The 144,179-nt window shown below is 44.0% G+C and overlaps 1 protein-coding gene across 1 annotated transcript; it reads left to right on the plus strand.

The window, feature by feature from the left end:
* Positions 1-22,520: 22,520 nt before the first annotated feature.
* Positions 22,521-90,287, plus strand: LOC311225912 (zinc finger protein 24-like; the record flags this gene model as incomplete). The annotated part of the gene is made up of 5 exons (XM_084311303.1): positions 22,521-22,526; positions 50,334-50,475; positions 62,308-62,780; positions 80,086-80,331; positions 90,253-90,287. The coding sequence occupies exons 3-5, from the start codon at positions 62,402-62,404 to the stop codon at positions 90,285-90,287; spliced, it is 660 nt and encodes a 219-aa protein (XP_084167429.1). The 5' UTR covers positions 22,521-22,526; positions 50,334-50,475; positions 62,308-62,401.
* Positions 90,288-144,179: the final 53,892 nt, after the last annotated feature.

The raw sequence follows: 144,179 nt of genomic DNA on the forward strand, positions 1-144,179 counted from the left end.
TATACATGTTATACCCAGTTTAATCACATGTACATTGTATGTTGCTGTTGCACTTTACTGTTACATTTGCAAACCTCTTTTCGCTGTACTGTACTTATGTTATATAATGACAATACATTTGAATCTAATCTAATCCAATCCAATTCAATCAAATCTAATCTAACCCAATCTAATCAAATCTAATCGAATCTAACCCAATCTAATCTATCTAATCTAATCTAAAACCATAAAGCTTCATACGTTGGGAACATGTCCTCTCTCTCTCTCCTCTTCATACATTAAGAACATGTCCTCTCTCTCTCCTCTTTATACATTAAGAACATGTGCTCTCTCTCTCCTCTTTATACATTAAGAACATGTCCTCTCTCTCTCCTCTTCATACATTAAGAACATGTGCTCTCTCTCCTCTTTATACATTAAGAACATGTCCTCTCTCTCTCCTCTTTATACATTAAGAACATGTCCTCTCTCTCTCCTCTTTATACATTAAGAACATGTGCTCTCTCTCTCCTCTTTATACATTAAGAACATGTCCTCTCTCTCTCCTCTTCATACATTAAGAACATGTGCTCTCTCTCCTCTTTATACATTAAGAACATGTCCTCTCTCTCTCCTCTTTATACATTAAGAACATGTCCTCTCTCTCCTCTTTATACATTAAGAACATGTCCTCTCTCTCCTCTTTATACATTAAGAACATGTCCTCTCTCTCTCTCCTCTTCATACATTAAGAACATGTCCTCTCTCTCTCCTCTTTATACATTAAGAACATGTCCTCTCTCTCTCCTCTTTATACATTAATAAGAACATGTGCTCTCTCTCTCCTCTCCCGCCTCCAGGGTTCTTCTTCCTGCTCAGCTGGTTTCTCTTCACCTATCAGCACCGGGAGGAGATCGGCCGCGACTTCACCCTCTTGGGCTCCTCCTATTGGTTCGGCGCCCTGGGCTGGGCCCTCCTGTTGGTCGTGCAGCCCGTGGTCTTCCTGGTGGAGCAGTGCGTCGTGCCCGACCTCCTGCTGGACCTGGAGAGGAAGGTGGAGTCGTGGCGGGCGTCTTCTCAGCTGAAGAGCGCCATGCGCTCCTTTAGCGAGGGGTACCACCCCGCCGGCGGCGTCCAGGAGGGCGGCGACAGCGGCACGTTACCCAGGAGGCTGACGTGGGCCCCCTGAGAGGGGCGGGGAACGCAAGACAAGAACGTGGAGCGGGGAACCCAAGACAAGAACGGAGAGACAATGTGAGAATAACCTCATTCGCAGTTTTATCTCCTCCGTGAGATAAAGCCTGGTAAAGAACTACGGCCGAAAGTGTCTGTGGGGTAGAATTTCCGGTGTATGTACTTCCCCTGGAAGCTGCCTCCGAACGGACCAAACGTCTCCCGAATCCTGTCGGCAAACAAGCTAGAACGTCCCGGTCATGTAGTAAATTCTTCAGGCAAAGCCGTTGCAGTGGCTTAAACGAGGAAATATTGTGCACTTCACACGTTTCTATAATTGTTTTGTCGAAACCGGAAAGCCTGTAGCCGGTACTTCCTGTACTTCTGTTTACACACTTTAGGAAGCATATCTTTACCAGCCTAATGTGAGAAAGTAAATGAGAAACTGTGCATTTATATAACAGCTCTTATCCAAAGCGCTTTACAATTCTTTTGTTATGGTTTGTAACCGACCTCAAACGCAACGGCACAGACAGGAAGTTCAGAGTTAGCCAAAAGCTAGGGCGTATTTATTCTCAGAGTCACAAGATGGATGAGGTACAGTAATCAAACAAACGGGGATCTGGCATGTGACGATGTAGCGGCTCTGCAGATACTCCCAGTAGATAGTGGTGAGGAATTGGCATGTGACGTTGTAGCGGCTCTGCAGATACTCCCAGCTTTCACTCACGGTGGAAAACGGAGAGAGAGAGAAATCAGAAACAGCCCAACGAACACACAGAGGCAGAGAGGTGACTGAGTCCAGTATTAATCCCAAGTGACTTGATCTTCGGTGTACCACACACAAGTTAGCTGAGTCCAGTGAAAAACAACACGGTATTCTTCAGTGTTATTCTAACACACAAATTAGCTGAGTCCAGTGCGAAACAAAACGGAATTCTTCAGTGTTATCCTAACACACAAATTAGCTGAGTCCAGTACAAACAAAAACGGTATTTCTTCAGTGTTCACCAAACACACAAAAAACTGATAATCCAAAAGGACTGTTTACAAAAACTCACCAGAGCACAACCCGTAAAGCGGGCAGATAACGAGGCGCAGCTCCAAACGGGGAACCAGGTTCTCCACAGCGGTTCTCCACAAAAAGGTCCTGGAGAGAAAGAAGACAGGAACAGCGACGGGGAAAGGCAGGTATATGCAGTTGTATTCCAGAACGACCCAACATCGATAGCAAGGAGGTCTGTGTATATAAAGCCTTCAGGGGCGCTAATTACAAACTGTGACAACTGCAGGATGAGATTGATACTTGCTCCAAAAGCGTGTGGCGGGGAATGCACCAATCAACACGGCACCTTAAAGGAACGGAGCGCGTGGCGGGGAATGCATCAATCAACATAGTACCTTAAAGGAACGGAGCGTGTGGCGGGGAGCGGACCAAACCTCACAGTACCCCCCCCTCCACGGGAGCCACCCGGCGACCAGCCCGGCCCGGCTCGCCCGGATGGGCACGATGGAAGTCGGTGATCAGGCCGGGATCCACGATGAGCTGGCGGGAGACCCAGCTCCGTTCTTCCGGACCGTACCCCTCCCAGTCCACCAGGTACTGGAACCCCCGACCCCGCCGTCGAACGCCCATCAACCGGCGGACCTGCCACTGGGGGTGACCGTCCACCATCTCGGGAGGAGGTGGTTCCGGAGCAGGAGGCATCAGGGGACTGAGAGAGACAGGCTTAACCCGGGACACATGGAAAACGGGGTGAATGTGCATGGACGCAGGAAGCTTAAGACTCACCGCCGCCGGACTGAGTACCTTCAGAACCTCAAAAGGACCGACGAACTGGGGGTTAAGCTTCTTGGCCGAGGACCGAAGTGGAAGGTCCCTTGCGGAAAGCCACACCCTCTGCCCAGGGTGGTACGTCGGCGCAGGAACCCGGCGCCGGTCAGCCCCACGACTGGCGCGCTCCGATGACCGGAGCAGCGCAGTCCTGGTGATCTCCCAGACCCGACGGCACCGGTCGAGGTGGTCCTGTACGGAGGGAACTGCCACCTCCGACTCCTGTGCAGGGAAAAGAGCGGGTTGGTAGCCCAGGGATACCTCAAAGGGTGAGAGGCCGGTGGCGGAACTGACCATGGAGTTGATGGAGTACTCGACCCAGGGAAGGAAACGGCTCCAAGAAGCGGGTTTCTCGGCAGCCACACACCGAAGAGCAGACTCCACACTCTGGTTCATCCTCTCCGTTTGTCCGTTAGTCTGGGGATGATAACCAGAGGAAAGACTGACCGTTGCCCCCAATCCCTTGCAAAAAGCCCGCCATACCTGGGAAGTGAACTGGGGCCCCCGGTCCGAGACGACGTCCTGGGGAAAACCATGGAGGCGAAACACGTGGCGTGTCAGGAGGTCCGCCGTCTCGGCCGCCGAGGGAAACTTGGGAAGGGCCACGAGGTGAACCCCCTTGCTGAACCGATCCACCACGGTCAGTAGGCACGTGTTCCCCTGGGAAGAAGGAAGACCCGTGACGAAGTCCAGCGCCACATGTGACCAAGGACGGCTCGGAATGGGAAGCGGCTGCAATAGCCCGGAGGGTGCCTGGTGGGAGGCCTTGCTGCGGGCGCAGACTGCGCAGGCCAGTACGAACTCCTTGACGTTGTTCCTCATGGTGGGCCACCAGAATCGACGAGCCAGGAAGGAGAACGTGCGATGAACGCCCGGGTGGCAGGCGAACCGGCTGGTATGGCCCCACTGGAGGACCCGGGACCGGACCGAGTCGGGGACGAAGAGACGATGAACCGGTACATTGCCTGGAGCGCGATGGAAGCGTAGGGCACGCCTTACCACCCCCTCGATGCCCAAGGTGACTACTCCTACCACCCTGGCCTCTGGGAGGATGGGAGTCGGGTCCTCAGTGGTTGGAGCCCCCTTGGAGTGTAACCGGGACAGGGAGTCAGCCTTCGTGTTGCGGGAACCAGGGCGAAACGTCAGCGAGAAGTCGAACCGACTGAGGAAGCTGGCCCATCTTGCCTGCCGGCCATTGAGGCACTTGGAAGCACGGATGTACGTCAGGTTCTTGTGGTCCGTCCAAATGGTAAATGGCTCCTCGGCCCCCTCTAGCCAATGACGCCACTCCTCCAAGGCAGCCACAACCGCCAGCAGCTCCCGATTGCCGATGTCATAGTTCCTCTCGGCAGGGAGGAAACGACGCGAGTAGAAGGCGCACGGATGTACCTTCTGGTCTGTTGCCGACCGCTGGGATAAGATAGCTCCTAGTCCAGTATCCGAGGCGTCCACCTCTACGATGAACTGTCTCTTGGGGTCTGGATGGAGCAAGATCGGGGCGGAAGTGAACCTCTTCTTGAGGGAGCGGAACGTAGCACACGCCGCTGGGGACCAGTCGAACGGCAGGGCGGGAGAGGTCAGCCTGGTAAGCGGTTCCGCCACTTGACTGTAGTTCCGGATGAATCTTCGGTAGAAGTTGGCGAACCCGAGGAAGCTCTGTAACTCCTTCCGAGAGGTGGGTTCCGGCCACTCCTCCACGGCCCGGATCTTGCGAGGGTCAGCTCGGGTCAAGCCTCTCTCCACGATGAAGCCCAGGTAATCGACGGAGTCGGAGTGGAATCGGCACTTCTCTGCCTTGACGAAGAGCCGATTGTGGAGGAGGCGCTCCAGCACACGGCGGACATGCTGGATGTGTTCCTCGAGGGTCTTGGAGAAGATGAGGATGTCATCTAGGTATACTACCACAAACTCCTCCAGCATGTCACGAAGGACGTCGTTCATGAGCGCCTGGAATACCGCCGGAGCGTTGGTGAGGCCGAACGGCATTACCAGGTACTCGTAGTGGCCCCTGGGAGTCTTGAAGGCGGTCTTCCACTCATCGCCCTCTCGGATACGGACTAGATGGTAGGCACTCCGGAGGTCCAGCTTGGTAAAGACGGTAGCCTGGGTGAGAGGCTCGAAGGTGGAGTTCATGAGAGGAAGAGGGTACTTGTTCTTAATGGTGATCTCGTTGAGCTGGCGATAGTCGATGCAGGGTCGAAGGTCTCCGTCCTTCTTCCCAACAAAGAAGAAACCGGCCGCCACAGGAGAGGAGGAAGGCCGAATGAGTCCTGCTTCCAAGGACTCAGAGATATATTGATCCATCGCTGCCTTCTCAGGGACGGTCAGACTGTAGAGGCGGCTGCCGGGAAGGGGAGCCCCTGAGCGGAGGTCGATGGCACAGTCGTAAGGCCGGTGAGGCAGAAGGGCCTGAGCCCTGGACTTACTGAAAACCTCCTTGAGGTCGTGGTACTCGGGGGGTATGGTCGAGAGGTCCGGAGGCGGCTCACAAACGGATCTCCGGGGCGAGGGACAGGACGCCGCCTGAAGACACTGGGCATGACAGGAGGAGCTCCACCCCCTGATGGTACCGGAGGACCAGGCGATGTGGGGCTCGTGCAGCGCGAGCCAGGGCCGGCCCAGGACTACTGGGACAAGAGGGGATCTGGTGATAAAAAACTGGAGTCTCTCAATGTGGTTACCAGCAATGGTGAGCAGGACAAGACAGGTGCATTGAGTGATGTCAGCCAGGCGGTGTTGGTCCAATGCGAATACCTCCAATGGCCTCACAAGGTCCTCAAGTGGAATGTTGGCCCGGGTAGCAAACTCGAAGTCTAGGAAACTCTCGTCACGGAATCTCCACACAGCCTAGGCCTCCAGACTGAAGCACTTCTGAACATGAGAGAGAGACAGAGAGAGAGAGAGAGAGAGAGAGAGAGAGAGAGAGAGAGAGAGAGAGAGAATAGAAATGTCACACAGGGGGCTACTCTCATAAAGCACTGGTCATGTTTCTGCAGGTGACCGCTGCAGTGGGACTATATCGCCCCCTTGTGGTGAAGATGGGTGTCTGACAGTGCTGCATTTACAACAGTAAAGTGTCAATATTTTATTGAAGGTGGGGTGAAAAGTGAGATACTTTTTATACGTTTTTATTGATAGACACAACAAAGCTATTACTTGTATTGGTTTATACGGGCCCTCTCAACTGCAGTATTTCTAATTTCTAATGAAAAAATTCATGTTATTTTCTTTTTTGTAAGCTTGGGAATTACTTGTTGTAGACTGTTACAAATGCATATGACTGAGTTCCCTTCTATCACTAACATTATTGTTTAAGCATTTTTGGTTGAAATAAAATTTGGCGTTTTTTTTTTTATGATTAATTGCGAATATTTTCATGTTGAGCTATAGATTGTGGATGAATAAGCACAGAAAGGTACACCATGCCAATGTTAATGCTTTATTTGTTTTAAACGAGACAATTTAGAAATGGGCAATGGGGAAATACATTGCGTTGGACAGAGGGTGGAACACGAAAAACGGCAATGACGTAATTAGATTAGATCCAAATGTATTGTCATCATACAGCACAAGTACAGTGCAACCAAAATAAGCTGCATGCAATTATTATTATTATTATTTTAAAATGTTTCCCCTCGTATTTTCTTTTATATTCAGATAAAATGTTATTGGCTATATTCATGTCTTCCTACTATCACCCTGCCCATACCTGTACCCCCCCCCCCCTCCCCCTCCCCCATGTGCTATGACACCCACATTTCCCCAAGGGGATCAATAAAGGAATATCTTATTTTATCAATACATAGCACCACACACTTCTTCTCTATCATCACACATGTTTTGTACGGGGTGATCAGGCTGAGCTAACTTCTGCCACAGACTGTCAACAGACATCATGAGCTCTAATGTCTGCTGTGAGTGACGTCTGGATTACAGACTCCCTCCTGTTTACCTGGTGAGTGAGTGAGTGGATGGATGGATGGGTGAATAAATGGATGGATGGATGTGTGAATAAATGGATGGATGGATGGATGTGTGAATAAATGGATGGATGGATGGATGTGTGAATAATAGGATGGATGGATGGATGGATGTATAGATGGATAGATAGATGGATGGATGGATGGATGGATGGATGGATGGGTGAACAAATTGGATGAATAAATGGATGGATAGATGTATGGATTGGTGAATGGAGGGATGGATAAATAAATATTGTATTCCCTTTGGGAACTTTTCTCACAATACAATATTAAAAACGAAGAAATGTGAATCTCTAATATCAATACATAACAATGAGGCATGACATATTTAATATAAAAAAGATCACAATCAATCCATATATATATATATTAGCACTGTCAACTGTCGCGAAGATGCCATTTGAATATGAATAGGCTTCAATGAGCCACAATCTAATGATATTCCAATATTAATGACAACATTGACATATTATTACCACATCAAATCAGGCGTAAAATGCTTTAAATTAACAAGTTACAGTAATTGTGTGTTGTATTTGCTACTATGGGTGGTGCCAACAGGAAAACATCATTAGGCGTTGGGCTGTGTTTTTTTTTACCCATTTATTGGTTTGTATTCCGGGCACATTCTTCCAAAAAGGGACACGAACCAGTAATGCGCTTTCACTTCTCATATCAATAATAATACATTTTAGTTAATTTACATTCGACTGGCAGTTTGGTATTAAAATGCATGTCTATTTTTCAAATTCCTAATCAATTGTGACCCTAATCTACTGTATATCATAAAACACATGGTCCTGGTGACAACTCAAGTCAGTGTTGTTCAACAGCCACCTGCTCAGAGAGAGAGAGAGAGAGAGAGAGAGAGAGAGAGAGAGAGAGAGAGAGAGAGAGAGAGAGAGAGAGAGAGAGAGAGAGAGAGAGAGAGAGAGAGAGAGAGAGAGAGAGAGAGAGAGAGAGAGAGAGAGAGAGAGAGAGATAGAGATAGAGAGAGTGTGTGTGAAAGAGAGTGAGTGAGATAAAGAGTTAGTGAGAGAGGGAGAGAGAGAGAGGGGTGAGTCTACTCACAAACCCTCCGGCGCATGACAAATATGGCACGCTGAAGGCACACTTGTTGAAGTGTTTTGAACAATCTGAGGTGGAACAAGCTAACCGGCTGTTTTCATTGCAAGGTCTGGGCGACAGTAAACCGTCCGAGCTTATGTTATGGATAGGATGCTGGCGTTGATGGGAGAGCATGAGCCCAACCACTTTCTCTTCAGACAGCTGTTCGGCTCAGGTAAGGGCTGCCTTGGCCAACACAACAATAAATGACTGCCGTATGTTAGCCGCGGAGGCGGATAAGTTCTTTTTGGCCAGCCAACATCAACACTGTGCGGCCGTGTTCTACCAGGACCAACCCTCTTCCTCTCACCATGGGGATTATACCGTTGCTGCTGCGGTGGCAGCCCCTCGCCAGCGAGGGAGAGACACTGGCTGGTGTTTCTTTCACACAAAGTATGGAACCAGGGCTAACCAATGCCGTCCCCCATGTACTTACAAGGGGCCGGGAAACGCCCGAGCCGGCGCTCAACAGTGGCCATGAGCGTTGGTGGGGCCGGCAGGCTACTGTTTATTCGGGACACCATCTCAGGCAGGCATTTCATGTGCGACACAGGGGCACAGGGTGACTGTACATGACCACTTCGGCCCTAGAGTGAAGGGAACACTCTCCTGTACTCTCACTAAGGTTCGAGTTAATACAGAAAAAGGTAACATCTGACTGTAATGATAAGTGTTATCATAGCTGCTACCACTAAGTGGCAGTATAACATCATGCAAGCTGTTACTATGGTTACTGGTAGGGCTATATAATTAGGGCACCTGTGTACAACCTGCAGACAATAAACAGCTGGCTGAAGCAAGCATAAAGATCTAACCGAGTGTCTTATTGATAGTAGACTACAATCTTTACATGGTACCAGGAGTAAAAGTAAGAAGCAATGCAAGAAGATGAAAGCATTCAAACCGTCCGGCACATTGAAACTGACGGGAAATGTGGATGCAAATTGGAGAGCTTTCAAACAGCAATTCCTGCTGTATCTCGGCGCTGTTGGAGTGGACAAGAGTGTAGATGCGAGGAAAATAGCCATGCTACTCACCGTCGCCGGCACAGAGGCAATAGAAGTCTTCAACACCTTTGTGTTGCTGCTCAACCCGACGACAAAGACAAGTTTGACGAGGTCATACAAAAGTTTGATGAGCACTGCCTGTCAAGAAAAAATATAAAGCTGACTGTAGCTGAGGGGTACAATTCCCTGACTGTATTGTTAGATATGATATTTAATACCACTACCTCATGTACTTTAACTTCTGGCCACCCAGTACAAGATATAAGTATGATGAACACTTTCCCACCTGATGAAACGAACCAACACAAATGGACCAAATCGAATATTTAATACAGCAAAGGGTGTACACAATATTCACTTAATTACATTTATGATTTGAAATGTTAAGTATGCACTTTTATGGCAAATGAGTATTCGTAGGTAAATCAACATTGAATGTCCAATCTCTGGTTGCGCAGGGAGTAAGTATACAACCTGGAATATTTAGGAAACGATAGCGATAGTACTTAAATAATTATAGCTGGATACACTAAGGGGGGGGGGGGTCCCGCTGGTTGTAAGACAGTAGGAGGGGGGGGTTAGAGAAGTCGCTGGCGGTATCCCATCTGGCCGACGGTGTCTTGGGAGAATCCAAAGTCTTAGACCCAGTGCCCACAGAACCTGGGGCCGTAGACGAACACAGCTGGACCCTCTGTGGAACGGTATCTGCCGGTCCACAACGGAGAGACGTGGTGCGACCTCACGTGTAGAGCGCCGCCTCACCTGTAGTCCTCTCCGGGGGGTAATTCCAACACTCGACAGTGTTGGCCTTTATCCATGGAATAATCAAAGCACATAAAGCATAATCCAAGAGCCGTGGAAGGCTCGCCGTCGTCGGGTAGAGTAATCCAATATACAGGTCCAGTCGCTCTTGACCCGGAGCTCCTCGGATGCAATCACCACTAGGGGTCTGACCAGCCTGGATAAGCGTCCAGATAACGTCAGGAACGATGGGGGTACTGATAACTGTAGAACTCGAACCGAACGATGCACCATACATAAATAGACTATTATTAGCTTAATAGAATACGTCCAACTCGACGGTATGGTGCCAAACTATGACCATTCAACTATTAATCTACACGATATCTCAATGCCTATTCTGGGCCAAGTAGGCCCTACTACACCGCACGTGCTTCGTGGGGAGGCTTTTGCGTCTGTCACTCTGTTGGAGGGTAAAGAACTGGACTAAAAAGAAAGTTCTACTTTACGAGCGTCATATATATATGCGCTATGAACAAATAGTACCACACGTATTTCGCCCGGCATATTACTGCGCGGGACCGGGGGCTGCCTCGACATGTTAGGCGGCACGATTGAACTTGAACCTAGGGGTATGGCAACCTGGCGCCAGGTTCTAGTCCAATGGTAGAATGAAACTATTATGGGCTGTTTAGTAGAAACGGGGATATTCAATGCATATTGTACAAGGAATATACAGGGGATATCAAACGATATACAAATACAATTAAATATATATATATAAATAAATATACATATTCGGTTTAATCTGATCCTTCACAACAGCCGCCCCCTAATTAGTCCCACCTAATTAGCTAAGCAGAGACAGATTAACCGCACTGTCTTCCACTCAAGGTCCGCTGTAAGGTCAGTCAACTCACAAAGTCATAGGGTCATGGTCATCATCGATAGTATCTGGGAGTCGGGGCAGTTCTATGAGCCTCGCCACGGGCCGTGTGTAGGTGCGCCCTTGGACGAGTACTTCAGCTGCTCGGACCTTGCCATCGGCACCGGTGATCACTTTGCTTACGCGGCCAGCCGGCCACATAGCTCTGGGGAGTGACTGGTCAACTATCATGACGACTGTTCCTTCTGTCAAATTGTCTCTCTCTTTTACCCACTTCTGGCGGGTCTGTAGAGACGGTAGGTAGTGAAGTAGGAAGCTGCTCCAAAACTTGTCAGCTAGTACTTGGCTGTACCTCCACATTCTTCGGCCGTTCGCTTCTTCGGGCCTGTACATTGTCTGGGGTAGCGCGGGGTCCAGCCGCCCCATTAGGAGTGTGTTGGGGGTGACTGGGTCGACATCTGCTACATCACTGGAGACGTAACCGAGGGGCTTGGAGTTCAATACTCCCTCGATCTCCGTGAGGACTGTCATTAGGACTTCCTCTGCCACAGTCTGGGCTCCGAGTACGGCATACAGGGCTGTCTTTATAGAGCGTACTTCTCGTTCCCAGGTTCCACCGAAGTGGGGTGCGTTCGGGGGATTAAACTGGAAGTCAACCTGGGCTGGAGCGAGGTGGGTCTTAAGTTCTGGGCCCATAGCTTGGAAGCTCTCTCTCAGCTCTCTTTCTCCGCCTTTGAAGTTGGTCCCGTGATCAGACAACAATATAGACGGTTGTCCTTTCCGTGATATGAATCTCCGGAAGGCCATAAGGAATGAGTCTGTGCTCATGGTCGGAAGGAGCTCGATATGTATCGCTCTGGTGGTCATGCATTTGAATACAATACCCCACCGCTTCTCGGTGCCTCTTCCTCTTTTTATATACAACGGGCCAAAACAGTCCATGCCTGTGGAGTGGAATGGCTTGTCGCCGATTCGGAGGCGACAGGGGGGTAGGTCAGCCATCCGTGGTATGCTGGGCTGCGCGCGCCACTTACGGCAGTCTAGACAGGTTTGCTGGAAGCGCCGTACTGCTTCTCTCCCTTGTAATATCCAATAACGACGTCTGATCTCCGCGAAGACTCTCTCTGTTCCGGCGTGGTGCACATCCTCGTCGTATTTCTTTATGATCAGCTCTGTGACCTTGTGTCGGCTGTTCAAGACGATCGGGTGCTTAATGTCATCTGGTAGATCGGGGGCTCTCCGCAGGCGACCACCCACTCTGATGAGATTATGTGCGTCACTCTCTGGTGCCAGGTGAATCAGTCTGCTGTCTGATGGGACGGGGTTTCCTCCCTGTAGACAGTCTAGCTCATCGGGGAACGAGTCTCTCTGGGCTCGTTGTAGTAGAAGAAGTTCTGCTTCTTCGTAGTCAGCTGCTGACATGTCAGTGGTGGACTGAATCTCTGGGTGGTGCCGCAGGAATGTCCTTTGTTGCGCATTCTCTAGGGTAATGCAGTCATCTATGTTCGGGTCTGTGGAGGCGACAGTGCTCAGTCCACAGAACATAGGCTTCTTGTTCTCAGCCTCCTCTCTACTTGCTTCCCTCGGGGTGGGCGTAGGCCAATCTCCTTCCGGGAGCTGGAGGAATGCTGGTCCGTCACTGTAGATGTTGTGACGGGTTAGGTCATCCAGGGACATTCCCCGGGTGATGACGTCAGCTGGGTTGTGTTTGGTATCCACATATCTCCAGCTTGCTTCTTCTGTTAGTTCCTGAATCTCGGTGACTCTGACTCCCACGAAGACTTTGTATCTGCATGAATCAGACTTAATCCATGTGAGTACTGTCGTGGAATCTGACCACAAGATTGTTCTATGCACCGGAATGGTGAGTTCACGTTGGATTAACGTGGCTAGATGCGCTCCTGCGAGGGCTGCGCAGAGCTCTAGACGTGGGATAGATTGTTGCTTACGTGGGGCTATCCTTGAGCGGGCCAGTATGAAAGCAGTGTGTATCTCTCCTCCCATCTCTTGGGCACGCAAATAAGCAACCGATCCGTAGACTACTTCGGAGGCATCGCTGAAGACGTGTAGCTCAATCTCGCATGTCTCTGGCCTCACCGTGGATGGGAAGTAGCTGCGGCGTATATTAACACCTGGGAGTGAGCGGAGTTCCGTCTCCCACTCTCTCCATGTTGAGGCAAGGTGTGCGGGTATTGGGTCGTCCCAGCCCTGGTCCTTGTCCCATAGTGCTCGTACAATCATCTTTGCCCTGGTGGTGTAAGGTAGAATACATCCCAGCGGGTCATATTGTCTGGCGAGTGTTCTGTACACACTCCGTCTGGTGGTCGGTATCGCCGCCGACCTTCCTTGCTCTGGAGCCAAGGGTTTGTGTCTATAGTGGAGCGAGTCTGTTTTGAAGCGCCAGACTAATCCTAGTGTCATTTCTTGGGCTTCTCCTGGGATTGTCGCCATCCAGGTCTCGCTGCTGGCAGCCTTGTCTGCGGAGGAGAGGCTGCGCAATACGTGCGGGTCACTGCTGGCCCACTGCCTGAGATCAAAGCCTCCTTTGATTAGGGAGGCGCGTAACTTGATTAGGAGAGCCTCGGCTTCTTCTTGAGTCGAGACGCTTTGTAGACAGTTGTCTACGTAGAAACTGTTCTTCACACTGTGTTGGACCTCTTCATTTGCTGCTGGGTCCTCTGTGACGTGTTTCTGTAGTGCAAATGATACTGGGGGGTCGCTGCTGGCCTGCTGCCGGAGATCAAAGCCGTCTTTGATCAGGGAGGCGCGGAGCAGCGCACGGCGTCGCCAGTCTATTTTCTTCTCGACAGGCTGCAGGAGTGTGGTGTCTCCTTCTTCCACTCTGGAGTGGAGGCAGCTGGTGGCTGGGGTTCGGTTGAGAGATTTAGCGAGGGGGCCTTGTAATGTCCATCCTAGGCGGGTCTCGACGGCTGCAGGACAGCCTCGGGGACCTGTATGGACCCGGTCAATCGGGACTATGAGTTCTGCATGGTCGGAGCCTATCAACAGGGTCGGGGTAGTGCCGTTTATGAGCGGGATAGGTAATTGGCGCAGGTGCACATATTTATCCATCAACTTGGTGACAGGGTAGGTGTACTGCGAGAGTCCTATTTCTTGGCTGGTGAAAGCATTTGTGATCTTGTACCGTCGCTCTGGCTGCCCGTTGGCTGCGATAGTGAAGGAGACATTCTCGCCCTTTATCGCCTTTAAATCTCTTCTTATTGTCCGAATCGTCATTTCGTTCTTGCTCCCCCGCAGTCCCAGTTGAGTCGCAGCGGAGGCGAGCAGAAGGGTCTTCTCTGACCCGTCATCAAGGACGCCGTAAGTGTCCATGACTTTATCCTGGTAGCTCAATGTCACACGGACTACCTTTAAGAGCACTTGAGCTCCGTTGCTGCTGGCGGGGTCAATGTACATGACACTTGCCTTGGTGCCGCTCCGTGGTGCAGGTGTAGGCCGTCTTCCGTTACTATCGTGTAGTATATCTAGATGGGCTCCATCGCACCGGCTGCACCTTTTCTTTAGGCGGCATTCGGCTGCCATGTGGGGCCGCGCACATCGATAACAGCGCCGGTTGGACTTTATCCATTGGCTCACTTCTTCTGCATTCATCTTTGTGAATGTGTCACATTGTGACAGCCAGTGTTCTTTCTCACAGTAGGGACACGCTATCTTCCATTTCTCCTTCCTCGAGGGGGTGCTGTGACTCTTACTGCTCGGTACTGACTCTGATTGGTGCATGACAGTCACCGATCTTCTTCCATCATTTATTCTCCTGGGTCCCTCTCTGGAGCTTGGCGTGCTCCGCCTGAAGGTGTCCAGTCGTAAGCTGCTGACCTCTCTCGCCAGGAAGTCGGCCAGATCAAGGAGGGATGGCTCGGGGCCGTCGGGATCTCGGTAGTCCCTCTGCCGCCGAAAGCGCTCCTGTCTTGCGGGTGGCAGCTTCTCCAAAATCCTCTCAACGTTAGAGTTGGCGTACAGCTCATGCCTGCCCTTCTCCCGTTGAGCTCCCAGCATCCCCACCAGGGACTGCACTTTGATTGACAGGTCATCTAGTGAGCGATTGTCTGTGGCTGGGGGTAGGCGGTCAATATGCCTTATCTCCTGGATTACGTAATCCCATATACGTCCATATCTTTGATCCAGCGCTGCAAGGGCCGCTGTGTATGGGGTCGAGGAGGTAGCATAGGCTAGCGCTATATTGTGTGCTCGCTGTACTTTCAGGTGCTTCAATAATATTGCATACTTGTGGCGTTCATCAATGACATCCGCCAGCATTGTCTCTAAGCACATCCGGAGCTCCGTGTACTGTGCTCGACTCTCATAGGCGAAGTCTGGGATTGATGGCGTGGCGTTGTATGACGCCGTGGATGGCGAATACATCGGCGAGCGTTGGGGGAGAGACCTCCTGGGCGAGTCCCCTCTTGTGCCTCGCTGTGGGCCGGTACTGGCAGGGTACCATGGCCCGCTGGTCCAGGTACTGTTCCTCGGGGCTGGTCGTGCGTCGTGCTCACCCGTAAATAGAGTCGGGGGTCTGTAGCGCAGCGCCACGGGGGTATAGCCTGGACTGTATGGGACCTCCTGGTCCGGTGGAGTACTGTGCTGTCGTCGGGCTTGGTTCTCCTCTTCTCCCTCTTCTTCTTCTATCAAATCTTCCAGATCTTGTAATCGTTTATTTAGCTTCTCCGCAGTGTAGGCCGCTCCTTCCTTGTAGCTGGGTCTCGCTTGGACCGGTATGGGAAGGGGGTCTGCGGGGGGTCTAGACTCGGTCTGTTGGTCAAGTTCAGGGTCGCTTGCTCGTTGCGGTGACGCTGCTCTTGACTGCTGTCTCGACGAGTTCCTTGAGCCCCTGGCAGAGGGAGAGGGAGTTGTCCTTTTGATCAGCTGCTCTATTAGTTGCGCTTGTAGTCTGTCGCGCTCTGCGTCTCTTTGGGCACCGGCAGCGGTGCGCTGGGCGTCGGCGCGGTCTCTTGCCATATTCTCTTCCATCTGGAAGCGTCTCATCTCCAGACTTGTGCGCTGTTCTTCGCTCCGTTGCTGTGCTTGGAGGTGTTCGCGCTCGCTGGTCGCCTGGGCTTGGAGACGTTCGCGCTCGCTAAGCGTCTGTGCTTGGAGCCGATCGCGTTCGGTAGAGGCTGTCAGGCTGACGAGGAACGCCTGTTGTAGTATCCTCTCCGCTTCGCTGGGGGAAGGCGGTAGTGGAGGTGAGCCGCTCCTGCGTGAACCGCTCCTGGGGGTACTCGTTGGGGAGTCCTGGAGCTCTAGTTCCTCGGCGCTCTCCTCTTCTTCTTCCGTGCAGAGTTCTCTCTCTGTAGGGTTGTCTTCCTCCCGGGGCGTGTCGGGGACTACTTCTTTAGTAGTGGCGGGGGGTAAAGGCATGTCAATTCCCTCCTGGTCTCCACCGTGGGCTTGGTCAGTTACATTAGGACCTACTAGGGCCTCTGTGGTCGGGGAAACCTGGTCGTTAAGGTCAGACATAATTTTACTTTCTACTTTTACTACGTTTACCGTTTGTCGAAGGCTAGGTAGTTGACTGACAGTGTAAGCCTCTAAGTACTGAGGTGTCTGTCGTCTGCGCCGCGGGCGTTCTAGGTTAGGAGGATCGTTTCGTGGAGTGTTCATCATAGGCCATTTCGATATTAATAACACTATATTAATATTACACTAGTTACCCTCCGGCTCGAAGGACCAATTGTAGCTGAGGGGTACAATTCCCTGACTGTATTGTTAGATATGATATTTAATACCACTACCTCATGTACTTTAACTTCTGGCCACCCAGTACAAGATATAAGTATGATGAACACTTTCCCACCTGATGAAACGAACCAACACAAATGGACCAAATCGAATATTTAATACAGCAAAGGGTGTACACAATATTCACTTAATTACATTTATGATTTGAAATGTTAAGTATGCACTTTTATGGCAAATGAGTATTCGTAGGTAAATCAACATTGAATGTCCAATCTCTGGTTGCGCAGGGAGTAAGTATACAACCTGGAATATTTAGGAAACGATAGCGATAGTACTTAAATAATTATAGCTGGATACACTAAGGGGGGGGGGGGGTCCCGCTGGTTGTAAGACAGTAGGAGGGGGGGGTTAGAGAAGTCGCTGGCGGTATCCCATCTGGCCGACGGTGTCTTGGGAGAATCCAAAGTCTTAGACCCAGTGCCCACAGAACCTGGGGCCGTAGACGAACACAGCTGGACCCTCTGTGGAACGGTATCTGCCGGTCCACAAAGGAGAGACGTGGTGCGACCTCACGTGTAGAGCGCCGCCTCACCTGTAGTCCTCTCCGGGGGGTAATTCCAACACTCGACAGTGTTGGCCTTTATCCATGGAATAATCAAAGCACATAAAGCATAATCCAAGAGCCGTGGAAGGCTCGCCGTCGTCGGGTAGAGTAATCCAATATACAGGTCCAGTCGCTCTTGACCCGGAGCTCCTCGGATGCAATCACCACTAGGGGTCTGACCAGCCTGGATAAGCGTCCAGATAACGTCAGGAACGATGGGGGTACTGATAACTGTAGAACTCGAACCGAACGATGCACCATACATAAATAGACTATTATTAGCTTAATAGAATACGTCCAACTCGACGGTATGGTGCCAAACTATGACCATTCAACTATTAATCTACACGATATCTCAATGCCTATTCTGGGCCAAGTAGGCCCTACTACACCGCACATGCTTCGTGGGGAGGCTTTTGCGTCTGTCACTCTGTTGGAGGGTAAAGAACTGGACTAAAAAGAAAGTTCTACTTTACGAGCGTCATATATATATGCGCTATGAACAAATAGTACCACACGTATTTCGCCCGGCATATTACTGCGCGGGACCGGGGGCTGCCTCGACATGTTAGGCGGCACGATTGAACTTGAACCTAGGGGTATGGCAACCTGGCGCCAGGTTCTAGTCCAATGGTAGAATGAAACTATTATGGGCTGTTTAGTAGAAACGGGGATATTCAATGCATATTGTACAAGGAATATACAGGGGATATCAAACGATATACAAATACAATTAAATATATATAAATAAATATACATATTCGGTTTAATCTGATCCTTCACAACACTGACTGTATTTACAGTAGATTTCATTCTCGGTTCTTCATGCACGCCTGGTGATACTAAATCCAAATTCATTGTCATTGGAACGAGTAGATTTGCCCCGATTCATAGATGTGCAACATCGTTATAATAAGGTCATTTATAGGCCTGCTATTCTATATTCTATAATAATATTTCAAATTGCAGTCCGGATGGCAGAATTCAGTACTGTATCTAGTACAAAACATTCTGTTTAATCATCTTCCCTTTATTCATTCCCTTAGATTTTTTTGTACACGTGATCTCAAGAAGTTACTGAACGAGCTCAGTGGCAGTTTTTCCTGTCTGGTCATTTTTAGCATGGTGTTATTCCCTGTCAAAGATGCAAAGAAAAATCATAATTCATATTCTCCTGTGTTTCATCACAATTTTATTTAACCTCTTAAGGCTTAGTGGTCACATGCGTGGACAGCACTTTTTAGCTTGTATGTCCACAATTGTGTACACTGCTGAATTGGGGACTTATGGCTACATATGTGGACATCTGGTGGTGTCAGAAGAGTATAACATACATTGGTAAAAATTCAACATGGCGGCGAATAGGAGGGAAGATTCAAGTGGCAACTCCAGACACAAACATCGACCAGGTAAGAAGTCCTGCCTTATTTTATGGCTTATTCTTATTTAGATATGTATATAAGCGTTGGACATTTGTCACGACAAGCAAATTTGAAAAGAAAAGTGTAAAAATAAGAACTTAGCATGTTGCTAAACATGATGTACACGTTTGTGTACTTATGGACTGAAGCTCGTCGAAACAGCTAATATACTAGTAAACATGCACACATGTAAAATGAGAAAACAAGTATATCTGGTGCAGTTAAAAGGCTGTACATTGTCTAAATGTAATACATACCAATTCAATCACTAAATACATATATACATACATAAATTAGTTGGGTTATGTATGTACTGTATCCTGTATGTACTGTATCCTGTATGTACTGTATCCTGTATGTACTGTACTGTATCCTGTATGTACTGCCTTGTATCCTGTATGTACTGTATCCTGTATGTACTGTATCCTGTATGTACTGTATCCTGTATGTACTGCCTTGTATCCTGTATGTACTGTACTGTATCATGTATGTACTGCACTGTATCCTGTATGTACTGTACTGTAGCATGTATGTACTGTATCCTGTATGTACTGTACTGTATCCTGTATGTACTGTATCCTGTATGTACTGCCCTGTATCCTGTATGTACTGTATCCTGTATGTACTGCACTGTATCCTGTATGTACTGTACTGTATCCTGTATGTACTGCGCTGTATCCTCTATGTACTGTACTGTATCCTGTATGTACTGTATCCTGTATGTACTGTACTGTATCCTGTATGTACTGTATCCTGTATGTACTGCACTGTATCCTGTATGTACTGCCCTGTTTCCATTTTTACTCTGATATTCAAAACATGTTCAAAAATAACATGTTCAAAAATGTGTGTGTATGTGTTATTAATACATGCAAAAGCAGTCAGAAAAAAAACTGCTGTGTTCAAGGTGGAAATAAAGAGTTTTTCATTATATTACACAATGGTGACTTAATTGGGTTTTATGGAAGTTCGGACCAAGAATCCATATTATGTGGACATCATTTTTCTCTAAAAGTACATCATATCAAAAGATGATACTTAGTTTTTATTCTAATTAGGGTCCAATAAGCCCAAATAGCCAAGAGAAATAAAAAATGCAGGTAAAAAAAAACAGCTTGGGCCTCAGGAGGTAATTTAAGCAAGCCTAGTAATAGACACACTATTTCTGACAATGGGAAAACATTCCCTGAGGTCCATAGATGTCCCTATACCAATAACATGCTAATTGACCTTGTAGAAGTGGAGCAATCTTCCATTTACTTATGTATGTATTTTTAGGCGGATTTTCAGAAAATAGGGCTCGGGCTTAAGAGGTTAAAAGCCTCTAGGCTGTTGTTTTATACATACAGTATGTTGATCTCTACTTGACCCTCAAAGTGCACCAAATTGATGCATTTAAAATTCTAAAATAAAATTCTAAAATTTTCGCCGGACCACGCCCCAAATGTTACAAATCTTACTGCCCTCTAGTGGCGAGCTGTGGTAACTGCAGAGTCTCTGCTCTGGCTTCAGTGTTGATTGATTGATTGATTGATTGGAGATTTTATTAACACATTGCAGAATGGATACAATACAGTACAGCTCAATACACACAATTGTTAAGGGGATGCAGACCAGAGAAAGACTTTCGTCCTGTTTACATCAGGGTCCCCCATTTTCAATTCATCGTAACATATATGACATACACAACATACAGATATACAATACTGTTACATCCAGACATTTATGACATACAAGATATACAAATGTACTGTTTATTTACAGATAGTTTCTAAAAGAGAATATATACATTTGAGGGGGAAGAAACTGTACATTGGAAAGGGATATCTATTCGACACTAGTGAATTATAAATGTAATCTTTACATAGACTGACTTGTTTCTGTTTAAAACTATAGGACCAGTGAATTAGAAATGTAATATTTACATAGACTGACTTGTGTTTCTGCTTAAAACCATAGGACCAGTGGAGACAGCGGCTGGGGGCCTGAGCTCCTGCCTATAGAACTCAGCTGGAGTCATGTGTTGCCGGTTAGAAAGGCTGTTTCAAACGAATGCTTTTTCTATTACCTACATCCAAACGAGGTACCTAATTAGGAAGGTTCCTAGTTAGGTAGCAAGGTGATAGGAAGCTTCCTTGCATTTGAGACACGTTCATAGTTCGATCAAAATATAATGTTTATGTCTATAACTCTGCTATTGTGTTACTTTAAAGTGAAACAAGATAGTTCTATTGTGAAACAGTTCTCTCATCTGCCTACTTTATATACATTTCACACTGATTGGGTGCTTGTGCCTGCCTCTCAAAATATCCCCTTTCGTCATACAGTGAATGTAGCTCTTAAGGCCTAAATCCCAACAGTAGTGGATCAAGTATGGAGCTCATCAGGAAGTGATAAGTTACAGGTTGAAAAAACTCTCAGCTCTGAACTAGGCAAAATCTGCACGGGGCTCGCTAATAACAAACTATCATTACACCTGGGTAAAACAGAGTCCATTCTCTTCGGATCAAATAACAAACTCAGCAAGACCGACGGCTTCTCAGTTACAGTGGGTGACAATATTGTCACAAGGAAAGATGAAATTACATACCTGGGTTCCATCCTAGAGGCAAATCCTTCCTGTGACAAAATGGCATCCAATGTAATCAAAAAAGTCAACCAACAAACTAGATTCTTGTACCGGATCTCCTCTCTGGTAAACAAGAATACCCTGAAGACTCTGGCAGGAGCACTCATTCAAGGGTACTATGACTATGCTTGCACCTCATGGTACCAAAGCACCTCAAAGGCGCTAAAAACAAGATTACAAACATCACAAAACAAACTGGTCAGACTACTACTTGACCTTACTCCTAGAACCCACCTCGACCCTGCCCACTTTGACTACCTATAGGATGGCTTCGAGTAGACGACAGAGTACAGCAACTTGCAATGGGCCTGGTCTACAAGATACACTACACCACACAGGTACCCATGTACATGTCGAAATACTTCCCAAAGGTCAGTGAATACCACGCCCACAACACCAGAGGGAGCTCCACAACTCATGTGCAACCCAGATTCGGCACAAACAAGGGACTAAACACATTTCGCAATTATGCCACAACAATGTGGAACGCCCTACCGACAGCCGTAAAAAGATGTGAATCCCTACCCACATTCAAAACCGCTCTTAAAGAGCACCTACGGGAGGCTGCAATTCGAAACTGGTCACCGTAAATGTCCAACCCCCCCCCCCCCCCCCCCTCCTAATAGACAGTCTCCTCCCCACCATATGTATATATTTTCTCCCCACCGTATATTATATATATTTTTTCTTTCACCCACCCACCCCCTCCTAATGTACAGTCTCCTCCCCATCATATGTATATATTCTCTGTTAGGATCTATGGGTAACAGTACTGTATATTTGCATATCGTATATGTCACAAATGTAACAGTACTATATACCTGTATGTCATGTATGTCCCTATGCCATAAATGTCATGTATGTTGTGTATGTCATAAATGTCACTATGAATTGAAAATGGGGGACCCTGATGTAAACAAGACAAACGTCTTTCTCTGGTCTGCATCCCCTTAACAATTGTGTGTATTGAGCCGTACTGCATTGTACCCATTCTACAATCTGTTAAATAAAGTTTTCATTCATTCGTTCATTCATTCATTCATCCATCAATCAATAAAAACATGTTTTCTGAAATTACAAGTTCATGCCTATTTGTTGTCGTGGTTATTATGACTTGACTTGCATACGACCATTTAAGCCTCCGGTACGATACTTTAACATTTCCCATCTGGCAACACTGGACCAACAATCCATATACTGTACTGTTCTACGACTACAGCAGCTACAGTAATATAGGAAGAGGGTGTTAATGTAGCAGGTATATTTAATATACGTTATGCATTCCACAAATAATCCCTCACGTTTTATTTTATTGCTTTGTTATTATTTATTGTAATTTTTTTATTCTCAAAGTTGTAGCAGAGGGTCGTTTTTGGGAGCTGGGTCTTTTATTTTGAAATCGTCACTTCCTCCCGAAGTGACGTGTTTGCTTTTTTCTCGCGCGAGCTGTGGATGATAGAAGGTACGTAGTTGTCCGAGTTACCTTGATATATATTTCTGGTCTTAAGAGTCGATTATGTTGTAAAATAAGTTTCCAAATAATGAACCGGGTTTGCACAGTAATTGGATGTTAATGATGTGCAGTTGTTTATATAAGAGATTTGGCCGTACTGGAGTTTTCTCCAACCGCAGATGTGTGTGCTACCGACGCCATTAAGTGCTTAATGCTGACGCGTTGTATATTTCTTTTACATGACAGGTATGTCGTGATGTTTGTTTTTGGTCAATTGTGTTTTGAATTGTTTATTTTCTAATGTCTAATGTCCAATTCTAACCTCAGTCTATCTGTGAATGATAGAGAAGATGTGTGTGCTCACGACCATAGATATCTATAGTCACGACGCCATTAAGTGCTACCGCCGCCATCTTGGTATGGTGGAAAACAAACTGATTTCTGAGTAGGGTCGAGCTTTGATTGATTGATTGATTGAAAAGTTTATTAACAGATTGCAGAATGGGTACAGTACAGTACAGCTCAATACATACAATTGTTAAGGGGATGCAGACCAGCCACAACACTGGTAAACAAACTACCCTCCCACTCAGGGCTTTATGGGGTAGAACACATAGTAGCTTACTACAAAAACCTAGGGGTCCGCAAGGACGACTTCAAACTGGAAATGGTAACAACAGATGAGGTACTCAATAAACTGAGCGCCCTCCAACCTAACAAGGCCACTGGCCATGACAACATCCCCTCCAAATTCCTCAGAGACTCAGCAGCCGCCATCACCCCAATCATCACACACATAATAAACCTCTCCATAAAACAGGGACACGTCCCCAAGGACTTCAAAATTGCGAGGGTGACCCCTCTGCACAAAAAGGGCAGCAAATTAGACCCAGGCAACTACCGCCCTGTTTCTATTCTCACCTCCATCTCGAAAGTCATGGAAAAAATAGTCTACGAACAGGTCGAAAAGTACCTAGCGGAAAAAAATCTAATCTACGAATTCCAATCTGGCTTCAGAACATCCCACTCCACTGACACATGCCTTCTCTATTTGAATGACCACATCAAACAAGAGGTGGACGCAGGCAAATACTGCGGCATGGTCATGCTGGACCTACAAAAGGCCTTTGACACGGTCAATCACTCCATTCTGATTGACAAGCTAAAAGCAATTGGTTTTGATAGCCTATCAGTGAGCTGGATGCAATCCTACCTTGAGGGGAGGGAACAGATGGTGGAGGTAAACGGTACCCTATCCCCCCCCCTCACAGTGAGCTGTGGTGTTCCACAAGGAAGCATACTAGGACCGCTACTGTTCCTAATTTATGCAAATGACATGTCGTCAGCTTGTGACTGCAACTTGTTCCTGTTTGCGGACGACTCAGCCCTGCTGGTCTCTGACAAGAACAAGTTACAGGTTGAAAAAACCCTCAGCTCGGAACTAGGCAGAATCTGCATATGGCTCGCTGATAACAAACTATCATTACACATGGGCAAAACAGAGTCCATTCTCTTCGGTTCAAATAACAAACTCAGCAAGACCGACGGCTTCTCAGTTACAGTGGGTGACAATATTGTCACAAGGAAAGATGAAATTACCTACCTGGGTTCCATCCTAGAGGCTAATCTCTCCTGTGACAAAATGGCATCCAATGTAATAAAAAAAGTCAACCAACGAACTCGATTCTTGTACCGGATCTCCTCTCTGGTAAACAAGAATACCCTGAAGACTCTGGCAGGAGCACTCATTCAGGGGTACTACGACTATGCTTGCACCTCATGGTACCAAAGCACCTCAAAGGCGCTAAAAACAAAATTACAAACATCTCAAAACAAACTGGTCAGACTACTGCTTGACCTTACTCCTAGAACCCACCTCACCCCTGCCCACTTTGACAACCTAGGATGGCTTAGAGTAGATGACAGAGTACAGCAACTTGCAATGGGCCTGGTCTACAAGATACACTACACGACCAAGGTACCCATGTACATGGCAAAATACTTCCCAAAGGTCAGTGAATACCACGATCACAACACCAGAGGGAGCTCCACAAATCATGTTAAACCCAGATTCGGCTCAAATAAGGGACTAAACACGTTTCGCAATTATGCCACATCAATGTGGAACGCCCTACCCAAAGCTGTAAAGGAATGTGGATCACTACCCACTTTCAAAACCTCTCTCAAGAGACACCTACGGGAGACTGCAATTCAACACTGGCCCCTGTAAATATCCTAACCCAACCCCCTCCAATGTACAGTCATTTACCTAGTATGGTTTTGTCAATAGTCCAATGTACAATTTTGTTTGTTTGTACAGAGTCTCCCCCCCCTCAATGTACAGTTTTGCTTGCTTATACAGTGTGCCCCCCCCCCCCCCCCCAACCACCTCCAATGTAAATTACCCAGTATGGTTGTCAATATCCCAGTGTACCCAACCCCCCCCACCCAACCTCCTCCAATATACAGTTTCTACGTCAAATGTATATACTCCCTTTTCTTGACTCCTTCTGTATCACAAACAGTACTGTATTTGCAAATCTGGTATGTCATAAATGTATAGATGTAGCAGTACTGACTATCTGTATGTCATGTATGTCATATATGTCCTGATGAATTGAAAATGGGGGACCCTGGTGGAAACAAGACGAAAGTCTTTCTCTGGTCTGCATCCCCTTAACAATTGTGTGTATTGAGCTGTACTGTATTGTACCCATTCTGCAATCTGTTAATAAAGTTTTCAATCAATCAATCAATCAATCAGAGAAAGACTTTCGTCTTGTTTACATCAGGGTCCCCCATTTTCAATTCATCATAACATATATGACATACATGACATACAGATAGACAGTACTGCTACATCTATACATTTATGACATATCAGATTTGCAAATACAGTACTGTTTGTGATACAAAAGTGTCCAGAAAAGGAGTGTATATACATTTGGTGTAGAAACTGTACATTGGAGGAGGTTGGTTGGGTGGGGTTGGGTGGGTTGGGTGAGGGCTGTACATTGGAGGTGGGGGGGGGGGGGTTGGGTAGGGGACACACACACATTTTACCAGGGGTGTAAAAAGTACCCAGAAATTATACTTAAGTGAAAGTATGGGTACTGTCTCAAAATCTGACTCAAGTAAAAGTCTAAGTATCTGGCTAAAAACACACTTGAGTAAAAGTAAAAAAGTCCTACTTTTAAATGTACTTAAGTACTAAAAAGTAAAAGTAAATGTTTTCTTTTAAAGGGTTAGACCAGGGGTCTCAAACTCATTCCATCGTGGGCCAAGTTTTCATTTTAACTATACATTGCACCAGGTGAGTTAGTTGAAGAGGTGAGCCAATAGTGAAATCATCAGCTGGTGTTTAGGCAATGCTTGAATGAAACCAAGCATACACTCTGCCCACAATGGAATGTGTTCTGCGATAGACAATGCTGAAATGAAAGAACAGAGGACACTTTTTTTGCATAAAAAATATTGAATGCACTTCTCCATTGAAGGTAAACTAACATGGACAGCATTCACATCACAGCATGAATAATATCACAATATTAAAAACAGAATGGTGTATTCTGAATAATATCACAATATTAACCACAGCATACTGGATTATCCTGAATAATATCACAATATTAAAGGCAGAATACTGGAGTACCCTGAATAATATCACAATATTAAAGACAGAATACTGGAGTACCCTGAATAATATCACAATATTAAAGACAAAATACTGGAGTACCCTGAATAATATCATAATATTAACCACAGCATAATGCGGATCTGACTGTCTATTCTTCTGATAGCAAGTATTTAATCAAAGATCCCCGCTTTCTAGTGTTGCACAAGGACCAATCAGCATGGGTATGGGCGGGTTCATTTTCCATTGATGGGGATTTGATAGGCTGTTTACCTGCGGTCGCAGGATTAATAACGTTACCGTTAGTACGGCCAGATAAACAATTCAAATATACTAATTAAAATAGTTGGACCTGTGAGATTTGTACTTTGTACTTTGTAGGTCTGCATTTTAAATGTAAGGAGTAAAAAGTATGTTTTTTTCTCTGAAATGTAATGGAGTAAAAGTACAAAGTATACAAACCTAATAATACTCAAGTAAAGTACAAATCCCCCAAAACAGTACTTAAGTATTGTAACGAAGTACAATTACTCAAGTACTTTACACCCCTGCATTTTACACTGTGCATTGGAATATTGACAAAGCCTTACTTGGTCATTTACTGTACAACTAGGTTAGGACATTTGTAGGGGCCAGTTTCGAATTGCAGTCTCACGTAGGTGTTTTTTGAGAGTGTTTTTGAAAGTGGGTAGTGATTCACATTCCTTTACAGCTTTAGGTAGGGCGTTCCACATTGATGTGGCATAATTGCGAAACGTGTTTAGTCCCTTGTTTGAGCCGAATCTGGGTTTTACATGATTTGTGGAGCTCCCTCTGGTGTTGTGATCGTGGTATTCACTGACCTTTGGGAAGTATTTTGACATGTACATGGGTACCTTGGTCGCGTAGTGTATCTTGTAGACCAGGCCCATTGCAAGTTGCTGTACTCTGTCGTCTACTCTAAGCCATCCTAGGTTGTCAAAGTGGGCAGGGGTGAGGTGGGTTCTAGGAGTCAGGTCAAGTAGTAGTCTGACTAGCTTGTTTTGAGATGTTTGTCATTTGTTTTTTAGTGCCTTTGAGGTGCTTTGGTACCATGAGGTGCAAGCATAGTCGTAGTACCCTTGAATGAGTGCTCCTGCTAGAGTCTTCAGGGTATTCTTGTTTACCAGAGAGGAGATCCGGTACAAGAATCGCGTTCGTTGGTTGACTTTTTTTTATTACATTGGATGCCATTTTGTTACAGGAAAGATTAGCCTCTAGGATGGAACCCAGGTAGGTAATTTCATCTTTCCTTGTGATAATATTGTCACCCACTGTAACCGAGAAGCCGTCGGTCTTGCTGAGTTTGTTATTTGAACCGAAGAGAATGGACTCTGTTTTGCCCATGTGTAATGATAGTTTGTTGTCGGCGAGCCATATGCAGATTTTGCCTAGTTCCGAGCTGAGGGCTTTTTCAACCTGTAACTTGTTCTTGTCAGAGACCAGCAGGGCTGAGTCGTCCGCAAACAGGAACAAGTTGCAGTCACAAGCTGACGACATGTCATTTGCATAAATTAGGAATAGTAGCGGTTAATAGCAGCCTCGGAGCCTCGGTCCAGATTAGAGATGTTCCGATACCATTTTTCCCTTTCCGATCCGATTCCGATACCTAAGCTTTGGGTATCGGCCGATACCGATATTTATCCGATACCAGTGCATACAAAAAAAAATAAAAAATTATATAAATACTTTTTTTTTTTTTTTTTTCAGATACTGTTATACTGTTTTTAGTAATAACTGGAAAGTAATGGTATTTATTCAACAACAGGTGATTGTATAGATTTGTATTAGTATCATTAATCAATGAGTATGGGCTGCAGCACTGCAGATATACCCTACTCCAATGATCCACACGGACATTAAACGGTGTTGCACTCGCTACTCCGTGGCTCTGCAGATATACCCTATTCAGTCTGTAAGCTAGTGGCAGATAGAACGTTCATGTTGTGATTTTTTATGCAAAATAAATATTCAACATTCTCTTTTGAAACTCCGCCTCAGACTCTTATCCTTTGGCACTTGCTGTACTTTGCTTGCAGGTCTGCAGCCATTATTGCTGGATTATAAATAGCACCAACTTTAGACACGGTAACGTTATCAAGCTAAGCTAACTGACCTAGCTCGTCTTCCCGCATTGACATTTGATAACGTTAGTAATAGTCAGCTAACGCTAGTCAGTAGCTACTTAACTTAAATACAATTCACTGTGGGTGCATTATTGTTGATAGACGGTCACGGACAGTGTTAGGTCCTGGAGAAAGGACAGGCGATCATCTGATTTGATGTAACGTTAAAGCGGATGTTCCAACTAGCTATCTTTCCAGCTAATGCTATCATAACACCAGCAAAACACATCCCGTCCGAGCTCCCCGTCACACCGCACTGTCGGGGACAATGGAATTTAAGAAAGTGTATCTGCTGTTAAAATGACACAGCATCACACTTTAAAACATGTTCATTTTATAATCCTCACTCTCCGCAGGACTCGGCAGGAGATAAATTACATCATGGGATCGGAGGCTAGAATTTACGTGTACTCGCCGATACCGATACCAGCATTTTAGGCAGTATCGGCGGCATTTCCGATACTGGTATCGGTATCGGAACAACTCTAGTCCAGATTGGAACTTCCGCCCTGCCACAGGATTATTACTCCTGTGACAGGGCAATGCGCTGATTGGCGGAAAGTACGGAAGTATCTCGAATTACGTCTGACGTTTCTCTACGTTAGCGAACGTTAAACGTTGTATTCATAAAATAATATAAATTCAGCAGCATGGGGAGGGGAGGTACAGGTAGTAGAAGACATAGAGGTACAGGTCACATAATTATAGTACAGTGGTGAAGTAAAAATAGAATAAAAAGGCAGTGTAAACAATATACAATATTATTAACTCTAGAGCCGTGGGTCTGCATTGTATAGAGCGGATCCCCCGGCCGTATTCAAGCGCTGGAGCGCTTTGCGATGGATCAAACTGTATTAATATAGTAGTAATAATAGTAGTTGGCTAGTTGCGCGCTTCTGGCCACCTCCCGCAGTGCGCGCATACACACATACTGTCTGTGGCCTATACAGTACGTGCAAAATTAGTTGTCAAGAGCCAATCGCACAGGTTGCCTCATCTCATCTGGCTCTGCAAATAGATCTAGAGTCTGAATATCATATATAGCCTGCTGATGATCTCTCTCTCTCTCTCTCTCTCTCTCTCTCTCTCTCTCTCTCTCTCTCTCTCTCTCTCTCTCTCGAGTCAAATCCATTCTGAGAACAGAATGCAGTGCCCGCGACGAGGGTCTTGATTGATTGATTGATTGATTGAAAATTGTATTAACAGATCATGCTGGACCTACAAAAGGCCTTTGACACTGTCAATCACTCCATTCTTGATTGAACATTTTATTAACAGATTGCAGAATGGGTACAGTACAGTACAGCTCAATACACACAATTGTTAAGGGGATGCAGACCAGAGAAAGACTTTTGTCTTGTTTACATCAGGGTCCCCCATTTTCAATTCATCATAACATATGACATACACGACATACAGATAGACAGTACTGCTACATCTATACATTTATGACATACCAGATTTGCAAATACAGTATTGTTTGTGATACAAAAAGAGTCCAGAAAAGAGAGTATATACATTTGACGTAGAAACTGTACATTGGAGGAGGTTGGGTAGGTGGGGGGGGGGACTGTACATTGGAGGTGGTTGGGGGGGGGGGGGGGGGGTTGGGTAGGAGGGGTGGGTGGGTGGGGGACACTGTACAACTGTACAAGCAAAACTGTACATTGGAATATTGACAACCATACTTGGTCATTTACTGTACATTGGAGGGGGTTGGGTTACAACACAGGAGCAGAGTATAAACAACAGTACAGTACTGTTTCTCATTCCTGTACTGTTGTTTATACTCTGCTCCTGTGTTGTAACCCAACCCCCTCCAATGTACAGTAAATGACCAAGTATGGTTGTCAATATTCCAATGTACAGTTTTGCTTGTACAGTGTCCCCCACCCACCCACCCCTCCTACCCGACCCCCCCCCCCCCCCCAAGGCGAAAGTCTTTCTCTGGTCTGCATCCCCTTAACAATTGTGTGTATTGAGCTGTACTGTAGGCCTACTGTACCCATTCTGCAATCTGTTAATAAAATGTTCAATCAAGAATGGAGTGATTGACAGTGTCAAAGGCCTTTTGTAGGTCCAGCATGATCTGTTAATACAATTTTCAATCAATCAATCAAGACCCTCGTCGCGGGCACTGCATTCCGTTCTCAGAATGGATTTGACTCGAGAGAGATCATCAGCAGGCTATATATGATATTCAGACTCTAGATCTATTTGCAGAGCCAGATGAGATGAGGCAACCTGTGCGATTGGCTCTTGACAACTAATTTTGCACGTACTGTATAGGCTACAGACAGTATGTGTGTATGCGCGCACTGCGGGAGGTGGCCAGAAGCGCGCAACTAGCCAACTACTATTGTTACTACTATATTAATACAGTTTGATCCATCGCAAAGCGCTCCAGCGCTTGAATACGGCCGGGGGATCCGCTCTATACAATGCAGACCCACGGCTCTCGTATTATAATGAGCCCGCGAGGCGTGTTATTATTAGAGTTAATAATATTGTATATTGTTTACACTGCCTTTTTATTCTATTTTTACTTCTCCACTGAACTATAATTATGTGACCTGTACCTCTATGTCTTCTACTACCTGTACCTCCCCTCCCCCCGGCCCTCCCCATGCTGCTGAATTTATATTATTTTATGAATACAACGTTTAACGTTCGCTAACGTAGAGAAACGTCAGACGTAATTCGAGATACGTCAGACGTACTTCGAGATACTTCCGTACTTTCCGCCAATCAGCGCATTGCCCTGTCACAGGAGTAATAATCCTGTGGCAGGGCGGAAGTTCCAATCTGGACCGAGGCTCCGAGTCTGCAGCTGGACCCTATTGTGATTTCTAGATCAAATGTATGCGTTGAGATCCGTTTTTATTACATATTTTATCACATTCTTGTTCATTTCATAACCTTTTCATATAATTTGTTTTCAACATGGCATTTCACTATTTCGAAAGCCTTTCTGGTGATTCTAAGGCAGGAAAAAAAGGCATGTAGGCTACTTTAAGAGAATGGACTAACGTTATGGTGAAGTAGCTAGCAGCTAACATTTCTCTGCTGTTTACAGCCTCACAGCCAATAAAACTTAATTTACGATATATACATATTTGTTCCTTATTCTCACCTGTTATGAAATGGGTAGAGCAGACATACGTATGATTTGACTTGGGGGGGCCAGGGTCTGCTTTGATCGACTCTCCCGTCTGAGTACATGTGCCCTCTTCATAGCCGCCAGCTATCCGTGATGCCTCAACTGGTATTATATAAAACTTTCGATTTGGATTTTTGATTATGTTATTACTAAGGCTGTCAAAGTTAGCGCGATATTATTGCGTTAACTTTGACTTCCTTTAATGGCACTATTTTTTTTGTCGCGAGATTAACGGGCGGGCTGTGATTGGACCTCGGGCCCCCGTGGTTTGGGAAATCCGGAAGCAATGCACTAACGTTGAAGCCGCGGCAAATAATATTATTAACAAACCCCTGTTAGCACAATGCCTAGACAGGACACTATTTTGAATGGCAAGTTTAGCTTCAAAGCCATGCCAGATGGCTCTCTCGACAGGACAAAGGTAATTTGTATCTACTGTCGATGTGAGTTGAGTTACCACCGGAGTACGTCTAGTTTAAGATACCACTTGTATGCCAAACACAGTGCCATTGCAGATAGCCCCACCCCCGTTCCTCCTCGCTTGAGGCAAACAACGATGGGTGATAATATGCTGGGGAAACAGCTGGACAGCGCTACAAGCCGCAAGCTAACAACAGCGGTCGCTAAATGGGTGGCTTCGGCTTGCAGGCCGATTAACATTGTGGATGATGTCGGTCTGCGTGAAGTCATACGCATCGCATCCAACGACTGGACTTATGAATTGCCTTGTAGAGCCACTACTACCAAGAAGATTGGCGGCTTGTATGAAAACGAGAGAGCCAAATTGGCGGAGGCATTGGGGGTGACGAGCACAGTTGCGCTCACTGGAGATTATTGGACTTCACTCGCTAATCACAGTTACCTCGGGGTCACAGCGCATTATTTTGACGAGCAGTGGGGACTTCAGTCACATGCGTTGACTGTTATGAAGACAGAGGAGAGGCACTTTGCCAACACATGCGCGGAGCACTTCATGCAGGTAGCCCGAGAATGGAACATTGAAGATAAAGTCAGCACACTGACCACCGACAGTGCACGCAACATGATCGCAGCATCCAGCCGACTCCCGTTTGAGCACATGCCTTGCGCAGCACACCTCCTCCAACGAGCCATCACAGTGTCTCTACAAAACAGCCCATTTGATAATGCATTGACAAAATGCAGAAAGGTAGTGGGCCATTTCAGACACAGCGCACCAAATGCAGCAGAGCTTGAGCAGCAGCAGGTTGCAAATGGAAAATCTAAAGAGGCACTCACACCAGACGTTTCAACTAGATGGAACAGCACCCTGGAGATGATCAGGCGGATTCTGAGGAATCAAGAACCACTGAGAGAGGTCCTGGCCCTACATGCAACCAAGGTCACAATGCCAACAGCAGCTGAGCTGGACAAATTGCAGAAGTTGGAGACAGTACTGGAACCCTGCAGGTGAATTATTGATACTCTCATTGATACTATGTTTCTGACTCAAAGTGTGTGTGTGTGAGAGAGAGAGCTGGGAGAGTGTGTGTGAGTGTGAGAGAGCTGGGAGAGTGTGTGTGTGAGTGTGAGAGAGCTGGGAGAGTGTGTGTGAGAGAGAGAGCGCTGGGAGAGTGTGTGTGAGAGAGAGCGCTGGGAGAGAGTGTGTGTGTGAGAGAGAGCGCTGGGAGAGAGTGTGTGTGAGAGAGAGCGCTGGGAGAGTGTGTGTGAGAGAGAGCGCTGGGAGAGAGTGTGTGAGAGAGAGAGCGCTGGGAGAGTGTGTGTGAGAGAGAGCGCTGGGAGAGAGTGTGTGTGAGAGAGAGAGAGCGCTGGGAGAGTGTGTGTGTGTGTGAGAGAGCGCTGGGAGAGAGTGTGTGTGAGAGAGCGCTGGGAGAGAGTGTGTGTGAGAGAGAGCGCTGGGAGAGAGTGTGTGTGAGAGAGAGAGAGCGCTGGGAGAGTGTGTGTGTGTGTGTGTGAGAGAGCGCTGGGAGAGAGTGTGTGTGAGAGAGAGCGCTGGGAGAGAGTGTGTGTGTGTGAGAGAGAGCGCTGGGAGAGAGTGTGTGAGAGAGAGAGAGCGCTGGGAGAGTGTGTGTGTGTGTGTGAGAGAGCGCTGGGAGAGAGTGTGTGTGTGTGAGAGGGAGCGCTGGGAGAGTGTGTGTGTGTGTGTGAGAGAGCGCTGGGAGAGAGTGTGTGTGAGAGAGAGCGCTGGGAGAGTGTGTGTGTGTGAGAGAGAGCGCTGGGAGAGAGTGTGTGTGAGAGATAAAGAAGGGGCAAGCTAGAAAGAGTGTGTGAGAGAGAGAGAAAGAGGGGGGTGTGAGAGAGATGAAGAAGGGGCAAGCTAGAAAGAGTGTGTGAGAGAGAGAGAAAGAGGGGGGTGTGAGAGAGATGAAGAAGGGGCAAGCTAGAAAGAGAGTGTGTGAGAGAGAGAGAAAGAGGGGGGTGTGAGAGAGATGAAGAAGGGGCAAGCTAGAAAGAGAGTGTGTGAGAGAGAGAGAAAGAGGGGGGTGTGAGAGAGATGAAGAAGGGGCAAGAGAGAGAGCTGGGAGACTGTGTCAAGTCAGCTTTATTTTTATAGCACATTTACAATTACTAAAAGCCAACCAAAGTGCTTTACAAGTAGGACATGATAAACACATACAATGCAGTAACAAGTAAAATACACTAAACTTACAGAAAAGGGTATTGAACAAAGTGTGTGTGTGAGAGAGAGGGGGGGGGGGGGGGGGTCCTCAGCCCTTGTGTGGGTGATGTAACAAGTTCCTAACTTTTTTCTTTCCACTATTATTGCAGGTACATAACAGAACTTCTCGGAGGAGAGAAGTTTGTATCCTGCTCAGTGGTGCTGCCAGCCTTGTGCCATCTGTCACAAGTCATGGATGTCTCTGAGGATGACCCAGCATATATGGTGAAATTCAAGGAGACCTTCACAGCAGACTTGAAGCAACGCAAGGCCAAAACAAACTTGACATGGCTGAGGGTTGCGACAGCTCTGGACCCTAGGTTTAAGGACCTCAAGTCTTTGAGCAAAGCTGAGAGGGCTGAGGTGTGGCGTTCGATCAGTGCCTTGCTCAGGGGGTGGCCTGCACAGCAGGAACAACCAACGACGTCTGAGCCACCTAAGGGGACAAAAAGATTAGCTCTGCTTGCTCTACCGTCTTCATCGGATGAAGAGGAAGAGGACTGCATTGAGAAATGTGTGGAGCGCTACAGGGCGGAGCCAACTATTGACACAGAGGACTGTCCGCAGCAGTGGTGGTCCAACCATGAAGGGGCACACAGCATGATGGCCTGCCTTGCACGCAAGTACTTGGCAACACCTGCCACCTCCGTGCCATGCGAGAGGTTGTTTTCACTGTCTGGGCATATTGTTTCAAAGAAGAGAGCCTCCCTGTCTTCTGAAAATGTCAACAGGCTTGTCTGTTTGAGCAACTGGCTCAGTGCAAAGAAATAATTACACACACACACACACACACACACACACACACACACACACACACACACACTTGAATACTTTATTTGGTTCCACAAATTATATTACATAAACAGGGAATCAAATGTATCGGGGCCAGCACCTCCTTCTCCACGCGGCTAAGCTGCCAATAATAGCTGAGACAGAGCAATATTTGGCAATTTGTTTGTCTTTTGTCTTTGACATTGCAGCAATTCTCAGTCGGGGCTTGTTTAGTGTGGTAACGAGGCACATGTTTACCAAAAGCGTCCAGTGCATCTTATATCCCCACTTCACACACACATACACTTAAACACACATACACACCCACTAACACACACACACATACACACACACACACACACACACACACACACACACACACACACACACACACATACACTTAAACACACATACAAACACACATACACACCCACTAACACATACACACACACACACACACACACACACACATAAACACATACACATAACACACACACACACACACATACACACACACACACACACACATACATAGTATAACTGATATTAATTGTATCTGTTAAAAGAGCAGAAGAAAGCTGAGCTGGTGTTTATTTGATCTGTTAAAAGAGCAGAAGAAAGCTGAGCTGGTGTTTATTTGATCTGTTAAAAGAGCAGAAGGAAGCTGAGCTGGTGTTTATTTGATTTGTTAAAATAGCAGAAGAAAGCTGAGCTGGTGTTTATTTGATCTGTTAAAAGAGCAGAAGAAAGCTGAGCTGGTGTTTATTTGATCTGTTAAAAGAGCAGAAGGAAGCTGAGCTGGTGTTTATTTGATCTGTTAAAAGAGCAGAAGGAAGCTGAGCTGGTGTTTATTTGATCTGTTAAAAGAACAGAAGAGAATGAGGCTGTGTTGTTCAGCCTGACTCTGCTGAATACAACAGAACAGCTGTTTATAGGCTATAGCCTAACTGCACTATATCATTTGAGTCCTGTATTACACTGTTTAATGCACACTTTATTCATTGTTTTATATTAAGTTATTTTGTGCATCACTCTGTTTTGACGTGTAAAGTTCAACATTACTGTGTTAGTAATCATTACTATGTAATGTTAGTTAGTAAATTGGTATGCCCATCTGTTATTTTTTTGTTGGGCTTTTTATTTATTCTTTTAGTTTATGATCTTGCATTTGTTTTACAATGCAGTTTGCACATAATAAGTTACTTGAAGATTCTGGACAGTATTTCTATTGTGGCAATAAATAAACAATGCATTTTTTGCATAAAGCAAGCATTTGTCGACTCATGTTGATATAAGAGTATTAAAACTTGAAAAATATCAGTTTATGGTAAAAAAAAAAACGCGATTAAATTGCGATTAATCGCGAGTTAACTTTGGACAATCATGCGATTAATCGAGTTAAATATTTTAATCGTTTGACAGCACTAGTTATTACTAGTACAAAGCGTAACACAGCAGCTCTTTGGCATTGAGATGCACTGAAGAAAATGACCCTTGATTGTGTTTAATTTGCCGCGTTTCCGATCCGTTTCTGCACTAAATGAACCTAGCCCCTTTCGTGACTGCGGTTTGCAAGCCTGGGGATTTTGTGACCGCAGTCACTTGTTTATTGGACGCGACCACTTTAGAAAATACCAACCAAGCGTGGATGACGTTGTGTCTATATTAATACAGTATATTCCATTATATAGCTATAGGTAGAGCTGCCGCGGTATTGATGTTTTCCTTACCGCACACATTTGCAAAATATTTCCTACCGCCGCGGTAATAACCGCACACACACACAAAAAAAAAAAAAAAGTTTGAATGCATTTTTTTTGTAGTCTACTCTTTATAGCATATAGCCTGCCTCTAGTCTAAATGTCTATCTTTAGAGGATGACTTTGCAGCATGAATATTGTTTGGGATTCGGCATGCACACATTCGTTATTAAAAGTGAAACACGGATTCGAAGTCTCCCCTACGGTGTCGCGAGCAGGGGTGGTAGCGGCGCGCCCGCCGGTTACCCCCCCGACCCTTTCTTCTTCTTATTATTATAACGTTACTACTTATGATTACAAAGGCATTCGATTTGTGGCATTAACGTTAGTATAGTTACACGTTCGTATTTACCAGACCATAGCAAGGCAAGCGTTACTCAATTAATATCTAAGTTCCTTTCTTTGCTCAGAGCGTGCCGAGTTGTACCCATTCTGCGGTCTGTTAATAAAGTTTTCAATCAGACAAGTGTATAGAACGAAGGGCTTTTATTATAACATTTCGTTGCAGTAAAATCATTATGCCTCGTTCCCTGAGGAGCGACGGCGTCGGTAATCCACTCCGGTCTCCGGTGGGAGCTAACGTACTATTAGCCGTGTTGTGATGGCTGAGATTCAGGAAGTAAAAGCGCTGCAAGATGCTCCAAGCATGTGACGCGTATCTCTTCTGACCAATCAGTGGTCTGCAGTGTTTCATGTGACTTTTCTGGTACCCAATAGGGTCGCTTGGAATCTCGACAGAGAAGTAGGGTATATCTGCAGAGCCGCAAGCCCAACGAGAGCGTAATAATAATAATAATATATTAAAAAACAGCGGTGATGCCGGTATTCAGCCCAACGCTGCGGTGGGCATGATGTAACAGCGATACCGCGGTAATACCGATACCCGATACCGTGGCAGCTCTAGCTATAGGTGCTGTATGATGACAATACATTTGATTCCTATCTAATTTTTATCCATCGCAAAGCGGTTGAATACGGCCGGGGGATCCGCTCTATAAAATGCAGACCCACGGCTCTCGTATTATAATGAGCCCGCGAGGCGTGTCTCTGTATGCAAATGACTTGCGCGAGAACGCGCATCCAGTTTAGAATGAGTGGGATTCACCATTCAAAAAACCTGGGTAAGAACAGATTTGGACTTTAACACTTTGAGTGGACTTTAAGAACAGCTTGATGAATGTGGCGGTGGCTTTTCTTATTGTTCTCTTAACAGACAGGTAAGCAAGAATATAAGACAAATAATAAGAGTGTGTGTGTGAGTGAGATGTATAGAGAGAGAGGGGGTGAGAGAGATGAGGAAGGGGCAAGAGAGCTGGGAGAGTGTGTGAGAGAGAGGGGGGGGGTGATTACAAAGCCCTTGTGTGGGTGAATGTAACAAGTTCCTAACGTTTTCTTTCCCCTATTATTTCATGCACACTTTATTCATAGTTTTAAATTATTATTTTCTTAAGTTATTTTGTGCATCACTCTGAATTTGATGCAAATTTGCAATGCATGAGGGTCATCCTTTTGTGTTAAATGGCTGCATAAAGCAAGCATTTGTTGACTCGCATGTTGATAAGAGTATAAAAACTTGGAACTTGAAAAAGATCTGTTTAAGGTAGAAAAAAAATGCGCTTAATCGCGAGTTAACTATGTACAATCATGCGATTAATCGAGTTAAATATTTTAATCGATTGACAGCACTAATATATATATTAGGGATGCCCCGATCGTTATCGGCCGATAATCAGTATAAATATGCGATCTGTGAATTCCGATAATGAGTCATATTCGCCGATCGCGGAAACCGATCAAGTGGAGATCTCACTCGCTGTCTGTCTCAGACACACACAACCTGCAAACTGCCGCTGCTCCCTTGCCCCGCCCGCACCAGTGTACAGTTTCTAAACACAGAGGACTGAGAGGCGGCTCCTCTGCTCGAGTCTATAGTGCATTCGACGTGAGCAAACGTTAGCTACCTAGCTATCGTTACTGTTTAAACAAAATTACTAGGGATGCCCCGATCACGTTTTTTGCCACCGATACCGATCACCGATTGTCGTGAGCCATATCGGCCGATACCGATCGTTTTTGATTAAAAAGAAATAAAAAATTATTTTATATAACGTTTTTTTTTTTTTTTTTTTTTTTAATAAAATATATATATTATATAATTAGACTTGTACTTGTATTATCTGCGAGCCATCGCCACCACGCAACAAGTCAAAATGCTCGCTATCTGCAAACAGCTCCACTGTCTGTGTGTACTCTAGTAGCCTCCAGCTCCAAAAAGGATTCTCCGGCGCTGCAGCGGGACCCTATTGGTAACGTTATGCTTTGGTCATTTCACATTCAGCAAGCCCTCAGCTCGAATACACATTCAATCAATGTTATAAGACATTGATATCAGGAGCTATCTGTAGCTACTGCTAGCCGGCTAGATGACGTTAAGACAACTATTTAGTTCAATCGGACATTTCGTTTTGAACTGTTAACTAACGTCAGCTAACGCAAGCTAACGGAGATATCAACATGGACTACTAGACTTCCTGGGGCATTTGTTGATATCCGGAGCTATCAGTAGCTAGCCGGCTAAATACCGTTAGACAATGCCTACTAAAAGTGAATAGTTGACTGGGTAATTTTGTTTAAACAGTAACGATAGCTAGGTAGCTAACGTTAGCTCAGGTCGAATGCACTATCTAGACTCAGCAGAGGAGGTCCGCCTCCTCTGTGTTTACAAACTCTACACGGGTACGGGCGGGGCTAGGGAGGAGGAGCAGTTTGCAGGTCCTGTGCGTCTGAGACAAGCGAGTGAGATATCCACTTGATCAGTTTCCGCGATCGGCGAATATGACTAATTATCGGAATTCCCGATCGCATATTTATACTGATTATCGGCCGATAACGATCGGTGGCCGATCGATCGGGGCATCCCTAAAAATTACCCAGTCAACTATTCACTTTTAGTAGGCATTGTCTAACGGTATTTAGCCGGCTAGCTACGGATAGCTCCTGATATCAACAAATGATCCAGCAAGTCTAGTAGTCCATGTTGATACCTCCGTTAGCTTGCGTTAGCTGATGTTAGTTCACTGTTCAAAACGAAATGTCCCATTTGAACTAAAAAGTTCTGTCTTAACGTCATCTAGGCCTAACAAAATTAATAGTTGGTTTCAGGTTGCCGACCGACCCTGCCGATTTAGGTGCGACCCAATATATTTTATGAGTTTTTAGAAAAAATTATATAATTTTTTTTTTTTTTTTTTTTTTTTTTTTTTTTTTAATAAAGTTTCATAGAAATCTTAGTCAAACATTTAGTATTATGGATATTAAACATGCTGGCAGAGTACATGCATCCATGTTGTTGTGAACATTTTAATTAAATAAAGAAATTCTCTATCCATAGTCGCCCTGGGAAAGAATAAAATAAAAAAATAAAATAAAATAAATTCCCTACCTACCCATGGCCAAACTGACAACCAACCTGAAACCAACTATTAATTTTGTTAGGCCCTAGCCGGCTAGCAGTAGCTACAGATAGCTCTTGATATCAATGTCTTATAACATTGATTCAATGCGTATTCGAGCTGAGGGCTTGCTGAATGTGATATGACCAAAGCACAGTAACGTTACCAATAGGGTCCCGCTGCAGCACAGGAGAATCCTTTTTGGAGCTGGAGGCTACTAGAGTACACACAGTGGAGCTGTTTGCAGATAGCGAGCATTTTGACTTGCGTGGTGGCGATGTCTCGCAGATAATACAAGTACAAGTCTAATTATATAATATATATATTTTATAAAAAAAAAAATTATATAAAATTATCTTTAATTTCTTTTTAATCAAAAACGATCGGTATCGGCCGATATGGCTCACGCCGATCGGTATCGGTGGCAAAAAACGTGATCGGGGCATCCCTAATATATATATACGGTACACGTATTCTCACCGAACTGTTTCGGTTGGGACCTTCGGTTCAGTAAGCGATGTGTACAGAAGAATGCAACGTTACTTTAAAATAAACTGTGACGGAACCAGAGACTAGGTCTGTCAGGGAGACAGGCGAAAAACTGCTCAAGGAAGATTGGCTAACTGGACAGAGAGGGAGGAGGAGGGGGGTGATGTTTGCCCTTACATCAGCAACTTTGTTTAAAAAACACAAAAAAAAATTACAGTCATCATTTGAACATATGGGTGCAGAGGGGAGGGGGGGGGGCGACTGCTGACAATTGAGTTTATGGTCTTAAATAACACTCTATGATTTTGCTTACTGGAGGAGATAAGGTTAGAGAGAAGTAGCCCTGGCACTCTTAATTAGATTGTTAAAATGTGCTTGGCGGTTGGAAGATTTCCATTGCCTCTCTGTTTTGCGACACTTCCGTCTGAGCTCACATATGTCGTAATTCAACCAAGGGGAGGAGTCTACGGGGCGACCGGAGCCAGTTACCAGGGGCATGACGTCATCTAAGATGGCTGAGGGGAGGAGTCTACGGGGCGACCGGAGCCAGTTACCAGGGGCGTGACGTCATCTAAGATGGCTGAGGGGAGGAGTCTACAGGGCGACCGGAGCCAGTTACCAGGAGCATGACGTCATCTAAGATGGCTGAGGGGAGGAGTCTACAGGGCAACCGGAGCCAGTTACCAGGGGCATGACATCATCTAAGATGGCTGTGCATCACTGTTACTTAAAACTAGCAGCAAACGTTTCTACAGCCAGGCTGTTTACAATGCGGGAGTTTTTTTTTTTTTTTTTTTTTTTTTTTTTTTAAAACTTTGGCCATTCCGCTGGCTCTTTTTTTGCATTTATCGCATTTACTCTGGTCAAGAATGACCGACAGAAACAGGCTGAAGGGGTACAGATGGGGGGGAAGACACTCTGGGAAAGGCACGGCTGCAGTCCGGGATTCGAACTCGCTAAACCCCAGATCCGTGACGAGCACGGTTGTCCCCGGCGCCGAAATAGCGCTCGAGGTACGCGGTGAGCTACTGGAGCTCCCCAATGCGGTAGCTTTTAACTCTCTTCTCTGTACAAACCCGTTATCAAAGGACAAGTTAATCGGAACTAGGGATGCCCTGATCACGTTTTTTGCCACCGATCTCCGATCGTCATGAGCCATATCGGCCGATACCGATATCGATACCGATTGTTTTTGGTTTTATAAAAAAAAAATTATATATATATTTTTTATAAAATATATATATTATATAATTATACTTGTAGTTGTATTGTCTGCGAGACATTGCCACCACGCAACAAGTCAAAATGCTCGCTATCTGCAAACAGCTCCACTGTCTGTGTGTATACTCTGCTTTGGTCAAATCACATTCAGCGTGGGGCCTGAGAGTGCTGGGGCTGACGTTCTGCAGATGGATACTATTGAGTCAGAGCGATAGTTCAACAGGGTCTGAAACGTGTTATGAAGCATGATAGCTAATTAGCCAATGTTCAGCTGCAAAAACGAATGTCAATTATGTTACAAGACATTGATATCAGGAGCTATCTGTAGCTACTGCTAGCTGGCTAGATGACGTTAGACAATGCATGTATTAAAATAAAGTGAACTATTTAGTTTACTGGGTCATTTCGTTAAAACTAACGTGAGCTACCTAGCTAACGGAGGTCTCATGCTGGCGCATCCCTATCATTCTTAAACTGAAATGCGCATTTGTTGATATCAGTAGCGAGCCAGTTAGACAATGCATCATGTATTAAACTAAAGTGAATAGTTGACTGTAGAGCAGGGGTTCTCAACCTTTCTGCTGCCAAGGCACCCCTGTGTCCAAAAAAATATTCCAGGGCACCCCTACATCAGGGTTTCCGTTAGAAAAAATTGTTGCCGGTCTCCGTGACCTGCAAGATTTCAATCTACCGGACAAATGAGATTAATTCCGGTCATAGTTTATTGAGCTTTAAAACAATTGATAGGCAGGCTATATAAAGAATGTCATCCTCAAGGCATGTAGATTTATAATATTATTACTTAAAACTAGGCTACTTTTGCGTATACAGTCATTAATATATTCCAAATAAAATAAGTCCCTCGATACTCCGTGCTGCTGCTGACTTGAAATAAAATAGACTGCGTATGTGGGCAGTCGGTCCGACACTAAACAGCAGTCTGTTATAATCACATTTTTATGAGCTAACGAATTCCGTTATATTGGACATTTGTATTAATTATATCAAGCGAAGAACTGAGAAAGCAGAGAGACGGCAACATTATCGTGGTTTGCGTGACGACTCTCTCCACCTCGCAACGACTTATTTGCAAAGAGTATGGCGCTGCAGAGCAGCTGATTCAGTGTTATTGGCTCTTTTCTGGGAACCGCACAGCAGCGCCCCCCACCCAACATTGGCTGAAAATGGCTGAATTGGAGTACTGCTGGAATACTGCATTGTGCTGATAGTGCTCTGGCTCTGCAGCTTCACAAAAGTTCGCACACCCAGCACTAAGCTCTCGCTGACGACGTCGTTGTCATTATTAGAAGCAACGAGGAAACAAATGTAATGATCGTTTCGTTCATCGCATAGGCTATTTAATTTTAGCCTATTTTAATACAATTCAAATAATCAAATTGTGCTTAGACTCAGGGAATTATTTTCACCGGACATTAAGACCGGAGAGAGTAAATATGTCGGACTTCAACAGATTTTGCCCGTCAAATACCGGTAATTACCGGCTAACGGAAACGCTGCCCTACATACGATAAAGACTTTTGCGGTCCTGTCTTTTTTGCTACAATGATGACAAAAGTGCTTGCTTTCAAAATAACGTTTATTTAACCCATTGAAACCGGGAAACAAACAGAAAATCATGTATTTTATTTTTAAATACAGAAAAATATCAAAGTGCTCTGTTGCAGCTGCACTGTTTTCCATAAAAATAACATAGTGTGACCATTTATCAAACAGAAAATCATGTATTTATTTTTTTAAATACAGAAAAATATCAATAAAGTGCTATCTGTTGCAGCTGCACTGTTTTCCATAAAAATAACATAGTGTGACCATTTATCAAACAGAAAATCATGTATTTATTTTTTTAAATACAGAAAAATATCAATAAAGTGCTATCTGTTGCAGCTGCACTGTTTTCTATAAAAATAACAGTGTGACCATTTGGAAATATTATTCTAGTGAGGTGACGCTTGTTTATGACATCACATCCTGCCATTCTTTGTTGACGGTCAGGGACACAATGTTGACGTATAAAACAGCTATATATAAATGTAATCTGCAGAGTGCCTTTTACTGTTTCTGTTAAATACAGTTTTCATTCATTCATTCACATTTTGTATCATAATAATAACAGCAGCGGATACACTCACTTTGTCTGCACTTGGCGAGTAGCCCAGGCCATCACCGTAGCCCAAGCGTGTAATTAGCACGCTTGTGATCCGGTCTTGAACTTTCCATAACGTGTCTCGATAAATCCATTTGATTAGATCCAGCACTGAATGCATTTAGTAATTATTATCACAACAGCCGCCCGCTTTGCAATTCATTGATAACGGATCAGAGCCGGTGTTCTGCAAAATCCTACTCCCTGCAGAATTCTACTGAGCCTGCGCTTGCGCACGCATGCGCATGACCCACAATCGTTCACTCTACAATAGGGATGCCCCGATCGATCGGCCACCGATCGTTATCGGCCGATAATCAGTATAAATATGCGATCGGTGATCGGTGATAATGCTTTATTTTCGGCGATCGTCAAAACAGATCTCACTCGCTGAGTTCTGTCTCAGACACCGGGAGCTGCACACAGTGCTGCGCGTCTGCTCCTCCTCCAGCTCCTCCCGCACGCATGTAAACACGGGTCTAGTCTAGTGGGACGGGACCCCCATGAGCTAACGTTAGCTACCGTTACAAAATGACCCAGTCAACTATTCACTTTTAGTTTAATACATGATGAGGCATTGTCTAACTGAACGGTATCTAGCCGGCTAGCTACTGATAGCTCCTGATATCAACAAATGCTCCAGCAATAGTCTAGTTATCTAGTACTAGTGTATGATACCTCTGTTAGCTCACGTTAGCTTAGCTCACTGTTCAAAACGAAATGTCCCATTCAACTAAATAGTTCACTGAGGCGTTGTCTTAACGTTATATTTCCGGCTAGCAGTAGCTACAGACAGCTCCTGATATCAATGTCTTATAACACTCATTCATGCATATTCGAAGCCCGGCTTGCGTCGCAGTCACTAACTGGGATAGCTGAGGGAGTAGGGTATATCTGCAGAGCCTAGGGTAAATCTGCAGAGCCGAATGTGATTTGATCAAAGCAAGAGTATACACACAGACAGTGGAGATAGCGAGCATTTTGACTTGTTGCGTGGTGGCGTTGTCTCGCAGATAATACAACTACAAGTACAAGTCTAATTATATAATATATATATTTTATATAAAAAAAAAATTATATAATTATATATATTTTTTTATTAATCAAAAACGATCGGTATCAGATCGGTATTGGCCGATATGGCTCAAGACGATCGGTGATCGGTATCGGTGGCAAAAAACGTGATCGGGGCATCCCTACTCTACAATATTCTGCCACCTTGCTGACGAACGTCATGTTGAGTCTTGTTGATATATCTTAAACAATATCTTAAACATATGTTTTTCATTGCACCTTTTGAACTGTATAAGCATGTAAATATTTGCATGTAATTGGCTTTGCAGCTGAATGTATTTGTAGATGATAACATGTCGGTACACCTGTTGGAGTTCGGAGTGAACTATAGGGTGACGTCACCCAGCTGTCAAAAGATATAGGCGATTCGCGCTACGGCAGCAGTTTTCGAGGAGGTAGTAGAATTCGGCAGAACACCGGCTCTGTAACGGAGATAGGACCCGCGATGTGACGTCACACGAATGCGACTTCTCTGGAAATGCGTTGGAAAATCTGTTGGTAAAAGCAATGACGCCTGACGCGGACGTTAAGTTGTTTCTATAATAACTTTACGAAACGTGTGAAGACATTTTGATCGATTTCTTTTTTAGTTCATGTTATTAGATTAGGCAATTATTGTATACACATGAAGCACTAGATAGACTATTTGTTTAGTTAATAGTTGTCATTCTATATTCTTAAAGAAACATTCCCATCAGGCATCTCGCGGAACCCCTGACAGCTCTCCGCGGAACCCCTGTGTGCCGCGGAACCCCTGTTGAGAACCGCTGCTGTAGAGTTTCGGAAATGCCGCCGATACTGCCTAAAATGCTGGTATCGGTATCGGCCGATACACGTGAATTGTAGCCTCCGATCCCATGATGTAATTTATCTCCTGCAGAGTCCTGCGGAGAGTGAGGATTATAAAATGAACGTGTTTTAAAGTGTGATGCTGTGTCATTTTAACAGCAGATACACTTTCTTAAATTCCATTGTCCCCGACAGTGCGGTGTGACGGGGAGCTCGGACGGGATGTGTTTTGCTGGTGTTATGATAGCATTAGCTGAAAAGCTAGCTATTTGGAACAACATCCGCCCGTTACATCAAATCAGATGATCGCCTGTCCTTTCTCCAGGACCTGACACTGTCCGTGATCGTCTATCAACAATAATGCACCCACGGTGAATCGTATTTAAGTTAAGTAGCTACTGACTAGCGTTAACTTAGGGCAAGAAATAATACACTGCCAGAAAAACTACAAAATCTTTTTCATTTAGAAAGTGAGTTTAGTAGGAGAAAATACAATTTTAAACATCAGTTTGCACGTACCACACTTAAACAGATGTGTCCTTCAGTTATTGGTGTAAAGTTATGGAATTCTCTCCATAGCGAGCTTAAGGGATGTAACAGTGTTTATCAATTCAAAAAAATGTATAAAAAAAAAAATTTAGTCAGTATGAAAATCAAAATGTGATCTGAATAGTGAGTTTTTTTTTTTTTTTTTTTCTTCTTCTTTATCATTATTATTATTCTTTAAATTTTTCTTGTTTAACTGTGGATTGTGTTTCTTTTATAATGGTATAAATGATTATTTGTGTAAATAAGGTTATACGCCGACCATTAAGAAAATACATGTTAGTTTAGGAATAAGGGGCAGGTAACTATAAGATTTATTCTTCTTCCTGCTCCTTTTGTCCATGGAATGGCTATTTATGATTTTTTTTTAATGAAGAAACTATGATTGTATTATTCCATGTGGCAAATAAAAACTCTGAACTGAACTGAACTGACTAACGTTATCAAATGTCAATGCGGGAAGACGAGCTAGGTCAGCTAGCTTAGCTTGATAATGTTACTGTGTCTAAAGTTGGTGCTATTCATAATCCAGCAATAATGGCTGCAGACCTGCAAGCAAAGTACAGCAAGTTCCAAGTGCCAAAGGATAAGAGTCTGAGGCGGAGTTTCAAAAGAGAATTTTGAATATTTATTTTGCATCGAAAATCACAACATTCGAACGGTCTATCTGCCACTAGCTTACAGACTGAGTAGGGTATATCTGCAGAGCCACTGGGTAGCGAGTGCAACACCGTTTAATGTCCGTGTGGATCATTGGAGTAGGGTATATCTGCAGTGCTGCAGCCCCATACTCATTGATTAATGATACTAATACAAATATACAATCACCTGTTGTTGAATAAATGCCATTATTTTCTAGTTATTACTAAAAAACAGTATAACAGTATCTGTAAAAAAAAAAAAAATGTATATAATATATATATATATATTTTTAATGTATGCACTGGTATCGGATAAATATCGGTATCGGCCGATACCCAAAGCTTAGGTATCGGAATCGGATCGGAAAGGAAAAAATGGTATCGGAACATCTCTAGTTGACTGTGTAGTTTTGTTTAAACAGTAACGTTAGCTTGGTGGCTAACGTTAGCTCACGAACGATAGCTAGTTAACCAAGCACTTGCGAAAACGAATACCAAACTGATATCAGACGTTGATATCAGGAGCTATCAGTAGCTAGATAACATTAGACAACGCCTCATGTATTAAACAAAAGTGAATAGACTGGGCCATTTTATTTAATGCTTGTTGTGTTGAAAGAGGAGCTCTGCGGTGCTCATGCAGTCGAGTCTTGCCGAAGGGTTTGTTGACATGAGATGGGTCTGGGAGGGGGAGGAGGAGGAGGGGCAATACGTGCAGCAGCAGAGTGTGGCTGTGAGAGAAGAGCGAGTGAGAACTCCGCAGAGAATTGGATCATGTTTTCTAGGGCTGTCTTAAATGCTTCGAAGCTTCGAACGTTCGATTCGATAGCACAAGCTTCGAACATAAAAAAAAAAATCGAAGTTTAAAAAAAAATAATAATATAATTTTTTTTTCAAACTTTTTTTTTTCAATTTTTTTTTTTTTACTTCGATTTGTGTGTGTGTGTATGTGTGTGTGAACTACCCATCCCAGTTAGGACAGCCGAATCCCGTCCAATCTTTCGCCGTCGACTAAAGACTCACTTCTTCAACCATTATCTGAAATGATAAAAAAAATAAAAATAAAATCTAATCGTGACTAACCTTACTGTCATGCACTTGTCCTAATAAACTAACCTACACTGTAACACGCAACACTTTGATGAACATTGTTACTCAGCTGATAGAGTTGTACCCTTCTTGCTGTCTTGTCGTACAGAACTTGTAAGTCGCTTTGGATAAAAGCGTCAGCTAAATGACTAAATGTGTGTGTGTGTGCAGGGAGCGAAATTAACTTTTTGACTCACCGGCCAGTGGCGGGTAGATGGGAAGAGTCTACCCGCCAAGCATATTTCTTACCTGCCAAAATTTTTTTTTAAATAAAATATATATTATATAATCATACTTGTAGTTGTATTATCTGTGAGACATCGCCAACACGCAATAAGTCAAAATGCTTGCTATCTGCAAACAGCTCCACTGTCTGTGTGTATACTTGAGTAGCCTCCAGCTCCAGCAAGGATTCTCCGGCCCTGCAGCTAGACCCTATATTCAGCTAGACCCTACATTCAGCATGCAAGGATTCTCCGGCGATGCAGCTGGACCCTATTTTTTAACGTTACGGTTATTTTGTCAAATCACATTCAACGTGCCCTCAGCTAGAATACGCATTCAATCAATGTTATAAGACATTGATATCAGGAGCTATCTGTAGCTACTGCTAGCCCGGTAGATAACGTTAAGACAATTTAGTTTACTGGGACAGATCGATCTAAGTGAGCTAGCTAACGCGAGCTAGCTAACGAGTGAACGGAGGTATTATGCAGCTCATGGAGGTCCGATCTAGACTAGAGCAGACTGCTACCATTCTGAGAGCTTAACGTTAGCACTAGAGCTGCGGGCGAGCTGCTACCATTCTGAAAGCTTAACGTTAGCACTAGATGCTGCAGGCGAGCTGCTACCATTCTGAGAGCTTAACGTTAGCACTAGATGCTGCAGGCGAGCTGCTATCATTCTGAGAGCTTAACGTTAGCAGTGGCACTAGAGCTGCGGGCCGCTCTGTGTTGATACGAGCAGAAGCTGCAGGGCTGGCCGGATATGACTCGTTGCCACGTTTTTTTTCAAAATAAGAATATCATACGAACCGAATGCTGCTAACTGCCGGAGCCATCGATATTATGACTCTAGCTGCGCTTGGGCCGGAAATGAGACCCGCACAGATTTTCAAAATAAGAGTAACGTTATGAACTACACGTCCACACGCCACACGGCGGGCAGGGCTCTCAGTGGCAAGCGCCAAAGGTAAAAACTGAGCGCCCCTGGCGGGCGGCGGGCTTTAATTTCGCCCCCTGTGTGTGTGTGTGTAGGTGTGTGTGTGTGTGTGTGCGCGCACCTTGTAGAATTCCACACATAAGAAAGAAAGATACTGGGATGAATAAACAAAATAGGAAATAAAATGTAGAAATGCATGCAATACATAAATAAATATGAATCTCCATATATGAAATATAACATTTAGATAAGGTGCTACTGAGATGTTTTGGTGAGTTCTTTGTTTTTTTGTGGAAGTTGCCCTTCTTAAAAATGCATGAACATTCACTGATAATTGGTCTGTAGTGGAGTCTACAAGGTCTACATTGCCGGACCATGTAGAATCCGGACCTTGTAGACTGACATAATTCTGTGCATAGTTTAGTCTACACAGGCCATATTTCAAATAATCAAAATCTTACTTCATTCATCTTAAACATTCTTGATTTGGGGGATTGGTAGTTCCCATGAAATCTGAAGTTGTTCAAACGACAACAGCGATCCACCTTGAATTAAATCACACAGCCGAGTGAAACCTTGTTGGATGCGTCAGTCACGAAAGGGGCTACTTAATTAATTAATCCAACCCACTTTATTTATAGAGCACATTTAAAAACAACAACGTTTACGAAAGTGCTGTACAAGTCCCACAACATAAGATAATTTTTTTTTTTTTTTTTTTCTCTTCTTCTTTCTCGAAGCTTCGAATTAAAATCGAAGCTCGGCCCCGAAGCTTCGATTGCCAAAAAAAGCTTCGAAGGTCAGCCCTAATGTTTTCCGTGTCATCGATCGGTTTTCATGATCGGCGAAAATAAAGCATTATCGGAATTCACCGATCTCATATTTATACTGAATATCGGCCGATACCGATCGCTGGCCGATCGATCGGGGCATCCCTATGTCACCGTCAACTCCTCTGTGCAAACATTACTGACTTTTAACCCGATTGTGAACCAGATCAAGTGTGTTACCTTTTGTTGTGAGTCGGACCAGAGACATGTTGGATACAATTAAAAGAGTCTCTTTCTAACGTCTCTGTGGCAGAACTGTACTGGACCAAGACTTCACATCTGGATCAAAACCTTCTTCTAACGTCTCTGTGGCAGAACTGTACTGGACCAAGACTTCACATCTGGATCAAAACGTTCTTGTGGAAACGGATCAGACTGTGGACACCACAACATCTGTAAGTACAATTATGTTCACATTGTTTTCCACTTATTGCTCCTTCCTTGCAGCAGCGGCGCTCGAAAGGAACTGTTGCGGCTACATGTAGGCTGTCAATAAAAAGGCAGTGAGGGGCTAAACAGAGGAGTATAAACACTGACGCGCATCGTATAATAATTCAGTTCCACATCTATTTTAAACTATATATTCTTTCACTTAATGAAACACAGTAGGGGAGACTGGGGTAAATTGAGCATAGGGCAAAATTGAGCCACCCCTTGTTTCTAGGAAACTATAAAACATGGCTAAAGTGGTAAAAAAAAACATTTTTCACTCTTGAAAGTGAATTTAGTCTATCATCTGTTTCATGAGGATTGTGTTTAGACCAACATAGATCATTTAACATTTGTTAAATGAGTTGGGATATCTTTTTCTTTTTTTTATCTACTTTTTCTCCCCATTTTCAATTTTTCTCCCTTCCCCAATTTCGTATTGTCCAATTCTACCCTCTCCTGTCTCGAACGTTGTTAGGCCATGCCTCCCACAAGCCGGCTGCAATGTGGACGAAGCCTTGCATCATGTGTCGCCTCCGGTACTCGAGGAGGCAGCCGTCTCATCTTTTCACCTGCACAGCGCGATCTCTCAGCGGCGAGGGTCTGCGTGGGAGGGACACGCCGCCCCCGTCGCTTCCTGATTCTACTGCGCAGGCGCACCAACTGACCTGTAGGAGTCGCTGTCCACAACGTCCGATCCCCACTAGGGATGGGAATTGATAGGATTTTATCGTATAGATTCCCTTATCGATTCCTGATAACTTTATAATTTACATAAATAAATTGGAAATGCAACAGAACTAAGCTGGTTAGAATAACATGCAACTTGACATTTCTGATTGTCATTTATTGTTGAGCCCCCATGTCAGAAAAATACAAAAACTGTAAAAAATAAAACATTCAATAATCAACATAAACGCAAAAGCGTGCTCACATTGATGAAAAACAAACCGGTGGATGTGGCTCTCTTAAGCGAAACGCACATTTTAGTGGGAGACAAAGCGACGTTAGCGGACAACACATACCATAACATTAGCCACTCTTCCTTTGGAACGAGAACCTGTGGAGTTGCTATAGTCGTGAAACGGAAATTGAATATTGAATTGAAGGGAGTATGGTCTGATGCAGATGGTCGGATAACCATAGCTAAGATTATACACAAGAATAGGAAAATAGCGTTGGTAGCGGTATATGCCCCAAATCTATACGAAACTAATTTCTACACTGCACTCACTTAGGGCTGGGCGATATGACGATATTATATAAATATCGGGTACAGTTCATTAACGATACACTTTTTCAACGTATCGTGGATATCGTGATGTTTTGCCCAAGAGGATTGTGTCGCGTCAATCTGTCCACACGTTACTCGTTCATATCTCAGCCTGTGCTGATATGCCCATTCCGCGGTCTGTTAATAAAGTTTTCAATCAGACAGATGTATGGAAAGGCTTTTATTATAACATTCGTTGTAGTAAAATCATTATGCCTCATTTAGTCATCCTGTGAAGCACTGGTCTCCTACTCGACGGCCGCGGGGAGCTAACGTTAGTAGCTTTGTTGATGTTCAGTGTTCACTTCAGCACACGGGACATTCAGGAAGTCAAAAAATAATAACGCTTGCCGATTGGTGCTAAGAACAGCAGGGCGGGTGCAAGCGGTGTGACGTCATTGGCAGACTCGACTGTCAATCAAAATGATTATGTTTCCGTCAGAATGAATGAATGAAAACTGTATTAAAAGGTTGCAGAATGGGTACAATACAGTACAGGAGGATGAAGACCAGAAAAAGACTTTCGGCTTTTTTACATAAGGGTCCTCCATTTTCAATTCATCAAAACATTTAGAGACATACATATATACAGTAGTTTCATAAAAATGCTAAAATGCTATTTATTGATTGATTGATTTAAAACTTTAACATATTGCAGAATGGGTACAGTACAGCTCAATACATACAATTGTTAAGGGGATGCAGACCAGAGAAAGACTTTAGTCTTGTTTACATCAGGGTCCCCCATTTTCAATTCATCATATTTCATATCTAAATCATATAATATCTCATATGCAATATATAATCTAAATCTAATATAAAAATGCTAAATGCATGGGTATTTTATTTTGTCTTTAATGTTAGCTTGCAAACTCAAATACTGTCTTGGTAAGCCTCATAATGAATTGTTTGGGGTAAAAAAGAAAAACATCGTGATGTGTATCGTGTATCGCCGAAAGGTCAGAAAATATCGTGATATCATATTTAGGCCATATCGCCCAGCCCTACACTCACTAGGGAAATGTTAAACCTTCCAGAATACTCATTTATAATTGGTGCGGATTTTAATGCCATTTGGGACTAGGGATGCATGATAATTATCGGGCCGATAATTATCGGGCCGATATCAGCAATTATGACGTCATCCCGATAAACTCGATAACGTTATTGATAGCTCCGATAACATATAATAAATTTTTTGGTTAAAAGAAATCCGGTGTGGGTGGATTTGGATGAAGGGCGCTTGTTTTTATTATAGCCTCCTCCCGTTTTGCCAGTACTGTGGTAAAACTGATAGCGTGTGGTTTAGGAACAGGGAGTTTTTCACAAATCGAGCGCTCCCTTTCTTGGCTGTGCCGTAGTCACGTTACATTCGGAGACAGACAGTCGATCTGCCAATTACGTCCCACGGCTTGCACCCACCTCTTCTTCTTACCACCAATCAGAAGCTCTCGTTCGTTTATTTACCTCCGGATTGTCAGCCATTACTCTACTCGGAGCTAACGTTATCTCCCCGCCAGCCACATTGACAAGTACCAGCGCTTATACATTACTGGCAAATGTCTTGTTGCACTTGTGGCAATGAGCGTTGTCAGCATCGACTTTAGTAAAATAGACCCAGACTTTTGAACATTTCGTTCTCTCCGCCATTATGAGAGCAGAGCTGTCTGTACTGAGTCGGCAGCGCAGCACCCGTGTGAGTGAGTGTGTGTGTGTGAGTGAGTGTGTGTGTGTGGGAGGGAGCCCGCTCGCAGGCAGAGACAGAGGCAGGAGAGATAATAGACAACGGCCAACAAGATTAGTTTGCGACGTTTAAATTCCTCAAAAAAAACCTCCATAATTTCTCGAGTACCGATAGCAGTACCGATGACGTCGGAGCTTAAAAAAAATGATAAAAAAAAAAAAATGATAAAAAATATATATATATATATATATACAGTTAAAAAAAATATTATAATATAATAAATATCGGCTTGAGGAGCATAAAGTTATCGGTGTCAAAAAATCAATATCGTGCATCCCTATTTGGGACCCTGGGCTAGATAAGTCTTATCCCAATTTTTCCAACGAACAAAAAAAGTCATCTAAAGCGTTAAAGGAATGGACAAAGAATACAGGTGTAAATGATCTATGGCGATCACTCAACCCCACAACCCGGAAGTACTCCTGTTGATCAGCACCGCTCTAGCATCTTTTCAACCTCTCCCTGAGGCTGGAGAGGGTGCCCCAGCTCTGGAAGACCTCCTGCATTGTCCCGGTGCCCAAGAAGGGACGTCCCAGCACCCTCAACGACTACAGGCCAGTCGCTCTGACGTCACACGTCATGAAGACGTTTGAGAGACTGGTCCTGCAACACCTCAAGCCCCTGGTGCGTGACTCCCTCGACCCCCTGCAGTTTGCATACCAGGCAAACATCGGGGTGGAGGATGCCATCATCTACATGCTCCACAGAGCGTACACGCACCTGGAGAAGCCGCGCAGCTCAGTGAGGATTATGTTCTTTGATTTCTCCAGCGCCTTCAACACCATCCAGCCGTCACTGCTAGCGGAGAAGCTCTCTGCGATGCAGCTGGAGCACGGCTTGGTGGCCTGGATCAAGGACTATCTCACTGAGAGGCCACAGTACGTCAGACTAAAGGACAGTCAGTCTGACGTACTGGTGAGCAACACCGGCGCCCCCAAGGAACTGTGCTGTCACCCTTCCTCTTCACCCTCTACACCTCAGACTTCTGCCGCAACTCAAGCGGGTGCCACCTGCAGAAGTTCTCAGACGACTCCTCCATCGTAAGCTACATCACCGACGATGATGAGGAGGAGTACAGAGCCCTGGTGGAGAGCTTCGTGGGGTGGAGCGACAGCAACCACCTCCAACTCAACACCAGTAAGACCAAGGAGCTGGTGGTGGACTTCCGGAGGGGCAAGAAGAGGCCCCCCCCGATTCCCATCTCCATCCGAGGGGTGGATGTGGAGATGGTGGACTCATACAAGTTCCTTGGGGTACACCTGAACAATAAACTGGACTGGTCGGACAACACAGAGGCCCTCTACAGGAAGGGACAGAGCAGGCTGTTCTTCCTGAGGAGACTCAGGTCCTTCAATGTGTGCAACAAACTGCTGCAGTCTTTTTACCAGTCTGTTGTGGCCAGCATCCTCTTCTATGCTGTGGCTTGCTGGGGAGGCTACATCAACTCAAGGGACACCAACAAGCCCAACAAGCTGGTGAGGAAGGCTAGCTCCGTGGTGGGAGTCGAGCTTCCTAGACTTGAGGTGATGGCAGAGAGGGGGATGATAAGGAAGCTGGCTGCCATCATGGAGAACCCCTACCACCCCCTCTACGACGAGCTAGTCAAGATGAGAAGCTCGTTCAGCCACAGACTCATTCCCCCCCGACACTCAACTAACCGCCTCGGACAGTCCTTCATTCAAAGAATTCTACTCCAACTTGTATAAATCAGAAACGACCTTTGATCAAAACAAAATGGACACATATCTTAATCAAATTAACCTCCCCAAACTTACAGAGGATGATGCTAAACAGTTAGAAACACCAATCACACTAGAACTCAGGAAGGCCATAACCGAAATGCAAAGTGGTAGGGCTCCTGGAAGAGACGGTATCCCACCAGAAATGTACCGCTCATGCTGGGACATAATTGGACCCCTATTACTTAATATGATTTTATACTCAGTCAAGGAGGGGAACTTTCATAAGAACGACAATATTGCACTCATAACAGTTCTCCTTAAAAAAGACAAAGACCCCACCGAGTGCGGTAGTTATAGACCCTTAAGCCTCCTCGGAACCGATATCAAACTGTTCTCTAAGGTATTAGCCATCAGACTTCAAAAGCACATGACGTCCTTAGTTCATCCGGATCAAACTGGCTTCATAAGAAACCGCTTGATCACTGACAACATAAGACGATTACTATACGTACTAGATGCCAGCAAGGGCGACACCACACCTAAGGCGATGCTATCCCTGGAAGCAATGAAAGCCTTTGATAGGTTGGAATGGTCGTACCTATGGGCAGTATTAGAAAGGATGGGGTTAGGAAAAGGATTCATTGATATGATTAAAGTATTATACAAAGACCCATCGGCCATGATTACAACAGGTATAATCACCTCCGGAATATTTCCGGTATCACGTTCTTCTAGACAGGGTTGCCCTCTTAGTCCCGGACTATTCGATTTATCACTAGAACCTTTAGCACAATATATAAGACAATCCCAATCGTAATCAAGGGCACACAACACAAAATTAGTCTATATGCGGACGACGTAATACTGTTCATGCAAAACCCTAACACCGCAATGCCTCATCTTCTCAAGTTGATTGATGACTTTGGCGACCTATCGGGATTTAAGATAAACTGGCCAAAGTCGGCCTTCCTCCCACTGAACGCCCTTGCAAAAAATACAAGTCTTCCAGAAGAAATACCAATGGTTAAACACTTTAGATGTTTGGGAATTGAAGTATTCCCTACCATAAGCCAAACGGTGAAACACAATTATATAGAAATCCAAAATAAAATACGACTTTGACAGGTGGTCAAAACTTAAAAACTCAGTACAGGTACGGGTTTCAATAGTTAAGATGGATGTCTTACCTAGAATCAACTTCATCAGCTCAATGCTTCCGTTACCCCCTCCAGATGGTTATTGGAAACATTTACACTCTTCCGCATATAAATTTATTTGGAATAACAAACCACCATGTATAAAAAGATCCACCGCACAGAGAAACAAAGCCGACGGAGGGATGGCATTTCCAAATTTTTTCCACTATTTTAAGGCGTACACTTTAAGACCACTGACAACCTGGTTTGAACCACAAGCATCAGTATCCTGGAGAAAATTAGAAGTAAATATAGTAGCACCACAGAGACTGCAGGACATAGTATACACCAAAGTATCAATTAAGCAATGCGAACTGAAATTTGGTCCCATAATTACTCATGCGATCCGGATATGGCGTGAAACACAAAAAAAATATTCCAACCCACATAAATGGCATAATCATACTCCCTTATTCAATAACAATGCACTCCTGATTGATAAACGACCTATAAGATTCCCTAGATGGGAAAAGCAAGGCAGGCATACATTAGGAGATGTTTTCAACAAACAGGGTATTTGTAGTTATGAGGAAATAGAAAAAAATATTAATCTCACCGGTTCCACATATTATTTTTACGCACAATTACTGTTATGTTTGAAAGCTCACTGTGTTCCATTATGGATACCAATTGCACACCACAGATACCACAAATTTTTCTATGAAAGAGACATCGAGAGGTTTTGTATCAGATTTTTATCATCAATTACTAACGGCTTCGTATGAAACCCTCCACCTAGACTCGGTTTGGAGGAGGGATATACCAGACCTAGAAAAAGATTTTGATTGGCAAGAAGCCTGGGCAAATGTTCGACTTACATCAAGGAACCCGGACCATCAACAAATCAATCTTAACTATATTCATAGGACATACTTGACTCCTATAAGACTGAACAGAATGGGTCTTAAACAAGACTCCAAATGCTCCTTATGTACAAATGGGGACGAGGGGACATTTATGCACATGTATTGGGACTGCCCACCAGTTAAGATATTCTGGGAAAAAGTGACCCAGCAATTATCAAATCTCTTAAATCTGAATATACCTGTACACCCCTCTGTATTATTGCTGAATGATGTTTTTGAGTATGCAGTACCTATTCAGCAAAAGAGATTGGTTTTATCTGGTATTACAGTGGCTTAAAAACTGATAGCATCACGATGGTTTCAACCGGAAAAAATGTGCCGAAAGGTCTGGATTCTTACATATCTCGATGTGATTTATCTAGAAATATCTACAGCAAGAATTTTGGGTCTCAATGAATCCAAATTGACAATGTGGTTAGAAGTGGTGGAGAGAATAAAAGCTAGCATTTAATGGTAGTGTCTTGTTAGGAGCGAATGATAATGGATGGATTATCCATTGGGGGGTCCAGGGCGGGGGGTGCGAGCAAGAGCATATGTGTGTAGGGGAATAGATAGCAGGTATTAGGGGTATATCTTGTATAAGACATTTATCCAAACGGTGAGTAACTGATGTGCACTGTTAACAATGCTTGTATATCTAATCGTGTATGTTTGTTTAAAAAATAATACAAAAAAAAACATTAACTATAGCCTACACTTAAATAAAATAATGTATTTGAGATTCTCTTTAAATGTATTTATTTTTTTATTCTTAAACTAATTTAATCTATTGAATAACGACCTGTTGAATGTAACTACAGTTCTATATCTTAAACTAATTTAATCTATTGAACCGTAGTTGCATTCAACAGGTCGTTATTCCTCTGACTTCTCTGTCTCACACACGCACGCACACACACACACACACACACACACACCAGCGTTTCCGTTAGCCGGTAATTACCGGTATTTGACCGGCAAAATCTGTTGAAGTCCGACATATTTAATCTCTCCGGTCTTAATGTCCGGTGAAAATAATTCCCTGAGTCTAAGCACAATTTGATTTGTATTAAAATAGGCTAAAGTTAAATAGCCTATGCGATGAACGAAACGATCATTACATTTGTTTCCTCGTTGCTTCTAATAATGACAACGACGTTGTCAGCGAGAGCTTAGTGCTGGGTGTGCGAACTTTTGTGAAGCTGCAGAGCCGGAGCAGCAGCAGCACAATGCAGTATTCCAGCAGTACTCTAATTCAGCCATTTTCAATTCAATGTTGGGTGGGGGGCGCTGCTGTGCGGTCCCCAGAAAAGAGCCAATAACAGCTGAATCAGCTGCTCTGCAGCGCCATACTCTTTGCAAATAAGTCGTTGCGAGGTGGAGAGAGTCGTCACGCAAACCCGCCACGATAATGTTGCCGTCTCTCTCTGCCAAATTTCTCAGTTCTTCGCTTGATATAATTAATACAAATGTCCAATATAACGGAATTCGTTAGCTCATAAAAATGTGATTATAACAGACTGCTGTTTAATGTCGGGCAGACTGCCCACCGACACCTCAAGTCGGCAGCAGCACGAAGTCTCGAGGGACTTATTTTATTTGGAATATATTAATGACTGTATACGCAAAAGTAGCCTAGTTTTAAGTTAAAATATTATAAATGCCTTGATGATGTCATTCTTTATATAGGCCTATCAATTGTTTTTAAGCTCAATAAACTCTGACCGGAATTTATCCCATTTGTCCGGTAGATTGAAATCTACAGGACACTCAGACCTGCAAAAAAAAATTCTAACGGAAACCCTGACACACACAGGGAACAAAATAAACTTTTTGACTTACCAGCCAAAAGATTTTAAAAACTACCAGCCAGGCAGATTTTTTTTACCAGCCAAAAATTAAAAATAGCTTTTTAGTATAGCGCCATGTGTTATTATTACTATATAATACTCTCATATGCTATTTTCAATTAATATCATAAACAACATAAGGAATATTAGCATAATTTTGAGTGGACTGAAGGAATGAGTCAGCGTTAATAGTTTTAAATGCAAATAATTTATTGAAACATAGAAGTGGGGTCGGGGACACACACACTGTTTCAACTCACCACCCCCGCATCATATTGTAGTCTAGTCTGTCTTCAAACTTCCACTCCTCTCGAAACCTTTTTATATTTGAATATCAACATTATCTGTGCATCCTCAGTAATCCTCAGTTTACTACAATATACTCCTCTCCTGAGTCCTGACTAGTGACTTCATCGTCTTTCCAAACGCACCGCACACACACAGAGAAAGGGAGAGTCCCCCCCCCCATTTCCCTTTCCCCAGTCCACACTGTCTGCTGTTCTCTATGGCTCTGCCGCTGATCAGGATTAGCTTGTTAGCTTACGCTAACATAACGTTCATTTCGGGCGATGTGGGCATAAAGGAATGGCGACGATGCAAGGCATGTTAGATGCATTTGACCCGTTGTGAGAAGAAGAAAAAACCACAGACTTATTTCGGCTCGCAAAATAGGCGCACTGCTTTGTAGCTCTGCTCTCAGGGAACAAACTTAACTTTTTGACTTACCAGCCATTTGGCTGGTAGATTTTAAAAACTACCAGCCAGGCAGATTTTTTACCAGCCATTGGCGGTTGGCTGGTACTTATTTTGTTCCCTGCACACACACACACCGCTCCCTCCCCGGGCCCCTGTCCTGTAAGCTATGGGCTTGTGTTGCTACACGGACCTGTTTGTATGTTGCACGGTACCTACTACTAAACACAGTCAACCCTCTGTCTCTTATATGTGAACTAAAGCAGTGGTTCCCAAAGTCGGGGTCGCGACCCAAAGGTGGGCCGCGAGCAGCCACGGGTGGGCCGCGAGATGATTTTAAAAAAATGAAATAAATGTTTTTTTTTTTTTTTTTTTGTCAGGCCACTGAACTTAGAAGCAGGCCAGGACAGTGTTTCTAGTTGTATTCTAAAATGTGACTATATGGTTTTATATTAACTTAATAAATAAACAAAAACGAAAAATCTACTTATTTCAACGAACATTTCAAACTAAATAACAGATTATGCACATAAAACGCTGAAAACAACCGAAGCAACAATAGTATTTTAATGAGGCTATTATTATTATCATTATTATTTTGCAACAAGTTAGCCCTCTCATAAATAGCACATATAAATGATTAACTAACGTGAACTAACTTAATAGGATTGAAGTGATATTTGGCTAAAAAAATCGTCGCCTGGCAAAAAAAAAAAAAAAACCAGACTATGTGCATTGGGCCGCGGCTCTCTGACGCCCTATTTTCTGGGCCCTGGCCTGAAAAGTTTGGGAACCCCTGAACTAAAGAGTACAAGGTTTACACAACAGCCCCCACCCCTTGTTTTATTGTATTTGTACCTGTACTACCTGCTGTCGGCTGTTTATCTCTCTCTGTGAGCTTGATTAGCTAGCGTTAGCTCACGTTAGCTAGCGTTAGCTTCGCGGCTAATCTTAGCTTACCCTGAACTAAATCAATGACTGGGTTCTAAAGCATTAGAGTAGTTTTCACTGCACATAGAAGTAGCCAAACAGCGGGAGCATTTCGGGAGCATATGGCCAAAACCCAGACAATATCGAGCCCTTAAGGAATCAAATAGTCTGCCATGGCTACATGCGTGGTGCTAACGTTATTGTTTTGAAATGCGCAACGGTCGGGAAAACCTGGCAGCGATAAGGCAATCGAAAGTCACGGGAGGCACGCGATTCCAGGCATCGTACAATTAGGAACCGGTTTTCCATCCCTAATCCCCACCCACCAGCTTCCCACCCCCTAATACTGCCAATTGTATTGGTATGAATGACCAGCCAAGCTGGTAGCAACGCCGAGAGCTGGGCTCGAACCCAGCATCTCCTGTGTTGGTGGCGAGCGCCTTGCCCACTGCGCCACCTAGACGCCCGAGTTGGGATATCTATAAGCTGCAACATGAGGTAGTAAACCTAGCATGAAAGTGCACCATTTTAGCTTTTGGGGCTAATTAATTACATATGGTATCTCTGGGGTAAGTTGAGCCATTTGGCCAGGGAAGGTTGAGCCGGTGTGAACTATAATTGCCATCATGTAGTTATCCTGAATATGAAAAGTGGCTCAACTTACCCCAGTCTCCTGTCTACATGCGTATTAGGGGAGTCAAAAATGCAATATTTCTATTTTGACCTATTTCTGAAAATGCGAGACATTTTCGCGATGTCTGAGGAATGTAATCTGCCGTCACAAGTTGGCCTAGACGATGCAGAGTCACAAATGTCAACAGCAGGGAAAGGTGAATGAATCCCATATGAATACTACTATTGCCGCCAAACCCCCGTTAACACGCCCACCACCTAAAGTGACGGCATGACTAACGATACAATAATTACACAACTGTACAATATGTAGGAGACCAACAAGAAAACATTACAGATATAGTACAATTATGCACAAAATAAGGCCAGAGGTTACTAGCACTTTCAAAAAAGTAGTGATCTTTACCATCACTTGGTCAGTCAAGTCAGAAAAACAAAACAAAAAACTGTAATCCAATGTTCATGTGTCAAAGTCTATGAAGTTCAATGAATGTGAACATCTGATGTCCTCATGGCTCTTCTGCTTCCTGTAGAAGGCAAAGCTTGGTGATAGGCCTGTCCAGATAGCTGGTCTTGTTCTTTATCTGCACTTGACGGACAAGTCCTCTTCTGTCTGGGATAGCTTTCACCATCCTTCCTGTAAGCCATGAGTTGCGAGGTGCAGAGTCATCAACTATGAGCACAATATCTCCAACAATGAAGTTGCGCTCGACACTTGACCACTTATGCCGTTCCTGTAGTAGAGGTAAGTATTCCGTGGTCCATCGTTTGCTAAATAAGTTTGACATATACTGAACTTGTTTCCATCTGCGACGGGCATATATATCCTACTGAAACTGTCCTGGCTCCAATCAGTGTGCTGCTAAGATCCGGTCCCTGTAGGAGCTGTGCATTCAACTATGTTATATGTAGCTCCACGGTTGAATGCGACCCTTATCTTTCTCTTTTTCAGGAGACTGGCAGCAGTGTATGGCTGGCCACGACAAGAGTGGGCTGTCCGCCTCATTCCTCTGCTGACTGGTAAGGCCAGGTGTGCCTTTGTAGCTATGGACCCAGCTCATACCAGAGACTATGACATTTTGAAAGCAGCAGTTTTGAGGAAGTATGAGATAAACAGTGACACTTATTACCAATGGTTCCGCTCCGACGACACACCACCAGATGAGGCCCCCCATGAGCTCTACACCCGCCTCAAGGACTTGTTCTGTAGATGGGTGGGTTATGGCACCTCCACCAAAGAGGAGATCATGGAGAAGCTGGTCCTCGAGCAGTACATCAAGGTGTTGTATCCAGAGGTTAAGACCTGGGTGAGGGAGCGCAACCCAGAAACGGCGGCGGAGGCTGCAGAGCTTGTGGAAACATATGTGACGGCACATGGAGGTCCAAGGGGCCACCGCTACGCTGGCGCACTACACCAGGCCAGAGGTAAGTCTGAGGGTGTTGGGATGGGTGGTTCAGGTAGTTACTCTCCTAGGCAGCCCGGTTTCAACCATCCCAGTTCGAGCCAGACTAGGCCATAGCCATTTGTAAGAGGATATGCCAGGAATAGGTCAGAGGTTATATGTTACAACTGTGGTGAGGCAGGCCATATCAGTCCAGTTTGTCCCGTTAGAAAGCCAGAGATAGCAAGTCTCTGCTATGTACCTAGGCCAGCTCTAGGCGCCTCCCCTAAGGACAGTTCTGAGTCACCAGTCATGTCTGTCATGTTGAATGGCAGGCCCCTGTCAGCCTTATTAGACACAGGTTGCACACAGTCTCTGGTCTATGCCTATCTTGCCTATCGTCACTGCTCTATATACACCATGTATCTACCAGACCCTACCATCACTGCTCTATATACACCATGGTGTGGTATCTACCAGGGATGTGCATGACTGACTAAAATCATTTTCGAATAGTCGACCCACCCCCCTAATTATTATTATTATAATTTTCTGTTTAAATTCAGTTAAAATGTTCAGTTTCAGTTAAATTCAGTTCAGATAATCCTTCAGAACGTTATCGGCTCAGCTGATCGACAATAAATCAAAATGACACCATTCACCATCGTAGCCTATAATAATAACAGCATTGCATTGGCCTATCAACCGGTTTTAATAAACAAACAGAAACAGTAGCATGTGCATCTTTTAGATCAATTAGGCTATGAAAACTAGGCTGCCTCTAAATATAAAAAGGAATTAAATAAGAATGGTTTACTTAAATAAAAAAATTAAAGTATTTTATAAAAATAATAATAATTTAATATTTTTTAAGATTATATATAAAAAAGGAAAGTTGACTCTGACATTAAAATCGAATGTGGAGACTGGCATCGACTTAAGCATTTTTGTTTGAAAAAAAAAAAGTCATGTTGAGCTATAGATTGTGGATGAATACGCACAGGAATACGCTTCAGTTCAGTTGTTGCTCTGTATGTATGTCCTGCCTTTTTTAATAATGTTCCTTTGTGTTTTATTTTTATTTATTTGATTTTATCCCCATCCCCTTTCCCCTAGGGGGCTTTTTACCCCCAAATAGGCCGTTATTGAAAATAAGAACTTGTTCTTAATTAACCTGCCTATTAGGGCTGACCTTCGAAGCTTTTTTTGGCAATCGAAGCTTCGGGGCCGAGCTTCGATTTTAATTCGAAGCTTCAAAAAGAATTAAAAATAAAATAAAAATTTTATATTTTTTTTTTAATATTTTTTATTTTTATTTTATCTTATGTTGTGGGACTTGTACAGCACTTTCGTAAACGTTGTTGTTTTTAAATGTGCTCTATAAATAAAGTGGGTTGGATTAATTAATTAAGTAGCCCCTTTCGTGACTGACGCATCCAACAAGGTTTCACTCGGCTGTGTGATTTAATTCAAGGTGGATCGCTGTTGTCGTTTGAACAACTTCAGATTTCATGGGAACTACCAATCCCCCAAATCAAGAATGTTTAAGATGAATGAAGTAAGATTTTGATTATTTGAAATATGGCCTGTGTAGACTAAACTATGCACAGAATTATGTCAGTCTACAAGGTCCGGATTCTACATGGTCCGGCAATGTAGACCTTGTAGACTCCACTACAGACCAATTATCAGTGAATGTATTTTTAAGAAGGGCAACTTCCACAAAAAAACAAAGAACTCACCAAAACATCTCAGTAGCACCTTATCTAAATGTTATATTTCATATATGGAGATTCATATTTATTTATGTATTGCATGCATTTCTACATTTTATTTCCTATTTTGTTTATTCATCCCAGTATCTTTCTTTCTTATGTGTGGAATTCTACAAGGTGCGCGCACACACACACACACACACCTACACACACACCTACACACACACACACACACACACACACACACACACACACACACACACACTTACATTTAGTCATTTAGCTGACGCTTTTATCCAAAGCGACTTACAAGTTCTGTACGACAAGACAGCAAGAAGGGTACAACTCTATCAGCTGAGTAACAATGTTCATCAAAGTGTTGCGTGTTACAGTGTAGGTTAGTTTATTAGGACAAGTGCATGACAGTAAGGTTAGTCACGGTTAGATTTTTTTTTTTTTATATATCATTTCAGATAATGGTTGAAGAAGTGAGTCTTTAGTCGACGGCGAAAGATTGGACGGGATTCGGCTGTCCTAACTGGGATGGGTAGTTCACACACACACACACACACACACACACACACACACACACACACACACACACACACACACACACACACAAATCAAAGTAAAACTTTTTTTTTTTTTTTTTTTTTTTATAAACTTCGATTTTTTTTTAATGTTCGAAGCTTGTGCCATCGAATCGAACGTTCGAAGCTTCGAAGCATTTAAGACAGCCCTACTGCCTATTCAAATAAAGGTTTGATGATGATGATGATGATGAGAAAGGTACACCATGCAAATGTTTATGCTTTATTTGTTTTAAACGAGACAATTTAGAAATGCGCAATGGGCAAATACATTGTGTTTTCAAGATGGTGGACCAGCCGGAAACAGCAATCACAACCACTATACCTCCCTATACTAATAGTCTTTCGGGTATTTTATTTAGAAAAATGGCCACTTCCCTCCGCGCCTCACTCCCAGGTTTTTTCTAGTTCAGTACTGTCGAGTCTTGACTTCAGGCACATAGTGCACATCAGGGCTCTACGCTAACCTTTTTCCCAAGGAGCACATGTGCTCCTAAATGAAAAAATTTAGGAGCACACAAAGAAATTTAGGAGCACACAAAAATATTTAGGAGCACAGTGAAAATATTTCATTTACATTTTGTATTTTGTACTTGATGTTCATTAACCCTTTATCTGCCAGGGATTATTCTGATCTTAATCCCCTCTCTGCCACCACTATAAGTCTATGGAGATGTTCCCCTTCTTTGCAGGGCTATAACTTTTTAAATTGTATTGCTAAATTGACATTACTATGGCCCATTCAACGTCAAGTATCTATCGTTTAGGATGTAGCAACGTTCTGGTTCTGGTTTATAAGTCCGTGGCCGACGTGAAGAAGAAGAAATCATTTCTGTAGTATGGGCGATACATGGATCACAGCAGTTTATATGGATCATAATAAGCAAACACGCTGAAACTTACCGCATCTTCCTCTGACTGTTGGGTGGTCAGCGTGGAGCAGAAAGTGCGCGATTATGGGATGTCGATATATGCGATCCATTTCCAGGTTGTATAATAGTATATACGTCCAAATCATGTTGTTTATCGAGTTATTGGCAACTGATCGCTGTCCAGTGTGTCGAGCTAGAGTCCCGCTAACGATAGCGAGTGCCCGGACCGAATATGGATGAGCACCACTTCCGGCGCGTCACTTCCTGTTTGGCCGATCCGCCGATCGGCCACCAGATGGTGCTCTTGAACCGTTGGAGAGTTGAGAGGAGATCAACAGGAGATCCCAAGTCTCCGTGGGTAAAATATGATTGCCATCACAGATTTTTGAAATATTGATCTCAAAGACGCCTTACGGTGTCATTGGCAGATTACGCATGGCGGAGAATGACGTGGGAACACGTCATTGGCGAATAAAGGGTTAACATGTGCTGTCCCTATCAAATAAACTATCAAATCAAACTACTGCTACAAAAGTAACAGTCACTTAACTTTAGCTTTTGCCCTTTTATGCATACAATGCCTATGTTTTGGCTGTGTTGCTCTTCTAGAAAAATAATCCTTTCAGGGTTGCCTATTGAAATACTGTACACCTCCAGTACAGAAACATTGTTTATGAGTTTGCGTGTCTGGTAGACCATTGATTGACAGTCGAGTCTGCCAATTACATCACACCGCTTGCACTCCGGCCGTCCGGCGCTGCAGCTGGACCCACTCCGGCGCTGCAGCTGGACCCTATTGCCCACCTCTGCTGTTGATGTTGTTATCATGTCCGTTACAGACTTACAGTCAACACGACATACGCTACTGCATCAATGTTATGATTAACAAAGCCAGGCATTCGTTTTGTTGCATTAACGTTATATTACTATTGCTATCGCTAAATCTAGGTGTTCTAAAATATATTGCTATTGGTAAGACTATAATAAGTTAGTGTCTCGGAAAACTGCCCTGATCGCAATGGCAGACTTCCAGGAAGTAAACGAGCCAAATGAGAGCTTCCGATTGGTCATTTGCTTTATTTCCCATGAAACCAGTCACGTCGCTCTACTGTGATTGGACCGTTGGCTTGTGTGCAATGTGGGACTTGTAGTTTTTTAACGATTCTCAGCGGAGAAATAAAAAGAACGACTGGGGCTGTAGTCTGCACTCGCACGCCGTGCGAGTAATTGATTTTTCAGGTTCGCACACACATATATTTAGGGGCATATGCAAGCAATATGGTCGCACTGTAGAGCCCTGCACATTGCTGCGGTTGAGTAGTAGTACCTACTTACTGGTCATGGGAGGCTTCAATAACGTTTGAATGATAATCCATTTTGTGAATACATTTGTTGAAACAACTTTGTTGGCCGACGGCTCCTGCTATCTTAACGTTAGCTGCACTCTAACGTTACATAGCTTAATTAACGTGCATAACATACCTGTGTAACGTTAAGCAGCTTGTGTTCTGCTGGGAAAGCATCACTGCATACACTTTGTTTAATCCAAACGTCCATTCGGAAACGTTGTATTATGAAACCAGTATGAGACGCTGTGCTTATTTATCGTTTCAATTCGGAAAGTTGATACTCACATGGCTATTTTGTTTAGCCCGTCATTCAGTGAATATGAATTTCAGGGTGATGATCGGAGCCAATCGGAGGCAGATCGGGGCTGGTCTTTGTAGAATGCACGTGTTGGAGCCAATCAAAGGCAGAGATTTAAATTTTTTTGAGAACGCACATGGCCACAGGGGAAAAGACGCTACACACACACACACGCACACACACAGACAGACAGACCTGCTGGGAGCTGCACCAGTGCGACAAGGGAAAACATTCAGTTGCACTGCACTGATTTTTTGGCACACAGTGTGACAAACAGTCGCACTCTGGAGCCCTGCTATGCATTACCAAAATGCTTGTGTAGCAAAGCCTTAGCTTGCACATATCCTTCAAGTTCAAGTTTCAAGTTTCTTTATTAGTTGTCATACAGAAGTACAGAATACTTTTATACAAAATGCTTTCTGTTTTCGGTCATGAGCTATATGCTGACAGCCTTTGACAAGCTCCCTAGGCTGCCCCCTGGTGTACTGTAGAACTAAGATGGAAACAGTTCTGAAAGTCTTTGAAAAGTCTATTAAATTCATTAATTCTACCGATCTCTCCTGTTATCAGCTCAATGGTTGTTGCGGCCCAGTGGTTAGTCAAAAGCCTTCCCTGTAGCCGAAGCTAGCTATTTCGTGGCTCCGGAGGGTGGAGGGGCCTCCCATCCCCCACCCTCCAGCTACTGCAGTCTCTCTGTCAACCTTTCTATGCGTCTGCCTCGTCTCCTAGTCTGCTTCACCCGGAAATTCACCCCAGTTATAAAGTGGATTCCCCTAGCAACGGCCGTTAGCCATGGCAACGGCACAACGTCTCTACGTCTCTTGTCACCTCTGACCCACTCTATCGCCCTTTCTCTATCTCTTCCCCTACCAGCGGCCTGCTCTCGATGCTGACCTTGGATTGATCTCTCACAGGGCCTGTCTGTGGCTCTCCCACAGTCTAACTCGAAAACACACGTACATGGAAGCTGTCCTCCTCATTTAAGATCTATAGATCTAGGTAATAAACCATGATTTCCTTCAATTCTCTCAGCTTTAAAAGCCCTCTTGGTGTTAATATAAAGCCTGAGTGTCCGAGTAGATGTCTGCTGTCATCTACAGCTATTTACATTATGTACACATATGAAAAACAAGTGCTATTCTTTCAGTAGGGTGATGACTATGCCGTGCTCCAATGCAGTGGTGATCCAGGTGTTCCAAAGTTTTCAAAAGCACTCCGAAGCGATCAGAGGAATCCGCAATATGAATACAGTTCATCTCTGTTGATCAACGCTTTAGTTTACTTATTTCTATTGACTTATATTGCTGCTACATGTAGGCTGTCAATAAAAAGGCTGTGAGGGGCTACAGGGCTCTACGCTAACCTTTTTCCCAAGGCTCCTAAATGAAAAAAATTTGGAGCACACAAAGAAATTTAGGAGCACACAAAAATATTTAGGAGCACAGTGAAAATATTTCAAGTAACAAGAGTTTTTTTTTTTTTTTTTTTTTTTTTTTTTATAAATGTATATTTGTACTGTGCGTGCATGTGCAAAAGGGAACGGGACACACATCTGTGCAATAGCACATACCACAAAAGTCACTGGCCCACTGTGTGTGTGTATCTGCGTGTGCAAACAGGAATGGGACACAGACATTTGAACTATTAAGTGATTAATGCCTACTGTGGCAAAGTTGTAGCCAACAACTAGGCATAATAAAAAAGCCAGTGACATTGAACAAAAAGGAGACACTGGCATTACCACCAGGGCAGGGCTGTACGTTAACTTTTTTTGCACATAGCACTGGTGCTACAGAGGTTGATAGTTTTGTAGCACAGGCCAAAATCTTGTAGCACAGGCCAAAATCTTGTAGCACGAGTATAAAACGTCTCTAAAATCTCTAAAAACAACCACAAGTAGTGCAGTTCATTACTTAAATAGGTATGTGACTGGCAAGGGACATTAATCTTGCATACAGGGCACACAAAATCCAAACTTTAATAAGAAATGCTTTCAGACAAATGCTTTCTTTATTTGCCCATAATGTAAAACAAAAAAAAACAAGGACATAACCATATAACTGATATAACCATATAACTGATATAACAGAAGCAGTCTGAGACCAGGCAGCGCTGGTGTGGACTCAGATTACAGGGAAAGCTAGAAACCAACCTAGAAACACCTAGAAACCAACATAACAAATAGATATAATGCATACAAACACCTGTACATATTTGTGGAACCAAATAAATAAATACATTTATTATTATTATAATTATTCAAAAGTGGCCAGCAGACATGATGCTGGAACTGTGGCACACGTGTCACAGTTCCAGCATCATGTCTGCTGGCCACTTTTTCAGATTTGGCCTCCTGGGCCCTCATTTATCAATTTTTCTTAGAAAGTATTTTACTTCCGTTCGTAAGCACATAATTTAGAATGTGTGCACGCACAACAAAAACGGGATTTATCACACGTGCGTACACAGGTCCTACGCACACCTGTCTTTATAAATATCACTTTGATCCTACGCTTGAGCTCGTGCATGGTTTTAAGTATTTGCATATAGCACTGCCCTTAATTAACCATATACGGTAATGAACACCCCCATGAAATGTGGAAAAGTGGACTAAGCCGAGGGAAGCGTGTTGTACACGGTGATGTCGGATATTATATCTATTAACTTCCTAAAAGACCATTGCTGCCTGGACACCGCAAACGCTAATAAAGACCATTAACCACTGTTTTGCTGTTGCCCATTGGTGTCATTAATGCATGCTGGAATAAGAATGCCTTTCTTCATTTATTTTTAATATTAATAATTATTATATTACAATAAAAGACAGCTCAGTCTTTTAATACACACATATATTGTACAGTAACGTCAAATAAATACGTACAGTCCCCGCTGAAATAAAGGTTCTGCACGCACATACCAGCAGTGATCAACAGCATAAAAGATAGCCACTTTATAATACTATACTGAGTAGATAATTCATCTGTATCGCAACAGAGTCACGGATCTGGTTGGGGCAGGTAGCATTATGTCAGGAAAATCTTTATGAAATAAACAAATGTGAATTAAAGAATTTAAAACGAAGTTTAGCATATTAAATCGTTTTATAAGCTTTCTGAGTAGATAATTCATCTGTATCGCAACAGAGTCACGGATCTGGTCGGGGCAGGTAGCATTATGTCGGGAACATCTTTATGAAATAAACAAATGTGAATTAAAGAATTTAAAACGAAGTTTAGCATATTAAATCGTTTTATAAGCTTATAGCTTTTTTCGTGCTGATTTGAGAAGGGTCCAGCTGCAGAGCCGGAGAGCAACGCTCTCAGGGCCAAGATAGCACTTATACTATTTTGAGAGAGACAGCAGAGAGACAGACAGCAGAGAGACAGACAGACACTGTTCCACAGTGTGTGTGTGCGTGCGTGCGTGTGTGTGACTACTAGTCTCCTAGTAGAGACTAGTAGTCACACACACACACACACTGTGGAACAGTGTCCATCTGTCTGTCTCTCTGCTGTCTGTCTCTCCGGCTCTGCAGCTGGACCCTTCTCAAATAAGCACGGAAAAGCTTTTAAGCTATCCTCTTCCAGCTCAGTCCAGAACGCTCTATAAAACTCTGGTGGGAGTCCATCGATCCCAGGGGCCTTCCCTCCCTTCATGCCCTGCAATGCCACGCCCACTTCCTCTGCAGTTAGAGGACCCTCCAGCTCTGTGTTGGTCTCTTTTGAGACTCTGGGCAGCCCATTACAAAAGGAGTCAAACACCTCTTCATTTTCAACATATTCACTTTCAAACAAGTGAGAATAAAACTCCACAGCTCTCTGCCGGATCTCATTGTCTTCAGTCAACAGCTGTCCTGTGGCTGAGCGCATAGCATGAAAGAACCTGCTTTGTACGTTTTTCTTTTTAAGACTAAAAAAAAATACTTTGACGGAGAGTCCATTAAAGCAGCGCTCTGAAAATGGGACCGAACCAGCGCCCCCTGCACTTTAGTGCCCAACAGATCTGCCAGTATGACTTTTTTATTACTGAGATTCTCAACACAACCTCTGTTTCCTGTGGATCCTGCAGCAAGCTGCATCTCCACTATTTCAGTCTCCAAATCTCTCATAGATTTGGCAATGTCACGAGAAACGTTGAGAGTGTACTGTTGACACAACTGCCTTATCTCCACTTTGCCACAATCCCACCACTGCTTTAACTCTTTCAGTGCCACTCACGAGATTTCTCGTGTTTTTTTATAGGTGGTTGCTAGCCACTCACGAGATTTCTCGGAATTTTTTTTTTTTAATTTTTTTTGCGATCTGAAAAATTTTTGCATCACCCGAGCCTACCCGAGTATTGCCGAGCTGCGCCGGTGATCACTGTGGAAAAAAGCGCCCCCTGTCGTCTCCCAGATGACATAAGTGATTTTGGAATGGACTCAATGAAAATGAATGGGGAAAAAAATCCGGTACTCCACATTTTCCAGTTCACTGATCCAGCCGGGGTTACTAGAGTTCATTCTGGAGCCTCAGATCTCCGCGGATCATGGAGAACCACTGTGTCGCGTTGGATCCATACACGTATCGATTTTTTCGAATGGTGATCAGGAATTGGAATATACCAGTTGGATACCATCTGATGTCAGGTAAGGACTCTATGTTATCAGTGGTAGGATAATCAGAGTAATTTTGATGAAGTTATAAGCTGTTTTGTGAAATCTCTTCTTTCGTTTTCACTGTAAAAGTCCGAGAGGAAATCAACAAGGCGATTGTCCGCGCGCGGCCGTAATGTGCGTGCGTGCACGTATAATATTGATCATCTAGCGTTTATTTGAAAACGATTCATAAAAAGGCCGACGAATATCAACGTTGTGGAATATTCCACTAAAAGACGATTTTCATAGAATGCTCCAGAATGAGTTGTTTTTTATATCAAAACGGGGGCTTTTCTAACTGCTCTGAAACGGCAACGACGCGATAAAAAAACAATCTGCCTTCACAGCACTGTCTGGAACATAGTCTTTGATAATGCGATGGGCAGATTAGACACATAGCCATAATTTAAAACATAGATTAGGCGATATTAACGTTAACATTGGCGCGGATGGTGGCATTCAAGCGGTAAAATGGAAAACCAGGCATGGCATTTAAAGAGTTAATGATTCAAAATAAAATTTTCTTGTTTTTAAAAGCGTTCCAAAAAATACAAAAGACTCTTTAAAATTAACATCTAATAACAATGCAGTGTTAAAATGCCAGTATGCAGATTTATGTTTTACTTTTGAAATAAAAACACTACAACACAGGGATTATTCTGCACTCTTTAAAAATGCTGAGATGGTGTTTGAAGCAGTAAAATCTGTCCAACCTGGCCAAAGAAATGATATTCTCCCTGCTCTGGACCCAAGTGTACCGTCTGTTTTTCCCATGTATTCCTCTCCATACATCACTCAAACTGTGAGCCTCTATCATCTTTTGTATGGCTCTCTTTGAAGGGCCATGAGGTTCACAATGATTCCTGTCCAGCTGATCATTTTCTGTACAATTAAAATCCCCTCCTAAAAATAAAACATCCTCAGGTTCACACTGGCTTAAAACCACACTGAGTTCACTTAAAAACTGAACTCTGGCAGGTCCTAAATTGGGAGCATATACATTTATAAATACAATATTAAAACTCTCATATTTGGCTCTGATCACCATCAATCTGCCCTTCACTATTTCCTCTACCTTATACGATGTTGGCAGAAAATTCCTGGAGAAGAGTAGTGCCACCCCGCCACTATTCCTACTCAAATGACTCAGCACAACATCTCCATCCCATTCTCTCTTCCAGTCAGTCTCATTCAAGGTGTCTCTGTGTGTTTCCTGAACTAACATTATATTGATGTTATTCAACCTAACAAGTTCAAACAGACTCATTCTTTTCCTCACATCTCTGGCTCCATTTAGGTTAAGTGTGGAAACCCTGAACTCACTCATGAGTGTTGATATGAGAAAAACAAAACAAGAAAAAACACACAGGAACCAGCCTGTCCTAGACCTTTGTTTCACCATCATTGAGCATTCCTTTTTTGATATTCTGTATTATTTTCTTCAGTCTGAACCCCTCCTTTGCAGTATAGCCTCCCTTCTTTCTGCTTCTCAACTGTGAGTTGACAGAAGAAAAAAGAGCCTCTTTATCAGAGAAATAATCTTCAATTTCACACTTCTTGTTCTTTGTTACTCTCAAGAAATGTTGAACCCTTTTTACATCATATTTTTTCTTCCCCTTCACTTCACTTTTTTGTGATTCAGACAAGCTCTGACTGCCTTCACTTTGGCCATCCTCTTCCTCTCCTTCGTCCTCCATACTAGAGTGACAGTCAACTGACTCAGAATCTGACTGCTCCTCCGGTTCCCTGACCTTGTTTACTGTTTTCTTTGCCTGAGAACAGCCCTCTTTATCATTTTCTTTTCCTTTTCTTTTAGTAGCACTAGGGACTTTGAAAGCCTCATCCATCAAAACTCCATCACTATCTACTGTTTTCCTACTCTCCTTGTTTTGACTTGTCTCCTGCTGATTAACCTTTCCTGCACTCATTATTTGTCCTTCATTTTCACTTAAACCAGTTTGATCTCCTGTTTGACCACTTTCCTTTCTTTTATTTTGTTCCTGGTTTACATTTGATGCACCTTGAGTTTGACTCTCAGTTCCAGTGTCTTCCTCCCTTGTTGTTCTTTCACTGTCATTCTGTTTCTTACTAGCGTTAGCCTTCCTCACCACTGCATCAGCAAAACTCCTCGGTGCGTCCGCACCTGCTCCCCCCTGCGCTCCTGCAGTGGGAACTTTATCAGGGCAGTCCCGATAGAAGTGGCCTTTCTTCTTACAGCCATGACAGGTTGAAACCCCAGAGCTAACATATACAACATATTCAAACCCATCAACGTTCAACTTGAACACCAGATCAAGCTCCTCGTCATGTTTGTTCATGATCATTAGAGCCTGGCGTCTGTGTGACACAACGTGCGCCAGTAATGGGGATTTACAGCCGGATGATATTTTCCTAATGGGTGCGACCACTTTACCATACCGCGACAATTCCTTCACTAATAAATCATCGCTGATTAGCGGTGGTATGTTCGAGATGGTAACTCTTGTATACGGCGTAGACAGATGAGTCACCATCACAAACGTGTCTTTAACCGTGACGCCGGTCTCAGTCACTTTGTTCGCTTTTCCAACGTGGTCCACAAACATTACCATCGCGCCGTTCATCCGAGCGGCATATACAATGCTTTCATAGCCCACAACTTTACCCACCGCTAAACTACAATCTTCCACTGACGCATCAGCTCCAACTGCAAGTTTAAAACCATGTCTCCTGCTTAGAATAGGAGCCTCCATTTCAGCGGCCTATTCCAACCAGCGCGCGCTGGCCGACAGGCGACAGCGACACGCGAACTGAGATTAACCAACCTCCGTTTCAAACCAATAACACTACAATAGCAACCTACCAATAAATAAATAACACTCTAATTCATAACATTAAACACAACACAGATAGAAAAAAGTTAGAAACTCACTCACACGCAGTCTCACCAAACTCCGATCTCCGCTCCACTCACACGCATGCGGAGAAAGAGAGAGAGAGAGAGAACCCTGACGAAGTTCAAATCCCAAAAACAGGCTTCGGGGACAGCCCTATAGGCTACTAACTAGAACCAAGAGGAGAGACCACATCAGTCTAGTATTAACTAAGTTACACTGGCTTCCGGTAACATTTAGAATTGATTTCAAGGTCCTCCTTATATACAAAGCACTAAATGGAACATGACCAAGCTACTAGGGATGGGTACCTTTCACATTTGAACCGATACCGGTACCGGTACCTGTGAATCGATACCGGTACCCAACGGTACCTTTTTTCGGTACTTTAAAAAAAAAAACAAAAAAAAAACAAAAAAAAAAAAAAAAAAATTTAACTTTTTTTTTTTTTTTTTTTTTTACTTTTTTTTTTCATGTCAACGTTCACACGCACAATATATGCTTACCTAGGATTTGACTTGATTCAACAACAAAGCAATCGGAGCAATGACAAGCCGAAAACTGTCGAAATTTAATTTACCTACCTCAGTCGTAAAAAAAAATCAAAACTTCAAATAACTACAATTTCGACAGTTTTCGGCTTGTCATTGCTCCGACTGCTTTGTTGTTGAATCAAGTCAAATCCTAGGTAAGCATATATTGTGCGTGTGAACGTTGACATGAAAAAAAAAAAAAAAAAAAAAAAAAAAGTCGAATCACTTGATTCGATACTCGGTAGTACCGACGTGTTTCGGTTCGGTACCTCAAAAGTACCGAATTCGGTACCCATCCCTACAAGCTACATTGCAAATTCTCTAGTCAACTATGTGCCTCCTAGAACATTGCGATCATCTACTACTGGTCATCTACTTCCCGTATTTCACTGTATGCCCTGGTATGTATGTGACAAATAAACCTCTTGATTCTTGGTCTATTGAAGGTTCTAATCCACAGTCTAAGGAAAATCGGGGATGCAGCCTTTGCAAACTATGCACCAAAGTTGTGGAACACACTACCTATGGACATTAGGGAAGCTAGATCTCTTAATATTTTCAAAATTAAGCTAAAAACAAAAGGTTATGACTATAACCTAGTTATATGAGTACTGGCTGAGCGTCTCGCTCTTCGCCATACTGAGATATACCTCATCTCCAGTACCTACTGTACTTCATTAACAAAAACAATGCACCCATGCACTTGACCAGGCGCCGCCCCTATAAGACACCGGACATGGTCATACTCGCCCTTCCTCTGGAAAAAGTTTCCATCATAGAAAACCCAACCAAGGGACCTCAGGGCGCGCTAAGAGCGAGACGCTCAGCCAGTACTCATAACTAGGTTATAGTCATAACCTTTCGTTATATAGCGTACTGGCCAATCGCGTCTCGCTCTTCGCCATACTGAGATATGGGGCAGAGCAGACACGTGGCCCGACAAATGTACCCCCTGAGGACCCGCAAGCCAGGGTTAGAAATAAAATAAAAAATTCAAGGGCTTTTTTTGCCCCCCTTAATAGATTTTCGGGGGCTTTTTTTTGTATTTCGGGGGCACTGAATTTTTATGATAAACTGTAGGGGTGGGACGGTTCACAAAATGGACGGTTTGGTTCGTATCACGATTTTGGGGTCACGGTTTTCAGTTCGATATACGTTAATTTTTATAAAAAAAATGTAACACTCAAATCTAAACATGCTTCTCATTTATTAAAAATAAAATAAAAGGTTTACAGTGTTTACAGCCTTAAATAATGTTTGGCACACAAAGACCGAACTGACTGAAAAATATAGGCTACATTTGTCAAAGTATTAACTTAGTGCAAACAAACAATATGCTCAGCCAGCACTAGACTTTCCTTTCTTTAATTAATATAAACACAAAAACAATAATAATAATAATAATAATAATAATAATAATAATAATAATAATAATGACTTGGATTTATATAGCGCTCTTCATGAGACCCAGAGCGCTTCACAGAGTCCATTATTCATTCATACACAGTCATACCGGTGGTGGTAAGCTACAATTGCAGCCAGAGCTGCCCTGAGGCAGACTCACGGAAGCGTGGCGAATAATCATCGCCTACGGCCCCTCCGACCACCACCAACATTCATTCACATGCATACACATTCATACGAGGCAAGTAGGTTAAGTGTCTTGCCCAAGGACACAACGGCAGTGGGATGGACATGGGCTTGAGCGGGATTCGAACCACCAACCCTTCGATCATTGGACAACCCGCTCTACCCCTGAGCCACGCCGCCCAATTCCCTGATTGTCAGTTCTTAATGGAAAGATTCATTTTCTGCTTGAAATTATTATGTTTCTGTCTACATTTATTTAGACTAACATTATTTAAATATTGAGTGCAACTGTGGTGGATTACGTAATTCGGTGAGTTGGAACTATCTATGGGTTGGCGCCGGGTCCCCACGGACATTTTAGCGTGTGGCACCTTCAGTTCCGGTCACGTTCATAACATCAACAAGCAGCGCGAAAGCGGCAATAGTCCCGGTTGGAGTTAGTAAAACACAGTTGTATGTTAGCCTTCTTGGATGTTGAATAAACGCCTATCATTGTCTTTAAACACCCCGCCTCTCAGACTCCCATTTCCTCCTCTGCTACAGTAGCTAGTAGCTACGGTGACATTTCATTGACTGTACAGTATTAGCTTGCGGGCTGCGTCGGGCTACCATAGTTAAAACGTGCGTTGTGTTTACAAACTGCTAACGCTATGGCAAGATGTGTGTAGGCCTATGTAATGTTAATGGCTATGTTTTTAAAGTCGTAATGAAGATTGATTTATATTGTGCGTGCCATTTTTACACAAACTGACTGCTGCTGCTGCTGCTGCCTGCAGCCAGTGCAGAACACAGGCTCCGCCAAATGATTTTTTTTATTTGCGCGTCATCTGAACCGTACGATACACAGACGCTCCATTACCGGATAAATATATATAATTAGTAAACTGTCGGGGGCATTAAGTGCCCCCCTTAACTGGTTTTCGAGGGCATTTTGTCCATTTTCAAGGGCATTATGCCCCAAGCCCCCGTTAATTTCTAACCCTGCCGCAAGCCCTACCACCAGGGGGGAGGAGAGTCCCGTCCACCCGCCCTTCCTAGTGAAGAGGGTGCAGCAGTCAACTCCACCAAAGTGCGAAAAAGAGAGAAGGGAGAAGCTGACATCATACTAGGTGACAAAGGCTCCCCCACTCAACACCCCTCCAGCATGGACTGCTGAGGAATTGTTCTACAGCTGGACATGCAAGGTGTGAGGCCCCCACACTGCCCGATAGGGTGGGTTCCTACACACCGTAGCCCTGCAGTGATATTACTACCACCCAAATCACGCACGCCTGCCAGACCAATGCCGGCCTTCCGGGAGTGGGAGGCACTAACGTGATACCCGGCCTGGCGAGGTCGGGGCAACCCGCACTGTTTGCCTCAAGAGGTCTCGAGCCCCCCTGCTGACAACCTTTGTAGTTGACGTAACACCAGGCTCAACCAAACACAGACGCAGAACGTGTGGCGTGGGAGCCGCTTGACAGCACAACATTCTCACGGACAGACCCAGTTTCAGCCATCAACTGGGTGTCAGCCCCTGTCCCCATGAGAAGCTAAATGTGGGGCCGCTTGCGCTTCATTGAAGACACGCGACCAAAGGAAACAAATCGGAGCCCTTATCCCGGGGGGGGGGGGGATTGACCGGAGAGCGAGCTGCACACAGCTAGACTGCAACGGTTTTTTAGGGCGTGCTCATCTAATGTAGCCAATCCCTCGCAAGGCTGTCGGCCTTGCGGTCACCTGTTGACGTTGTGCCCAGGGTACCTCAGGCAGGGGAAACATGGCCGCTGGTTGAGGGTGTGAGGCGGTGTGGGGCCTAGGTCAAATACCGCCCGCGCTCCTGCGGAAAGACTATGTTTCGACGTCGGCTGGCCTTCAAGGCCCCGCCACACGACACCATTTTTGGCAGAAAAAACAGCAAAGCACACCAACCCTAGGCCTCAGCCCATCCACCTGAAAAGGTAAACAAGCCCCCGTCAAAACTCCCAACAGTAGACACCGATTGACCGTCAGCATGAATGGTTAAGAGGAGGGAAGACCTTTTAAAAAGGCATCCCTCGGCGGGGAATCAATGGAACAGTAACCCAGCATCATAACATCAGCATTAGCATTATAGCATAGCGTTAGCCGCACGCTCCAGGATAGACGGGAAAACGACAACGTTTACCCAGATATCCCGCCCCTTGCGCCAATACACAACTCGTTGTCTCACGGGACAACGAGCAGTACCACAAATGCCAGCAATGATGCCTGGTGGCGCAGGCCCTACCTGAGCGCGATTTAGCCTGACCGCTAACCGTCGTGCGACGTCCCTCGATCCGCTGTCAGAAGACGAGGAAACTCCAGGACAGGCCCGATGCACCGTCAGAATGTGCCGAGAAGATTCCAGGGGCTGGCAAATCTCTGGTGAAAACCCAACATTGTTCAATTTCTCTCTGCATTTCATAACAGCTAGTTCATGGAATGCACTGCACGTCCATGATGGAAACGAAAAAGAGGAGGGTCGAGTATGACCATGTCCGGTGTCTTATAGGGGACACTGGGGCGGGGCCTGGTCAAGTGCATGGGTGCATTGTTTTCGTTTATGAAGTACAGTAGGTACTGGAGATGAGGTATATCTCAGTATGGCGAAGAGCGAGACGTGATTGGCCAGTACACTATATAACGTACCTCTTCACTAGGGGTGGGAATCACCAGTTTCATCACGATACGATATCGATTCGTATGTCATATTGCCTGTTGGGTTTTATCTCTTTTATTAATGTTGGCCAGTTTTCAATAACTGCCCTTGCTTGGAGCGTTTAAATCACATTTGGAGGATAAAACATTTTTAGAACTTGAGAAATTGAACTGAACGAATGCAAAACACACACAAAATCTGAACTTTTCATTGTTGTACTTCTCTCTCTCCAGGTACAATTGCTGCATTGCAACAACATCCAACAACAAGCAGAGATATGAACGAGTCAAGGCCTCACTGCTGTGACCAGTGTGGAAAGAGCTTCATCAATAAGTCAACTTTAAAGAGTCACCAGCGCATTCATACAGGAGAGAAGCCTTATAACTGTGACCAGTGTGGAACACGCTTCAGTAACTCTGCCAACTTAAAAAGACACCAGCTCATTCATACAGGAGAGAAGCCCTACTACTGTGACCAGTGTGAGAAGATCTTCAAGACCTCTGCAGAATTAAAGATGCACCAGCGCATTCATACAGGAGAGAAGCCTTATAACTGTGACCAGTGTGGAAAACGCTTCAGTCAGACTGGAGCCTTAAAGAAACATCAGCGCATTCATACAGGAGAGAAGCCCTATAACTGTGACCAGTGTGAGAAGGGCTTCAGTCACTCTGGAAACTTAAAGATACACCAGCGTAGTCATACAGGAGAGAAGCCCTACTACTGTGACCAGTGTGAGAAGAGCTTCAAGACCTATGCAGAATTAAAGATGCACCAGCGCATTCATACAGGAGAGAAGCCCTATAACTGTGACCAGTGTGAGAAGAGCTTCAGTAAAGTTGGAAACTTAGAGAGACACCAGCGTAGTCATACAGGGGAGAAGCCCTATAACTGTGACCAGTGTGAGAAGAGCTTCAGTCAATTTGAAAACTTAGAGAGACACCAGCGTAGTCATACAGGAGAGAAGCCCTATAACTGTGACCAGTGTGAGAAGAGCTTCAGTACATATCGAGAATTAAAGAATCACCAGCGCATTCATACAGGAGAGAAGCCCTATAACTGTGGCCAGTGTGAGAAGAGCTTCAGTCAGTCTGGAGGCTTAAAGAGACACCAGAGTAGTCATACAGGAGAGAAGCCTTACAACTGTGACCAGTGTGGAACACGCTTCAGTAACTCTGCCAGCTTAAAAAGACACCAGCTCATTCATACAGGAGAGAAGCCTTACAACTGTGACCAGTGTGAGAAGAGCTTCAAGACCTCTGGAGACTTAAAGACACACCAGCGCATTCATACAGGAGAGAAGCCCTACTACTGTGACCAGTGTGGAACATGCTACAGAACCTCTGGAGCCTTGAAGAAACACCAGCGCATTCATACAGGAGAGAAGCCCTATAACTGTGACCAGTGTGAGAAGAGCTTCAGTAGATATGACCACTTAAAGAGTCACCAGCACATTCATACAGGAGAGAAGCCCTATAACTGTGACCAGTGTGAGAAGAGCTTCAGTCACTCTGGAGGCTTAAAGCAACACCAGCGTATTCATACAGGAGAGAAGCCCTATAACTGTCAGCAGTGTGAGAAGAGCTTCAGTATATTTTCAAACTTAGAGAGACACCAGCGCATCCATACAGGAGAGAAGCCTCACCACTGTGACCAATGTGAGAAGAGCTTCAGTCAATTTGCAAACTTAGAGAGACACCAGCGCATCCATACAGGAGAGAAGCCTCACCACTGTGACCAATGTGAGAAGAGCTTCAGTCTATTTGCAAACTTAGAGAGACACCAGTGTATTCATACAGGAGAGAAGCCCTATAACTGTGACCAGTGTGGAACACGCTTCAGAACCTCTGGAGCCTTAAAGAAACACCAGCGCATTCATACAGGAGAGAAGCCCTATAACTGAAGCCTGCATTCATACAGGAGAGAAGCGTTAAAGACAGTGGAGGAAACGTTTCATTCGATCATTCATACAGGAGAGAAACCCTACCACTGTGACCACCATGGGATGAGCTTCAGACAATCTCAAGATTTAAAGAAGCACCTATATATTCCAGTATATTTATTCAGGTGTCAAACCCTAAAATTGTGTGGAAATCTGCTTAAAAACTCAACATACTTGACAACACATTCATCCTGGACAGCAATCCAACTAATGTGATCTGCATCAGAACTTCTGACACTCATCTTCAAACACCAGTTTCATGGTTTAAATAGAGCCTTGCTCTCCTCTCTTCCAACAATAGTTGTCTCTCTTCCAACATGGCTGCCTGTAACCAGACATGCATAGGGCCCAGGGGTGCTTGAGCATCTGCCCTTTTTCCCGTCTGGTGGTGATGGTATTTAATTTAGTTTATTTTCTATTGAAATTCTATCAAATGTGCTAAATATAAATGCAACAATGCATTTAAAAGTTTTGAAAGATTGCGTCCCTCCCAACTATTCTTTGCATCAGGACTCAGTAGGTTCCGGTTGACGATGAAGTTGACGCACTTTTCCACGCTGCAACTCCCCTACTTTTCAAACTTACGCTAAAAGCCTCTTTTGATACTTTCAATATAGTCTATAGTATCCATGTGTATTTGTGTAAAGTCTTTAAAAAAAAATTCCCAACATTATAATAGTTGTATAATGCTGTATTGTTAATAATAGTTGTATAATTGTATGTATCTGTGTGTATGAGAGAGGGATATGCGCATGTGTTTGTGCATAATGTGGGGGGGGCGGATTTCTTTTGTGTAGTTATCCTATATAGGTTTAAGAGGGGAGGTCGCTTATAAGCCCTTGGGTTTTTTGACCTTTCCTGCACATTTTAACTTCTTCTTTTTACTTATTTTATTCCAGAATGTATGTTTGTAAGTGCGAAATTTAAAATAAATAATAAAATAATATGATTTGATTATTTTGATACTTCGTTTATTTTTTTACTCATTCATTTTGGCTGCGATAGGCATAAAGAGGAAGGACACTAAAAGTGACGATGCACCGATGGACTTGTCGAGCATTTCCAAATTAATAGAGAACCTGACGCTTGAATTCAGAACTTCCGCCGCCTCGGTCGACTCCAGTTGTCTGACCTCCGTGGAGGATGGACTAAGTACATGGTCCAGCAGGGTGGTGGAATTAGAGGCTAGGTGTGTGGCTCTGGAGGAGGGCAACGCCAAACTGAAGACCAAGTTAATCGATGTTGAATCGCGTAGCCGCCTGTCAAACATACCGAATAATAGGACTAAACGAGTCTATTCAAAGTGACCGACCCAATGATTTTTTTTGCCGAGGTGCTGATGGAAATTCTGGGCAAGGAAGTGCTTGCTACACCGCCCGAGCTTGATCGCTGCCACAGGGCGCTGACGGCCAGACCAGCCCCCGGCTCCAAGCCTGCCTGCCTACACCGCTTCAGAACCAAGGAGACTATTATTCGGGAGGCTCGGAAGAAGAGAGGGATGCTGACCTACAGTGTGAAACCAGTTTTAATTTGAGGACCACTGTCCCGAAGTGATGGAACAACGCTCCCGCTACCGCAATGTTATGGGCCCCCTCTACCAGCAGGGATACAAACCGTCATTACAGTATCCAGCGAGGCTCTTCATCAGAGATGGAGATGGCTGCAGACTTTCTGAAGAACCAACCCCATACGTCGGCTTCAGCAGAATGAAACTTTGGGTAACACACGAGCATCACGACTATCTATATTTCCGTTTTTCCATGCTTTTATGGATGATGTTGGGTCATTGTGTGTCGCTTGGGATCCTCTTCTCTCATTTACTTATTCACTCGTTATGTTTATATTATTACATGGAATGATGTTTCTGCTATTTATCGGGGTGCTAGCGCTATGTTCTCCGTTTCAACGAAAATTGTACATTTTATTAACTAAGCTATGCTTAACGATATTATTTATATTTTCATTGCTCTTGTGCGTGACACAGATTTATCGTCATGTCTATGTTTGCCGCCGAGATGTTTCTGTTTACATATTTCATAAATGGGGGTCTTATAACTTCATTAGCCATTTTCTTACACTTTCGTTAAACCACATGCCCACCACCTGGCTGCGTCGGCGACCAGAAGTGTCATCACGGCAAACTAATTGCACTACTCCCAAGCAGCACAGGTTTGATTTATTGATTGGAAATGTTATTAACAGATTGCAGAATGGGTACAGTACAGCTCAATACACAATTGTTAAGGGGATGCAGGCCAGAGAAAGACGTTGGTCTTGTTTACATCAGGGTCCCCCATTTTCAATTCATAACATTTGTGACATACAGATGTACAGTACTGTTGCACCCAGACATTTATGACATACATGCAGGGCTTGACATTAACCTTTTGGCTCACTAGCCACTCAGCATTTTCACCAGCCAAAAATCCCCACACACGCCGATCATAACCCAACATTGTGATTATTAAAATGATCATGTGAAAATGGGCTCCAGACTCCGAGAGATAGAGACTAAGAAGATCCTTGACTAGGTACAGACTCAGCGAGCACAGCCTAGCCATTGAGAAAGGTCGCCATAGGCAGACCTGGCTCACAAGAGAAGACAGACTGTGCACCCACTGCACACAAGATGAGGTGGAAACCGAGCTACACTTCTTTTTGAGTGCCACTCACGAGATTTCTCGGGTTTTTTTATAGGTGGTTGCATGCCACTCACGAGATTTCTCTGATTTTCACCTCATCACCCGAGTATAGCCAAGGGGCGCCGGCGATCACTGTGGAAAAAAGTGCCCCCTGTCGTCTCCCAGATGACATAAGTGATTTTGGAATGGACTCAATGAAAATGAATGGGGAAAAAAATCCGGTACTCCACATTTTCCAGTTCACTGATCCAGCCGGGGTTACTAGAGTTCATTCTGGAGCCTCAGATCCCCGCGGATCATGGAGTTCTACTGTATCGCGTTGGATCCATACACGTATCGATTTTTTCGAATGGTGATCAGGAATTGGAATATACCAGTTGGATACCATCTGATGTCAGGTAAGGACTCTATGTTATCAGTGGTAGGATAATCAGAGTAAGTTTGATGAAGTTATAAGCTGTTTTGTGAAATGTCTTCTTTCGGTTTCACTGTAAAAGTCCGTGAGGAAATCAACGGAGCGATTATCAGTGCGCGGCCGTAATGTGCGTGCGTGCACGTATAATATTGATCATCTAGCGTTTATTTGAAAACGATTCATAAAAAGGCAGACGAATATCAACGTTGTGGAATATTCCACTAAAAGACGATTTTCATAGAATGCTCCAGAATGAGCTGTTTTTTTATATCAAAACGGGTGCTTTTCTAAATGCTCTGAAACGGCAACGACGCGATAAAAAAACAATCTGCCTTCACAGCACTGACTGGAAAATAGTCTTTGATAATGCGATGGGCAGATTAGACACATAGTCATAATTTAAAACATAGATTAGGCGATATTAACGTTAACATTGGCGCCGATGGTGGCATTCAAGCGGTAAAACGGAAAACCAGGCGTGGCGCTGAAAGTGTTAACAACCTGCCCACTATACCAAGACATCAGAGACATATACTTCAACCTGCCCACTATACCAACTACCAACACATCAGAGACATATACTTCAACCTGCCCACTATACCAAAACATCAGAGACATAGAGAGAGAGAGAACGTCAGAGAGAACATATGGAAGAACAGAACACAGAAGAATAGAACACGGTAGAATAGAATAGCTAGGAAACAAGCCATGTTTGATCTGAATGGTAAATAGACTGCAATTATATAGCAGCTTTTAACCAAGAAAGAGGCATCTGGGGCAGCTGTCCATGGTTCTGAGAGCTAACTCAGAGACCGTGCAGTAATAATGTGCAGCATATTATTTGCGAGTGCTATCTTGACTGAGAGGGTGGCCAGGACGGTGTTAGTCTCGAGCCCTTATGCTTACATGAATGTGGCTAGCAGCTAACAAACACCGTAATATTAGTTTAATAATACACGTTACATAATACATGTTAGTTTGTTTACTTACTTACAAATAGTCTGTCTCATTCTCTTTTCCGTTTGTCGATGGTTCAGTTCACCCGGTCTTTTCACAATATTCCACCACATTGTAACGTTAGCTAACTGAACTAGTTGTCGAGCTATTAACGTTAACAGCGTCAGCTGTCACACACGGAAGCAACACGACGCGTGTGATAGGACGAAGTGGATGGGCCAATGGAATGAGCACACTGTGCGCACCCAGTCCTCGTGGGATTTGTAGTACTATAATAGTATCACCTGGATTGACGTGATTATTCCAAATGCCCTTTGTAGACTACAATGTTTTTTTTTCATAGAATAAAAAGGCACCCGCCGAATTGACGGGTAGAATGACGCATCTACCCGCCAATGACTACTTCTACCCGCATTGGGCGGGTGTCAACGTCAAGCCCTGCATACAGGATATGCATATATACAGTACTGTTTATTTACAGACAGAGTTTCCAAAAAAGAATACATGCATTTAAGGGGGAGGAAACTGTACATTGGCAGATACCCTTTGCTCTGAGTTTTAAGAGCGAACTTTAAGAAATAACAGACTTATAGTCAAAGTTGCGCCCTCCCCAGTTTGGAGGATGTGCTGCCCACTTGTTATCATTCAGCTGTGTGTATATGCATATATATGTGTATGTATCCCTATATTGCCATTACTATTGATCCTGTTCTAGGACTCTTTGCTTAAATTCAATCAAACCCCTATGGTTTAGGGGATAGGGTTACTTTGGGTAGAGTAGGAAATACCACTTTCACTTATACTTGTAAACTTTGCTATCATCTAAATGTAGTGCTTGAGGATGTCTGATATACGTTTTATTGGCTGGAACATGACATGTTTAAATGGGCCAGTTAAGAGAGCTTGAATATTTAATCACCTTAAATTTCTTAACTGTGGGATTGCCTTCCTCCAGGAGACAAGGCTATCGGTAAAAGACCACTCAAGGCTTAACCTGTTCCACCCGTGGAATATTTTCGCCTAAAATATATACCTAGGTAAATGGAATATTGCTCCACTTCTACAAGGACCATTTGCATATTCTTGGTATCTAGGGACTTCTATGGACCTCAGGGAATGTATTCACAGTGTCAGAAATATTGTATCTATTACTAGGCTTGCTTAAATTGTGATGAAACAAGGAGAATATGAATTATGATTTTTCTTTGCATCTTTGACAGTGAATAACACCATGATAATAATGACCAAACTTAGAAAACTGCCACTGATCTCGTTCAGTACCCTCTTGAGATCATGTGTAAAAATAATCTAAGGAAATTAATAAAGGGAAGATGATTAAACCGAAGGTTCTGTAGATACAGTACTGAATTCTCCCTTCCGAACCAATGCAATTTGAAATATTATTATAGAATATGATGCTTATAAATTACCTTATTATAGCCAATTTGCACATTATATATATATATATATATATATATATATATATATATATATATATATATATATATATTATCTTTCAAATGCCCGAGTTCAATTTGGATTTAGTATCACCGTTAGAAAATATTCGTGCCGGTCTGCGTGTCCTGCGAGATTTCAATCTCCCGGACAAATGGGAGAAATTCTGGTCAGAGTTTATTTAAACAGCAGTCTGTTATAATCACATTTTTATGAGCTAACGAATTCCGTTATATTGGACATTTGTATTAATTATATCAAGCGAAGAATGAGAAATTGATTTGCCGAATCCAATCTCTCGCCTCCCAACGAAGCGATATGCTAATCCAGCATCAAGCTCTCGCGCTGCAGCAGCTGTCACACCCCCAAATGAATCTCGAGTCGACGTCGCTTCACCTCGTTGTATCAGACACGCATATCATAATGTTCACACACAGCAAACTGTAGTTGATCACATTGCCTCGTTTGCTAGCTCGTCGCCACATTATGCAGAGAGGACGAGCCACATGCTCATAACGCATTGGTTTATTGATTTCATTATAGCCTACATTTAGTTACAATCAATAATTGTACAGTATCATAATATGCATTACTTTAATGTGATACGGCGGTCAACCAACCAGTTGCATAGGATAAAAATATTTCAACAATCACTCACCCTGTCTTAATTCCCAAAGAAGTGCCTCCTCCGTCTCTTGTTGTGCTTATCCGTTTTGTACCTGCGAGAACAGCGGGGTCGTCTGGTTGGTTTGACTTTGATAGATCCCCACTGGAACAGTGGACGTCTGCGAGGTAGCAGCGGGAGCAGCAGACTTGGCTCTTTGTGGTTTGACCCGAAGAAATCTGTGATATTTTGACGCTTCAATCAATGTTATCTCTCGTATAGATAACTCGTATAGAGGCTAGACTACTAGAGCGCTATTTGAAATGGATGCACCGCACGTTAGTATGAGTTTACCTCTGTGTGCAGCGTGCTCACATGACACAATAGCCAATCAATCATTAGGAAACAGAATTTGTCGCTTGTGATAGGCTAGTTCAAGTATTTTTTTATTTTATTTTTTTTACGTGGGCTTACAGATAGTGGAAATTGACCCGGGAAGCGTGTGCGCGCGGAAGTGCAATACATTTCCCCTGGCTATCCAAAGACGTCCGGTCAGAGTTTATTGAGCTTAAAAACAATTGATAGGCAGGCTATATACAATTAAAGAATGACATCATCAAGGCATGTAGATTTAGAATATATATTTTTTTTATAACTGTATTGCAGGAAAAGATTTAATTAGACAGACATTACAGTTGCAAACATTATACATTTTTCTTTTTCCATATTCCCCATTCCTATACCGATTTATAATATTTGTATTGAAAACTAGGCTTTTGTGTAAAGGCAAACGCAGGCAAAACCGTTAGTTGGGGTAACACGAAACACTAACACAACTATTTGATTCTAACATAGAATAAAAACGATTTGCAAACTAACAAAACATTACATGTAGGCCTATCTGGCTTATAACATTTTAATTATGGCGTGCTGCTGCTGACTTAAAATCAAATAGGCGAATTCCCTTTTGCTATAGGCCTTTTCTCAGATAAAATAAAATAGAATAAAAAAAATAACCAGAACCTATTGCTGGCTCATAAAGTTTTACGTCTTACGCGTTTTCGCAGCAGTGAAGCGTGCAGCTGCCGAATTAAAATCGAATGTGCCAAGTGTCTCTCCACAACTTGCAATGCGCATAAGCGTTGTGACCTTGTCCTCCCTGAGGTGACTTTGTTGCGCTGTTTTGATCCTGTTCTGCACACTGGAGACTGGGATCAGGCAGGCTACCATGGCCAGTTTGGCTCTGGATAGATTTAGCTAAAATCCCTGATGAGGATTTCGCATGCCGTTTAAAAAGTCAAGCCTCCATAACTGCGGAGCGCTGTCATCATAGCGATGGCATCTCGTTGCGCGCTTGTGGCATCAATGAGGGGGGCTGGTGCTGACTCGTCCTCGCTGGTCATTTCTTGGCCAAAATGACCAATAATGGTTCGGATGGCTGGTTCAGCATATTCCTGAAGCGCTGAGGGGACGGGTTGATAAATAATCATTGATTCTTTTTTATGAAAAGCCAATAAACAACTTTAAACAACTTATTACATGGCATCGACAGCCAGATTAACTGAAAAGTAGGAAGGTTTAAATGTTATCCTGTTATTTTCATTATTATTGTTATTATGATTATTTTATTATGATTTATTATTATTAATAAGAATAGGCCATACATTTCACGATATAGGCAAGCGTTTTAGGTTATTCAAAAATGATAGACCTATTTAAAGAATGATGCTACGACTTTTGCAACAAACTAAATCAAATTGACTTCTACTTACCACCCTGTGGGTATCGCGAGGGGTTCAGAAGGACGTCGAAGCAGTTAAGCAGATCCAGGGAATCTTCAGGGAATCGGTCGTGTAAAGCATCTATTAGATGTTGAATGTAGCGTGCTTGGGCACTTTTGAAAGCCTGAACGGACCGGTCACTTTCACATCCTTGTACATGCCTCCTATGCAATCTGTCTGGAACCTCTCTTCTTCTGGACCTGGGGCATGTAGTAACTGTTAGTGCCGCGACTGATTCGTGAACCATTGGTCGGATTGTGGCCAGATTGACTTCGTCTTTCTGGAAAACCAAATTCAGTTTGGTCATCACCGGTAGCACTTCAGCCAGTGCGTGAGTCAAGGCGATGAAGGAGTACGGCTGGATTTGACCCAGGATGCCTTGGGCTTGGGCATTTCCTCCCACAGCCTCTTCATTTAGCTCCATCACCAGAGCAGGCCAGTTACTTTTGATACCCTCCACTGCAAGGATAGCCAGCGGACAGCGCACGGCTGCTTTAGGCTCGTCATGTCTTCATCGCTGAGCGCTGCTGCCAGTTGACGGAGGCGATTGGTCCTGCTGGCTGAGTGCTTGTAAAAGGAGTACACAGAGGCAATTGTGCGCTTGTAGGCTCCTACCTGGTCCACAGCTTTTGCAGCATCTAGCGCGGCCAGCGCAGCTCGGTGGGCACCACAGTGCACCTGAATGGAAAACGCACTCTCTTCAGAAGAGCACCAACTCCAGCACGCTTCCCCATCATTACACCGGCCCCATCCGAGCCCAGGCCAGTGATGCGGGACAGCGCCACATCCCTCTTGCGGAACACCTCGGCCACTTTGTCAAATATACACTGTGCGGTCCCGGACTGCACATCATAATTGCCCAGAAAACACGTCTCAACTCTTCCTTTTTTTTCTAACTTGACATATATAATCAGCTTCTTGTTCACAGTGATATTTACCGTCTCATCAATTATAATGCCAATGAAGTCACTCCCCTTTAGCTTTTCATCCAGCTGCTTCATCACAACGTCTTCCAGTGCCTTTTCCATGTCATCAACGGAGTCGCTGTGCCGGTAAATGCAGACACACTGGACAAAATCTGGAGCCTTAACTGCTCTCAGTAGGTCAGTCAACCCTACATACTGATTGATTGATTGATTGATTGAAAACTTTATTAACAGATTGCAGAATGGGTACAGTACAGCTCAATACATACAATTGTTAAGGGGATGCAGACCAGAGAAAGACTTTCGTCTTGTTTACATCAGGGTCCCCCATTTTCAATTCATCGTAACATATATGACATACATGACATACAGATAGACAGTACTGCTACATCTATACATTTATGACCAGATTTGCAAATACAGTACTGTTTGTGATACGAAAAGAGTCCAGAAAAAAGAGTATATACATTTGACGTAGAAACTGTACATTGGAGGAGGTTGGGTAGGTGGGTAGGGGGGGGGGGGGTAGGAGGGGTGGGTGGAGGACACTACAACTGTACAAGCAAAACTGTACATTGGAATATTGACAAGACCATACTTGGTAATTTTTACTGTACATAGGAGGGGGTTGTGTTGAAATGATGACATGCGATGTCATTTTTGGCCATGTGAAACACAACTTGTAGCTGAGAGCACAGCTTTTTGTTGGACGTTTCATTAGCTTTCTCACAGTGGCCTTTCATTGCGGTTTGCTGTTGCGTTAGGTAGACCGCCGATACGTGGTCACTCACTACACTGACTGTGCTCAGTGAGAGCCGAGATTCTCATGTTCGTTGCTCCTCTGGTGAATCCATTCTTCCTCCCCGATTTCTCGCAGTGTGAGCAAACATTTTTTTTTTCCGCATTTATAATGTCGCACCTCAGCCAGGAGAATTTGTCTTTCCACTCGGGCCTGAACGCTCGACATTTGTGTTTCTTTTCGGCGGGAGCCACGGCATCAGCGGTCTCTGTGACTTCAAGTTCAGAAGACTCATCTTCGTTGTCATTATTAGACCTGCTTGTGCTTGGTTTCATAAAATATTTGTTAAGCTTAGCTTGTTTGGCCATCTCTCTCTCTCGCTCGTATAGCTGTTTGTCATTATGGTGGCCAGGCAGGCTCAATAAAAGAAAAAGATTCAATCCGATCGTGCGCCAGCCGCGCTTTATCAGAGTGAAGCAACAATGAAACAAATGTAATGATTGTTTCGTTCATTGCATAGGCTATTTAATTTTAGCCTATTTTAATACAATTCAAATAATCAAATTGGGCTTAGAGGGAATTATTTTCACAGGACATTATGACCGGAGAGATTTAAATATGTCGGACTTCAACATAATTATTTTCACAGGACATTATGACCGGAGAGATTTAAATATGTTGGACTTCAACAGATTTTCCCGGTAAAAAAACAGTAATTACCGGACAACGGAAACCCTGATCACCAGGCGTGCATAAGAACAGATAATGATATCTACTGTAATTTACTGTATTTTTTTATTTTCACCATAGTGCAACCATTTTTAAACTAATTTCAGATCAAATTGTTGCTACATGCTAACAATAGGGAGGAGAAACTAACTGTTTCAATATTTGTCAAAAACGTTACCTTTTGTGGCTTATTATCCCGAATAATAAGAGTTATTGATATAATTCATTCAGAACGCTGAACTTTGAACCCCCACAGAATCTGACAGGAAGTGTAGTTCGCAAAGATTCCAACGCTGATCCACAGCTATGCATGCCCTCGACTACAATACCCATCGTTCAAATTTTCCAAAATGGTCGCCGTCTTGCAATAGACTTCAGCAAATCGAGAAGTTAAAACTATCTAATGGCACTTTTAACCTATTGCTAAACTAACGTATTGATGATAATATACATTCTACATGCTTTTGTTACATGTTAGTGATGTTAATACTTGAAAACGTTAGATTTTAAAATCGCAACTTTTTTGCATCACTCTGAAAAATATTGATTTATGACCAGATGCCATTTTGGGACCGGATCCGGTCCCGTCGGGTGGAACAGGTTAAGCGGTCTTGGGTGGGCCAGGTTTTTCATTCAGACTTTGATTACAAAACACAAGGGACAGCCATACTAATACACAAGAAATATCAGTTCAATGCAACTAGTGTTGTTTCGGACAAACAGGGGCGTTTTGTTATAGTATCAGGTCTTCTTTTCAACAAACCTGTTGTTCTCATTATCACATCAAGTGCCGTTCAGCAGGGGGCACTGTGGGCCGTCAGTGCCATCGCTCTGTTCAATTGGGGATAATGCAGTGCTAAAACTATATTAAATATTATAGCTATGGATCTAATAACGTTGTCGATTGTCAGTGAGTTTCTTCCGGTCAACATGCAAAAAACAGATAATTTTCTCATCCGTATATTTCCGTTTTATACCGTGGTGAATATGAGCAATCTTCCATTTACTTGGGCATGTACCTTTTAGGTATTTCTGAAAATAGGGCTACAACTTAACAGGTTAACAACAGGACTCCTTATCAGTAAACAGAAACATGCACCATCTAGATTGTTTGTGGTTCAGTATTTCTCAAGATCTTAGAGAGCTGCGCTGGCTTCCTTCCCATTGTCGCACAAATCCGCTTCAAGGTCCTTGACCTGCATCTGGTGCAGCGAGGAGAACGGCTCCCTCCTACCTCCGGTCAATGGTCTCTAACTACACGCCCTCAAGAGGGGGTCATCAAAGAGAAGCACACTTCTTCAATCAATATCTGAAATGAAAATAATTCAATTATAATAAAATAACTAACCTTCGTACTATCATGCACTTTGCTAGTAAATAATCTTCCTTTCCTATATTACTACCTACTATGCTAATATGTATATATATACTACTATGCACTCAAGACTGTAGCACCCAGGTTCAACACTGTTTGTACCCTTCCTGCTGACCTGTTGTACATAACTTGTAAATCGCTTTGGATAAAAGTGTCAGTATATAATTGTATGTCATAAATGTCTTGATGAATTGAAAATGGAGGACCCTTGTAAACAAGACGAAAGTCTTTTTCTGGTCTTCATCCTCTTAGCAGTTGTTAGTATTGAGCTGTACTGTATTGTTGGAGCTGGATGCAATCCTATCTGGAGGGGAGAGAACAGATGGTGGAGGTAAATGGTACACTACCCCTGTGACAATGGCATCCAATGTAATCAAAAAAGTCAACCAACGAACTAGATTCTTGTACCGGATCTCCTCTCTGGTAAACAAGAATACCCTGAAGACTCTGGCAGGAGCACTCATTCAAGGGTACTACGACTATGCTTGCACCTCATGGTACCAAAGCACCTCAAAGGCGCTAAAAACAAAATTACAAACATCACAAAACAAACTGGTCAGGCTACTGCTTGACCTTACCCCTAGAACCCACCTCACCCCTGCACACTTTGACAACCTAGGATGGCTTAGAGTAGACGACAGAGTACAGCAACTTGCAATGGGCCTGGTCTACAAGATACACTATACGACTAAGGTACCCAGTGGCGGCTCGCCACTAGGGGCGCAAGGGCGCCGACCCACCTGCTGGCCAGCTGCTGTTAAATCAGAGAAGAAGAAAATAAAACTTTTTCGTTTTTGTGTTTTATAGCCCTATAAATAATATAAACATGTTTAAAATGAATAATATTTACTCAATTTAAGTGTTTGTATTTCCAATGCACAATATAACGTTATTATCTAAATTAAAAAAACATCGTTTTCATGAGCAGGAAGTGACGTTTTTTTGTATTTTTTCGTATTTCTCGCCCGGGCTAGAAGCGATAGCGCTCTGAGTGCGCGTCACAGTTTGATCGCTGTCTCCGTCACAGCCAATCAGTGCATAACGCGTTGTGCGTTGAAATATGACTATTATGTTGGAATCCGAGCGCGATTTGAAGCGGTCTAGGCAGCAGCGTGAACTTCCGTGAAGAATTTCCATAGCCGCATTTTCGTGCAGACGCTCTCTGATTGGCCGACGCGATGCCAGTTTTTTTCCATAGCCGCATTTCTCGGGTTGGCTTAGAGAGAGAATGCGCCAGGAGGAGGTAGTTCTTATCACAGCAACAGCAGTTCAGTCGACTCGTCAACAGCAACTACACTGAGCTTAGGCACTCTTTCAAAGTTGGTTAAGGTTAGAGTTTGTCTTAGAGCATGGCGATAGAACGCCAGGTAGTTTGCAGGCTGTTCGAGGCGGAAATGGACAAAGACACAGCTCTTTACTCACACAGCTTGTTGGCTAACAACAAGCTATATGGATGCGGACAATGGATGGACATCAACACAGGCTGGATGGACAATGCCATGGAGTGGATATACTTTATCAACAAGCCAACAACAAGGTAGATTAGCGATCTTAACTCTAGTTTAATACATGATACGTTGTCTACTGATGCCGCATAACGTTGTAACGTTACAGCTACTGCTAGCTGTTAGCTCCGTCATCTTAGCTGGCCACTTTTATAATTACTTCATGGAAACGGAGTAACGTTAACGTTTAAACGTTATGTCGAGGTCATACAATACTACAGTCGACATAAGGTTAACGTTACCCCGTTTCCATGAAGTGTTTAAATAGCAGCAATCTTGTTGAAAATGTAACTTTACTAAAATGCTCTCTCTCGCTCTCTCTCTCTCTCTCTAATTTCGCCGCATGTGGGACATAACCACTCAGACAATGAATGGTAACTTGTTTAAAATAACGAGCTTTACAAATGTGTTTATTATTGAATGGATCTGACATCATCTGAGAGAGAGCGAGAGAGAGAGAGAGCTGTGCGTGTTTGTGTTGGGCTTTTTTTACCAAACATGGCGAAGTACCCAGCGGCCGCCACTGAAGGTACCCATGTACATGTCAAAATACTTCCCAAAGGTCAGTGAATACCACGACCACAACACCAGAGGAAGCTCAACAAATCATGCTAACTTGTGATTCTGAACAGATCTAGAAGGTAGAGATAACTAATGCTAACTTGTGATTCTGAACAAGTCAAGTCAAGAGTTTTATTTGTCACGGCATACAAGTATACAATGAAATGCAGGTGGTCTTGCCCGCAACGATGTGCAATACAGTAGTAACAACATATAATAGAATCCAATAAAACAACATTGTGCAATAAACAGTAACATAGTAGGGCATATCGGTATTTGTACATAAGTTATTTACAGAGCATGGAGGACATGCTAGGTCCTGTGGTAGTGCATACCATAGATATCTATAGAACACTAGATAGCTTAAGGCGGAGTCACCAGCGTCACTGAACCGCCGCCATCTTGGGAGGGTCAGCCTTGAGTGAGAGTGAGTGAGCTGCACAGACAAAAATACTCATAACTCGCTGAAATATTGACTGATTTACAAACGGGTTGGTTTGCTATAAACATCAAAGATGTAGTTATGATACTGCATACTTATAAAAAAGATGTTTTTTAAAGATGTTTTTTTACAAACCGCTTGAATCATAGCCACGTTAATAATGCTTGTAATAAACCAAACCGTTTGTAAATCCGTCAATATTTCAGCGAGTTATGAGTATTTTTGTCTGTGCAGCTCACTCACTCTCACTCAAGGCTGACCCTCCCAAGATGGCGGCGGTTCAGTGATGTCGCTCTCCATTGGCCGGCAGCGCGGGCAAGCTATCTAGTGTTCTATATATATCTATGGTGCATACACTGTTGGCTACGGATGAGGCACTGGGTCTTTCTGTACATTGCTATTTTATACAATCTCAGGTTATACTATACTATTTTTAAAGTGACCTTTCCTTAGTGGCCATACGTGTGGGCGTGTGCAGCATGAGTGTGTGCTTGCTAGAATGTAGAATGTAGAGATAACTAATGCTAACTTGTGATTCTGAACAGATCTAGAATGTAGAGATAACTAATGCTAACTTGTGATTCTGAACAGATCTAGAATGTAGAGATAACTAATGCTAACTTGTGATTCTGAACAGATCTAGAATGTAGAGATTGTGTAAAGAACGGACTAACTGCAGCTGCTGGAGAGATATGTGAAGTATTTGAATGGACTAAGGAGCAGTATGAACTAGAGTAGAGTTTGGTCGCCACCTTGAATGTTCTGTCGTCTGAACGTGAGATGAAGAAACAATAAACTCGAAGACACTCTGACGTCACAAGACCGCCGCCATCTTGGTATTGGGGAAACAAACGGATTTCTACGATAAAATGTATGCGTTGAGCTCCGTTTTTATTACATGTTTTATCACATTCTTGTTCATTTCATAACCTTTTCATATAATTTGTTTTGAAAATATTGTGGCCAACATGGCATTTCACTATTTCGAAAGCCTTTCTGGTGATTCTAAAAGTGCATGTTTCCCCCAAGCTTCCAGTATGTTAAGAGTGGGGGGAGCGGCCCTCACAGCGCATGCGCGGGTCCAGAGTGGGGGGAGCGTTGTAAGATCAGAGTGATGCATTGTGGGATATATGCGCGGTCAGAGTGCAGCGGGAACGGTAGAACTTTATTTGTCTGTAACTTTAGTCAATAACATTAAGAATAGAGAGCTGTTGTCAACCCTGCAAACCCAAATAAATGCGCAGTCCTCGAGAGAAGTGTTTCCTGGTTTACTGTCACCACCTTCCAGAGGGAATGAGCCCGAAGTCCGGCTACTTCTAACAAGTAGTTACATGACGGAGCTCCACCTGCAGCAGGAGAACGCTGCTGGACTCTGCTACGTTCAGAACAACACAGGGAAACAAACACAGGTAGGTTCATGTCCACCTCTCCATTTAGTTACAGTAAACTTTTATTCATCTACTGACCGCACATCTGATCTGTTGGGCATTTCTGCCACTTTCCGACCAGACTGGGCCTTGACCAGAGGTAGCTGGAGCAGCTAACAAGCTAAGCTGCTAAACTGAACATGTGACATTAATAATAATAATAATAATGGATTGGATTTATATAGCGCTCTTCGTGACACCCCAGCTGGTGCGACTCTATGTATAGAGAGACATGTGTTTATTCAGCTCCTTACTAATAATGACCGGACATCTCAACTGTGGAGCGTTTCAGCCACTGTTTGGGCTTTACTTGAGAGGCTATGCTGATGCTTCTAGGAGGAGGTTGGCCTCCAGTAAGGCCATCTGCACCTCCTACTTTCATTCACTTGTTTCATCTCCTCCAGTAAGGCCATCTACACCTCCTGCTTTCATTCACTTGTTTCATCTCCTCCAGTAAGGCCATCTGCACCTCCTGCTTTCATTCACTTGTTTCACAACATGCAGCTCTAAGGAGGCAGCGCTAGAAAGCAGTAGTTTGTTTACAAAGATGTGTAAGAGAGGAGCATAAACACGTATTCGAGGAATTCCTAGAAAGGGAAGAGGAGAGACGGCAAACTGAAATGACCAGAATGGAGAAACATATCAGGAAAGTAAAGATGAAGATGCCCCCCCCCCCCCCCCCACACCTACAGAATCAAAACAAGCATGTGGAAGAGACAAAAAGAGAGCAGAGAAACCTTAAACTTTGTTTAAGACTTTATTAAATTACATATTACATTACTACATTTCTAGTGTACAATTGCTATATCTATACAGCCTAACTGAACATTTTCATCTGCTTTAAATTATGATCTTATGGACTTTACAGAGCCATGTCCAGTGCAGATGTCCCAGGGAAAGAATGACCTCAGTGACGGCCCCAACAAACATGTCAGAGCTGTTTCACCGGCTGCAGACAAGAAAGATGACAGCCGGCCCTCGCCAACACTATGCTCTCTGAGGTGGTATTATGCTTCAGTTGTTATGGTTGGGCTATATGAACAAAAAAGGGAGTAGGGATCGCCCTCGAGGAATACCCTTATTTTATTTTAATATGCACAATTTGTATACGCACAAAATGTTTTCGACCATCAAGCCTTCATCAGTGTGTAATGAATAGTTGCAACAAACAAGCCTTAACTAGACTGTAATCGACAACATGCAGGTGGAAACAATCAGTAATTAGCAACAGGCTAGGTTGACATCATGATCAGTGATTAGCAGGGCTAGATTGACAGGTAGATATTTCATCACAGTATCACATGAATGCGTAATGGCTATACATATGAAACAATACACATATTAATATATACATATTACAATACAATATTTACAAGTCTGTATGGAACAACAACTGTAGTACATTGGGGGTATCAGGTTGTTTAGACCGTTCATTAATCAGTGCCCTGTCAAGGCAGACCGTAGTAACTCAAAAAAAGTCAAAATTGAGTTATGAGTGAAATTGAACTTGTCAATAAATGTTTTATCTTGTGACCAAGTTTCAGATGTTAATGTCGCTCAGTTTTGGAGATATGGGGTTTTAAAAACTGCAGTAACTACAAAATCACACACAAAAACCAGGCAGACCGCAGTAACTACCAAACAGTGAAAAATGGCTTTAAAGTGTTTTGACTTGCCATCCAAAATGTGTTATAGGTAGATAGATGATAGTACCCAGATTTAACATGTATTAATGAAGTAATCTTTAGGCATACAAAAATATGACATAATTATTTTAATTAACACCCAAAAAGCAGATACTGCACTCTGCTGCACAGTTCCCTTAAATAATTATACAGGTAATGTACAGGCAAAGTGCAGTAACTTCAAATACAATGTTGTTTTCCCTCCAGCTTTCATAACTTAACCTAGCCATTTTGAAAATGAAATTTAACACCTGAATATATTGGAATGATGATGATCCAAATAAAATGGCTAGGTTAAGTTATGAAAGCTGGAGGGAAAACAACATTGTATTTGAAGTTACTGCACTTTGCCTGTACATTACCTGTATAATTAGCAGGTGAGGTTAAATTTGTTAGATATATCTTGATAGCTGCAGAAACCCCGGTCGTTGAAGATATCCCCCAGTGTATGTATGCCCTTCTTTTCCCATTTGGGAAATCTGATAGGTTGTTGTGCAATAAGGAGTAAATTGTTATTAAATAGGGGAGAATGACTATGCCATTTATGTTGGTTAGTAAATTTTTTCTGTGTGTCACGCCATATCCGGATCACATGTGTAATAAGAGGGCCAAATTTCAAGTTGCATTGCTTAATTGATAAGTTGGTGTACACTATATCCTGCAGTCTATGTGGTGCCACTATGTTCTCCTCTAATGGTCTCCAGGATACAGATGCTTGAGGATCAAACCAGGTGATCAGTGGTCTTAAAGAGAACGCTTTAAAATAGTAGTTGAAGTCTGGAAATGCTAAACCCTGTCGGCTTTATTTCTCGGAGCAGTGGATCTTTTTATTCGTGGAGGTTTGTTGTTCCAAATAAATGTATATGCGGCGGAGTGTAATTTTTGCCAGTAACCAACAGGGGGGGGGGTAACGGCAACATCGAGCTGAAGAAGTTAATTCTGGGTAAAACATCCATCTTAACTATTGATGCTCGGGCCTGTACTGAGTTTTTTAGTTTTGACCACCTGCCGAAGTCATTTGTGATCCTATCTAGGAATCCGGAATAATTATACTTCACCGTTTGGCATATAGTGGGGAATATTTCAACTCCAAGACATCTAAAGTGTTCTACCATTGGTATATTTACTGGGAGGGAGGTAGCCTTCGCAGTCACATTAAGTGGAAGGAAGGCCGATTTTGGCCAGTTTATCTTAAATCCCGATAGATTGCCAAAATCATCTATTACTTTGAGAAGATGAGGTAGTGAGGTGGTATGGTTTTGCATGAACAATATTACATCATCCGCATATAAACTAATATGATGCTGTGTGCCCTTAATTGAGATCGGCTCTATGGACTGGGATTGTCTTATATACTGTGCCAAAGGCTCTAGGGATAGAGCAAATAGTCCGGGACTAAGAGGACAACCCTGTCTGGACGAGCGCGACACAGGGAAGTGTGGGGAGATGAATTTACCTGTTAAAATCATGGCAGATGGATCTGTGTATAGTACTTTGATCATATTAATGAATCCATCTCCTAACCCCATCCTTCCAAGTACTGCCCATAAATAAGACCATTCCAACCTGTCAAAGGCCTTCATCGCATCCAAGGATAATACAGCTGTAGGAGGCGTGGCATCCTTGCTGGAATCTATCACATGCAGTAACCGTCTAATATTATCCGTGATCAGGCGGCCTCTTATGAAGCCTGTCTGATCAGGATGAACCAAAGATGTCATATGCTTTTGAAGTCAGATGGCTAGTATCTTAGCGTACAGCTTGAGATCGGTTCCGAGGAGGCTTAAGGGTCTATAACTACCGCATTCAGTGGGGTCTTTGTCTTTTTTAAGGAGGACAGATATGAGTGCCATATTAACGTCCCTGGAGAAGTTCCCCTCTTTGATTGAGAATAAAATCATATCAAGTAATAGGGGTCCAATTACATCCCAACATGAGAGGTACAGTTCTGGTGGAATACCATCCCAACCAGGGGCCTTACCACTTTGCAATTCAGATATAGCCTCCCTAAGTTCCTCTAGTGTAATAGGTGCATCTAACTGTTTAACGTCTTCCTCTGAAAGTTTAGGTACGTTAATTTGATCAAGAAATGTATCCAGTTTATTATGATCGAAAACCACTTCTGACTTGTACAGGTTGAAGTAAAACGTACTGAAAGTCTCGTTGATTTTTTTGGGGTCTGTAATAACAAGTCCCTATTGGTCCTTAATAGCAGGGATATCAGCAAATTGTTCATTGGATCGTATCTTCATAGCTAGTAGGTGACTCGGTTTAGAGCCATGAAAGTAATAATGTTGTCTTGTACTGCGTATTTGAAATTCAGATTGTTGTCTTAAAATGGAGTTAATCTCCTTTTTTAACACTTTAATTTGAGACTCCAATTGACACGAGTAGTTGCATTGTAAAGAGGAGAACAACGACGAGTGAAGCGTTTCCAGCTCTACCAATTTGGATTGACGTTTCTTACGGAGGTTGGAGGCAAAGACAGTAGTGTTTCCCTTGATAGAACTCTTTACCGATATCCATAACATTCTGGGGTCTTGTACCGAACCCGCATTAATCTGCAGGAATTCATTTAGTTTACTTTTGAATTGTATATTAAATTCAGTGTTTTTCAACAGTGTCGAGTTAAAACGCCATCTTGGGGCTCGGGATGTCATTCTACTGAATGAGCCCTTTAGTAGTAAATAATTGTGATCTGATAGTGCACTGGGTCCCAATTCCATGTCAAAGCTATCAAATATACTAGGGGATGCAAAAACATAATCTATTTTAGAAAATGTCTTGTGTCTTGCTGATAAAAAGGAGTACTCTCGGGCCGTTGGGTTGTGTAATCGCCACAGATCATTTGATTCGATCCCAATTGGTGAGTGAGAAAGGCCCCTTAGAGGCCTGTTTCTGGTCATAGGATGTGGTGAGACTAGCTTTATCAATCGAGGGATCCCAGATGGCATTAAAATCTGCACCAATTATAAATGAATACCCAGGGAGATCTAACATCGCTTTAGTGAGTGAAGCGTAGAAGTTAGCGTCGTAAAGATTAGGGGCGTAAGCCACTACCAAAGCAATTTTCCTGTTACAGTAGTCAATCTTAGCAATAGTTACTCGGCCATCTGCATCAGACCATACGTCCAACAATTTAATATTCAACTTCCGTTTCACAACTATAGCTACACCACAAGATTTAGTTCCAAAAGATGAGTAGCTTATGTTTTGATATATTTTATCCGCCAGCTTTACATTGTCAGCCAATATAAGGTGCGTTTCACTTAAAAGAGCCACATCAACCTGTTGTCTTTTCATCCATGTAAGCACGCTTTTGCGTTTATGTTGTGTATTTAGACCCCCAGTATTCCAAATCAATATATTCAAATTAGCCATAGTCTAAACAGGTTGCAGTATTCCTGAGTGTAATTCATCTGGAGTAGCAATTCATAATAGATATATATCCAACTATTGAGGTCCTGTTGAGAGCCGTTGAGAACATATAAAATACACATACATATAATCCCCTATTCCCACTATTCCCATTTCGCTCCCTCCCTTTAAAGTACACAACCAGTATACCCAAATCGAGCAAATCATCCTTAACTCCCCTATGCAAATTGCCATAGGGTCTAAAACTATCAATTCTACCATTAGTAGAATGTCAACAGTGGCTTGGCCACTCTCCCGTTAAATAAAAAAGAGAAATAAAAATAAAATATGCCTCAAATCTCATAGTATATTCACTTAAACCTTATACTAACTTGTGTAAGTTGAAACACACCGAAGAAATAGAAAAGAAAGGCATTGGAACTAAATAAGAGAAACCTCAAAGAGTAGAGTACATTTACTTAAATCTTAAAAGAACTTGGCTAAGTTTAAACACCTAGAGGAAATAAAATGGAAAGGTAGTGGAGCTATTGCAAAGAAATAAAAAGAAGATTTTAAATACGTATATGCAGTACGTCCCCCAGGCCAGGGGTGGGCGATGTTCCGCTGTGAAGACTGTTGTTTCCTCCGGAGGTGATCTAAGCCGTGTGTATAGTCACAGAACGTATGTCAAAGTTATATAGACGTACTGGCGAATCGCGTCCTGCTCTTCGCCATCGAGATATACCTCATCCCCAGTACCTACTGTACTTCATTAACGAATAAACAAATGCACCCAGCATCTGACCAGGCCCCGCCCTAGTGACGTACTATAAAGCACTAGGCGTGGTCCCCACTCGCCCTTCCTCTATTTCGTTTTCATCATGGTGGATTCTTGCACCCTGTGAACTAGTGTTATGAAAAGTTTAGAGAAATTGCAATGTTGAGTGTTTACCGGAGATTTGCCAACCCTTGGAATCTTCGTGGCATGTTCCAACAACACGTCGGGTCTATCCTAGTGTTTCCTCGTCTTGTGGCAGCAGATCGAGGGACAGCGTGCAAGGTTTGGCTATCGAGCCGACTCGTACACAGGTAGGCTCTGTGTCATCAGGCATTAATGCTGGTGTTAGTAATGCTGCTGGTTGTTTTTTTAGACAACCGAGTTGTGTGTCGGCGCCAGGGGCAGGATGTCTGGGTGAACGTCCCTCTGAGTTGGACGTTTTCCAGGCGATCTTGGGGCGCGCTGCTAATGCTAATGCTATAATGCTGGGTCACTGTTCTACTGTTCCCCGCTGTGGGATGTCACTAGGCATGACAATGCTGGCGTTGGTGATATTGCTCGAGTTGTGGGAGACAACAGAGTTGTGTATCGGCGCCAGGGGCAGGATGTCTGGGTAAAGCTGTTGTTTCCCCGTTACCCTGGAGCGCGCGGCTAACGCTATGCTATGCTGGGCTACTGTTTATGTTTGTCTCCCCGCTGAGGGAATGTCTGTCTACACAAAACAAGGTTGTTGACGTTATTAGCTTTGACCTAGCCGCAAGCTATAACCGCAGGGAGGTTCCTCCTTAGGGCTCCCCTCTCCGCAGAGGATATTGGTCTTCTGCTGGAGCGCAGGCGGTATTTGTCCTAGGCCCCACACCGCCTCACGCCGCGCAGCCAGAGGTGAGAGCACGGCCTCGTCAGCGGCTATGGCGAGGCCCTCGACAGGCGGCCATGTTTCCCCCGCCAGAGGTATCCTGGGCGTTGAGTCAACAGGTGTCCACAAGGCCGACAGCCTTGGCGGCCGAGGGATCGGCCATGTTGGATGAGCTCGGCTTGGAATATACAAGCCGTCGCCGTCCTGCCGAGAGCAGCCCGCTCCCCAATCACTCCCTCCCCCAACACCAGCGGAAAGGGGGCTCTGATCGTTTTCCTTTGGCTGCGGGCCGCGAGCCTTCGTTGAAGCGCATGCGGCCCCACGTTTCGCTTCTCATGGGGACAGGGGCTGACACCCAGTTGATGGCTGAGCCTGGGTCTGTCCGTGAGAATGTTGTGCTGTCAAGCGGCTCCCACACCATAAGCTGTGTTGGTTGAGCCTGGTGTTACGTCTGTCAACTACAAGTGTTGTCAGCAGGGGGGCTCGTGACCTTTTTGAGGCACACAGTGCGGGCTTCCCCGACCTCGCCTTCGCCAGGCCGGGTATCATGTTGGTGCCTCCCACTCCTGAAAGATTGGCAGTGGTCTCGCAGGCGCGCGTGATTTGGGTGGTAGTAATATCACTGCAGGCCTACGGTGTGTAGGAACCCATGGGGGCCTCACACCTTGCATGTCCAGCTGCAGAACAACTCCTCAGCATGTTCTGGAGGGGTGTTCAGTGGGGGAGCTTTTGTCACCTAGACTGATGTCAGCTTCCCCCGTATCAAACCGGCCATTTCTGTCGGGGTTCCCCCTTGGGTGCGATTGCCTCGTGGGTAGTGTCGGGGTCAGATGTCCCGACTCCACGGAACGCTCTCCTCGCATGGGTCCAGTGTTGGCTACGCACAGCGGGTGGGACCGGGCCGCCTGTCTACAGTTCCTAGCGGACCTGCGCCAAATGGCGGCGGGTGCGTTGGGAGTATCATCACATATGGCTACAGCAGTACCATATGTCGAGGTGGATGGAGAGAACGCTGAGGCGGGGACTTGTGTTTACACAACCCCACCCGTTTTTGGGTTTGGTACAGACCCTATTGTCAGGGTCACCAGCAGTGACAGCTCTGGTCAACGAGATCCAATCTCTGTGGACGAAGCAAGCCATCGTCGTGGCGTTTTCCTCCCGGTATTCTCTGGTGCCCGAGAAATCGGGAGGGGGGGTGTCAGACCCATGCTGGACCTGTCCCATGGGAAGGTTCAGCATTTTTTGGATCGTCTCCTACCTGTTGAACACTGTCAGGTGTGGGCCTGGTTCTCCTCCATAGACCTGTAGGATGCGTATTCGCATCCCCGATCTTCCATCCTAGGGCTTACCTACGCTTCCTTTGCAGGGTTTAGCGTATGAGTACCAGAGGCTGCCGTTCGGCTTTTCTCTGGCTCCCCGCATCTTCACCAAGTGCGTGGAGGCCGCACTGGGGCCTCTGCGTCGTCGGGGGTTACGAAGTGTATTCTGCCCTGACAACGTTCTGGTCCTTGGCGGTCAAGGTGGATCGTCAGGTCTAATACCAGGCAGGTTTCCTACCAGCCTGGGGTTTGCTGTAGACTGGAAGTAGAGTACTCCTCTTCCCAGTCAACGGGTGGAGTGCTATGGGCATCCCTCTCAGAGTGTGTTGTCGACACGCTCGGGAGGTTCCGTCCTAGGACGGTTACGGCGCTGTCCGTGATACGCCTGCTCGGTATGATGGCATCTGCTCATTCCGTGGTCCCTCTTGGCCTCTTCTTCACCCCAGGAGGAGGTTACGGAGGTGGTTTTTTTCCAGTATGGAAATAGATCCGGTGAGAAGCAAGTGGAAGCGGCTAAGGTTCCCGTGTCAGTACTGGGGGACCTCGCCCCCTAGGGCAGTAGGCTGTCACACGTCACGTTTTTCACCGACGCCTCCCTCGCTGGAGACGTGTCGGGCCAACGCAGTAGGGGGCAGCTGGCAAGACCATGCTGCCCGGTCTGCGCTACGTTCAATGTGTTGGTATTGAAGGCGGTCCTTCTGGTCCTCAAACGGTGTTTGATCAGGACGGACAATATGACTGTGCTGCGGCTTCATGGTCCTCCCCGGGTCCCTTCGTAAGGTTTTACCTCATGGACATGACCGGGGATTCTGTCTCCCAGGCGGTTCTGAGGTCTGGACCCTCCCCTGCTTCCCACCTTCGGTGGGTTAGCAGGGATGTGTGGGTGTGGACCACAAGGTGTTGTGTCACACGTGGTCCCGCCTGTGCTGTGCGTTTAGAGGTTTCTAGTTCCCTCTTTTTCGCACTTGGGTGGAGTTGACTGCCGCCCCCTCTTCACTAGGAAGGAGGGGTGACGGGACTCCCCTCCCCCCTGATGTGGGCTTACGGGTCCTCAGGGGGTGCATTTGTCGGTCCTCGCGTCTGCTCTGTCCCCATATCTCGATGGCGAAGAGCAGGACGCGATTCGCCAGTACGACTATATAATGATAGGTTATGTATATAACCTAGTTATATGAGTACTGGCTGAGCGTCCTGCTCTTAGCGCGCCCTGAGGTCCCTTGGGAAACTTTTCTGATGGAAACTGTTTTCCGAGGAAGGGCGAGTGGGGACCACACCTAGTGCTTTATAGTACGTCACTAGGGCGGGGCCTGGTCAGATGCTGGGTGCATTTGTTTATTCGTTAATGAAGTACAGTCGGTACTGGAGATGAGGTATATCTCGATGGCGAAGAGCAGGACGCTCAGCCAGTACCCATATAACTAGGTTATATACATAACCTATCGTTCTAGAATATTCCAATATGTCAACAACAGGAAAGTGTACACACACGGGGAAAACCTCAGGCCCAACACAATGACTTGCATAAAACTCATAGATCTACCCAGCCCAGATGTAGCGAACCATTAAAATAAAGTATTCTATACGATATCCAGCGTCCCATATTAACCTATTTATGAATCAAGGTTATCAAAATGTATTTGACGCCGTTTGGTGTTTAAGCCATAACGAAGTAATCAGAAAAAAATAATAAGACCGTATTAGCCTATCCTCCGCTTAGTGGGTCCACCATGTAGTTCTCGGCGTCTTCTGGCGAGGAGAGCTGGACCCTCAAGTGTTCAGAAAAAAGACAGTATACTATATCCTATCTTCCACGCTTGGGCGGAGTGTCCTTCAGGTTCTTCAAGTAGGTTTCAGCTGCTTCAGGCGAGGAGAAGTAATTCCTCACTTCGTCTTTATCGACGATGGAAAGCTTCGCAGGATACCACAGTGTAGGTCTGAGACCTTTCTTGTAGAGTAGGGACATCAAGGTCTTGTAACTGGATCGTAGAATCACAACTTCGCGGCAGTAATCCTCGTAGAAATAGACTGGTTGCCCGTTGTATTTCAGATTATCTCTCTTCTTCCGTGCCTCTCGAATAATTATTTCTTTTATTCCAATTTGACGTAGGCTAGCAATAATTACTCTAGGTTTGTTGTTGCTGTTGCTTCGGGACCCAATTCTGTAGCATTGATCCACTTAAGGTAACATAGAGAGAGTCCCCGATCCAAGAATTGACTAACACTGCCGCAAACGAGACATTGGGTTGTTTGCAGCTCACTGATTCCTCTAGACCCACTATGCGAATATTAAATCTGTGGGATTGGTATTCGAGGTAGAGTATCTTAGCCATTAGCTTCTCGTTGGTTCCTTCTATGGCTCCTTCTATCTCCATGAATCTATGCTTGTGTTCATTCAAGCATGATTCCACTGCTCCTATACGTTCGGTCTGTTCATCAAACGATTCCCATAGCTTCAGGATTTTGGATTCGATAGATTCTTTGATAGCGTCAACCTTGTCGGATAGGGAGGATATACTTTCCGTTAAGTTCTTCTCCATTATCTTGGAACTTTGAGTTAAGTTCTTCTCCATTATCTTGGAACTTTCAGTTAAGTTCTTCTCCATTATCTTAGCTTGAAGCTTGGAACCTTCTATCAGCGTAGCAAGATACTCTGTGTCGGTTGAACCGTCATCTCTCTTTGGCTCGATTTCTTTTTTCTTCGTCGGTGCCATCGTGGTTCTCTCAGTCAATATAGTTAGTCTGTAACCTTAGGTGAAATATACGTACAGGTTTAAACTCATTGGGGGTATAAAAAGAGGTTTTTAAAGGCAAAATAAAAATAACAGGAGTGGAGCTGATAACCACAGCGACTACTCCATACTCGAGCTGAAACCGGAAGTCGGAGAGGTTTATTATGTGTGTGATGACTGGGGTGATGGCGGCTGCTGAGTCTCTGAGGAATTTGGAGGGGATGTTGTCATGGCCAGTGGCCTTGTTTGGTTGGAGGGCGCTCAGTTTTTTGAGTACCTCAGCTGTTGTTACCATTTCAAGTTTGAAGTCGTCTTTGCGGACCCCTAGGTTTTTGTAGTATGCTACAAAAATGTGTTCTACCCCAAAATGCCCTGAGTGGGAGGGTATTTTATTAACCAGTGTTGTGGCTATGTTTGTAAAGAATATGTTTAGGTATTTGTTTGGCCACATCCAGTTTGTCTGTGATGAGCGTGTTGTCCGTCTTTATGTTTGTTTGAAAATCTGGTTTTAAGCTGCCAGGGTTCTCACTCACACCAAGCCCTGGCAGCACATCACCCCCACCCTCATCCACCTCCACTGGCTTCCAGTCAAGTTCCGCATCACCTTCAAGCTCCTGCTCCTCACCTACAAATCCCTCCATGCCCTCGCCCCCCGATACCTGTCTGATCTCCTCCACAATTCTTGTCCTGATTGTGAAGCGACCTTGGGTTCTATGAAAGGCGCTATATAAATTTGATTTATTATTATTATTATTATTATTATTATTATTATTAAGCTTTTTGCTCCAGCCTAGTTGGTTGCTGAGTAATTTCCAAAGTTTGCGGGGTTTGTTTTTGTTTTCCTCGGTTTTGTCATTGATTTTCTTTTGCGGTTTTGATCATGGTGTTTACGTCATTTCTTAGTCTGTTTCTTTGAATTTTTTGTTCAACCACGTGGGCTTGGAGTTCACTGTTTGAGCTTTTGGTAAGCTTTGTCTGACTTTTATGAAGTTCCGAGCATTTTTTGTCTCTGGTTTTCATAGGGGTCAGTATTTCAGTGTGACAGGAGGAGCTCCAGCCCTTGATGGTACCGGAGGACCAGGCGATGTGGGGCTCGTGCAGCGCGAGCCAGGGCCGACCCAGGACTACCGGGACAAGAGGGGATCTGGTGATAAGGAACTGGAGTCTCTCAACGTGGGGGAAATGGGGAATCAGGGTATATAAAGCAAAAGGGATGCTTAATGACAAGCTGTGACAGCTGCGGGATGAGATTGACCATTGCTCCAGAAGCGTGTGGTTGGGGGAGCACCAATCAAACGGCATCTACAGGAAGAAGCGTGTGGAGAGGAGAATGCAATTAATTAACCGAAAATCTTAAAGGAACAGAGCGAGTGGGTGAGCAGCGGACAAAAACCTCACAAAAAGCCCCTCAGCCGAGCGGGCCCTGTCCCCCCAATAGTACACCGCCTGGCACACTGACCCTGCAACAGGCAGTCAGCATGGCCGTAAGCACACAAAACAGGTTAACCAACGGAAGCAGGCAGCGCACCGGGGAAAAACCAGGCAACAGGCTATTAACCCTAGCCTGGAGACTGCGGACGAGACAGGCGCCAGAGGGGACAGCTGAACACAGCCGCTCCGGCGGAAGGAGCGGAAGCTGGCGGCGTTGCATGACCAAGCCTCCATTTAAAAACCCCCACCCAGAGGGGTTGAGGCAGAGAAGGCTGACACGATTGGCAGACGTCATGAACGTGCAGGGGCACCCTCAACCGGTGAACCCGAGAGTTGACACTGCTCCAACACACCAGGGAATCAACCACCTTGGCGTTACCCAATGCGATGGTTGTTCCTATAACCCCTCAAGAAAAAACTCCAAAACACACCTGCGGGTATACACCAGCTATACCGCAGTACAAGTGTTTCAGTTTTCAAAAAAGGGTTAACCCAGGCCTACGGGTCGACGAAACATTACCTCGGACCGGGCCTGGCGATACGGGAAGCACAGGGTCACCAGAGGAGGTCAAAGACCACCCCAACAGGCCCCTCTTCGCCATGCGTGAGAGAGGAGCGAAAAATAATGGAGAACCAGCCCCTAAGCACACCGTACTTGGTATTCCCAGGCGGTCTCCCAACCAAGTACTAACCAGGACCAACCTGTGTAGCGGCCGAGATCCGACGAGATCGAGCGTGTACAGGCTGGCATGGCCGTAAGCCATTACGACAGTGCTGAGTAAAAACGTACCCAACCAGGGTCTCCATAGCGCTTAACCCTGTGACACCCGGACCGACCTGGCATTTTTCCCCCTGAAAAAAGCCCAAGTCCCTCAGGGTACCAGAACAGCAGATCTGCATCTTCGGCGGACAACGGGTTCAACTGATCCGGACCAGCGTGACCAGAACCAGTCCCGTGCCCTAACCACGCCGACATGCCTACTCCAGGAGAAAGGGCAGATATGCGTGTCGATCTTAACATGAAAAGAAGGCGCCACCCAGACGTTCGGGCGAACCGCGCCTGGTGGCCCACCCCAAGGGCGTGAGACCCCTCTACATAGGTTCAGATTCATTCCGTCATCATCCCCCAGACATGAACAAGAATCCGTCGATAACCAACCCAGGTCGTGGGATGTGGTCGTCGGAAGAGGAAAAACCCCCATCTCAGTTGCTTTATAAAAACGCTGTTTTAACCACAAGCAACCAAGGCGTGCCAGTCAGTCGCCTGTTTACAGCGAGCTAGCACTATACGTGCGTCGGGACACACCCCCATCAATGAACAGGCTATTTAGACCTGTCATTGAATCCCCAAGGCGCCCAGGGGAACGACAAGAGGGGTGTGACACTTCCTAACTCCAACACTTTTTGAATAGAAAAGAAGGAAGCATCAACAGTATGTATCCCAGTCTACACAGCCGGGGGTAAAAAAATTTCACATTTTTACATCCCACCACCCTCCCATAGGAAGGAGACGGGGATCCCCAGAGAGACTTCCCACGCGAGCTGTACAGATTGAAAAGAATATTGGTTTTAGGGCCCTCCGGGGAAGAGGCACTGAACCCATACACACTCAATAATCGAATTGAATCGAATACATATACAATAGAATAGGACACCTTCTAGAGGGTCCACTCACTTTGACAATCTGAGGAGGAAGGCTCTGTACTCTGATGGAGGCTCCCTCACATGGAAGGAGGAGTCCGAAGTCACAGAAGGCCCGAATAGGCGCTTGGTGAGGAGGAGCCCTGACCACCCCCCTGAAACAGATCCATCACATGGACCTGAACAGCACACGGAAGTCCTACCAACAGAGACGCGCACGGTGACGTACTCTATGGCGGGGGAATTTCTGCGGTGCACACGCCCAATATTCCAGGCCGTGGTACCAGGAAACTAACCCCCCCCCCCCCCCCCCCCCCCCCCCCGTAACGTGCCGAACCGCAACGTGACGGGAACCTTGAAGGACAGGGGGTGTACCCCTGACCGACAGAAACAAGGGGGAGAGGAAAAGTTACCAGTTCACCCCTTTACGACCCCACACCCATGATACGATGTAATGACAAAAAGAGAATATGAAACAGTCATAGTCAGCTCTATGAAGCGTTTGACAGCTCCACACAGCGCATGAGCTAACCTGCTATCTGATTTTTACTAAGGAAAAAACACAGAATAGAGAGGGCTCTAAGAGCCCCGGTCCAACATACACATGTGCTTCTGTGGCCAGTCCAACCCAGTTGTAGGTCACATGACACACACAACCCATCATCACCTACAAAAAATGGCAAAAACACTCTACAGAGGAACGCCGTTTTTCATAATGAGAGAATACATAATTCTCGATTAGTATCGGCCACAGGCCTTGCTAAGCACACACGACAGCGACCAAACAATCTTTTCTTTTAGGAAAATAAAGTTTCTCCAGCAGTTTTAGCACAACCTCAGCAATCAAGCTAAGGGTTACATCGCATCCCTACCACACAAAAGACACAATGTAGTGCAACATGTCTGATAGGAGGATGAAAAAGTCCCCAGGGAACCGGGGGGAAACACAATCCTCTTATTTTACTCTTAATACGGCCAGTTAAAACAGGAAAACCTGTTAATATGTGAACACTGTTCATTGTCATCACAGGCTGAAAGAACATTCTTTTACTCATTTGTCACCAAGCATAGCTTCATAGGTTAGTTACCCTAGTTGTGAGTACACGGTACATATAAACACACATGATGTTTCTCACACAACAAACAGATCATTTTCACATCTGTAACAACCCGATTTGCACGGAGAAGCTAACTGCCAGTGACAAAGACAGTTCACACATAACTTGCGTCGTATCCTAAATGTATTGCAGCAACACACGTTTCGGGAAAACATCGTTATTCACAAAACATTTAGAAAAGTAAAACCAGAAGACGTGTTATAAGGTCTGGTCAAACCTTGTCCTACCCGGAACGTAGATCAGCGAAGTGCAGTCTCAAGATACACAGCCGTCCTGTGTTGTTCGATCCGGGCAGCGTCGCCGCTCTACCCGTCGCAACGGTCCCTTTGTTGACGCAATCCTTGCCGTCCTGGCTCAGGGCAGGGTCGACGAACATCCCCTGTCAAGGATGACGTCGTAGTCAAGAGTGTAAAACATGTTATAATCAAAGCACGTTCAACAGAGTAGCATTAAGCTAACGGCCGCTCCAACCGTCGGTCGCTATTACCCCTGCTCGCGAGACGCCGAGCGAACGGCGCACGCGACCAGAGGGGAGCTCACGGCGGCGCGCGAATAGCCGAAGCTACCTCGCGCTGGCCTTGTCCGATAGCAGCAAGCTAACGTTTCCTAGTGATCACACGCTAGCACCGCAGCTAACCGCTGAATGGCTAACAGTAGGCCTAACCTCTGTAGGCCACGCAGTGATCCCAGCAGGCACGCCGCAGCTAACAGCTGACTGGCTAACCGTAAGCTAAGCAGCTATCATCTGAACTTTGTACACAATGACATAACACTCACCCAGACAGGCCGCCGTTCTGAAACTCTCCTCACTTTTTAAGCGAAAAGAGAAACAAGATGTCACACAGCTTTACAACGGTGATTTTACCAACACCCGACGGAATCAGCACAATACCAAACTGGCTTGTGTAGCTGACTTGAACATGGATCTGCCGCTATCGCACATCCATGCACATATCTCCTCGTGAAGGAATACTCTCATTTGGATATGAAAGAAGGGGCTTAACACGGGACAGAGAGATATCCACTCGTCCAGAACACACAGGGATCACCAGTGTTAATGGTCGCGGCCCACTAGTTAAAACTACAATGGTCTTCAGACCAAGGTCTTCTGTCGCCTAGGTGGCTGAACAAAGGACCCTAGCCTGGGGCCGGTTTTCATAAACATTGTCAAGTAGCCCCCATAGCACTAACAGACAAGTGAAGCATGCCAGCGACAGTACTCACCCAACCTGAAACCCACCGCTCCTCACAACAGCGGCGCGTCTTACAGTTCAGCTGTGGCCTGAAAGGTTTCACCCCAACAAACACAGCAAGGAACTGCAGTTGAGAAGCATGCAGCGGCGTGCTCCCAATACGAAAACCGGTGGAGGGTTTTTAGAATGATCACCATCTTCCAGACACTCCAGTGACGAAGACAACATTGCCGTATTTTCTCGAAAATAGTGAGAGAAAATAAAGATATGATGTCAACGTATCTCCTTGTTCTTCCTTTCCTTGTAAACAATATTTTTCTCCACGTCAAGTGGGCATATGAGCAACACGTTGCTTGTGATGAAATTTGAGAAGGAGATGAGTGTGTGGCACCACCCCTGCTTATATAGGTAAGCGGATGGGGGTGTGGCCAGATGAATGCTGGCATTTAAAGGTACATTTGTGAAATTATTCAGTGTATATATGCTGAAGCGAGATATATGCAATGAACGCTGAGCATGAGCTAGTGTGGAACAGAACTTTAGTTAACCCTTTCACTACGAGGTTAACCGTCTGTAGTGTGGTAATGAAAGGGTTAACCATGTGTCATGTTGCAGTGAAAGGGTTAACCTTATGTAGTGTGGTAGTGAAAGGGTTAACCCTTTGTCGTTTGGCAGTGAAAGGGTTAACATGCTGTATTGTGGTAATAATAATAATAATAATAATAATAATAATAATAATAATAATAATAATACATTCAATTTGTAGTGCACTCTACATTTGGAAACCAAGTCTCAGAGTGCTACAGGGTAAAACATAGACTTTAAAAACATAGGCAATTAAAAAAACAAGGCATAAAAACATAGAACAAAGGGATAAAACACACAAGACGTGTATAAAAAGGTTAAAACTAAGAGAAGGCTTAGTGAAAGGGTTAACCTTCTGTAGTGTGGTTATGAAAGGGTTAACCCTTTGTCTTGTGGCAGTGAACGGGTTAACCTTCTGTATTGTCACAGTGAAGGGGTTAACCCTTTGGTAGTGTGGCAGTGAAAGGGTTAACCTTCTGTATTGTCACAGTGAAAGGGTTAACCCATTGTCATGTGGCAGTGATGTATTGTCACAGTGAAAGGGTTAACCTTCTGTATTGTCACAGTGAAAGGGTTAACCCATTGTCGTGTGGCAGTGATGTATTGTCACAGTGAAAGGGTTAACCCATTGTCGTGTGGCAGTGATGTATTGTCACAGTGAAAGGGTTAACCTTCTGTATTGTCACAGTGAAAGGGTTAAGTAAGTCCCCTGCCGTAGGACTGGGGAAGTTGATAAGACGGTTAGTTCCACTGGGGAGTGGCCCCGGGGGGGGCGGGGCAAGTGGTCTTCTACCTGGGAAGGTCAGGAGCTCCTGGCAACATGCTCGTGCGGGGCTGGGGCGTCTGGGAGGATGGGACTGCGCTGGTAAACAGGTTTGAGCCTGCTCCCTGTAGCGCTCCTCCACATTCCCAGGAGAGTGTTAAAGTGCTGCGTCGAACAATACTGGTTGAAATCTTGGGTCGGCTGAATCGTAGTGTTTTCAGCCGCTCAACCTCAACTAAAACAGGAGTTCCAAAACGTCAAGTCGAAACTGGCCCCGGTAAATGTCCAACCCTCCCCAACCCCCTCCAATGTACAGTTTCCTCCCCCTCAAATGTATATATTCTCTTTTAGAAACTCTGTCTCTTAAACAGTACTGTCTATCTGTATGTTGTGTATGTCATAAATGATGAATTGAAAATGGGGGACTCTGATGTAAACAAGACAAAAGTCTTTCTCTGGTCTGCATCCCCTTAACAATTGTGTGTATTGAGCTGTACTGTATTATACCCATTCTGCAATCTGTTAATAAAGTTTTCAATCAATCAATCAATCAATCAATCAATCAAGTCACAGGCCTCAGATTTGATAGGCGTTAGACCACAGACCCCTATATACAGTATACGTTTTATTTTATTTTATCCCAAGTACCCTACTTTAAGCACTTTTAACACTACACCATAATTTTTGTATGTATTACAAAAAGATTTGCACTACATCCATAACATTTTTTTTGCATTTTAAAAAGTTAGCATTTTGTACTTCATTCATTTTGTACTTTAGGTTCAGTTCAGTTTCAGTTTATTTAAAAAAGGACAGTACACATTAATTAATCAACATTTCTGTAAATGTGCCAGTTTTAGCCAGCTGGCTAATTCACAACTGTAGTCCTTTTGGCAAGATGTTGTAAAACCATACACCTAATGTAAAACAGAAGCATTACAAGTAAAACACAGTATTTACAACCAGTGGCATCACGTGGGTAAAATAACAGGGGAAGCCAAAAAAAATTATTAAAAAAAAAGTATTAAATATTTGTATTAATTTTTTTTTTTTTTTTTTTTTTTTTTTTTAAGTCAAGCAGTCACCATGTACACTACAGTATGGCTCGGCGGCCAGTCAAACTTTCTTAACAGATTGCATAATGGGTACAATACAGTACGGCTCAATACACACAATTGTATAAGGGGATGCAGACCAGAGAAAGACGTTTGTCTTGTTTACATCAGGGTCCCCCATTTTCAATTCATAGTGACATTTATGACATACAAGACATCATGACATCAAATATACAGTACTGTTACCCATAGATCCTCACAGAGTATATACATATGATGGGGAGGGGACTGTACATTAGGAGGGGGTGGGTGGGTGGGAGAGAAATATACATACTGTACGGCCGGGAGAGAATATGACTGTCTATTAGACAAACGTGACAAGACAAACGTATTTCTCTGGTCTGCATCCCCTTAACAATTGTGTGTATTGAGCCGTACTGTATTGTACCCATTCTGCAATCTGTTAAATAAAGTTTTCATTCATTCATTCATTCATTCATTCACGTGTCTGTTGCGCGGCGCGCCCAGCCATCAGAGCGCTCCTACTGTAAAATGTGGAAGCAGCCATTTCAGCCTCAGTTTTACTCGTTTATAAAAATGATTTAAAATGTTTATTAGCAACGCCGAGCTTTCAAACCCTGCCGCATCTGTGTGTGAAACCCTAATGGAACGCTGGGTACCTTTGACATTTATATCCGATATATTTTGGACCCACCGCTAGCTTTTAAGCAGTGCTTGATGGTGCACATTAACCTGGCTACTACGGAGGAATAAGTGACTGCGTATTCCAGCCCCTGGCTTGCATTGCAGTCATGAAAGGGTCTACAAGCTTGCCTGATAACGTTAGTTAGTCAGTCAGGCTGCTCAGTGCTTACCTGGTCAATAATGTGGTCCTCCTCTTGCCAGATAGATTTGTTAAATCATAATATCCACAGTGGTGTGCTCTGCTGGTCCTCAGTAAATGTCCCGCCGGCGAAAATAAGTTGCTATTAAAGTGCTAAATGTTAGATACACTAATAGAGGATTCGAACGTGCCCGCTCTGTTAATAACATTTTCAATCAATCCCGCGAGGGGATGATGTTCAGACATGTTTGTAGTAGACTACTAGACTGAGTGACGCCAGACAGTTTTATACTACTAATGGGATGTCACGTTAGGTAGTCAGGTGGAAACGTGAACTTCTGACCTGCCCCGCCTCCAGGGGGGAAAATATGCTGAGTGTTTTCCTCCCAGCTCCGTTTTAAACTTTTAGGGTGTGGCAGTCAGCTCGAATCTGATTGGCTAGGATCGGATTTGGACTCTATAATGCTGGAAGCCTGCCTCTCTCCTATACTAGCTGCAGTGAGCACAGTGAGTCTGACAGTGTGTTAGAGGGAGTGAGAAGGAGAAGAGGGAGACATTTAAAAAAAATATATATATATATATAACACAGATGCACAGATGAAAAAGAATGTAAACTATATTAATTTTTTTTTTTTTTTTTTCATATTTCATATGAATTTATAGGGAGGCATGGCTTCCGTTGGCTTCCATAAGGATTCGCCACTGTTTACAACACAATCCAACATAATAGTAAAATGAACCGATGATCACATGTTTGATTGGTTACGCAGGTCGCCTAAATATTAAAGGCAACCAACTTGTGTCTAGCCACGCCCAACTTGCGTCTAGCCACGCCCCCGCGGAGCGTCGCTCTGCCGCGGAGCTCTGTCGCGGCAGCATTATGTAGCAGTAATCCCCCCTCTTTTAACATCGACAACTAGCTCAACTGGTAGCGCCGCCTTGCTGTGGATCCTGTAGTCCATTGGTGACAAGTTCGATACCCTTCAATTTTTTATTTATTTTTTTTTAACGTACATTCTTTCGCCGGTTAAGTTTAGGCATGTTAAGTTTAAGCATTGTTTCGGAGTTGGTTAAGGTTAGGGTTAAGGTTAGGCATTGTTTCGGAGTTGGTTAAGGTTAGAAGGGTTAAGTTTAGGCGCTGTTTCGGAGCTGGTTAAGGTTAGAGTTTGTCTTAGAGAATGGCAATATTCTTTCGGAGTTGGTTAAGGTTAAGTTTAGGCATTGTTTCGGAGTTGGTTAAGGTTAGGGTTAAGGTTAGGCATTGTTTCGGAGTTGGTTAAGGTTAGAAGGGTTAAGTTTAGGCGCTGTTTCGGAGCTGGTTAAGGTTAGAGTTTGTCTTAGAGAATGGCAATAGACAGCCTATTTCCGCGCTGCAGCTCTCTCGCGCTGCCGCGGTCACATGGGCGTAGTGGCCAATCAGAGAAACGCTAAACACAAGTTGGTTGCCTAAAATATTCACGCCTCCCCCCCCCTCTCCCCCCTCTAGTTTGCGTACACACTGCAGTCTTGTTTCGTTCCGGGTTCTGTTTACGGTTTCCCTTTTGAGCGTTTACGCTTGCCGTAGGCGATGATGTCACGTTCGAAAATGTAAACACAGGAAGTGTTAACATGGCGCTGGAGACTGGATGCTGATATAAAATGAATAAATAAGCAATAAATATGAAGTTATATTTGAACCTCTGTTGTCAAGCCTTGTCAATATAACCCACCCCATTTTATCACGAATGGATGGTGTTGTAGAGTTCGCTTTTGAGCGTTTCCCAGGGCTAACGCTAAGCTAACGGCTAACGCTAGTTAGCTTAGCCTAGTCTAGTATAGCCTGTAGCACTTTTTCTTTTCAGCAAAGAACGTGCAATAAACAAAACGGATACATTCACTGTGTTCTGCCTCTTTTCTCACGAATGGAACTCTGTTGTAGAGTCCGCTTTTGAGTGTTTTGCAGGGTTAACGTTAACGCTAAGCTAACGGCTAACACTAGTTAGCTTAGCCTGTCCAGCAGCTAACATTATCCCATCGTGCGTGGCAATTATATTACATGTCATTGATCTACTGGTCGACCACGGCCGACTGGTTGGGCACCACTGGTCTAATAGAAATAAATGCATTCAAACAAGAAACTAATGTATAGAAAATAGCATGGCAAACAAAAATTGCCAGGCCTAATGCGAGCCAGGGAAGTGCTGTGCGTTTGTAACGTGGCTTCATGTTTTCATCCACTTGTTTTTGGTTGAGGTCTGAACTCTCAAATTGCCCATAAATATAATTTGTGGGTATTCTCCAGTTGTTGCTGTGTGGTGTTATCTGCCCAAAATTCAAGCAAGCATGACAGTAACGACGTTGTGTGTGTCACGCCCCCCGCACCCGCACGGCCCGATTCCGAGACCACCTAATCCAACTGGTCCCGTTCAGCGGGGGGCAGTGGCGGCTGGCCACCGGGGGCGCTAGGGCGCCGACCCATCTGTTAACCCTTTTAGGTCGCGGGGCTTGTTTGGACCCGTGGGCGGAGAACAAAGGGATTTAGAATGACTCATAAATGCTCTGGAAGTCGCGCTTTTCAGAAATCTGTAAAAATAGAAAAATGACCATTTCGAGTGCTTTGAGATTTACTATATATGTCTCCTTACTTGCTAAACATAATACTATTTGTAAATACGTTTAATTCTTGCTAGATGTTATGCTTGTAATTATCTGCGTTTGCCAGAGAACTACAGCGCGTCACGAAACGCACGTCACGCACGCGCGCACACACACAAGAGAAGCGTGTGCGCTGTGAATAGGTGTTAGACCCCCGCGCAGAGGTGAGAGGTATCAGAGACTCGCTACCCCCCATCCAAATTCTAAACAACAGATCGGCATCGGCTTTTCATAATATGTATGAAATATCTCTTGCAATAATATCCACGGGACACTGAGCTGCTTCGCAGAATAATGTGGTGTGTGTGTATGTGTGTGTGTGTGCGCTGAGACGCAGCGTCAAGACGAAACTTGTGTCGAGTCTGCTTCTATGTATGTCTGCTTCTTCTGCTTCGACAGTCCTGTATACCCACGTCGCGCTAAAACATTAACTAAGTATGGCAGAGTGCGTGTGTGTATATGATCAGCCACTGGCTACTGTGTGACGAGTTTGGTGTTTTGGTCACCCGCGCTGTAGTAAACACAGTGCTTTAGTTGACAGCACATCGATGCGCTTTGTGAAGGAAAGATGACGTCGCCTCTCTCTCTCTCTCTCTCTCTCTCTCTCTGTCTCTGTCTCTGTCTCTCTCTCTCTGTCTGTCTGTCTGTGTGTCTGTCTGAGAACCCAGGTTGCTTTCTAACCTATATATATATCTCTCCCTCTATCTCTCCCTCTCTCTCCCTCTCTCTATCTATATCTCCCTATCTCCCTCTCTTTATCTTTATCTTTATTACGGATCCCCATTAGTCATCACCGCAGCAACAACTAGTCTTCCTGGGGTCCACACACAACAAAAACAGTACATACATACATAACATTATAGTAGCATACATTTAAAAATATATTCCAATATTCCTACATATAAAAATATAAAAATATTTCCAAATAGCATTACAGTACACAAACAGAGTATCAGATCACAGAAAATACAATAAAAGGGATTAAACTCTCAGACAGTCATTTATTTACAGTGTAAACTACAGTATCTGTGTTTTTCTTTAATGTAAACTAATTTCTTTTTCTCTCAATGCTCTTTTCAAATTATTTTTAAAACTTATCTTACTGGTTATCTGAGTAAGATGTACTGGCAGTTTATTCCAATATGACATGGCTCTATATAACACAGTTTTCTTTGCTGCATTGGTTTTTGGTAGTAGCAGTGTGAACGTTTCCCTACAGGCATGCCTAGTATTATACTTATGTCGATCATGTGTACATGTTAGCTGTGAATACAAACAGATAGGTTCTCTTGAGATATATATATTCCTCATGAACAAGATCAGGCTGCAATCCAGTCTGTCTTCCACCTTCAACCACAACAGCTTGGTATGCATCCCCTCCACACTGTTTCTCATTGAGCAGTTCAGGGCCAGACGGGCCGCTCTGTTCTGAGTGAGCTGGATCTTATTGAGCTCTTGTCTTGAGGCATTAGACCAGACAGCTGGACAGTAGTCAAGGTGAGAAAGAACTAATGACTGTATCACTTGCTTCAATATCAGATCGGCTAGAAAATACCTACACCTTCTGATAATTGAAATACCTCTGCTCATTTTGGCAACCACATTGTTGGTGTGAGTTGACCATGAGAGTGTTCCATCAAGTGTGACACCCAACAGCTTTGCCTCTCTAACTTGCTCAATAGCTGTTCCGTCTAAAGATATACTTAGCTTCACGTCTTTTCTTATAGTATGCTTGGATCCCAATATTAGGCTCTTGGTTTTTGAGATGTTTAACTTCAGCCTGTTTTCAGACACCCAAGTGGACACTAAGTTCAAATCTCTCTCTCCATCTCTCCTCTGTATCTCCCTCTCTGAGACTACTCCCGGTCTGAGACTACTTCTGTGTGTGTGTGTAACCAAATGCATACCTACATGTATGACCTATATCTATCTAATACTTTTGGATATGAGCATTCTTTTCAATAAGTATGGAAGCCTGAACACAGAATGCCACCAGTATCACTGACTACCACGGCAAGCCTATAGAAAATTATTCTATTTAATAATAATAATAATAATTATTATTATTATTATTATAAATGTCTCTCTCTCTGTTTCTTTCTTTCTTTCTTTCTTTCTTTCTTTCTTTCTTTCTTTCTTTCTTTCTTTCTTTCTTTCTTTCTTTCTTTCTTTCTTTCTTTCTTTCTTTCTTTCTTTCTTTCTTTCTTTCTTTCTTTCTTTCTTTCTTTCTTTCTTTCTTTCTTTCTTTCTTTCTTTCTTTCTTTCTTTCTATCTCTCTCTCTCTCTCTCTCTCTTTCTATTATATTACTATTATATATCTATCTAAATATGTAAACCTCTGTCTATCTAGTGTGTGTATATGCATGGCATCAAATCAAAGTGTGTGTTGCCTGTATTGATCAGTCACACTATACCCCCATTCAGCTGTAATTGTTCCCTGCTGGGCCTTTGTTTCATGGTGTGAATTAGTCATTGAAATTAACATTGACATCACATTGAATTCTGGGAAGGAGTGTAGTTCCCTTATCATTAGCTGAATTCACTGAATTCCCTTCAGAGGCTCCTGCTGCAAATTGGTAATGACTGTACCAGAATGTTTGATAGGACATTGATTGAAAACTATCGTCTCAAATTTGACAATTGATGGCTTATTTTGAAGGTATGAATCTGTAATTTTATATTATGTAACAAAAAAAAGGGGGAAATTCTCAGGAGGAGGAGCTATTTAGGTTAGACTTCTAAGGGTTAAATGAGAGAAGAAGAAAACATTTTTTTTTTGTTTTTTGTTTTATAGCCCTATAAATAATATAAACATGTTTAAAATGAATAATATTTACTAATTTTAAGTGTTTGTGTTTCCAATGCACAATATAACGTTAATATATAAAATCAAAAATACTCGTTTTCCTGAACAGGAAGTGACTCACTCCTGCCGCATTTCTCCTGCCGCATTTCTCCTAGCCGTATTTCTCGGCCCGGGCTAGACGCAATAGCGCTCTGAGTGCGCATCACTGTTTGATCGCTGTATCCGTCGCAGCCAATCAGTGCGTAATGCGCTGTGCTTTGAAATATGATGTATTATGTTGGAAACCGGGCGCGATTTGAAGCGGTCTAAGCAGCAGCGTCAAGAATTTCCGTAGCCGCATTTCGCGGAGACGCTCTCTGATTGGCCGACGTCAGTTTTTTTTTCCATAGCAGCATTTCGCGGAGACGCTCTCTGATTGGCCGATGCCACTTTTCTATGTTCCAATTTTAGGTTTTCTAGCTTGGCAGAGATAGTTGTGTTGTTGTGAGATGCAGCTATTTGTCTTAGAGCGTGACTGCAAGTTCTTTCGACGGTTAAGCTTAGGCACTCTTTCAAAGTTGGTTAAGGTTAGAGTTTGTCTTAGAGCATGGCAATAGAACGCCATGTAGTTTGCAGTCTGTTCGACGCGGAAATGGACAAAGAAATCAAGTACTTGTTGTTGTGTGGTGCTAACAGGCACAGCTAACACTTGGCTAACAAGCTATATGGCGGATGCAGTCTGGACAGTGGACAGTGGTCTGGATATACATCATCAACAGCGGATTATACACTTTATCAAGCCCACCACGTTTCAATTAAACAAAGTGAGTTTATGCTGTTGTGTTGTGATGCAGCTATTTGTTGTTGGCTCACACAGTACTTGTTGGCTATAAGCTATATATGGATGCAGTGTGGAGGGACATGCATGGACATCAACACAGTCTGGAGTGGACAATGGAGTGGATATACTTTATCAAGCCCTTCTGCCTGCTGTCAACTTAACAACAACAAGGTAGATTTGCGATATCGCTCGCTCGCTCTCTCTCTCTCTCTCTCTTTCGCTCGCTCTCTCTCTCTCTCTCTCTCGCTCTCTCTCTCTCTCTCCCTCTCTCTCCGTATCTCTCTCTCTCTCCCTCTCTCGCTCTCTCTCTCTCGCTCTCTCTCTCTCGCTCTCTCGCTCTCTCTCTCTCTCCCTCTCTCTCCCTCTCTCTCTCTCCCGCTCTCTCTCGCTCGCTCTCTCTCTCTCTCTCTCACAATCCTGTGTCTCCGAGAAATGCGGCTATGAAATGCTGAGATGATAATAGCACTTCAAAACGCGCTGCTGTGTTGTGAACTATAACATTAATTTTGCTGCTGCTGATGCATAATGTATGAATGAATGAATGAATGGTGAGTTGTTTAAAATGACAACATATACATGTGTTAATTATTTATTGGATTGATCCGAGAGACAGAGAGAGAGATTGCTCCAGAGCATTTATTAACGTTACGTTACATTTTCAACTCGACCTAACGTCGAGTTGCGACCCACCAATGGAAGATAGTAAACGAATCAGCGCCGTTTCGCATCCCAAAAGGGGTGAGTGAGAACACTCCCCCCCGTTCCCGGGAGCAGTGATTCTATCCCAAAACGTGAGTGAGAAAGGCCCCAGTTGGTAGGATGTTCCAGAACTGAGTGGCTCTGACTGCAGAACAGGACTGACTGATTGAAGGAGCTGGGCCTAAACGGCACAGTACAGTCCCCTCTTGATCTGTGGACCTATTATAAGATGTTTTTTGTTTGACAAAAGTACTGAGAGGTGGAGGGGCCTTTCCATTTAACATCTTGAACAGTAGGGGGCAGCATCAGTGTATTTGGTCAGGTTTTCCCAGCTGAGGTTGTGTTTGGACTTCATTCTTTTATTATTATTTTACAGTATTATGAAGCACATTCTCAGGGGGCTCATACAGAACCCAGCATTTCACTGTAATGTACATGTACTGTATACGTGACAAATAAAACAAAACGTTAAACTTTAAACTACTTTAGAATATTTATATTGACAGATGTGATTCAGTCTGGTTCCGTACAGCAGCTGAAAGGGTGGAAACAGTGACCCCTACAGGGGAACCAGGCATTCTGATACGTTAACCCCTGAAACAGTGACCCCTACGCGTGTAGCTTAATCCCAGCGGAAGAGTGCAAGAGCGCTTCCGCATTTTGCCCTGATTGGCCGTGGTAACGCCCTCCAAATGCGCATTTTCTTTCCCCCCACTCAGACGCCGAAATGGAATGCATGTAGTACATTGCAACACAACGCAGCATTTCCGTGTACATTGCAACGTAACACAACGCAGCTGTCAACTGTACTTTACATATTATCCAAACGAGGACCACATAATGTTATTTCCCTGTACATTGTAACGTTAACACAACGCAGCTGTCAACTGTACTTTACATATTATGGAATACATGTATATTATCGCGACGCGATTCACTCGCTGTCAACTGTACTTTACATATTATCCAAACGAGGACCACATAATGTTATTTCCCTGTACATTGTAATGTTAACACAACGCAGCTGTCAACTGTACTTTACATATTATGGAATACATGTATATTATCGCGACGCGATTCACTCGCAACGTCATAATGTTATTTGCCTGTACATTGTAAGTAACGTTAACACAACGCAGCTGTCAACTGTACTTTACATATTATGGAATACATGTATATTATCGCGACGCGATTCACTCGCAACGCTATAATGTTATTTCCCTGTACATTGTAACGATAACACAACGCAGCTGTCAACTTTACTTTGTAACATTGTTTTTTCGGTCATTCATAAAATTGATTGAATGAAATTGATTGAATGAAAATAACAGATTGCAGAATGGGTACAATACAGTACGGCTCAATACACACAATTGTTAAGGGGATGCAGACCAGAGAAAGACTTTCGTCTTGTTTACATCAGGGTCCCCCATTTTCAATTTATCAGGACATATATGACATACAGACAAACTGACAGCCCTAATTACAACCTTTATTTAATGGTTAATATTTTGATAAAAGGTAATTTACTATATTTGTATGGCATTTACACTTAAAGTAGAAAAACAAAAGTAATCTGTAAAATAATAGTGAATTTCCTGTGAAAAAACATTTATTTTTTACAGTACGTTACACACACAAATGCTACATTATGACACATTTTACAAAGAAGAAAGTATATTTAGATTCAAAGACTATTTTAATAGCTTTCTTTGAATACACGGTTTCTCTCCTGTGACGTACAAATGTTCAACAAAACCGCCAACATTGACTCAGCTAGACCTCTTTGTTATATCTGCAGCGCTAACAGAAATAAAAACAACCCAGGCCTATGTTAAAGTGCAGCTTGGCTTAGAGGATAATGTCTTGTATGAACTACCAGTAATATAAATCATAGGTAGCACTTTATAATAACACCCTGTTATAAGGTATTTGTAGATAATGAACTAATCATGAACAAACCATTTATATACATTCATAAATGATTATTAAATCATTTATAACTATTTGTATAACATTTACAGATTAGTTCTACATTATTTATAACTCATTATCAACGTTGTTTGTACTTGATTTGTTCATCATTAAATAATGTTGTTTAATGTGTAGTAACACATAGATGCTTTGAAAAATTGATATGAAAAAACGACTATAGTGTATCTCCATTTATTTTTCATGTTCAACAAATGATTTGTTAAGACATTCATAAAACATTTTTAAATCATTTGCAGATGCTATCGTGGGGGCCAATCTAAAGTGAAGCCTATTCATCATTAACAAGTGTCTAATACAGTTAATTATTTGTTTACTTTTTCATCACATGTTACAAATGTTGTAGGCAGCTTTCGGATACACCCTTCTTTGTGACATCAAACAGTGACAGAATTAGGACTAAAAATAAATGCAATTTTATTAACATATAAAATACATGTGCATGACATATAGTGTAACACCGGGGGGCACTAGGCCAGGTATTGAAGAGTATCTAGAGAGGAAGTCTCACGCGAGCAAGACTTCACGTCACGTGTGTTGCCGTCTGTTTGAATGGAAGCACAAGTTATCCGTGCTGCGTCTATACTTTCGCTTTTCAGGTATGAGCAGGTTAAACACCTTTTTTTGTTGGTAAATCATTTCCGACCTACAAACAACTCTTATATGTTGTGTAGACGTTCGTGTAGATGTGGTGGCCGCTAACGTTACATTTGTTCCTAATGTGTGCTCAGTGCTCAGTATGTATGTGATGACGACACGACACACAAGAGTAATAATTATTTGTGTCGTGTCATTATCACTGAGCACACTGAGCACACATTAGGACCAAATGTAACGTTAGCGGCCACCACATCTACACGAACGTCTACACAACATATAAGAGTAGTTTGTAGGTCGGAAATGATGGAATAGATTTACCAACAAAAAAAGGTGTTTAACCTTCTCATACCTTATTAAAAGCGAAAGTATAGACGCAGCACGGATAACTTGTGCTTCCATTCAAACAGACGACAACACACGTGACGTCAAATCTCGCTCGCGTGAGACTTCCTCTCTAGATACTCTTCAATACCTGGCCAGGGTACTCCTGGGTCCTAGTGCCCCCCGATGTTACACTATGTCATGTACATGTATTTTATATGTTAATAAAATTGCATTTATCTTTAGTCCTAATTCTGTCACTGTTTGATGTCACAAAGAAGGGTGTATCCGAAAGCTGCCTACAACATTTGTAACATGTGATGAAAAATTAAACAAATAATTAACTGTATTAGACACTTGTTAATGATGAATAGGCTTCACTTTAGATTGGCCCCCACGATAGCATCTGCAAATGATTTATAAATGTTTTATGAATGTCTTAACAAATCATTTGTTGAACATGAAAAATAAATGGAGATACACTATAGTCGTTTTTTCATATCCATTTTTCAAAGCATCTACAAATGTGTTACTACACATTAAACAACATTATTTAATGATGAACAAATCAAGTACAAACAATGTTGATAATGAGTTATAAATAATGTAGAACTAATCTGTAAATGTTATACAAATATAGTTATAAATGATTTAATAATCATTTATGAATGTATATAAATGGTTTGTTCATGATTAGTTCATTATCTACAAATACCTTATAAATGTATTATAACAGGGTGTTATTATAAAGTGCTACCAAGGATAATGTCTTGTATGAACTACCAGTAATATAAATCATATTAACAACAAAAATGTGTTACGCCTTCATGTCAGATGATTTTCAAAAAGGAAAATGTACTCTGTCGTCTACTCTAAGCCATCCTAGGTTGTCAAAGTGGGCAGGGGTGAGGTGGGTTCTAGACCCATGTTACTGACCAGCCACTCTATATCAGTGATGTCTGTTTACTGCAGAGTGGCAGCGCTAACAGAAATAAAAACAACCCAGTCCTATGTTAAAGTGCAGCTTGGCTTAGAGGATAATGTCTTGTATGAACTACTCAATCAATCATGTACCTCGGCGCGGCTGAATAACAGTAGCAGTGATCGCCTGCTGCGTCCATCGCGTGTATATATGTGTGCTAATATGGCGCGTTAGCGTTAATATGTGATTAATATGAACCAAAGCGTGTTAATATGTGATTAATATGATCGCCTGCTGCGTCCATCGCGTGTATATATGTGTGCTAATATGGCGCGTTAGCGTTAATATGTGATTAATATGAACCAAAGCGTGTTAATATGTGATTAATATGAACCAAAGCGTCGAACCAAGCGGGGATCTCATGCGCATGCGCGCACGCGAGCACCTGGGCGAAGGAAAAGGAAATGCGCATTACCGTACTGGCGTATGGCGAAGATTGCGGAAGCGCTCTTGCACTCTTCTGCTGGGATTAAGCTACACGCGACCCCTACAGGGGAACCAGTCATTCTGATACATTATCCCCTGAAACAGTGACCCCTACAGGGGAACCAGTCATTCTGATACATTATCCCCTGAAACAGTGACCCCTACAATGGAACCAGGCATTCTGATACATTATCCCCTGAAACAGTGACCCCTACAGGGGAACCAGTCATTCTGATACGTTATCCCCTGAAACAGTGACCCCTACAGGGGAACCAGTCATTCTGATACGTTATCCCCTGAAACAGTGACCCCTACAATGGAACCAGTCATTCTGATACGTTATCCCCTGAAACAGTGACCCCTACAGGGGAACCAGTCATTCTGATACGTTATCCCCTGAAACAGTGACCCCTACAGGGGAACCAGGCATTCTGATACATTATCCCCTGATTCAAGATTCAAGATTCACGATTCAATATTGTTTATTTATTATTTATGTGCACAGTTAAACAGACAGTTTGCCATACAATGAAAATCTTACTTTGCTAGTCCGCCCTTGACACAAAATCACACAATACTTAACTAAAACATATTTAAATTAGTGCTGTCAATCGATTACAATATTTAATCTGATTAATTGCATGATTGTCCATAGATAACTCGCGATTAATCGTAAATTAATCGCAAATTAATCGCATTTCTTTAATACATTTGTTTATCTACCTTAAACAGATCTTTTTCAAGTTTTAATACTCTCAAGTGTGTAGTGTGTCAACATGAGTCAACAAATGCTTGCTTTATGCAGCCATTTAACACAAAAGGATGACCCTCATGCATTGCAAATTTGCATCAAATTCAAAACAGAGTGATGCACAAAATAACTTAAAAGAAAATAATAATTTAAAACAATGAATAAAGTGTGCATGAAATAATAGGGGAAAGAAAACGTTAGGAACTTGTTACATTCACCCACACAAGGGCTGAGTAATCACCCCCCCCCCCTCTCTCACACACACTCTCCCAGCTCTCTCTCTCTCTTGCCCCTTCCTCATCTCTCTCACCCCCCTCTCTCTCTCTATCTCACACACACACACACACACACACACACACACACACACACACACACACACACACACACACACTTTGAGTCAGAAACAAACATAGTATCAATGAGAGTATCAATAATACACCTGAGTGAAGTCTAGTAAAAAAAGAAAAAAAAATTCAATTATGTTTTTTTCAAAAAAGTTTATCGTAAGTTAAAAAAAAGTAGTGGCGTTAATAGAATCGTGCGTTAACGCGTTAATACCGCGTTAACTTTGACAGCCTTAATTTAAATACAAGCGAGTGCTAGAAAATAAGGTAAAAATAGATAAATATAATATATATACAAGGCACAGTGAGTAACATTGTACGTTTCAATCAGCAGTTCAAAAAGTGTCTTTAGTGATTCATAGTTCTGGGGAAGGGTGACAGTGAAACAATGAAACAGTGAAAGGGTGAAATAGTGACACCTACAATGGAACCAGGCATTCTGATACCTTATCGCCAGAGTGTTTACGTCTACAGAATGAACTGAATGAGAGAGATTAAACCTGATACTGTTCATTGTTTTATCCGACACAGGCCCCCATTGTTGGCCTTGTTCTTGTGGTCGTCTGACACATTCAGAATCAGCACTCTGCCATGAGTCACCAGTACACTGATAATAATAACTTTAATAATAACTTTATTTGTATAGCACTTTTAATACAGAAGTTGCAGTTCAAAGTGCTTCACAACAGTAAAAAATACAGCCATAAGCGAGCATAAAAAACATAGACAGGTAGCAAGGTAAGGTAAATCAGTGTTTCACATTAGGATCTAGCATCCCAATATGTTCTCTGTTTACAGTTTCATTCAGTAATACAAATAATAAAAATAGTTTAAAATGATTCCGTTTAAAAATAGGCTAAAAGTTATAAAATAGAACGGACATACAACAGGGTATTTAACATACAACAGAGCAGTGCATCAGTAAGAAGTAAAAAGTTTGATAAAATAGTTCAATTTTGAATTACAACAGAGCAGTGCTCTTAAAATTACAGTGCATAGGAGGTAGTGAGATCAAATTGGCATAGAACCGACACATGAATTTGATAGGAAGTGTATAAAAGTAGGCAGAATAAGAATAGTGCAGGTAAAGTACAATTTGTGTCAGGATATCCCTGATGTTTCATTTAAAGGTGACATGCATTATATATCTTTTTCAGTCTCTAGCATTGTATTATAGTAATAGGAGTTAATATCAATGTGTTTTAGTGTCTAAATACCATATTGGCGGATTGCTCTGATTCAGCTCAGACCATTTCCTGCTCCAGTAAATTAGGCCATCCTGATTTGAAGGCCTGAGTGACGTCACTCAGGCTCTGGGTAGCGGACAGTGATGTGATTGGCTCTGTGGTTGTAGCTAATGCCCGCCCACAATCTACCCAGACTGACTACACAGTGAGTGGAAACCACTTCCTCATACTGCGGCAGAGTGAAACCCACCTCTGCATGCACTCTGGAGGGAGAGAGAGAGAGAGAGATAGAGAGGGAGGGAGAGACAGAGAAAGAAACACTCCGTGTTCTCTCTCTCTCTCTCTCTCTCTCTCTCTCTCTCTCTCTCTCTCTCTCTCTCTCTCTCTCTCTCTCTCTCTCTCTCTCTCTCTCTCTCTCTCTCTCTCTCTCTCTCTACCAGTCGCAGACTGTGTGGACTGACTGTCACTCAAAGTGCTTATGGGCGGAGCCAGGCCATAACAGCCTGAAATCTTGAGGCTGAAAAATGATGGTTTTGAGTACTTGATTAGAAATCTAAAACAATGCATTTCTTTTTAAAAACCTTACAGATGTCTTCAATAGACTCACAGGAATTGTGTAAAGTTGCCCAAATAGTGCTAGGAATAGCAATGCATGTCCCCTTTAAATGCCTGAGCAAAGAGATAGGTTTTATGCTGTCTTTTGAGTTGGCTTCCCTGATGTTTTAGGGCAGTTTGTTCCATAGTTTTGTGGCATAACTACTGATAACTACACTGGCGTACGGAACAGCTGTTGTTCCTCTTTGCTTGTTCAGGTACAGGCGGTGGGGTTGTACCGTTGCTATGGCGTCTGTAGAATGATGAACGGATTGTTTACCTGTTGTACTGGAGTGAAGTTTTAATGCACCACGTTACATTGGCAACTAGGGGTTTGATTACTACAAAGGTGATATTACTCGTGCTCTCTCTCTCTCTCTCTCTCTCTTTTGCAGCCCTGGAGGCCGAGAGGGTGTTTGGAGTTGTCTCGTTCCTAATGGCCATGAGCTCAGGTGCTCTGTGTCTCCTGTTCGCCCTCTGCTGGACGTCTGAGACGGTGCGCTCCTACTCCAACACGCGCTCTCTGCTCATGGTGGGACGCGTGAATATTAAAGGCAACCAACTTGTGTTCGGCTTTTCTCTGATTGGCCGCGCCCCCCGCCCCCACGCGCAGGCAAGCGCAGTCGTCCCACGTCCCAAATGAAATCCAAGGAGCGCAAGTGAGCGGCAGCGCGGGCAACCAACTTGTGTACCATGGGCTGCTGTTCCAACGCACTTGTGTTGGGCTGCTGTTTCACTCGTGTATAAACAAAGCCCATACAGTTATCAAATGCGCTGAACTAGAAAGCGTAAAGTTATTATGTTTCACGTTTTTAACAACCAACTACCAGATTCACTTGTGTATAAACAAAGCCCATACAGTTATGAAATGCGCTGAACTAGAAAGCGTAACGTTATTATGTTTCACGTTTTTAACAACCAACTACCAGATTCACTCGTGTATAAACAAAGCCCATACAGTTATGAAATGCGCTGAACTAGAAAGCGTAACGTTATTATGTTTCGCGTTCCATTGATTAACGCCATTACCTGCTGTGCTGTAGGAAGCAGAGGTACAGTAAGTTACAGTAGGTGTAGGTTACATGTTTAATCAAAGCCCATAAATTTTTTTAGATGAATGATTGTGGATATAATATAGAAAACACATCATTATGATATTGTCAGAGGGAGAGGCATGACTTCGCGACAGCCATATTAGACACTCACTGTACATCAGTGTGGAACTGTAACGTTATATGTTATTTCGCCCGTGGAGGCTGCTGAGCCTAAAGCGCCAGCGGGGCGACGCGGTGGTTTATCCCCGGCTTTCGTGCGCCGCCGCCGGCTTGATACAGCTTCAGCAGCAGCAGCGGCGGTGCTCTGTTGTAGGAAGCCCTTCAATGACAGCGGCGCGCTCTCATATTTTGCGAATGCATAAACTATATCTTAAATTATGGCTATGTGTCTAATATGGCTGTCGCTTATCAATGACTTCGCGACAGCCATATTAGACACATCGCCATAATTTAAGATATAGTTTATGCATTTGCAAATATGAGAGCTCTGTCATTGAAGTGGGTGGTGGCAGCATTACTAACAGTAGCGATTTTTATTGTTTTGTCATGACCAAACATAATCCCAACATAGATAGGAGGTGTACTGTATGTCAAATGTCGGTCATGTGGTGGAAGAGTTTAGTACAGTCACACAACAGAACACCGCTGTAGTACAGTCACACAACAGAACACCGCTGGTTCGACCAGCGCTCCTCCCGCGTCTCTCTTGCCGCAAGGGCGTGTGCTAGTGGATTGATTGGCCGTGTGGCCAATCAGAGAAACGCTTAACGAAAAGCTGAACACAAGTTGGTTGCCTTTAATATTCACGCTGGTGGGACAGGCGTTCTACCCGACCACCCTGCTGCTGCTCACCTTGGCGCCTACAGGTCAGTGGGACGGGCTAGAGCTGGAGGATGAACATACATATTGTGAAAACATAAATCAATTCAAATCTAGACGATAGGTACAGAAGGGAAGAAGAGCTTTAATTGCATTTAATTAATAAAAAAATACATATGATACTGTATTGTACGTTATATCATATTACATTATATAATCAACATATTATAATTAATTTGTATATTATATTAAACTATATTTACACTATATACTATTATATTATGGTACTATATTATATTGTATATGTACTATATATCTCATATCACATTATATATGTGTTGTATACACTATTATATACTATATACTAGGGATGCTCGATATTGGCTTTTTTACCGATACCGATATTCCGATATTGTCCAACTCTTAATTTCCGATACCGATATCAACCGATACCGATATATGCAGGGTTTCCCCCCAAAAAAACGGAATAATTTCAGGTAACTAATAATTTCACTGGATGCATTCAAAAGGCTTTCTACATGTAAGCATTATCTGTGCAAAATATGATCATTAAAAAAGTAAAAATTAACATTACACATCTCTTGTTGTTGAATTAAACCAACATGCATACTTTTGACAATAAATAAAATAAGAATTGGTTCTTACTTGCTTGCCTGGGTAAATAAAGGTTAAATAAATGTAAAAAAAAAAAAATAAAAAAATGTTTGATACCGATATTTTCCGATATCACATTTTACTGCCGATATCGGCCGATAATATCGGACATCCCTACTATATACTATTATATATATTATATACTGCAGATATACTATACTGTAATGTGTACTGTAATATGTACTATGTATGTAAATGTAAAAAGAAAAGAAAAAGAAAATGAAATGTAAGTCTTCAGGGGTAGGGCCCGACTAGCCTAGTGCTTCAGCCCTTTCCGGACAAATGGACAATGCTGCAAAAGCAGCTGGTAAAGCTTTGGCGATTTATGGAATGACCGTTGTTATGTGTCCAAAACCTGAAATAAAAAATAACTGAACTGAACTGAACTGAGTATGCAACACGCAAAACTTACTAAATACCTGAAAGAAACCCCCCCATTTTGCTTACCAAATGAAATGCATGCGTGTGAAGTAATGCAATGTACAAGATGCACGCGCCCCTTTCTGGCTCTATGTGCTCACCCTAGTCTACGACACAAGACATAAATACATCATCACATCCTGTACAATGGTAAATGTACTTCATTAATAATCATCTGGATTCATATCTATATCAGTCTGAATATTTCTGCATATAACCCATATAACTCTGTATGATAGCATGTACAATAATGCTGTATACCGTATATATATTTATTCTTATGTATATATATGTATCCACATCTGTCTGTACATACCTGCATAATCCTTTTTACATCTCTGTAGATACTATATCTATATCTGTACATATCCCTTACCTACTCTTACTAGTTACACTGCTGGCCAGTACGACTTACTACCATAGTGTCTTTATACCTGTATCACTGTACATATTAATTATTCATTAATTAATTAATTAATTAATATTACAACTGTAGTACATACATCTGATTAGCACTAGTACTAATTTATATATGTTATACCCAGTTTAATCACATGTACATTGTATGTTGCTGTTGCACTTTACTGTTACATTTGCAAACCTCTTTTCGCTGTACTGTACTTATGTTATATAATGACAATACATTTGAATCTAATCTAATCCAATCCAATTCAATCAAATCTAATCTAACCCAATCTAATCAAATCTAACCCAATCTAATCTATCTAATCTAAAACCATAAAGCTTCATACGTTGGGAACATGTCCTCTCTCTCTCCTCTTTATACATTAAGAACATGTGCTCTCTCTCTCCTTTATACATTAAGAACATGTCCTCTCTCTCTCCTCTTTATACATTAAGAACATGTCCTCTCTCTCCTCTTTATACATTAATAAGAACATGTCCTCTCTCTCCTCTTTATACATTAAGAACATGACCTCTCTCTCCTCTTTATACATTAAGAACATGTCCTCTCTCTCCTCTTTATACATTAATAAGAACATGTCCTCTCTCTCCTCTTTATACATTAAGAACATGTCCTCTCTCTCTCCTCTTTATACATTAAGAACATGTCCTCTCTCCTCTTTATACATTAAGAACATGTCCTCTCTCTCCTCTTCATACATTAATAAGAACATGTCCTCTCTCTCCTCTTCATACATTAATAAGAACATGTGCTCTCTCCTCTTCCGCCTCCAGGGTTCTTCTTCCTGCTCAGCTGGTCTCTCTTAACCTATCAGCACCGGTAGGAGATCGGCCGCGACTTCACCCTCTTGGGCTCCTCCTATTGGTTCGGCGCCCTGGGCTGGGCCCTCCTGTTGGTCGTGCAGCCCGCGGTCTTCCTGGTGGAGCAGTGCGTCGTGCCCGACCTCCTGCTGGACCTGGAGAGGAAGGTGGAGTCGTGGCGGGCGTCTTCTCAGCTGAAGAGCGCCATGCGCTCCTTTAGCGAGGGGTACCACCCCGCCGGCGGCGTCCAGGAGGGCGGCGACAGCGGCACGTTACCCAGGAGGCTGACGTGGGCCCCCTGAGAGGGGCGGGGAACACAAGACAAGAACGTGGAGCGGGGAACCCAAGACGAGAACGTGGAGCGGGGAACCCAAGACAAGAACGGAGAGACAATATGAGAATAACCTCATTCCCAGTTTTATCTCCTCCGTGTGATAAAGCCTGGTAAAGAACTACGGCCGAAAGTGTCTGTTGGGTAGAATTTCCGGTGTATGTACTTCCCCTGGAAGCTGCCTCCGAACGGACCAAACTTCTCCCGAATCCTGTCGGCAAACAAGCTAGAACGTCCCGGTCATGTAGTAAATTCTTCAGGCAAAGCCGTTGCAGTGGCTTAAACGAGGAAATATTGTGCACTTCACACGTTTCTATAATTGTTTTGTCGAAACCGGAAAGCCTGTAGCCGGTACTTCCTGTACTTCTGTTTACACACTTTAGGAAGCATATCTTTACCAGCCTAATGTGAGAAAGTAAATGAGAAACTGTGCATTTATATAACAGCTCTTATCCAAAGCGCTTTACAGTTCTTTGATCCCCGTTCACTCACACATTCACTCACACCGACGGCGACCACGCGAGGTGCCCAAACCTAAACATCGTGTGAGGAATTAGGGTGAAGTGTGTCCTGCTCGAGGACACTTTGACACGCTGCTGCCCGGGAGGAACGGGAATCGAACAGGGAACCCTTCTGTAACTGAGGGGTACAATTCCCTGACTGTATTGATAAGTATGGTATCATTAAACCACTACCGCTTTATGTACTTTAACTACTGGCCACACAGTACATGATATAGATATGATGAACACTTTCCCACCATGAAACCAAGTCCACACAAATGTATAAGTCGAATATTTAATATATAGCAAAGGGTATATACAACGTTCACGTAATGACATTTATGATTTGAATGCACTTGTAAGGCAAATGAGTATTCGTAGGCAAATCAACATTGAATGTCCAATCTCTGGTTGCGCAGGAAGCAAGTATACAACCTGGTTCTTTAGGGAACTATAGCGATGGTACTTAATGATTATAGCTGGATATACTAAAGGGGGTCCCGCTGGTTGTAAGTCAGTAGGGGGGGGGGGGTTAGGAGAGCCGCTGGCGATATCCCATCTGGCCAACGATTTCTTGGGAGAATTCAGAGTGCTGAACACGGTGCCCACAGAACCTTGGTCCACAGATGAATACAGTTGGGCCCTCTTGTAGACGGTAGCTGCCGGTCCACAACGAAGAGACGTGAGGCGACCTCACTCGGGGTAGAGCGCCGTCTCACCTGGACTCCTCTCGGGGGGTAGTTCCAACACTCACCAGTGTTGGCTGTTATCCATGGCATAAATCAAAGCACCCAAAGCAAGTAGATAATCCAAGCCGTGTAGGGCTCGCCGTCGTCCGGGTAAGGTAATCCAATGTGCAGGTCCACTCGTCCTAGCCCAGAACTCCTCGGATGAAAGCACCACACGTGGTCTGCCCAGCCTGGTTAAGACTCTAGATAACGCGAGGAAAACGATGGGGGTACTGCTCACTTTATAACTCTAACCGAACGATGCACCATACATAATAGACTATTATTAACTTAATAGAAATACGTCCCACTCGACGGTATAGTGCCAAACTATGACAATTCAACTATTAATCCACACGATGTCTCAATGCCATTCTGAGGCCAAGTTGACCATACTGCACCACACGTGTATCGTGGGTGAGGCTTAACGTCTTGCCACTAGGTTGGAGGGTAAAGAACTAAGGGCTAAGGGACTAAAAGAAAGTTCTACTTTACTTGCGCCATATATATATGCGCTGTGAACAAATAGTACCATTCGTATTTCGCCAGACGTATTCCTACGCGGAACCGGGCTAGTAACGACATGTTCGTCGGCACGATTGAACTTGAACCAAGGGGCTTGGCTGCTGGCGCCAAGTTCTTGTCCAATGAGAGAATGAAACTATTATGGGCTGTTAGTAGACTAAAGGGATATTCAGTGTATATGTACAAGGAATATACAAGGGATATCAAACTATATACAAATACTATTAAATATATATCCATAAATAAATATATATATTCGGTTTAATCTGATCCTTCACAACAGCCGCCCCCTAATTAGTCCCACCTAATTAGCTAAGCAGAGACAGATTGACCGTACTGTCTACCACTCAAGGTCCGCTGTAAGGGTCAGTCAACTCACAAAGTCATGGGGTCATGGTCGTCATCGATAGTGTCTGGGAGTCTGGGCAGTTCTATTAGCCTCGCCACGGGTCGTGTGTAAGTTCGCCCTTGGACGAGCACCTCAGCTGCTCGGACCTTGCCATCGGCACCGGTGATCACTTTGCTTACGCGGCCAGCCGGCCACATAGCTCTGGGTAGTGACTGGTCGATAATCATGACGACTGTTCCTTCTGTCAAATTGTCTCTCTCTTTTACCCACTTCTGGCGGGTCTGTAGAGACGGTAGGTAGTGGAGTAGAAAGCTGTTCCAAAACTTGTCAGCTAGTACTTGACTGTACCTCCACATTCTTCGGCCGTTCGCTTCTTCAGGCCTGTACATTGTCTGGGGTAGCGCGGGGTCCAACCGCCCCATCAAGAGTGTGTTGGGGGTGACTGGGTCGACATCTGCTATATCACTGGAGACGTAGCCGAGGGGCTTGGAGTTCAATACTCCCTCGATCTCCGTGAGGACTGTCATTAGGACTTCTTCCGCTACAGTCTGGGCCCCAAGCACGGCGTACAGGGCTGTCTTTATAGAACGTACTTCTCGTTCCCAGGTTCCACCGAAGTGGGGTGCGTTCGGGGGATTAAACTGGAAGTCAATCTGGGATGGAGCGAGGTGGGTCTTAAGTTCTGGGCCCATAGCTTGGAAGCTCTCTCTCAGCTCTCTTTCTCCGCCTTTGAAGTTTGTCCCGTGATCAGACAACAATGTAGACGGTTTTCCTTTCCGTGATGTGAATCTTCGGAAGGCCATAAGGAATGAGTCTGTGCTCATGGTTGGAAGGAGTTCGATATGTATCGCTCTGGTGGTCATGCATTTGAATGCAATACCCCACCGCTTCTCGGTTCCTCTTCCTTTCTTTATATATAACGGGCCAAAACAGTCCATGCCTGTGGAGTGGAATGGCTTGTCGCCGAGTCGGAGGCGACAGGGAGGTAGGTCAGCCATCCGGGGTATGCTGGGCTGCGCCCGCCACTTTCGGCAGTCTAGACAGGTTTGCTGGAAGCGTCGCACTGCTTCTCTTCCTTGAAGTATCCAATAGCGACGTCTGATCCCCGCGAAGACTCTCTCTGCTCCTGCGAGGTGTACATCCTCGTCGTATTTCTTTATGATCAGCTCTGTGACCTTGTGTCGGCTGTTCAAGACTATCGGGTACTTAACGTCATCCGGTAGATTGGGGGCCCTCCGCAGACGACCACCCACTCTGATGAGATTATGGGCGTCGCTCTCGGGTGCCAGGTGGAGCAATCTGCTGTCTGATGGGACGGGCTTTCCTCCCTGTAGACAGTCTAGCTCGTCGGGGAACGAGTCTCTCTCTGGGCTCGTTGTAGTAGAAGAAGTTCTGCTTCTTCGTAGTCAGCTGCTGAAATATCGGCAGTGGGCTGAATCTCTGGGTGGTGCCTCAGAAATGTCTTTAGTTGCGCACTCTGTAGGGTGAGGCAGTCATCTATGTTGGGGTCTGTGGAGGCGACTGTGCTCAGTCCACAGAACATAGGTTTCTTGTTCTCAGCCTCCTCTTTACTCGCCTCCCGTGGGGTGGGCGTAGGCCACTCTCCTTCCGGGAGCTTGAGGAACTCTGGTCCGTCACTGTAGATGTTGTGACGGGTGAGGTCATCTAGGGACATTCCCCGGGTGATGACGTCAGCTGGGTTGTGTTTGTAGTGGAGCGAGTCTGTTTTGAAGCGCCAGACTAGTCCTAGTGTCATTTCTTGGGCTTCTCCTGGGATTGTCGCCATCCAGGTCTCGCTGCTGGCAGCCTTGTCCGCGGGGGAGAGGCTGCGCAATACGTGCGGGTCGCTGCTGGCCCACTGCCTGAGATCAAAGCCGCCTTTGATCAGAGAGGCGCGTAGCTTGAGTAGGAGAGCCTCGGCTTCTTCTTGAGTCGAAACACTTTGTAAACAGTTGTCTGTTTATGGTATGGTATGGTATCATTAAACCACTACCGCTTTATGTACTTTAACTACTGGCCACACAGTACATGATATAGATATGATGAACACTTTCCCACCATGAAACCAAGTCCACACAAATGTATAAGTCGAATATTTAATATATAGCAAAGGGTATATACAACGTTCACGTAATGACATTTATGATTTGAATGCACTTGTAAGGCAAATGAGTATTCGTAGGCAAATCAACATTGAATGTCCAATCTCTGGTTACGCAGGAAGCAAGTATACAACCTGGTTCTTTAGGGAACTATAGCGATGGTACTTAATGATTATAGCTGGATATACTAAAGGGGGTCCCGCTGGTTGTAAGTCAGTAGGGGGGGGGGGGTTAGGAGAGCCGCTGGCGATATCCCATCTGGCCAACGATTTCTTGGGAGAATTCAGAGTGCTGAACACGGTGCCCACAGAACCTTGGTCCACAGATGAATACAGTTGGGCCCTCTTGTAGACGGTAGCTGCCGGTCCACAACGAAGAGACGTGAGGCGACCTCACTCGGGGTAGAGCGCCGTCTCACCTGGACTCCTCTCGGGGGGTAGTTCCAACACTCACCAGTGTTGGCTGTTATCCATGGCATAAATCAAAGCACCCAAAGCAAGTAGATAATCCAAGCCGTGTAGGGCTCGCCGTCGTCCGGGTAAGGTAATCCAATGTGCAGGTCCACTCGTCCTAGCCCAGAACTCCTCGGATGAAAGCACCACACGTGGTCTGCCCAGCCTGGTTAAGACTCTAGATAACACGAGGAAAACGATGGGGGTACTGCTCACTTTATAACTCTAACCGAACGATGCACCATACATAATAGACTATTATTAACTTAATAGAAATACGTCCCACTCAACGGTATAGTGCCAAACTATGACAATTCAACTATTAATCCACACGATGTCTCAATGCCATTCTGAGGCCAAGTTGACCATACTGCACCACACGTGTATCGTGGGTGAGGCTTAACGTCTTGCCACTAGGTTGGAGGGTAAAGAACTAAGGGCTAAGGGACTAAAAGAAAGTTCTACTTTACTTGCGCCATATATATATGCGCTGTGAACAAATAGTACCATTCGTATTTCGCCAGACGTATTCCTACGCGGAACCGGGCTAGTAACGACATGTTCGTCGGCACGATTGAACTTGAACCAAGGGGCTTGGCTGCTGGCGCCAAGTTCTTGTCCAATGAGAGAATGAAACTATTATGGGCTGTTAGTAGACTAAAGGGATATTCAGTGTATATGTACAAGGAATATACAAGGGATATCAAACGATATACAAATACTATTAAATATATATCCATAAATAAATATATATATTCGGTTTAATCTGATCCTTCACAACAGCCGCCCCCTAATTAGTCCCACCTAATTAGCTAAGCAGAGACAGATTGACCGCACTGTCTACCACTCAAGGTCCGCTGTAAGGGTCAGTCAACTCACAAAGTCATGGAGTCATGGTCGTCATCGATAGTGTCTGGGAGTCTGGGCAGTTCTATTAGCCTCGCCACGGGTCGTGTGTAAGTTCGCCCTTGGACGAGCACCTCAGCTGCTCGGACCTTGCCATCGGCACCGGTGATCACTTTGCTTACGCGGCCAGCCGGCCACATAGCTCTGGGTAGTGACTGGTCGATAATCATGACGACTGTTCCTTCTGTCAAATTGTCTCTCTCTTTTACCCACTTCTGGCGGGTCTGTAGAGACGGTAGGTAGTGGAGTAGAAAGCTGTTCCAAAACTTGTCAGCTAGTACTTGACTGTACCTCCACATTCTTCGGCCGTTCGCTTCTTCAGGCCTGTACATTGTCTGGGGTAGCGCGGGGTCCAACCGCCCCATCAAGAGTGTGTTGGGGGTGACTGGGTCGACATCTGCTATATCACTGGAGACGTAGCCGAGGGGCTTGGAGTTCAATACTCCCTCGATCTCTGTGAGGACTGTCATTAGGACTTCTTCCGCTACAGTCTGGGCCCCAAGCACGGCGTACAGGGCTGTCTTTATAGAACGTACTTCTCGTTCCCAGGTTCCACCGAAGTGGGGTGCGTTCGGGGGATTAAACTGGAAGTCAATCTGGGATGGAGCGAGGTGGGTCTTAAGTTCTGGGCCCATAGCTTGGAAGCTCTCTCTCAGCTCTCTTTCTCCGCCTTTGAAGTTTGTCCCGTGATCAGACAACAATGTAGACGGTTTTCCTTTCCGTGATGTGAATCTTCGGAAGGCCATAAGGAATGAGTCTGTGCTCATGGTTGGAAGGAGTTCGATATGTATCGCTCTGGTGGTCATGCATTTGAATGCAATACCCCACCGCTTCTCGGTTCCTCTTCCTTTCTTTATATATAACGGGCCAAAACAGTCCATGCCTGTGGAGTGGAATGGCTTGTCGCCGAGTCGGAGGCGACAGGGAGGTAGGTCAGCCATCCGGGGTATGCTGGGCTGCGCCCGCCACTTTCGGCAGTCTAGACAGGTTTGCTGGAAGCGTCGCACTGCTTCTCTTCCTTGAAGTATCCAATAGCGACGTCTGATCCCCGCGAAGACTCTCTCTGCTCCTGCGAGGTGTACATCCTCGTCGTATTTCTTTATGATCAGCTCTGTGACCTTGTGTCGGCTGTTCAAGACTATCGGGTACTTAACGTCATCCGGTAGATTGGGGGCCCTCCGCAGACGACCACCCACTCTGATGAGATTATGGGCGTCGCTCTCGGGTGCCAGGTGGAGCAATCTGCTGTCTGATGGGACGGGCTTTCCTCCCTGTAGACAGTCTAGCTCGTCGGGGAACGAGTCTCTCTCTGGGCTCGTTGTAGTAGAAGAAGTTCTGCTTCTTCGTAGTCAGCTGCTGAAATATCGGCAGTGGGCTGAATCTCTGGGTGGTGCCTCAGAAATGTCTTTAGTTGCGCACTCTGTAGGGTGAGGCAGTCATCTATGTTGGGGTCTGTGGAGGCGACTGTGCTCAGTCCACAGAACATAGGTTTCTTGTTCTCAGCCTCCTCTTTACTCGCCTCCCGTGGGGTGGGCGTAGGCCACTCTCCTTCCGGGAGCTTGAGGAACTCTGGTCCGTCACTGTAGATGTTGTGACGGGTGAGGTCATCTAGGGACATTCCCCGGGTGATGACGTCAGCTGGGTTGTGTTTGTAGTGGAGCGAGTCTGTTTTGAAGCGCCAGACTAGTCCTAGTGTCATTTCTTGGGCTTCTCCTGGGATTGTCGCCATCCAGGTCTCGCTGCTGGCAGCCTTGTCCGCGGGGGAGAGGCTGCGCAATACGTGCGGGTCGCTGCTGGCCCACTGCCTGAGATCAAAGCCGCCTTTGATCAGAGAGGCGCGTAGCTTGAGTAGGAGAGCCTCGGCTTCTTCTTGAGTCGAAACACTTTGTAAACAGTTGTCTGTTTATGGTATGGTATGGTATCATTAAACCACTACCGCTTTATGTACTTTAACTACTGGCCACACAGTACATGATATAGATATGATGAACACTTTCCCACCATGAAACCAAGTCCACACAAATGTATAAGTCGAATATTTAATATATAGCAAAGGGTATATACAACGTTCACGTAATGACATTTATGATTTGAATGCACTTGTAAGGCAAATGAGTATTCGTAGGCAAATCAACATTGAATGTCCAATCTCTGGTTACGCAGGAAGCAAGTATACAACCTGGTTCTTTAGGGAACTATAGCGATGGTACTTAATGATTATAGCTGGATATACTAAAGGGGGTCCCGCTGGTTGTAAGTCAGTAGGGGGGGGGGGGTTAGGAGAGCCGCTGGCGATATCCCATCTGGCCAACGATTTCTTGGGAGAATTCAGAGTGCTGAACACGGTGCCCACAGAACCTTGGTCCACAGATGAATACAGTTGGGCCCTCTTGTAGACGGTAGCTGCCGGTCCACAACGAAGAGACGTGAGGCGACCTCACTCGGGGTAGAGCGCCGTCTCACCTGGACTCCTCTCGGGGGGTAGTTCCAACACTCACCAGTGTTGGCTGTTATCCATGGCATAAATCAAAGCACCCAAAGCAAGTAGATAATCCAAGCCGTGTAGGGCTCGCCGTCGTCCGGGTAAGGTAATCCAATGTGCAGGTCCACTCGTCCTAGCCCAGAACTCCTCGGATGAAAGCACCACACGTGGTCTGCCCAGCCTGGTTAAGACTCTAGATAACACGAGGAAAACGATGGGGGTACTGCTCACTTTATAACTCTAACCGAACGATGCACCATACATAATAGACTATTATTAACTTAATAGAAATACGTCCCACTCAACGGTATAGTGCCAAACTATGACAATTCAACTATTAATCCACACGATGTCTCAATGCCATTCTGAGGCCAAGTTGACCATACTGCACCACACGTGTATCGTGGGTGAGGCTTAACGTCTTGCCACTAGGTTGGAGGGTAAAGAACTAAGGGCTAAGGGACTAAAAGAAAGTTCTACTTTACTTGCGCCATATATATATGCGCTGTGAACAAATAGTACCATTCGTATTTCGCCAGACGTATTCCTACGCGGAACCGGGCTAGTAACGACATGTTCGTCGGCACGATTGAACTTGAACCAAGGGGCTTGGCTGCTGGCGCCAAGTTCTTGTCCAATGAGAGAATGAAACTATTATGGGCTGTTAGTAGACTAAAGGGATATTCAGTGTATATGTACAAGGAATATACAAGGGATATCAAACGATATACAAATACTATTAAATA

This window comes from Notolepis coatsorum, assembly GCF_963971535.1.
Source record: "Notolepis coatsorum genome assembly, chromosome: 3".
Taxonomy (NCBI): Eukaryota; Metazoa; Chordata; class Actinopteri; order Aulopiformes; family Paralepididae; genus Notolepis; species Notolepis coatsorum.